The sequence below is a fragment of the Chrysemys picta genome, chromosome 3, assembly GCF_011386835.1.
Source record: "Chrysemys picta bellii isolate R12L10 chromosome 3, ASM1138683v2, whole genome shotgun sequence".
NCBI lineage: Eukaryota > Metazoa > Chordata > Testudines > Emydidae > Chrysemys > Chrysemys picta.
The window spans coordinates 32,432,605-32,576,783 of record NC_088793.1 but is presented as its reverse complement, the minus strand read 5'-3'; the positions used below and the strand labels follow the sequence as shown (position 1 = coordinate 32,576,783).

General features: G+C 41.5%; 2 protein-coding genes across 5 annotated transcripts in view; one reads left to right on the top strand and one right to left on the bottom strand.

Moving 5' to 3' along the window:
- Positions 1–57,812: 57,812 nt before the first annotated feature.
- NOL10 (nucleolar protein 10) lies at positions 57,813–131,641 on the bottom strand. Of its 2 annotated transcripts, XM_065587708.1 has the most exons (21): positions 131,470–131,641; positions 129,313–129,358; positions 126,305–126,403; positions 125,126–125,203; positions 123,657–123,694; positions 119,520–119,656; positions 118,598–118,663; positions 118,048–118,108; positions 117,379–117,464; positions 116,930–117,008; positions 114,424–114,573; positions 110,680–110,746; positions 105,775–105,827; positions 81,811–81,937; positions 77,063–77,142; positions 76,826–76,924; positions 75,674–75,760; positions 73,097–73,270; positions 72,457–72,704; positions 65,517–65,619; positions 57,813–59,151 (listed from the first exon to the last, which is right to left on the bottom strand). In XM_065587708.1, the coding sequence occupies exons 1-21, from the start codon at positions 131,533–131,535 to the stop codon at positions 59,035–59,037; spliced, it is 2,061 nt and encodes a 686-aa protein (XP_065443780.1). In that variant the 5' UTR covers positions 131,536–131,641; the 3' UTR covers positions 57,813–59,034. The 2 variants fall into 2 exon arrangements, with proteins under 2 accessions (XP_065443780.1, XP_065443781.1); XM_065587709.1 differs by lacking the exons at positions 126,305–126,403; positions 129,313–129,358; positions 131,470–131,641 and adding an exon at positions 122,508–122,632.
- A 5,577-nt stretch (positions 131,642–137,218) lies between these two features.
- The window catches only part of ATP6V1C2 (ATPase H+ transporting V1 subunit C2), a 28,919-nt gene continuing 21,958 nt past the window's right edge, over positions 137,219–144,179 (top strand). For all 3 annotated transcript variants that reach the window (XM_005293120.4, XM_065587707.1, XM_008179880.4), the window contains exons 1-3: positions 137,219–137,557; positions 139,203–139,361; positions 141,022–141,089. In XM_005293120.4, coding sequence (XP_005293177.1) covers positions 139,233–139,361; positions 141,022–141,089 — 197 coding nt within the window. In that variant the 5' untranslated portion in view covers positions 137,219–137,557; positions 139,203–139,232. The remainder of the gene's footprint in view (positions 137,558–139,202; positions 139,362–141,021; positions 141,090–144,179) is intronic.

Genomic DNA, 144,179 nt, shown 5'->3' with positions numbered 1-144,179 from the left:
GAGGGACCACTGGACCCAGTACCAAATGATTACTTGGGACAACTAATAAAAAAAACAGGGAGCGAGGTGACGGTCAAAGGTTCAAAATCAGGGAACCGGATGGGGACACCGAGCAGCGCCCACTGCTCCTCAAAGGTGGCAAGGGAGCCAGCGGACGCCCTGTAGGGGGCCAGGGTGGCTGCCTTCCGAACTTGAGGGTAAAGTGCCTTTCTCTCAGCCTGAGTGGGCGGGGCCAGCCCAAGCTCGCTCCACCCCCCGGAAGGGGAGGGGTGGAACAGGAAGTATAAAGGGCGGGGCCCTTAGCTCAGTTAGGGCAGCACCAGGGAGGGAGGCAGATGCAGACCGTGGGCTGCTCCCTCCAGAGCCTGCTGCCACACCAGGGGAGGCCCTGGACCCGTGGAAACCTCACCTGGAGGACGGACTGGGGCTGCCAGGACTGCCTGCTGCCGAGTACCCAGAGGAACTGGAGGAGCCGGAGGGGGAGCGGGAGCTGCCAGCAGCCGAGTACCCAGAGGAGCTGGAGGAGCCTGAGCCTGAGGGGGAGCTGCAGCTGCCAACAGCGGACTACCCCGACGCACTCACGGGACCAGAGGGATTCGGGCGAACAATCGGGTAGGAAGTAGCCCAGGGACAGAGCTGCACAGTGGTGAGTCTATGTAGCGGGACGACCCCGCTGACCCAGTGGTGGGACCCTCGTTCTGCCACTGTCAGGGCCCTGGGCTGGAACGCAGTGGTGTAGGGTGGGCCTGCGTTCCCCTACCCGGCCAAGCCACGCCGGGACCTTTGCCGGCGCTCCCCCTGCCTGAGGGGCGCGCTACTGACCTTTGCCGGCGCTCCCCCTGCCTGAGGGGCGCGCTACTGACCTTTGCCGGCGCTCCCCCTGCCTGAGGGGCGCGCCACTGACCTTTGCCGGCACTCCCCCTGCCTGAGGGGCGCGCCACTGACCTTTGCCGGCACTCCCCCTGCCTGAGGGGCGCGCTACTGACCTTTGCCGGCGCTCCCCTGCCTGAGGGGCGCGCTACTGACCTTTGCCGGCACTCCCCTGCCTGAGGGGCGCGCTACTGACTCTGGCTGGCGGCCGCCCCGCCGCTAATTCCCCGCTGACGGAGGCGTGACCCAGGCCAGCCAGTGACCTCGTGGCTCCCCACCACCCCCTAGCGGGTAGGTGGGCCGACGCCGATCACAGGCCCTGATTGCTGTATTATCTGTATTATCAGAAGAACTTCAGCAAAATGATGATCTTTAATGATCTTCAGCACCTCATGATCTTTAATGTATTTATCCTCACAACCTCTGTGAGGCAGGGAAGTGCTGTTATCTCCATTTTATAGATGGGGAACAGAGGTACAGAGAGACCAAGGGCTACATTTTCAAAGCTACTTAGGTGTCTAAAGATGCAGATAGGCACTTCTGAAAAATTCACTAGGTTCCTAAGGGTATGTCCACACTGCTGCTGGGAAGTGTGATCCCCAACACGGGTAGACGGACTTGTGCTAGCTTCACTCAAGCTAGCTTGCTAAAAATAGCAGTGTGGATGTTGCAGCACAAGTGACAGCTTGGACTAGCCACCTGAGCTCAGACCCAGGGGATCAGGTGGCCATGGATAGCTAGCCAGAACCACCACCAGTGTCATAATGTCCACACTGCTATTTTTAGCATGCTAGCTTGAGCTAAACTAGTGCAAGTCTGTCTCCCTATGCTGGGAATCACACCTCCCAGCTGCAGTGTAAACATAACCTAAGGGCTTGGCTGGTAAGTACCCACTGGAAGTCTATATTCATATTTGGGTGCCTAAATACCTTTGGCTCAAAGTCATACAGGAAACCTGTGCAGGGGCTTGAATCCAGGTTTCCTAAGGCCTACCCTAGTGCCTTAATCACTGAACCATCCTTCCTCTCTCAGACTGCCTTCTAAGACCCTGTCTATAAGAGAAAAGTTTCACCAGTTTAACTAAATGGATTTGTAAAATTGGTAAATTACCTACTCACGTTACACTGGTATATGCCTCCATATTGGGTGCGTGCACTGCTTCAGCTAGATCAGTTTAAAATCCATGTAAATGATATTTCCCCCTGGTAGACAAGACCTTAATCGTAACATTCACGTGCCTCCTGATGTTGTTATTCCAGGCCTATGCCTTTTAGCAACCAAGAATCCAAATCATGGCAGGTTCTGAAGGTATGTTTTGATACAGATAGACTTCCTAAGGGCTAAGAGGAGAACAATCAATGAAATAATTTTCACTTGTGGCTCAAAACAGGACTTGAACTCAAATACCATGAGATGATGAAAGTTTCTACCTTCTAGGGCCAGGATTCATCCAAATTAGAGACTGGCATTTGACATACAAAGTATAGTAGTTAACTTATCTCCTTCTCCAATTCTATGACTGGTTTTCCCCTTTGCCAATTTCTTTGTCATTGCAGCACTGCTCAGCATAGTGGCCAGCCCCATGGAGACCCTCCTTTCCTCATGCAGTCGGATGCAACCTAGGTTTGCCATCGTGGATCAGACCAATGATCCATCAACTTCAGTATCTTGTCTGTGACAGTATCCAATACCCGATGCTTCAGGGAAAGATGAAAACTCTCGTTCCAAGTGAAAGAACTAGATGCTGAAGCAATACCTGCTCCTTATTCCCTTCTTCTTACAGAGGAAATTTTAGGAGCTTCTGTCATGCTGAGTAGACCCCTTATTACGTAAATAGTCCCACTGGAACTCATGGACTAAGGTACTACTCAACACGAATAAGGGAGGCAGAATCAGGCCCATTATGAGTAGACTTTCCCCTCTCTTTTTAACTGGCTCATTCTAACCTGCTCCCCTTTGCTCTCTCACCACCCTCATCTTTTCACACTGCCCCCCCTCCTCTTCACAGTACCATGTTCTCTCTCACTAAAACAAAGGCACATTTTTAGAGAATGTGAGAAAAGAACAGAAGAATTTAAAAGAAAAGGGGGGATGTGGCAACATTTTAAGACCATTCTTTTTCTGGCTCTCTCAGGACTGGCTCAAAATATGTTGGTGCTTCGGGTGAAGACAGGATTTGGTGCCACTGACTGTGCTCCACAGCTGGGCTGGCTGGAAAACAAGAATTCCATTTCATGAAAAATGTCAAGGTTTCAATAGTTGCTTTTGTTCCATTGGAATGAAAACTAGGCCTTTTGAATGTTTTGGTGAGAAACAGAGAGCGTTGTCCCAGAATAGCCAATACTTTAGTGGTCAGGGAATTCACCTGGATGTCGGAGATCTGCAAATAAGGCAGAGCAAGGACTTGAACCAGGGTCTCCACAGTCCTGGGGAGTGCTATGACTACTGACTGGGCTATTGGCTATTCTGGGGTGAAACACTGACTGTCTCTCCCTTCTCCTTAAATCCTGGGCCCAAGAAACCTCATCAGACATTTTTTTTTATCAAAACTGCACATTTCTGCAAAAACATTCAGTTTCAATGAAAAAAGATTTTATCAAAAAAGCCGTGACCAGCTCCACTCCAGAATCCTTTGTACAGCTCTAGCAGAGTTCTCCCAGGGAGGCGCAAACCCTCTTGTGGTCCCTCTTGCCTGAAGATGAATGACCTCAATGGTGCCATGACCCTGCTAATTATGGCATCGTAAGCAACCACCCTTGGCAACATCACAATCTGATCTCACGTGGGTGAGAATCTGGAGTCATTCCAAACCAAAGTCAATGAAGTTACACGCGTGTACATCATATCTAAGTATGGCCCCATGGGAGTTGGGGCATTGTGTATGTACAACACGTAGGACAACATGGTCCCAGTCCATGACTAAGGCCCCTGGGCTCTATGGTAATACAAATAAATAAATCAAAACAAACAAACAAACAAACCTAAAACTAGCCTCAATCTTTCCCAGGCTGTCTCCGTTCCCTTGCAAGGTCTCCTTATTGAGAGTGCCACTAATGGTGTGGTTTAGTTTCTTATTGAGATACAACAAAGCATAATGTTACCTCTGATTCCCCACCTACATAGGATTTCACATTCTACTTACAAAGAGACCCAATACTGCAAGGTACTGAATGCCTCCGCCTCATTGGACCAGATTCTGATCTGATGTACACATATGTAACTTCACTGACTTCAGTTTGGAATTACCGTACTTCTGATTGACACCAGTGTGGGATTAGAATTGGGTTCACTGATTTTAATGGAAGTTGAAGGCAGTTGGCACCAACCAGAATGCATTTAATACCATGCAGGATTTGTTCACTTGCAACAAAACCCCTGAAATTGTCCTGTCAAAAAGTGAATTGTTTGCATTTGGTTGGAACGCAATGTATACTTTGCCAGTGGGTTGTTTTGCTCTCTCTCTCTCTCTGTATTAACTTCCTCCTACTGCTCCTCTGACAGCCAATTATTTCAGCTATCCTTTAAGAAAACAGGACTTGCGCTATACTCAGGTAAATTTACTTGTAGTATGCTTAACAAACCATGTAACAGGAAAGCACCAGAAGGGATATTCAAGTAAAGCACATCTGCAGGATGTGCAAATCAGGGTCAAACCAAGGAATTTGGCAACTCTGTACGGAAATGATGATAGCAATTTTTTTTTAATCTCATGCAATTTACCCATTCAGCAGGGACACTGTTTCCTATTTCAAGACATTTCCAACCTGCATATCTCCAGGGAATGTAAACACATTTCAGGATTTGGTTACAGCTCATTAAAGCGAAAAACCATAAACAAGGGCTTTCTAACACACCACTGCTAGTTCCCGCTAACTAGGACCTGGATTAATCATCCCGGCACGTGATATGGTGTATATGCTAGAAACAGCCACTAAAGGTAAACTGTAGGATTCCAGTGATCTCAGCCACGTACTAAATTTGATCTATATCAAAAGAACCGAGAGCAATAAAGATTTCTGTATCTAGTTGCTAATTGTCTAACTTATCACGTTACATAGGTGTAGAGTAAGGCTTGAAAAACAATCTTGGAATTTTTGGAAGGGTGAGTGGGAGGCCCAGGTGCTGCCTTCCTGTTACTAACACTATCCAAATATGTTTGCCTTGATGGTTTAAGGAACACTTCTGATGCAGTTCCTGCATGCAGTGCCAAATGTGCTCCTCCGGCCTGATGCATTCCTTCTCCCCTGCCAAGCATATTACTGTTTCTGTCAGTGACAATCTGTAGAGTAGAGTGGTATCATGGAGGAGCGTGGGAGATGAAGGCACAGATCTTGGTACGGTAGTGAGATGGAGGAGCAGTTGAGACTTCAGAGACACAGTACTATGTCAATGGGCACTAGGGAACTTTTATAGCACACCACCAGGGTCCTCACAGAGAGTTAGTGCACGACACACACTGGGGGGCACTAGGATTTACACACCAGCTGGTGTGCACTAATTCACCACATAGACAAGCCTTCAGATTTCCTCAAAATTTGGCAGGGCTATTAATTAGATTTTGTGTAGAGAAGAAATGAGGTAATTCCATATAAGACAGATCTGAAATCTCTTATTTGCCCTCATCTTAACTTCAGCGAATGCTAATGATGGTTTGTTGGATTCTGCTTTTGTGTTTGATAAAAACCTAGGGAATAAATGAAAGAGCAAGATACCGACAAAGTAGCTCTGTTTTGGCCAGTACTACAAGAAGGGTTTTAAATGGTTACACTCTTTTTGGACCTCCGGTTGTAAATAATTGCTGAAGTTAACCATCTGAGGAGACAGGCTTCAAATACAAAACCTTGCTGGCTTCCATTAATTACAAACCCAAGAATAAAACATGGTGAACAGTGATAAATAAAAGCAGCAGATAGTGGCTTCTAGGAAACAACAGCCTTTGCTGACCCGCAACTGGTTTGTTGGGATAGGCACTATCTGTGCAGCAGCGATGGAATGTCAGATTGGTTGAGTAACAGTAATGAAAATGGATGTTAAATGCCTTATTAATGTGCACTTTGTGATTCATAATCTCAACCTGTCCTTAAGAAGCACTCAATTTTTAAGTGAAATTGACAAATTTCCTCAACGTTTTTCAGATTTTATCACTATTTGGACAGCTAGGGAAATGGGAGGAAGTCTGGCTGATGTGAAATCAAAGTTCAGCTTTTTGCCTCATGTGTGATGGGGAAGTGGATGGAATGGAAGGATTGTGCAGCACTCCTAGACATGATTAAGGCCAAGATTTTCAAGAGCAACTAGTCATTTTATGAGCCGCAACTTTTAGGTCTCCAACTTGAGGAGCCTTAAAGGAGCCTGCTTTTCAGAAAGGGCTGAAAACCCACCTGCTGAAAGTCAGGCCCCTTTAAAAGAGTCAAAGTTGGGCACCCAATGAGCCACTTTTGAAAATCTTGGCCAAATCCACTACAGGCAAAGGCGATGAAAGTATCTTCCTGCAGGAAAATGAAGGACTTTGGGTTTCTGGTAACTTCCTTCTCCATGCATGCAAGGTTTTTAAGCAATTAACAAGTTATTTCAGAGGCACAATCTACTTTGTCAGGTTCAAATACTGTACAAGTGAATAAGTATGGCCCACATCTCTTAAAGGAAGCTGCAGGGACAACTGAAGACAAGCACAAAGCCAGAGTAAGATACTAAGCAGAAGTCACAACTATCTCCCAAACATGTGAGCAAACCAGTGGACTGCAATACAGTCCTTCCACAGCAACTGCTGCTGCCATCTATAGACTAGAATACCAGCAGCTGCTGATCTGTAACAGGTTTTTATTGCTGAAAGGTGATGTCCCAAATGTTTGCTCTGTTCTGGATATACTTTCATGGCCAACTGGCAAAGCATTAGAATTACGTAGGGACCAAGAAATTCAGTTATTAGGATCCCACTTCTCTGCCCTGTGATTCTGATGATGACATGGCCAGTACTTAATTAATGAGTGATGCATATTTAAAGTTGGAAGCCAACACTTCAGGGTGGGTGACCTTTTGGAAAGGGCATTTTTTAACTCAAAATTTCAAGTGCTCAGCAGACTGCTATCCAGAATAGCTATTTTGCTGGCATCCACTGCTTTGTGTGAGAAGGGGCTTACTCAAAAACAAGCTTTGGGCATCATTAGAAACAGTAGCATAAATGAATTGATAATGATATCAATTAATGGGTCATCTCTCAAGGACTGTGATACAGACGGGACACTGACTGATGGAATTTTGACAGCAAAGTCACTCATCATATTGAAAGCTTGTCAACTTGAATGTCACGTTTCTGTCTGAAAATGTAATTATTATTATAAGCAACCTCTAAATTTACTATCGCCCCAGTGTGCTTGCTTTGTGTATTTGACAGCACTTTGTGTATAGTTATTTTCATTGATTTGGTTGATGGTGCATGCTCTTCCCAGGTGCTTACCCAATACAACAGCAGCAGAATACAAACTGAAAGTGAACTGGCAATAAGCAGGAGACAGGAAAAGACAGGAAAAGATGGGCATGAGCATGGTTGGTAGCATGGCCCTTGGGCTCGTTCTAACAGAAACAGGGCAACAGAAGAGCACAAGAATGGCCATACTGGTCAGACCAGTAGTCCATCTAGCCCAGTATTCTGTCTTCTGGCAGTGGCCAATGCCAGGTGCTTCAGAGGGAATGAACAGAACAGGTAATCAAGTGTTCCATCCCCTGTCTCCCATTCCCAGCTTCTGGCAAACAAAGGCTAGGGACACTTCAGAGCACGGTTTTGCATCCCTGACCATCCTGGCTAATAGCCATTGATGGACCTATCCTCCATGAACTAATCTAGTTCTTTTTTTAACCCTGTTTTAGTTTTGGCCTTCACAACATCCTCTGACAACGAGTTCCACAGGTTGACTGTGCATTGTATGAAGAGGTACTTCCTTTTGTTTTAAACCTGCTGCCTATTAATTTCATTGGGTGACCTCTAGTTCTTGTGTTATGTGAAGGAGGAAATAACAACACTTCCTTATTCACTATCTCAAGACCAGTCAAGATATAATAGACCTCTATCATATCCCCTCTTAGTCGTCACTTTTCTAAGATGAATAGTCCCTGCTTTTTAATCTCTCTTCATACGGAAGCTATTCCATACCCTTAATCATTTTTTGTTGCCCTTCTCTGTACCTTTTCACATTCTAATGTATCTTTTTTGAGATGGAGCAACCAAAACTGCATGCACCATTCAAGGTGTGGGTGTACCATAGATTTATAAAGAGGCATTATGATATTTTCTGTCTTATTATCTCTTTCTTTCCTAATGGTTCCGAATATTCTGTTAGCGTTTTTTTCTGCCCTTAATTTCTTTAAGGGGACCTGTTATTTAAAGAGTGCACTATCAGAAAATGGAATTTTTAAAGATTAGTGAGTTAAAATCAGCTTAGTGTCCCTTTCAAAGTTTTTCTTCTTTTTGCACTTTTTTGTTTGCATCAGAATTCTTGTCCACACTGTAGTTTATTCCACACTTAATCTAAGCCACTCGTCATAAGGGCCAGATTTTCAAAAGTACCTAAGTGAGTTAAGTGCCTAACCTGGGACTTTTGTAAATCCTCTATGGGATTTTGCATTTTAGGTGCCTAAATACTTTTGAAAAGCTGGTCCTATGTAAATAAATAAATAAATAAATAAATAAAATAATAATAATAATAATAAAAAATTGAAATATGGGATTATATGAAATTCTGTGGCCTGTATAACAGGTCAGACTAACTCTTAATGATCTCTTCTGGTCCTAAAATCTATAAAAAAATAAAGTCTAACTGTCAAATAAATGTTTCGGTCCTTTAAACTGCAGCAGCGATGGCTTTGGGGCCACATGGCTTTGGGATGGGGTGATGTCAAAGGTATTTTGCATTCTCATTAGGGGGATTTAGTCCTCAGGGTAGTAAGCAATGGGAAAATGTTTCAAGCCTGAAATACACCAAAAGAGTATCAATAAATACACCCCATTGACTGCAGCAGGAGAGAGAGAAAATTATTATTTAAGCCCCAGAAATCATGAGACTGGCTTAAAAATCATGATTTATTTTTTTTAAAGGGGAGGTTATTCTTTTTATTTGCCTCCTGGCTTTTCAGCCCTTAGGGTTCACATTTACAAGTTCTTCCCTGCAACCGTGAAGGGCAAACGCTCACTTTTAAAAAATGAGAGCTGAGATGGTCATGCAATCATATGAATCCAGGAGCTGGGGCTTTTGGAAAAACACCAAATATCATGAGCTGTCAACACTGCAAAGAGGGAGTGCACAGAGTAGAAGGGATAAGCACCAGGGGATCAAAAACTGAATTCAAGTGATCCAGTCCTATATACCATCACTTGCTGGGCTTAACAAGTCCAACTTTATAGTTAGCTACTGTTTGAGGTACTTACATGGCCCCATAATGGTAGTATCTGAGCACTTCACAATCTTTTCATTAACTTATCCTCTCTCACAATACCCTGTGAGATAGAGCAGTATCTTCCCCATTTTACAGATGTGGGACTGAGGCATAGAGATTGCCTGGCCCAAGGACATACAGGAAGGCTGTAGTACAGCAGGGACTTAACTCAGGTTTCTCAAGTGCTAAGCTAGGGGCCTAACTCAACCCTCCTTCCTATCTTGCTGGCCAGCTCTTTCCCACTTCTGATCATGGGAAGAATCAACCCAACCCAAACTACTCAAGTAGCTAGACCAGTGCCTATTATACTAATATATGAGTTACTGGGAAGAACAGATCAAAACTGACAACAAGCTAGACTGCTACAGAATCCTGCATAGACCTGTCCCACTTACAAAGTGGTTCACAACCTTTTTTAACCCAGGGACTCCTAAACTAGAATAGACAAACCTGCAGACCCCTAGCTCCCCCCTCATTATTTTGTTGCTCATAATTTGTTTCTTTCACAATCACACATGTTACTGTAGAGACATTTTTATTATTTGAACAGATGAACAAAAACACAGCAAGTTAAAATATTGACAGCTTACCTGATACTAATGTGATCCTGGGGTTTGTTTGGCAGCACACAGCAATTACCAGTTGAAGAGTAATTTCACTTAGGCAAGTGCAAAGGTCATCTTCAACATTCATTCTTAAAAGGTGTTTGTTTTTAATGCAGCTGAGGGCTGAGAATTCATTTTCACAAAGGTAAGTGGTAGCAAATGGAAAGAGGCCTCACAGAGTTCACCAGACATGTGCAACCAGAATTCAGCAAACAGGCACGGTTTCGTGGCACATTTCATATCAGTGATGTTTCTCAGCTCAATAAAATCCTCCTCCTCTTTAGGAATCATTTCAAGGATCAGTAGATAAAAAGGGATTTGTGAGCCACATCATTTCAGTATTGCTTACCTTGTCACTGAAGTAGGTTCTGAACTGGTAAAGAAGGGAATCCACGTGTTTTGTCATAATAGCACAAAGTCAGGTGGTCAGCCTTGACTTCGTCAAAGTTCAAAAATTCCTGAAGGAGAGTAAATATGCTCACAGTCCCTTTGTGCACTCGTTTCTGCTGTAGATCCAGTTTCTCAATGAACGCAGTCACTTTGTTTGACAGTGTGACAAGAGTTGACTGGCGTCCTTGCATGCTAATATTAGGTTGATTCAGGTGATCAAAGATCTCAGCAAAATAAGCAAGCCAGTTCTCCTCTGAGAATCTACCTGCTGATTTGTGCATTTTCTCCTCCAAAAATACCTTCAGAGACTCACAAAGCTCAAAAAACGTGATTCAAAACCTTTCCCTTGAAAGCTATCTGAACTCAGTGTGCAGGAGAAGATGTGGTGCAATTCGCCCATTTCTGCACACATTGTCAAAAAAAATTACATGTATTTAATGGGTGGGCTTTGCTGTAGTTAACAACTTTTATTGTCTTGTCAAGTACATCTTTCAGGTCATCTGGTATCTTTCTCATGACTAGGTTCTCCCTGTGAAGCATTACAGTGCATTACACTTTTGTGAGTGGTGCAACATGTGTCTTTTTTTTTTTTACACTCCCATTATGCCTCCCTGTCACGCAGCAGCACTGTCTGTGGACACACCACACCATTGCCCCTAGTCTAGGTTGTTGCACATCATGAAATTATCCAGACATTTAAAAATCTCATCACTTGTCATTTTTGTCAGTAGGGATCTGCAAAACAGCAGTTCTTCTATTTTCCCATCACAGATGTATCACAAATAAACCAACAGCTGAACCTCACCTGGCACATCCAAAGATTCGTCCAGTTGTAAGCTGTATTTCCCACTTGCTTGAATCCCGTGTAACAACTGGTCTTCCATGTCAGCTGCAACATCTGTAATTCGCCTTTTCATGGCATCGTTTGCTACTGGCACATTTTTCAATTTATTAGCAGCTTCGTTCCCTAACATTTCATGGCACACATCAATTGCAGCTGGCATCAGTAAAGTTTCAGCAAATGTATGTGGCTTTCTGTTTTTACCAATTCTAATTGCAACCCTGTAGGATGCTCTGAGAGCCTTTTCTTGTACAGTTGACACAGTTTGTATTGTCTTTTTTTGTTTTAGTAAGCAATCCCTCTTCATTTCAAAATACTCCACTGCCTTGTCAATGGTTTCCGCATGCGAAGATCTCAGATGTCTTGTAAGTTTTGCTGTCTTAAGTACTTCATTAGAAAGGACGACTCCACAAATTACACACTGGGTCTTGATTCTCCACCGACACTTACACACATAAAACCAAGTTGAATGTAGTTGTCATCATATTTCCTCAGGTTTTGTTTTTTTGAAAGGGGTTCAATTTAGCTTTTTTTCTCTCCTGTTTTATTTGAGACATTTTCTGCTTCATGAACTGCCAAAGTAGATGGAGTTGTTTTATGAACAACAAATTTATCCATTATAAAAATTAAACAAATTAATTATATTTCGCAGTTGCAGCTGTGAAAAATATAGCATTTTTATAGCATGAAATAGCATTTTTCTTCCCGTGCTGAATTACAAGCTCCACGTTAAACCAATGTCTAACACAACTGGCGTAAACCAGATGTGTGATTGGCACATGATAAATAAAAAAAATGCAGAACCTCAGCTTTTACTTCAGTAATTTAAACACATCAGACTTGTATTCCTGTGCATTGTTCTCAAACAATCCGGGCACTGGTGGTCCCCCCACTTCTAGGGAGCTTCCAGCCAGGGCTGCCCAGAGGATTCAGGGGGCCTGGGGCAAAGCGGGGGAGCTGCGGCGCTTGTACTCATCCGGCGGCGGTCTGGGTCTTCGGCAGCATTTTGGTGGCGGGGGGCCCTTCAGTCGCTCTGTATCTTCAGCAGCACTGAAGGACCCCCCGCAGCCGAAATGCCGCTGAAGACCCAGACCGCCGCTGGGTCAGAGCTCACGGGGCCCTTGCAGGCCCTGGGGCAAATTGCCCCACTTGCCACCCCCTCCCCCCCCCCGGGCGGCCCTGCTTCCAGCGCTTACACCCAGCCTCCCCAAATGCAGGAGTCACGCACTGCCCATGGTTGCTGGCATTTTCATGTAGCCCCTTGGTGAACCACCGATTGAGAACCACTGCACTAGCAGACTCCCTTACCCCAGTTAATGTGCCAAACCACGGCACCAAATACCTTAAACTAGAGGTGGAAATTGGGAGTCAGAAAGCCCAGCCCAAACCCTGAGGGGGTGTGATTTTGTAACCAAAGTCACACCTGAGAAGAGATGTAGACAGAGAGGTACTTTCTAATCCAGGGTCTGAAATATGAGGAAATGTCAGAAAAGATATTTCCTCAAAGTATCAGGAATCACAATAAAATAAAATAAAATAAAATAAAATAAAGGGTTGTTTTCATAAAAAAATAAACGAGGAAAATCTGCGCCTAGAGAAAGAAGGGAGACAGCAGAGACTCCATCATAGTATGGGTCACTGGATGGTTCGAGAATGGACAGCAATGACAAAATGGACACAGGTACAGAGTAAGCTGGTGGGTGCTTTCACCATCCCGGAAAGAGAGTCAGCACCACACCCGAGTCCATTTCACGCCCTTGCTTCAGGCCTCTTTTCATTACTCAAAACCACAAATAATGAATAACACAAAACCAAAGCCTTTCCCCTGACCAATGCAGGATGCAGCCCCCAGGTTTCCTCTTGCCCCTCTCAGCCCCCTCTACTGGGACACCTCTTCCCTTAAATCCCCTGTTGAGTCATGTGACAGGCAAGTAGCCCTTAACCCTTTCCTTACTGTTTTATCTGGACACAAGAAGCTGCATTGTTTCTAGTAGAAATGTGATTTTCAGGTCAGTGGTGTCCTTTGAATGAGAGATTTGTTCTGGTGGTTCCCAAAATGTCATCAGAACACAGAGAGAACTAGCCTCATTCCCAATTTTCTCGCATTGTATTTGACAACTCTAAAGTACAGCACACAGGCAAAGCATTTTTCTCAACACTGTACCCAAACTTCCCTTTGCTCCTGCATTTTGGTTTCACAGAGAAAATTCTGGAGGTTACTTTTTAAAAAAATTTCAATTGCTTTTGGCCAACAATGAACATTGCTAACATCAGAGGCTGTGTGGATCACCACATTACCATGCGAACTGGCAGAGAGACACAAAGCAATAAAAAGCTTAGCAGCAAAAAAAGTGCGAAACAGTGGAAGGGAAATTGACTGATTTAAAGGCCTTTAAACAATCCTGTCATGGTGGTTTTATTTGAAAGCCATTTACCGAAAAGGAGCATTTTCCGCTCTAATTTGCACTCCCTTGCGGAAGGATTATCATCTCCTTGCTGCAATTTGCTCTGTTTGCCTGAGTGATGTGGCCTGGTTACATCATTCGCAATATTGAGGTCAGTTGCCAGCCATAATGGAGATGGAAATTAGAAGCCACAAGCCTGCTGATGAAATGCAAGCTCCATGCTGTCTGGAGCCAGAAATGCCATGGATTTCCTTCCACAGCCCCTGCAAGCTATCTCCACAGCTCTAAAGGCACTCAGCAGAAGATAAACTGGCTGCCGTGGGAAAAAGCCTTCCACGGGACTTAAAAAATCATGTGACATTGTCATTGCATATAATCAGAAAGTGCTGGTTCTAGACAGCATGGAAGTCAATGGAAAGATTCCCCCTGTCTTCAGTGGGTTTTGGATCAGACTGTTTGCTAGAATATTAAACAAACAGTAAAAGTTACTGATACCTCTGTCTAGAATGAACAATACTCCTTTTTTTTTTATTAACACTAAAATTATATCACACTTGCATCTTTTGATCTAACCTATCTTACCCCTAATGTACCTTTTACAGGAAGGTTTGTTATATTAAAGTTCAGCTTTATCCAGATAGTGACAATGGAGAAAACCAACATTTGTGTTGATTCTGATTCAGTAGCACTTAGAGACCAGTTGTACCAAGAATTGCACAAATACATCACTAGTTATGCAGGAATCAGAATTGCTGTCATTTGGAAAAATTCACATTTTCACAAGTAATTGTGTTCTGAATTGGAATAAAAATTGGAAATGCAGAATTTTCCATGGGATGGAAATTTTTGAAAAATTGAATTATTTAAAATTTCAGGCAGCTGGCAAACTGCCTCCCCAAACTACCTCACCAGCTTGCTGGGGAAACCAAGGAGTAGGGCACCCCACCTGCCGGTCAGCCAGTCCAGGAAGCTGGGGAGCCCACCAATCAGGCTGCCAAGGAATTGGGGAGGCAGGCAGCCTGCTGCTTGGTTTCCATTGAAAGTTTTGATAGAATCAACATGTTCTCAACAGAATGTTTCAATTCCATAAAATTAGCATTTTCTGATGTAAAAGTGTTCAGTTGGAAAATATTTGATCAACTTTACAGATAAAACAGACAGTCCCTGCCCCAGAAAGTTTACAGTCTAGGCCATGCCTTTACTAACTCTAGTATTCTGGGGTTATATAACATTCCCGAAGACCATGCACCATGTTTGCACAATGAGAAAGGGAGACCCTAAAAGCGTAACATTCTTCACAGCCACAGTGTTGATTGAGTTTGATCTATAACCAAGATAAAACAAAAAGTCTCTATTCTAGGTTGTACATGCCCTGGACAAAAATACTTAGAAAAATAACTAATCGAGTTTACATTGATTTCATCTAAATGCCAAACCAACCACAGCCAGGCAAGCAAAAACAAACAATGGGAAATCCACTCCTCCTAGCACTCAGCACCTCGGAGTTCTCCCTCCTCCCCAAAAGCCAGGGAGAATAATATATGGACTTTGCAGTATCCCCTAAAGGTGAAGAGAGTCTGGCTCTTTCGGGCCAATAGGGAGAAAGTTCCAATTCTCGGGAGAATACCCTGCCACCAACCTCCACTCTCATACCTGGAGGGGCCCCCGGTACCTCTGACAATTGTACATGTAACAATTTAGCATGGAGAACGAGACTGTCTTGCAGGCAGACATATCCCAGGGCATTCAGGGCTTTATAGGTTAAACTCCACCCAGCAACTAATAGGCAGAAGTAATGGTATGTGTCTGTGTTAAGCATGTTTAAAGGAGAGATCTATCTACCACAACTGAGGCCCCATTGGGCTAGGCACCATTCAAACAAACAGTAAGATGATCCCTGCCCCAAAGAGTTCATAATCTGAAAAGAATCGGCAGAGGAAACCGAGAAGGGATGTGACTTGCCTGAGGTCACCACAGGTGGAAATGAGAATAGAACCCTGGTGTTGAGAGGCCCAGTGCCCTATCTATTAGTCAGTGCACTAGCCACTCAACCACACTGCCTTGCTAAGCCACAAACACTAACTGAAGAGTAAAATGGGGGAGAGAAGGGTCATTTTTTATCCAATCCTTGGAAGCGGATGTGCATTTGTTTTTTTACTAGATGCCTTCCTCCTTCCCCCCTGACCCCCCAAAATAAAATAATTTTCCACCAAGCATGCCCTAGTTGGACCATGCTGTTCATCTTTATTCTGCAGGCCACTTTCTAACTCAGACACTAGATCTTGCACATGTAAGCAGAGTCTGAATGAGCTCTCCACTGACATCTGGTGATGAGCTGTGGAAGAGGACTTCAAGAGCTGACCTCGTTTGCATGGGCACACCCACCCTGCCTAGGTGCTCAGCATGATGGGACTGCTTGCCCAAATGATCACTTTTGGCTGGTGTTATATCCCCAGTTCCCTTGTTATGGGGGCCGGAGTAATAAAGCGTTGTTATCCATGTTGTGTGAATCAAGGGCAGCAGAACTATGCTTGGCATGCCCTGATTGAGGGACTCACCCTCAACTAAATGGCACTCGCTAGGCAGGGGACATGAGTTCCAAAGCAGCAGCCCAGTGAGTTGAGAGAGGGTGGAGGATAGGCACTTGTACTAGATACCACTGTGTAATAAAATTGTTAATTTAGATTCAGTTGAGAGGCTTTTACCCACTATAGAGCTGAAATCATTGATATCTAGGTTTTAAGTGTTAGACCTGCTCTGGGACAGTGCCTCTGATGCAAAAGATTGCCCAGTGTGCACCAGCAGTGAGGCTCCCCCCTAAAAGCTGAAATCATGGAAAGCTGTGTTAAGTGGGGGGACCTGAAGACCTCCCAGTGAATCAGTGATCAGCTGGCAGGATGGCCAACAAAGAGGCATGGCAATCAACTGGCAAGGCAGCCACCAGCGTGGAGCCCCACAGAGAGGCACGGTGATCAGCCAGCAGGGTGGCTGGTGAAGAGGAGCAGCAAGTGAGTGCCTGGGCAGCAGAGCAAGTAAGGTGCCTTTTTACACACACACACACCCTCCACCCAGGGTGGGAGGTGAACTCTGCTGATGCACCTCTGAACTCCGGGTCTGCACTGACCAATGACAGCAACTGAGTGGGGTGTAGAGAAGGGACGGGCACGTTAAAGGGACTTTTGGTTGTTGGACTTAAGAACCTGAGGGAAAAGGACACTGCCCAACTTACTTGGGGGTGGGTCTTTTGCGCATGGTTTATGTTTATGAACCCTGTTTGCGGTGTTTTCCCAATTTGATGCCAGGTTACTTCCCCCCTTTTTATTAAAAGTTTCTTTGCTGCACTCAGACTCTGTACTTGCAAGATGGGAAGTATTGCCTCTTAGAAGCACCCAGGAGGGGTGTGTAATTGTCCCAGGTCACTGGGTGGGGGCTTGAGCCTGTTTTGTGTTGTACTGTTGAACAGGAACCCCTACTGCTGAACACGGCCCTTATTGCTGCCAATGCTGACTGGCCGAAGGGCTACACACGGTGGCTGGAAGTGCTTGGCGTACACATAGTACATGCCCAGAGTTGTCTGAGTTCTGATTGCTAACTCTAGTCATAGACAGCACAGGCTAGAAAGTGGACCAGAACATTCCCTTGATAAACAGAATGGCCTTCTACATTCTGGAGTCATTGCAGCTCACTTGTCTTGAAACAACACATTTTTATAATTGTTCACTGGAGTCCTTTAAAAATGTGAGGACTTGAGAGCCCATAGTTATGGTGTGATGCTCCAGCATTATACCAGGCATGCTGCCAAGGCATCAACAAAGGATTAGTTGTTAAGTATAATTGAAAATTACTGGCCCAGCTGTCTGTAGATTTGTGCAGCTTAGGAACGGCCTGTGGACAGACAGAATCATCCTTTAGCATGCAGGACAAAGATGACCTATTGGAACATGAAGGTATATTACTGCTCATCCAAACTTCATTCCCAACCATATAAAATACTTCTTGGTTTGCCTCTGGCCAAGAATAATACGGTGTTATACAACATTTGGGGTTAATTATTAATTTCAGTAGCATAACACTTGCTTTTCTGTGCATGTCTTAGATAAAAAGGTGCTGTTCATTGATTGTTTCAGTCAATGTATCCTTTGAAATTTAAATTTCACTATTTTGGGCTTTGAGGCCTCTGTTTGTTCAGTTCAAATATTGTTTTAACTGAAGAAATTTGGCCACTAAAGAATCTGGTGTATGAAACAATTTATTAGGATATCAAAAAAAAAAAATACATTGAGTGCTATAGCAAAATTGCATTCTGCTGGCAAAGACCTCACAAAAGATAGACATGGGACTGCACATATCAGGAGGCATGCATATGCCAGTACAGTTCTAGTCAACAACTCTCCACCTTAAATAGCCTAAGATCCTCACGGTATCAGGGAGATTTGTTCTGGTGACAAAGTGGCTTGTAAGTGGGGCATGCTAATATGGGGCACTACACTGGAGAACCGCCTCACGTGGAGCCTGTCACAACACCTAGTAAGGCAGGGCTCTGTTTTTCTGGGTTACAAAATGTCTGTGACCATCAAATGGTGACCTGAGTTAAAGGAGGACAGCAAGGGATCAGTACACACCAAGGAAACAATCTGAGAGGCTACCAAAGTGTTAAAAAAAAAAAAAAGGTAGCAAGTGACATACCTATAGAAATTCTCAAATCCTAACTGTGACCCTCCCCCCCACCCTTGAAAGGAAATTTGCTGAACATGACTCAGATCAAGTAATGAATGAAAAATCTTTAGTGTGTTGATTTAAATCCACATCATCAGCACCAAGAACCACAGAAATCAACACCAATGGCTGAGAGCAAATGTAATTGCTAGAGAAAGCGAGGAATTGAAGTTTGTGCATGGTCTGAATATTGCAAAATTGTGACATGAGTTTATTCATTTTTATATTTACTCTCTGTGATGGGTTCGGTCACAGAGACCCCCTTGGGATGGTCACCTGATGTGCTGAAACTACCTCCGAGCCCATTTTCCGTGCCAGCTTGGGACTTCAGAACCCTGTCTTGTTGAGCCAGACATGCTACTGCGGTGCAACACAGACTCAGGGTCTGAACCACGCCCCCAAAGCTGCAACCTTTAACCAAAACTGCTCAGCGGGTTTCCTATCTCCAGCACCCAGATACCCAGCTCCCAATGGGATCCAAACCCCAAATAAATCCATTTAACTCTGTATAAAGCTTATACAGGGTAAACTCATAAATTGTCCACCTTCTATAACACTGATAGAGAGATATGCACAGCTGTTTGCTTCCCCAGGTATTAATCACTTACTCTGGGTTAATTAATAAACAAAAGTGATTTTGTTAAGTATAAAAAGTAGGATTTAAGTGGTTTCAAGTAATAACAGACAGAACAAAATAAGTTACCAAGCAAAATAAAACAAAACACGCAAGTCTAAGCCTAATACATTTAAGAAACTGATTACAGGTAAAATCTCACCCTCAGAAATGTTCCAATAAACTTCTTTCACAGACTAGACTCCTTCTTAGTCTGGGCCCAATCCGTTCGCCTGGTACAGTTCTTGTTAGTTCCAGCTCAGATGATAACTAGAGGATTTCTCATGACTGTAGTCCCTTTTGTTCTGTTCCATCCCCTTTTATGGCTTTGGTACAAGGTGGGAATCTTTTGTCTCTCTGGGTCCCCACCCCTCCTTCTAAATGGAAAAGCACCAGGTTTAAGATGGATTCCAGTACCAGGTGACATGGTCACATGTCCCGTGAGACCCCAAGCTCCCATTCTTTCCGGCCTGACTCACATGAACTCAGGAAGGCTTACAAGTAAACAGAGCCATTTACAACCAATTGTCCTGGTTAATGGGAGCCATCAAGATTCTAAACCACCATTAATGGCCCACACTTTGCATAGTTACAATAAGACTTCAGAGTACTACTTCATATTACTAGCTTCAGATACAAGAATGATACATTCATACAAATAGGATGAACACACTCAATAGATTATAAGATTTGTAATGCTACCTTACAAGAGACCTTTTGCATAAAGCATATTCCAGTTACATTATATTCACACTCATAAGCATATTTCCATAAACATATGGAGTGCAATGTCACACTCTCCATCAAGCACCATTTTATAGCTGAAGCCAGTGACTATCCACATTACCCTTGGGACAGTGATCCCAAACCTTTTACCTCGCACCCCCCTCACCCCTGTCTGTGCCCCCCACACTCACCAGACCCAGGAGTGGGGCTGCGGCTCCAGGAAGGGGGGCATGCAGAAGGTGTAAGGGGGCCAAGGCTGGGGGTGGGAGCGGAGCCTTGGCTGGGGCCAAGGCCAGCGGCCGGGGCCCCAGGCGCGGGGCTGGCAACCAGGGCCAGGAGCGGATCTGGATGGCACTTCCGCTCCACTCCCCATGGGACTGGCCCAGGCCCCAGACGTGCCTCACCAAACATTCCTCTGCACCCCCCTAGTGCCTTACCCACTCCTGTGCCTTAGGAGACAGTAGTCAGCCAGCCAATCACACATGTGCTTGGTCGTAATATCTGAGGCGAAGCTTGCAATGGACTTTTAAACCCGAAGATGAAGCACCACTATGTGAATGGCAAAGCATCATTAGCCACACATTCCAGATCGGTTAGATAAAGTAGAGAGACCTTTTAATGAACTGAGAGGAGCCTTATAAAGAAATAATGCGAAGAAATACTACTACTTTGTGGCACCTTCCATCCAAGAGTTTAAAAACGGTCTGCAACTAGCAATGAACTGAGTCTCTCAACAGCCATGTTTGTGAAGTATTTCACCTATTTTAAAGATGGGGAAACTGACATGGCGTGACTTGGCCAAGGTCACACTCAACAAGTTTGTGACAGCAAGTAAACAACTCAAACCTTCCAGCTCTCAGTCATATGCTTTAACCACAAGATCAAAGGCATAGCGAATACAGTGAAAATAAATAAAATAAAATTACTAGTGACTATGACCAGGAAAAGGAAAGAATTGATTATAAGAGCAGAGTACCTCATGATCAGGCCCTGTCAGAGTTCCAGAGAGGTCCGGGCCACTTCACTTCCAGCTTTTGAAGGTGCGTTCACCTGAAGCCACTGATGCAGGCAAACTGACAAAAATACACAATATTGATGAACATTTTTAACTCTTTAATATGACAAAATCTATATCGGTTAACAAAAAAATTATGTCTTTTACCAAATCACATCTCTTATTTGCTTAAATTTGCAGTTCTAAGCTGAGGGAGTGTGTGACATTTTGGTCCAATAGGGATGCACATAAAAACAAGTTGCAAAACTTATCAAATACCAAAAAATTATCAAGTATCAGAGGGGTAGCCGTGTTAGTCTGAATCTGTAAAAAGCAAGACAATACTTGCATCTGAAGAAGTGAGGTTCTTACCCACGAAAGCCTATGCTCCCAATACTTCTGTTAGTCTTAAAGGTGCCACAGGACCCTCTGTTGCTTTTTTCAAAAAATAAACAGGTGTCTAAATTTGAGGCCCACCCCTAAAACTTAACAAGCTAGACTTGGTTCAGGGTAAAATCCTTACCACATGTTCCCAGAATCGTGGTTGGCCAAATTCTCATGTCAGGATTTCCCACAAAATCAAAGGCCTGGTTCCTTTGTCGTCTTAGGAGAAAGTGAAAGAGATAGCTTGGGGTCTTCTACCCCTGTCTTTTATAGTCTAGTTAACCTTTGAAGTGAAGTCTTCTAAGGGTTCCCCCTCAAAGCAAAGTTTATTCAAACAGTAAAAAAGGTGACATGGAGTCTGGTGGTGAAGGAGGCTACATGTTCTTTTTTTCTCACTTGGGTTTGCTGAAATGCAAATTTGATTTATGTCCTGCCATCTCTTTTCCCTGATGGCCTGAGGACCTTGTTTACTACTTATATGTAAACTGAGGTAAACACAAATTTCTCTATTCAGGAGTCTTCTGTCTAGGCAGAGGTATGTGGTTTTGAACATGTGCTAAGAACATTATACAGGGGAGTTTCATAACTTGATATATGATGTTGATACATAGATTTCATCATGATATTATTGACCAGCAAGTTATTAGTTTTCAAATGAGACCTCACAAGGCATATTACAAGATTATTACAATAGTACAGAGAGTGTGAATACAGGGGTGCTTTCAGTCCTAGATACATCTACACTTTGAGCTGGAAAGACATCCCCATGCAAGCACTGACTGAGGTAGCATGGTAAAACTAGAGTGTACCATGGTGATGCAAGCAAGAGGAGGGGCTAGCTGCCTGAGTACAATCCCATGCAAGATACTAGGCATGCACTCGTGGCAGCTGGCCCATCCCATTGCTCATGCTGCTGCGGCTGCAGTCGATTTTTAGTGCCCTACCTCGATGAAAGCTAGGTTGGGTATGTCTCCTTGAGCTGGAAATCACATCCCCAGCTCGAAGTGTAGCCATACGCTAAGTTTGTAGAATGCACTAGACCCAGCCCTAGAGCCAACACTAGCAGCAGGTACACAGCTTTGTGTTTTGATACAGCGAATTTCGTGCTGATGAAAGGTTCTAGATTGACTCCCCGGGAATATGAAGTGCTGTGTCCAGGGAACAGGCAGTAGGAGCACCAGCTTCCTCACACTGCCCCACCAATGTGCCTCAGATTTGAACTCATCTAGGGATGAGAAAGTAGCTCAGTTGACACAAGCCCATGCCATTCATGGCCTCTTCCCTGAGCTCTTTAGGATGCGTACCAAGAGTCCTAGCTGTGGTAGTGGTTCCACAAATGGAATTGGATTAAGATTAATTAAAGTCATATCAAATAGATTACTAAAAAGCCACCAATGGGCAATATTGATCTCTACTGACCTGATTCAGAGTCTAATCAGCAACCTAGAGGGTGGAGGGATCCATTATCCATCCCCTGGTTCATCCAATCCCATGGAAACTAACTTCAGTCACCCTTCCTGAAAACAGCATATAACCACAGTCATCATAGCTGCAGTTCCATTCTGTCTACAAACTACACAATCACTCTGAGTGAGTACGTGTCAACAGGAGCAGGAAGGGTGGAAATGAACCATGAGAAAATCACAGCCCATTTAGTCTTGGTGTGGGATAAGGGAGGGAGATCATTAAGGAGCAGAACCAAAATACATTTCAAAAGAGACAAAAAAAGGAAGATGAGAGAGCGGAAACACCCATGCAAAGATAAACAGCTTTAATGTTGACTTGCAAAGGATTTTTAAAAATTGTGTTTGAGCTCTTTTTGCTGACTTAGGGTATATAAAAAGGGTTGAAATATTTTTTTAAAAGTTTTATTTCCTGCTTTTTTTTTTTTACCTTGGTAATACCAAGAATGTCAAGTTTGGTATTCCTAGTTTTGCTAGAGGATTTCTTGGATATCTCAGATACACAGTATGGTCTCTTACACCTTAGGTAAAGGGGTGGGATATTTAATTTTTTAACAAAGATTCCAAAATATACATTAGACATTGGAATTAAATAGCTAAAAAACAAGGGTACATCTACACTGTGATAAAAGACCCATGGCACGGCTCTGGCTGGCCCAGGTCAGCTGACTCAGGCTTGCAGGGCTCAGGCGGCACAGCTATAAAATTGCAGTGTAGACAGCTGGGCTTGGGCTGGAGCCTGGGCTCTGAGACCCAGCAAGGGGAGGAAGAGTCTCAGAGACTGAGTTTCAGCCCTCTCACAAATGTCTACACTGCAATTTTATAGCCCCACAGCCCAAGGTCGGCAAGCCCGAGTCAGCTGACCCAGGCTTTACAGGTTTTTAATTGCAGTGACAAGACACCTGAACACTCCTTTGTCCTCTTATTTGCTTAGCTTAGGGCTATCTACATGCAAAGTTGCACCAGTTGAATTAGAGGTGCAATTTCAAATCAATTTGGTGCAAAAGGCTATGCGGACTCTCTTAAAACAATATCAACCTGGTTTCTAATGAGCTAGATTAAGCCAAATTAGGCCTGATCTGCACACACAGTTGTAATGGCAATGCTGTCAACTCTTGCAATTTGATCACAAGTGTTGCAATATTTGGTGCATTTCTTAAATCACCAATCCCTGCAGCCATGTGATTAGGTGAGAATCTTGATTTACACTTTAAAAGGAGGTTTTTAGGCCTTGTGCTTGCAGAGGAAAAACTTGGAAACTTGACCTGAGGGTGCTCTCAAGGCTCATAAACCAGAAAGAACTGAAATAAAAGAACTGAAAATTTATTAAATCTCATGATTTTTTGGCACCTAACTCTTGATTTTCACATGCTTGCCAGCCAGTGCAAGCCAGCTCTAAAACCGATACAAGATCTCTACCCACAGTTTTTGAACTGATCTATGGGTTTAAAAACTGACATAGAAACTGATTTAAGACAAACTGGTTTAAGAATGTCCACACTAAAGGGCTGTAACTATATGGGTTAGAAGTTCTTAAATCAAACATAAGTTACAATTCAAGCTGGGGGTGTGATTCCCAGCTCAACAACTTATACTCTCACTCGCTCTGATTTGCTAATATGCTAAAAATAGAATGTAGCCACGGCAGTACGAGTGGCTGAAAGGTAGACAAGACCTAAGTTTTAATATAAAAACCAGCAGAATTCTTATTTTTTTAAAACCCCTACCTCAGAGACCTTCTTTCTACATCACAGTGAAGCAAACCTAATGCACAAGCCCAAGTTTCTTTTTCCTTTGCAGGTCATCTTTAGAGAACCCCAGGGGTGCTGGAACAATATGTACAGTGGGGATGCTGAGACACATTGAACCAAACTGTAAATCCTGTATATGATGGAAACCAATTCAAGCCAGGGGGTGTGGCAGCAGCCCCAGCACCTATGGAGAATCCCACCTAAACCACTGAAAAACAAACAAACAACAATAAATGTTATATTATTTAACTAGGGACCAACAGCCAGCCCTCTGAAACATCACCAACAACTCTGTAAGGTTACCTGTCTTCAGCAACTACCAGATCCACATTTACTCATCTACAAGACAGACTTCAAGGGAACTGCACCGATTAAAACCATCTGGAAATCTGACCTTGCAACAATAAAATACTCTTCCGGAAGGTCTTGTGATCCTTTGCTTGTTAATTCAGCAAACATACATATCTCCGAGGCATCCCCTGCCCACTCTGTTCTGGGCTGGGTGTCATTGTTTTATCTATAAATTGCTCCCTTCCCTGATTCAAGGAGCACTGCTATAGTCAATGGTACAAAGATGCTCCCTTTAAAGTGCCTCCTGCTGACTGAGGAACATGCATGGTAAAGGCAACCAATCCAGATCAATCAAAACTACTAATCCTGGTGAAATTCAACTCAGAAAGAAGGTGGAAAATAATTAATACTGGGAGATGATATAACAGAAATGTGTTGTAAATGCTGCCTTGCTTACCCAAATCAGACTTTCTGAAGTGGTTTCCTACACATGCCCATATGCAGAAACTTGAAGATTCTTATATAAAAAGAGCTACTACAACCATCTTTCCTGGGTGTGTGTGCTCATTAGATCTCACAACTAAGAAGAGTTGGACCTGTTCAGTGTTTGGATGGGAGATCTCCAAGAAAAAAAAAAAAGAAACTCAAGGATTTTTTTATGGTGCCAGTGACCATAATTAAAAATTATTAACACAATTTGAAAAATAATTAAAAATTATTAACACAATTAGAAACTATTAATAGTAGCCACTGGAGTCAGTGAATATTTGACACCTGCCATCAGACAGAGACTGAAAACCTTTTGTGATCCTAACCCATCCCACATCTCTCTAGATGCTCATTGGGCTTCCATCACCATATTATCTGATCAACCCTCAAGCATTAATTATTTTTCCTCTTTTATAAGGCAGGAAAGTATTATTGTCCCCATTTTGAAAAATAGGAAAACTGATGAAGAGAAAGATTAAGTGACTTTCCCACGGTCACACAGGAAGTCTCAGAGTTAGGAACAGAACTAGATCTACCGAGTCCTACTCTAGTGTTTTAGCCATCAGACTATCATTCCTTCTGAGAATTTACCATAGGATGGGATCCACTAAATAAGGTGCAATCTTTTACCAAACCTGCTATGTATCACACCATTATTACAGTATCTAAGTACTGTGATGCAGGAAACACTATTTAGCAGTGGCTGTTCTATACGCAACACTCTTCTGAGTAAAAACAGAACCAACCTTGGTAGCCTATTTCTAGGGACAATGTGCTGGTGAAGGTGCCATGTTAAAATGGAAATCCTGGACATTTATGGATATTAATATCCTGTGACACTATACATCTGGCCCATTCTCAGAGAATTTTATAGCCCTCAATTGCCTGGCTAAGATATTTAGTCACTTCCTGGCTCTAACCTGTTGTGTAGCATAGCTATCACCGTTATAACGCTGGCCACATTCCACTCCAGAGGTGGCTATATTTTAGTAGCATGTAACATGAAGAGATCCCCCATTTGAATTAAGGGTCTTTTTGCCAGTAAAACACTCACATGAGCAGTCTCGCTCACTTTGATGGGATCGCTTTGGTGAGTGACAGCTTGTCTCACGAGTATGGGTTGCAGGATTGGGCACAGTTTGTAATTCGGTTAGGTGCTTTAAGGTTTGTGAAGGGTGAACTATGAATCAAGGAATAATAAACCAAATAAATAAAAATCATCATATTCTCTTTTGTCTCCTATTATCAAATCTAGACAAACCCCATAAAGCCTGGGGCTCTCAGCCTTCAACTCCAGATTACAAGCACCTTAATATTAACCTGTCTGGATGAGACAGTGAGCAGGTAGTGTCACAGGTAATACAGGAGGATGCTAGAAACTTGTGAACATTTGTATATAGCAGCAGCTGCTGTCATGTTTCCATCCCTTCAGTGGCCTCTGTGGGGACATCATGACCTCAGACTTGCCACAAATCTATAGAAACACAGTTATACCAACTCTGTCATATAGGAGTGACACATGGGTGCTGAGGAAGGCTGAAGAACTCTGGATTAAAAAAAATTATTCTCCTTATTTCTGTCAGCTGATCCATATCCAGTGGCAGGATCAGGTCAGAAATGAGGCTATTCTACGGTAAATTCAGCAAATTCAGCATCCTTCAGCACTGATTCAGTTTTGGCAGCTTTCTTGGTGTGGATTTATTATTAGAATGCCAGACCAATGAATCCCAAAGTGTGCATACCAAGGAATGCTGCTACATGATTGGTGATCACTTGGGCGACAAAAGCTTCAGTGGCATAACAAGATTGCCAGTGATGGACATAAACTGAATATACAATCAAACCACCTTAAGCACCTTACCAGAGATCAATCTGCATGGCACTTGATTTCCAAGGAGGCCATGTCACTTTGAGATTTGCCATGGTGGTGATGATCTTTTCTTTTTAATTACACCTTCCTAGTCTCATCAGCTTGCCCAAATTCTGATTTACTAAAGCTTTATATACAACCCAAGTATCTTTTGCCAGTTTATTCCCAGCCTCCATAACTCCCAAGACCTTGTTTGATTTCCTTACTTCTGCCATAGTGTTGATGATTTTAATGTATCAGACATAATAGCTGAGATACTAGAACCATTGGCAAAATAATTAGAAACAATTGCTTTACATAACCTATGCCAAGTTTCAATAGTATTAACAACAAGTTTAAAAAAATGAAACAGGTTTTCAGTGGGATAACAACACTGTCAGTTTTTCTGGTCATAAATTCTGACCCCTCATCTTCACTTCCTTCCATTTTGGGCTTGAAATGAGCTGACTGCTCACCACTCCCACGGGAGTTCATGGAGCTCATCACATCTCAGAATCAATCCATTTATGGGAGTTTTGTACAAGCCATAGAAGTGACCAAAAAGTCAGATAAAGACGACTTGTTGCAAGCACGGTGTGTGATTCACAGCACCTATAAGTTAAATAGGTTCTTATTAATATGGGTAAATGTACAAGGACAATGAGACATTTGTACCATCTATGACAGGAGAAATGAATGATACATGTAGGTGGATCATCTAATAACATCTATGAAATTAAAAGCAAAGCCAATTAATATCAGATGTACACATTGTGCATGTTATTTAAGCAGAGAGGTTGCTGTACTGCCATTTAATGGAGTTTCAAAGGTACTAAGTCATGATTAAGGCATGCTGGCAATCTGTTAGTCATCTTTACAAGTTATTCTTAGGTTTTTGTCTACAACAAATAGTATATGTATCTTGCAGCATTTTATCAGCTCTGGTTCACACAGTTAAGCACATAAAGCCATTTACCTAATAGCCCACTGTAGCACCAGCCACAACACAGGTGAAATCAACAATTGCAAATAATAGAACAAGCTGATGTTAAAGAGCATTAAATGATTCTGAAATTAGAGATAATGGCCTTGACATGCAAACGCTAGTAAGAAGAATGTTGGCAGCTAGGCTGACCTGTTAAAGTTTCCTGTAGTTAGATTATCCAAGGTCGACAGATTAAACTGATGATGATTATCTCTTTATAGGAGATTTATCTGAGATCGGCTGTGTGTACACAAATACGTCTTCACAGCAACTGGCTAAAGTGAAAAACTATGTTCAGATAATACAAAACTACATTTATTAAACAAGAGTAAAACATTTCAGATGAAGTGGTAACAAATCTCTTACAAATCAGAGAATACTTAAAACAAGATGCTACTAAATCTAGGCTGGACAAGATTTCATACCACAAGACAGAGTCAGATCTTTAACTGGTATAAATCAGCCAAATTCTAATGACTTCAGTGGAGTTAGGTCAATTTACACCAGTTGATAACCTGGCCCCCTAGAGTCAACCTCTTCTTACAAAAATATATTATTTTCCTTTGCTCTTGAAAGAAATCAGGTAGAAAGTTAGCAAACTGAGCAAAGTGACAGAGATGAGCTAATGACTGTATCATGAATGGGTAAATGCCACTTTTGTCTCTGACAAATTAGCACATGTTACATTTCACATTAGCATCTCTGAGCCTATGGACATTAGGAAAATCAGCTAATCACTATAATGACATATTTATGATATATGCAAATATTATATTAATGTATCAAATTGAATATTGAATATATGGTGTAACCATGATGATGCAGAGGGAAGAATCTGGTCCTATATTTTTACAGTAATGTTAATCCATTTTACAATATATTTCAGCTATTAAAACTCCAACTCAGAAGGTGAAAGGGGTGTTTGAAGCCTAAAGGCTCAAACATGGCTCCCAAAAGTTTGAGTCACACTAGGGTCCTGAGAATCTTCTCCTTCAATAAAAGCCAAACTAGCGGGCGCTGGAAGAGGTTTGCCCCTTCCCTCCCACTCCTACCAGAAAATGCTTCAAGGACCACCCCAAATCTGGCTGGTCCCAGGGATCCCTGGGAAGCCAGAGCAAAGATTCACCTTAGACTCAGACTTTAAGGCCAGAAGGGACCATCATGATCTAGTATGACCTCCTGCACACTGCAGGCCATAGAACCTAACCCACCCACTCCTGTAATAGACACCTAAGCTCTGGCTGAGTTACTGAAGTCCTCAAATCATGATTTAAAGACATCAAGTTACAGAGAATCCATCATTTACACTAGTTTAAACATGCAAATGATCCATGGCCCATGCTGCAGAGGAAGGCGAAAACCCCCTAGGGTCTCTGTCAATCTGACCTGGGGGAAAATTCCTTCCCAACCCCAAATACGGCAATCACCTCACCTGATACATCCTAAGATTACATTAGCTTTTTTCACGGTCCCATGACATTGGTGACTCATAGTCATCCTGTGATCAACCAATACACCCAGATCTTTCTCTTCCTCTGTCTCTTCTAACTGATACATTCTCAGCTTATAGCAAAAATTCTTGTTGTTGTTGTTGTTAGTCCCTAAGTGCATGACCTTGCACTTTGCACTGTTAAATTTCAGCCCATTTCTATTACTCCAGTTTTCAAGGTCATTCAGATCTTCTTGTATGATATTCCAGTCCTCCTCTGTATTGGCAATACCTCCCAATTTTGCAAATTTTATTAGCACACTCCCACTTTTTGTGATAAGGTCATTGATAAAAATGTTAAATAAGATTGGTCCCAAGACTGAGCCCTGAGGAACTCCACTAGTAACTTCCCTCCAGCCTGACAGTTCATTGTAGTCTTCCTTTTAACCAAGTCCTTATCCATCTTCAAGTCTCATATTAATCCCCATCTTCTCCAATTTAACTAATGATTTCCCATATGGAACTGTATCATATGCCTTGCTGAAATCTAATACTGCATTTCTTTTGTCTAAAAAATCAGTTAACTTCTCAAAGAAAGATATTGGGTTGGTCTGGCACAATCTACCTTTTGTAAAACCATGTTGTATTTTATCCCAATTAGTGTTTACTGCTCTGTCTTTAACTACTTTCTCTTTCAAAATTTGTTCTGAGACCTTACATACAATTGAGGTTAAACTAACAGACCTGAGTTTCATGGATCATTTCCCACCCCCTTCTTAAAAATAGGTACTATATTAGCAATCCACCAGTCATAGGGTCTGATCCCCAAGTTTACAGACTAAGTAAAAATCCTTGCTATTGGGCTCGCAATTTCATGTGTTGGTTCCTTTAATATTCTTGGATGGTGATTGTGACGGGTTGGATCACAGAAACCCCCTTGGGAGCTGCCACCCGATGTGCAAAGACTACCCCTGCTTCTGTTTTCCCTGCCAGCTCAAGACTCCAGCACCCTGTCTTGCTGAGCCAGACACTCCTGTCTGGCTCCAGACACAGATCCAGGGTCTGAATCACCTGTCCCAAAGCTGCAAGTTTACCTGAAAACAGCTCACAGTAGTGTGCTTGTCTTTAGCACTCAGATGCCCAACTCCCAATGGGGTCTCAACCCAGATAAATCCGTTTTACCCTGCATAAAGCTTATGCAGGGCAAACTCATACATTGTTCGCCCTCTAGAACACTGATAGAGAGATATGCACAGCTGTTTGCTCCCCCAGGTATTAATACATACTCTGAGTGAATTACTAAATAGAAAGTGATTTTATTAAATACAGACAGTAGGATTTAAGTGGTTCAAAGTAGTAACAGACAGAACAAAGTCACCAAGCAAAATAAAATAAAATGCGCAAATCTATGCCTAATCAAACTGAATACAGATAATTTCCTCACCAGTTCCAGAGTGCTCCCTTTTACAGGCTAATCTCCTTTTAGCCTGGGTCCAGCAATCACTCATGCCCCCTGTAGTTACTGTCCTTTGTTTCAGTCTCCTTCAAGTATCCTGGGGGGGGTGGAGAGGCTCCCTCTTTAGCCAGCTGAAGACCAAATGGAGGGGTCTCTCCTGGGTTTAAATAGACTCTCTCTTGTGGGTGGAGACTCCCCTCCTCCCTCCTATGCAAAGTCCAGCTCCAAGATGGAGTTTTGGAATCACCTGGGCAAGTCACATGCCCCTGCATGACTCAGTCTTTGCAGGCCGACCCCATTGTCCACATGGCATCTTGCATGTCTCCAGGAAGACGTCTCATGTGGATTGGAGCATTCCAAGATGCATTGTTCCCCAAGTGTCTCCTGATCAGGTACTTAACCTGGCGAATTCCTTCCTAAAGAAGCTGACCAAATGCCTCACAAAGCTTACTTAGAAATCAAGCAAGCATACAGCCCATATTCTTAACCTCGAGTAGAAAATGATATATATGTACAAATAGGATGAATAGATATAGTAGACCATAACCTTTACGGAGATATGTTACATGGCACAGGCAGCACAAAACATATTCCAGTTATGTCATACATACATTTATAAGCACCCCCTCCCCATAAAGCCTTATGGGGTACACTGTCACAGTGATTATCCAGGCCATCTGATTTAGTCCCATTAAGCAGTTTGAGTTTGACTTGCACCTCAGATGTGGTCATTTCAACCTCCATATCCTCATTCCTATTAGCCACCCTGCTAATACCCCTAAGATCCTCATTACCCTTATTAAAACCTGAGGAAGTATTGGTGTTGGGCCATGCCTAGCTTATCTTTCATCTCTACCCCATCCTTGATGTTTTGCAGTCCCACTTCTTCTTTCCTTGTTTTCTTTTTATTTGTATGGCTATAGAACCTCTTACTATTAATTTTAATTTCCCTTGCAAGGTCCATCTCTGCTTGTCTTTTGGCACTTCTCACTTTTCCCCTACACTTTCTGATCTCCAAGAGGCAGTTTTCCTTGCTGATCTATCCATCTTCCATTCATTGTAGGCTTTCTACTTTATCTTAATCACCTGTTTGAGATGCTTGCTCATCTAGCTTGGTCTGCAACCCTTACCTATGAATTTGCTTGGGATGTAGGCTTCAGAAAGTGTCTTCAACTTTGACTTAAAGTAATTTCAAGTCTCCTCCACATTCAGATCCTTGATTTCTTCAGTCCAATCCCCTAATTTCCTTAAATTTTTAAAATTTGCCCTTTTGAAATCAAGGACCCCAGTTGCAGATCTATTTTCGTTTATCTTTCCATTTAGTTTAGACTGAACGAGTTCATGATCACTCCAACCAAAGTTGTCCCCTACAACCAGTACTTCTATGAGATTCTCGCTACTTACCAATAGCAAATCTAAAATGGCATCACCTCTTATAGATTTGGCGACTATTTGGTCAAGAAATCTGTCAACTATCACATCCGGGAAAATCTGGGCCCTTCAATTATTAGTAGCATTTGTCTTCCAATCTATATTTGGGAAGTTAACATGTCCCATAATCACACAATTCCCAGTAGTGTTTATTTCATTAAAATCATTAAAGAAGTCTTTAATGCTTCGGGGGTTGCTGTTCTGATCTGTGAACCCATGAGCAGCTAAGCAGGGTTTTCTCTAGTGCCGGACATGGGATTATTTTGTAGCTCAGTAGAACAAATATGGAGCCATTTTACTGGAGAACTCTCCTGGAAATCAGTGCTCTCCTGTCCATTAGTCCACTCCCTTGCAAGCAATGGGGGCTGGAAGCAATACTTAAATCAGACTATCACAAAAGTTTGGAATTCAGAAATGATAAACTATGGCCAGGTGTTTTGTGACTATTTCTTTTGGCACGCCAACGTGAGAAAAGGTATCTTTCAGCTTTTTGACAATCTTGCTAGATTATGAGTCTAGTAAAGAGAAAAATGTCTACAAAGCTAGGGGAAAAAAATGGCTACCAGATAGATGCATCCATTTTCTCCTTGCTGGGTGACTTGTATTTTCACTAGCTCAGACTGCTTTACCATTGCACTGCCTGTTCCAGAGTTAGCTCACATATAAACTGTTTTTTTCCTTATTTAAAATCCCAACCACTAAACAATTTTTATGTGGTCTTCATTACCAATACCACAATGCTTCTAATGATGGCCAGGATTTGCCAAGGCCTCCATATCCTTCAGTTAAAGGACACCCATTGGCTTATTATGTTTGGACATTGAACGTATAGCACTCTTTTAAAGAATATACCTACTCTTATTTCCTCACTCAGTGAAGGCAAATTATTTCATCTTCAGTCCTCATTGTAAGTGTGTGACGGGGCGTATTCAGGCTTTGCAGCTGGGGACTCTGTGGTCCTATTACAGTCCCCTTGCAAGAAGCAGCAGAGAGGGAAAGAGCAGCAAAGGTAGGTCTTCCAAGCTTGTGTAAAGAGCACTCTCCAGAGCAGCCATTTTGGTGACTAAAGAGGCCTGATCCTCCAAGGGCTAGAGTGGCTAGCAACAGCCAATCAGGCCCCTGCTGGCCCAGATAAAAAGAGATGTCCTGGCTGGACTCAGAGGGGTGCTGCTCTCTGGCTAATGGGGCCTGGCAAGCAGACAGAAGTACGGCAGGCTGACATTACATAGCAGGAAATGTTGAGATCAGAATCTGAGTATGTGGTCCCTGAGGCAGGGCTGGAGATACAAGGGCCCAATTGGAAGAGGCCCAGGGAAATAGCAATGATGGATTGAGGTGAATGGTATGTGGCTGCTGGGCAGAGGGTCCCTGAGTTGGAACCTGAAGTAGTTGGTGGGCCTGGGTTCCCCTACTGGGCAAGGTAAAGTGGCATAAACCCCAGGAAGAGGGTAAGGGCTCATTTGGGAGCCTGAACAAAGGGGCTGAATTTAAAGGGTTCAGAGACAGGGCTAAAGACCCTAGTGAGGAAAAATAGACTGTTTATTGGATTTTCTTAGTACCTCAGAAGGGATTCATTTGGACTTTGTGACTTGGCGGAAGGCCCAAGCCACTGAAGACCACCAAGGTCAGATGGCAGCCAGCAGGGGGCATTGAGGTAAGAAGAAGACTGTGGGACCATATCCTGCAAGAGTGGCCTGTGGAATCAGATGGTGTAAAGGAACAGGAAACAGTCACAGAGACCGTAGCTAAGGAGAGTGAGTAGAGCAGCAGGGAGGGGGATGAGCTGTGGGAGCCCTGTAACTCTCCCTCTGCCTCCCATATTGCCCTGAAACCAGCCACACAGGGAGCTGTTACTAGCACTGGCCCTGGGGGCATTTCTGACAACCCCTGAGTTCAGGGAAAAGGTAGTGAGTCCTGTGGGGTAACCTCAGCTGGTTCTGTGGAGGATTTTCTAGTCCAGTCCTGAGGCAAAGACCCGAGTGAGCTGTGAACCGCCCTGGACAAAGGCGGCCCCACCTCACAGCAGGCAGGGGAGTCTGGAGATCAGACGAGGACAAGTTCTTTTTTCTTTTCTCTTTCTCTCTTTTTTCAGTTCACCTTGACCGTGGGGGTGTGTGAGCCGAACACTCCTCCCCCGCCCCGCCCTCATAACTACTTATCTGGTACATTCATCTTCTTGAGAAATGGTTTTCATTCCCTCAGGCCTACTGGGGAACAACATCTTGTGACCTTTCAAACCAGGGTCACTATTGTAGGGGAAGATTTGGGGCTTGCACAAAAAGAGGGGGAAAATGGGGTCTGGACACTGCTGTGATTTGTGTGGAACTCCAAGTGACACCATCACCTGGTGAGTCAGGCATTATCCTCACCACTTGCCCCGTCCAGAACAAGCAATGTCTGAAGAGCCACATTTCACCACCCCTCAGAAGAAACTGTTACTGTTTAAAGTGGAGTTTTTTGTATGTACACATATAGAGTAAATAGCTTAGTATATTTTGAAACCTGCTAATACGTGTGTGTGCCCTTTTTAACAATCTAGATCAAGATAAAGTGACTACCCCAAGTAGGAGTATGCTAATTATGGGGAATCTCTCTAGTAAGTGGGTGGGAGCACTCACCCACATCAGATCAGTCTGTGAGGTGAATAGAAGCAACAGGGGAAGAGATACCGTGATAAGATGGCAAGGTGATTTGGAAGCTCCTTTTCCAGAGTCTCCAGTGTTCAGGCTCAGGTCCAATCCCAGGATCTTATGAGCAGCTGTGATGTCCCTCAAGAAGGAGGGTAATTGGGTTACAGCCTTAAACTCAATCTCAGAGTGTTTTGAGGACCCCATTGGCAAGGCCCTGCTGGGGTATCCTCACTACTTGGAAGGAAGTCCCTTTGAGTTATTAATGTCCCACCCCTTCCCGTCGCCAGGGAACCATGCCCAGCCTGTTCCTTAGGGTAACACTGGGGCAGTTAGCAAGGTGTTGCTTCTTGTTCCACTGAGAACTTAAAGTGGGGTAGGGTCCCATTTTACAATACCCCTGCCCCTAAACCCATTGCACTCTCATTTATAGTGATTCAAAATGAATCAACAGATGACCCCATGTCATGTCTTCGGTGAGCTTCAAACAAAAAGGAAGCTTACAAGAAGTGGAAACTTGGACAGATGACTAGGGAGGAGCATAAAAATATTGCTCAAGAATGCTGGGGTATAATCAGGAAGGCCAAAGCACAATTGGAGTTGCAGCTAGCAAGGGATGTGAAGGGTAACAAGAAGGGTTTCTACAGGTATGTTCGCAACAAGAAGAAGGTCAAGGAAAGTGTGGGACCCTTACTGAATGGGGGAGGCAACCTAGTGACAGATGATGTGGAAAAAGCTGAAATACTCAATGCTTTTTTTGCCTCAGTTTTCACAGACAAGGTCAAATCCTAAACTGCTGCATTGGGCAGCACAGTATGGGGAAGAGATGAGCAGCCCTCAGTGGTGACTATAAGAAAAGGACTATTTAGAAAAGCTAGACATGCACAAGTCCATGGGGCTAAATGCAATGCAGCCAAGGATGCTGAAGGAGTTGGCTGATGTGATTGCAGGGCTATTGGCCATTATCTTTGAAAACTCGTGGTGATTGGAGAGGTCCCAGATGATTGGAAAAAGGCAAATATAGTGCACCTCTTTAAAAAAGGGAAGAAGGAGAATCCAGGGAACTACAGACCAGTCAGCCTCACCTCAGTTCCTGGAAAAATCATGGAGCAGATCCTTAAGGAATCCATTTCGAAGCATTTGGAGGAGAGGAAGGTCATCAGGAACAGTCAACATGGATTTATGCCTGACCAACCTGATTGCCTTCTATGATGAGATAACTGGCTCTGTGGATATGGGGAAAGTGGTGGACATGATATACCTTGACTCTAGCAAAACTTTTGATATGGTCTCCCACAGATTCTTGCCAGCAAATTAAAGAAGTATGGATTGGAAGCATGGACTATAATGTGAATAGAAAGCTGGCTAGATCATCGGGCTCAATGGGTAGCGATCAACGGCTCGATGTCTAGTTGGCAGGCAGTATCAAGTGGAGTGCCCCAGGGGTCAGTCCTGGGGCCGGTTTTGTTCAACATCTTTCTTAATGATCTGGATGTTGGAATGGATTGCACCCTCAGCAAGTTCGTGGATGACATTAAGCTGGGGGGAAAGGTAGATATGCTGGAGGGTAGGGATTGAGTCCAGAGTGACCTAGACAAATTAGAGGATTGGGCCAAAAGAAATCAGATGAGGTTCAACCAGGACAAGTGCAGAGACCTGCACTTAGGACGGAAGAATCCCATGCACTGCTACAGGCTGGGGACCGACTGGCTAAGCAGCAGTTCTGCAGAAAAGGACCTGAGGATTACAGTGGACGAGAAGCTGGATATGAGTCAACAGTGTGCCCTTGTTGCCAAGGAGGCTAATGGCATATTGGGCAGCATTAGTAGGAGCATTGCCAGCAGATTGAGGGAAGTGATTATTTCCCTCTATTTGGCACTGATTAGGCCACATCTGAAGTACTGCATCCAGTTTTGGGCCACCCACTACAGAAAGGATGTGGACAAATTGGAAGGAGTCCAGCAGAGGGCAATGAAAATGATTAGGAGGCTGGGGTACATGACTTATGAGGAGAGGCTGAAGGAACTGGTCTTATTTAGTCTGCAGAAAAGAATAGTGAGTGGGGATTTGATAGCAGCCTTCAACTACGTGAAGGGGGGTTCCAAAGAGGATGGATCTAGACTGTTCTCAGTGGTGGCAGATGACAGAATAAGGAGCAATGGTCTCAAATTGCATTGAGGGAGGTCTAGGTTGAATATTAGGAAACACTATTTCACCAGGAGGGTGGTGAAGCACTGGAATGGGTTACCTACGGAGGTGGTGGAATCTCCATCCTTAGAGATTTTTAAGGCCAGGCTTGACAAAGCCTTGGCTGGGATGATGTAATTGGGGTTGATCCTGCTTTGAGCAAGGGGTTGGATAAGATTACCTACTGAGGTCACTTCCAACCCTAATCTTCTATAATTCTATGTGATAACAGTAAAGACTCAGGGAAGAATCTTTCTTCTACCATTCACCAAAGAACTTTATTACAATAAAGAAAGCAGAATTATCCAGGGGTGCAGGAACAATTTGTATAGGGCGGGTGCTGAGAGCCATTGAACCAAACTTTAAACCCTGTATATGATGAAAACCACTTCAAGCCAGGGGGTGCCACAGCACCTTTAGTTCCAGCACTTATGGAATTATCCCTAAGAATATTATTCTGTCTCTCTGTGCTTCATTGTAGAACTTCTTCCTAGAAACATGCCCATACTCCTCATTCTATAAATTTAAAGAAACAATACACATTCTTCCATCTATGATGAAATCTAAATGGAAGGGGAAAAACTTTAGCATCAAATGAAAAAGTTGAAGTTTACACTAAAAAAAATAAAAACATGATCTGGTGATACAATTTTTATACTTTATAAAATTGCATGTTAGTTAATCTTTTGAGATCTGCTTTTTCATTCCAAGAATGTGTGTGAGAAGTATTAGACAACTTAATAATAATCTCACAATCCAGGTGCAACAAAAGCCGTTTCAAGAATCTTAAGTAGTCCTTTAAGCAAACCCCAGCAGGTTGAAATCTAATCTTCTGCCTTCGCTAGTTCTGTGAGCTGCAACAGAAATAAGCTGATAGTACTTCACTGCCATGTTGCAACCACGATGCAATGGCCCAGATCCCAAACCAAACATTTAGATACAATTCCTCTCCAAGAGAACAAGATAGGGATTTATGATTAGGCTGGCTTATTTATAGAGCTAGGCAGGAAACAATTGTCCTATTCAGCAAAAATTTTCACGATTTCAAAAATTTGCAAAATTCTCTGAATCACAAAGACCTGGGACTTGAACCCAGGTCTGTTATATCCCAACAGAGAACCTTACCACTGGATTATAGAGTTGCACTCTTTCTGCATACACATGCACCATGAGTATTTCATTCTTATATGAAGGTGAACAAGTTGAACAGCAGAGCTTGACAGAGCTACATTCTAAGCACCTAGTGGCTAAGGCACTCACTTGCAATACAGAAGACCCAGATTCAAGTCCTTTCTTTCTCCCTCTCCTGGACATGAGAAACCTTTGCCAACAAAAGTTTTGGTACTTTCCCCAGGAGAAGTTTTGGTTTTGACAAATCAACTTTTTCAGCCAAAAAAATTTCAGCAAAAAACTCTCACCCAGCTCTATTTGAACATGTTATGCCAATATTCTGCTCGATTTTCCAGTAGTTGCAGGAACACTGTCATCAAGGGCAGTACAAGGAGGATTAGCTTTATTCCAGCTAGGTTTTGTTTCATAAGCACAACCTTTCACCTCCCAATGTTCCTCTGCTAGGCCTACTCCATAGGTGCAATATTAAAATCTCTTTGCTGCTTGTTTCAGAGGCTGTGATCAGTGGAGAAGCATTTGGGGATATTTTCACATGAAGGGTGCTGTGAATGAGTTCCATTGTACTCCACTGTATTGCCACCTATAGGGAAAGGCCTTGTCCAATAGGGAAAGATAAATCAAGATTTTGCAGGGCATGGGCAGCATGAATAGCCTCGGAGTAGCTGCTGGCAATCACTATAGGAACAGGATTATATCTGTGGAATTGCACTGAAGTGGTTTATTTGTAGTTCAAAGTCGGGATGTTATTAATATTTTATATGTGGTGAACACTGTGGTAGACTTGGCACACTGCGTAGTTGGCTCGTAACATGCAATGAAGCAGGCATACAGTGCATCTTCTGGTTTCTGAACTTGTATTGTCAGTCTGGGTCTGGAGTTTTACTGTGCCTGGAGGTAGGTTGTCCAGGCTTGGGAGTTTGTGGTCAAACAGTCTCCAGAGGAAGTGGATATTCATGCTTGTAGGGCTGATTAGCTGGATTTGGGTGTTAAAGCTGCAGTTATGTTAGCTTGGCAAGATAAGAGACAAGCACTGCGTGACTGGTAAAATACAGGCTAGCGGAAACCACAGCCCCTTTCTGCAGGAGCTTGTCAAGACTCTTTTTGGATAGGACTTTAATTAGGGGAATATGTGCACATTCACAGATGTTGTCTACTCTTCCTATATTTTGTCATTGTTAATGTTTCTTGTTATGTTTATGCCAATTACTTTAGCACTTGATTCATCTTTGATGGTAAATAACAAAATTGAGAACTATGTAATCTTTTTTCCCCTTTAGGTTGTACATTGTTCAGGGCAGGGCCTTTCCCTGTGGAAAGTGTCTGCTGGTTATACATTTTGGATGCTACTGCAGTCTAAATAATAAATCCAAGACAAAAAACAGCACTGAAAGAACATTATTAAAGGTGCAAAGTGAAGACCTACTAGAAATAAGGTTGCCTACGTGTCACTTAACAACACTCAGTCAATGGACTGCTTCAATCTCAACCGCGGAAAGTTTGAGTGTCAGACGTTATGAAACTGCTTAATCTGTGACTCTATCTATCCCATTAGGAATTTGCAACATCACCACATATCCATGGGACCAGCAGTCTTGATTATTGTATTGTAATTCCTTTCTCACAGGGCTTTGAGCAAGCCAGTTCCATTTCTTGCATATTTCAGACAGGCTGCCACAGTTTCTTTCCTAGCCCCAGCTATCCTATTTTTAACCCTGTAACATCCAGAGGTTCTTCTCTCATAGAATCACAGGGTTAGGAGGGACCGCCAGGGTCTAGTCTAACCCCCTCCCAAGACGCAAGATTTGTTGTCTCAAAGCCATCCAAGACAGATGGCTATCAAGCCTCCTTTTGAAAATCTCCAGTGAAGGAGCTTCCACAACCTCTCGAGGCATCTGTTCCATTGTCTTATTATCTTACAGTTAGGAAGTTTTTCCTGAGATTTAATCCAAGTCTGCTGTGTTGTAGTTTGAACCCATTGCCTCTCGTCTGGCCCTCTGTGGCAAAAGAGAACAACTTTTCTTCATCTTTTTTATGGCAGCCTTTCAAGTATTTGAAGACTGCTATCATATACCCCCTTAATCTCCTCTTTTCTGAACTACACATACCCAGTTCCTTCAGCCTTAGCTCAGATGGCTTGTGTTCCATCCCTCTGATCATCTTTGTCACTTGCCTCTGGATTCTTTCCAGTTTCTCTACATCCTTTCTATACATTGGTGACCAAAATAGGACACAGTACTCCAGTGAGGCCTAACCAGTGCCGAATAGAGCAGTACTATCACCTCCCATGACTTGTATACTATGCTCTATTAATGCAACCTACGCTTGCATTTGCATTTTTTTTTTTTTTTTTTTTTTTTTGGCAACAGCATTGCATGGTTGACTCATGTTGAGGTTGTGATCCACCACAACTCCCAGATCCCTCTTAGCAGCACTGCTCCTGTTTACTGACTACAGAATAGGGGTGTGGAATGTGAGAAAAGCAGACATCTTCAGTCTTGGGTGTTTCTTTTCCCTTCCCAATGCTGGAGGCCATAGGAGGGGGAGCTCTAGTTCTTGGAAAGTGGTTCTTCTCCCTCTCATCTGTGGCCGGAGGGCAAAGACAATGAGAGAGTTTCTGCCAACAGTGACTGAATCACATCTAGCACTGTAGGCCTGATCTTCTCGCTTCCTCTGCCTGCTCTGAGCCTAGATTGGGCAGATCAAAGCTCCCGCTATATACAGGTCCTAAAGCCCATCACTGGAAGGGCTCTTCTAAATGACTGAACAAAAGGTGCTGGCCTCTTTTGAGCTGCCCTGGCACACTGCTGCTTTGTCCATGAAACAGACTGAAGCATCTCTTCAAAATATGGTACAGTCCCAAAGGAACAGCCCTCTGGGCAACAGCACTTCTCCCGCAGGCCACACAGGCTATCACACATCCATCCAAAATAAGTGTTCCTAGAGCACTTTAAAGGGTCACCATAAACTCAACATTTAGTGAATTTCCAAGAGGGAACTGAAAATCATTACAGGGCTAATCCTGCCATGGAGCCCTCTGCTATTTTTCCGTATTGCAAGCCCACTAGCCTTTTTAAAAACAAACCAAAGCAAAAAAAACAACAACCCAGCCTACTTTTCTCTCTTCTGTTGCTGTATGAAAGACCCCCACAACCAACCAGGGAAATGGAACCTACTCTCCAAGGGAAACAGTGATACTGACTATACACAGTGCTGTTAAGTGCACAGAGCAAACCAGCAGAAAAATACAGACATCTCCCATCTATCTCAGCTCTAACCATCTCTAATGTTGCAAATAACACTAGTTGGTAACTTAATCGCCCCTTGCTGGTTTACAGTTTTGTTTTTTTTTCTTTTATGAAAAAAGCAAGCTGCTCCAAACAGCTGCACTTCTCCAACGAGGAAGGTGTACACGGTATAAATACTTAGAAACAGTCACGGAGGCACCCACATGTTTTGGGAAGTACTGGCTCTATTTGGATTGTTGACTCCTGGGGGGAGGGACTGTCTTTTTTCTATGTTCTGTACAAGGGACACCACATTGGCATTAAAGGTCTAATAAATAATTCTCAAAGATGTCAGCTAAGCAGTGTGAGCAACAGAATGGGAAAAAACCTGCCCTGCTTCATCAGCAATAACCCACATCTGCGTAACATGCTTAGAAGGCTATCCTGGAGATCATTGCAGAGATGACAGAGCACGTTTATAATCCTTTGCACTCTGATACAGAAGCACTTTTCTGCTAAAGATCTAAAAGTGCGGTTCAGTTTGTGTTTGGAAAGCTCATCAACATCCTGAAGTAGGGAAGGGTTTTATCCTAGGGGAAACAGAGGTACCAACAAGGCAAATCAGCTAGGATTAACAACCAGGACTCTTAACTCCCAGTCCTCGCCTCCAGCCAATAGGCGCAATGCCTCAATGGAACAATATCTCCTACTTCCATCTCCACCCTGCAAGAAAGAAAGGCAATAGGAAAACCGGAGAGTGTGATTTGCCTCACAACATACCTATATGCTGGGCCCAATCCTGACACAGGCAAACCACCCTTTGACATCAGTGGGAGTTTTGCCTGCGTCAGGACTGCAGGATCGAGCCCGTTTTTGGAGAAAATGCAGGTGGAATGGAAAAGATCTGCGGGGGGTGGGAGGGAGGAAAAGTGGGAATGAAAGCCGGAAAAAAATTGAAAAATTATTCAGTAACAGTTCAAAGCCCTGCGCACGTAGGATGAAAGCCTTCTTGTGTGCAATAAATCTGAGAAGTGATTCAGTAATAGTTCATACTTTGCAGGGAGGAACCCTGTAATTAATGCAACCAACGTCCGTAAGAACCAATATAATTTAAAGTATTGGTCGCTCAAATTACTTCTCTGCCTTTGGGCAGGCTTTCTTATGCACCCAACAAATGTGTATTTTTAATTTAAAGAAAAGCATGTCTAAGTAGCACAGCTATAACAAGCTAGTCAATCCATGATTCATAGACTCATAGACTCTAAGGTCAGAAGGGACCATTATGATCATCTAGTCTGTCCTCCCGCATGATGCAGGCCACAAAAGCTGACCCACCCACTCCTGGAATAATTCTCTCCCTTGACTCAGCTGTTGAAGTCCCCAAATCATGATTTAAAGACTTCAAATCACTGAGAATCCTCCAGCAAGCGACCCCTGCCCCATGCTGCGGAGGAAGGTGAAAAACCTCCAGGGCCTCTGCCAATCTACCCTGGAGGAAAATTCCTTCCCGACCCCAAATATGGCCATCAGCTGAACCCCGAGCATGCGGGCAAGATTCTCTAGCCAGACCCTCTGGAAAAAGTTCTCTGTAGTAACTTTTAATATCCCATCATTGACCATTGTTACTAATTCCCAGCGATGGCACGTTATTGACCTATTGACTAAAATCACTTTATCCCATCAAACCATCCCCTCCATAAACTTATCAAGCTTAATCTTAAAGCCAGAGAGGTCTTTCGCCCCCGCTGTTTCCCTCGGAAGGCTGTTCCAAAACTTCACCCCTCTGATGGTTAGAAACCTTCGTCTAATTTCAAGCCTAAACTTCCCGACGGCCAGTTTATATCCATTTGTTCTCGTGTCCACATTAGTACTGAGCTGAAATAATTCCTCTCCCTCCCTGGTATTTATCCCTCTGATATATTTAAAGAGAGCAATCATATCCCTCCTCAGCCTTCTTTTGCTTAAGGTAAAGAAACCGAGCTCCTCGAGTCTCCTTTCATACAACAGATTTTCCATTCCTCGGATCATCCTAGTGGCCCTTCTTTGTACCCGTTCCAGTTTGATTTCATCCTTTTTAAACATGGGAGACCAGAACTGCACACAGTACTCCAAATGAGGTCTCACCAGTGCCTTGTATAACGGAACCAGCACCTCCTTATCCCTACTAGAAATACCTCGCCTAATGCATCCCAAGACCACATTAGCTTTTTTCACGGTCACGTCACATTGCCGACTCACAGTCATCCTGCGATCGACCAGGATTCCGAGGTCCTTCTCCTCTTCTGTTATTTCCAACTGATGCATCCCCAGCTTATAACTAAAATTCTTGTTAGTCATCCCTAAATGCATAACCTTACACTTCTCACTATTAAATTTCATCCTATTACTATTACTCCAGTTTACAAGGTCATCCAAATCTCCCTGCAGGATATCCCGATCCTTCTCCGAATTGGCAATACCTCCCAACTTTGTGTCATCCGCAAACTTTATCAGCCCACTCCTACATTTGGTTCCGAGGTCAGTAATGAATAGATTAAATAAAATCAGACCCAAAACCGAACCTTGAGGAACTCCACTGGTAACCTTCCTCCAACCTGACAGTTCACCTTTCAGTACGACCTGCTGCAGTCTCCCCTTTAACCAGTTCTCTATCCACCTCTGGATTTTCATATCGATCCCCATCTTTTCCAATTTAACCAATAATTCCTCATGCAGTACCGTATCAAATGCTTTACTGAAATCGAGGTATATTAGATCCACCGCATTTCCTTTATCTAAAAAATCTGTTACTTTCTCAAAGAAGGAGATCAGGTTGGTTTGGCATGATCTACCTTTCATAAAACCGTGTTGTAATTTGTCCCAATTGGCATTGACCTCAAAGTCCTTAACTACTTTCTCCTTCAACATTTTTTCCAAGACCTTGCATACTACAGATGTCAAACTAACAAGCCTGTAGTTACCCAGGTCACTTTTTTCCCCCTTCTTGAAAATAGGAACCACATTAGCTATTCTCCAGTCAAACGGTACCACCCCCGAGTTTACAGATTCATTAAAAATTATCGCTAACGGGTTTGCAATTTCTCGCGCCAGTTCCTTTAATATTCTTGGATGAAGATCATCCGGTCCGCCCGATTTAGTCCCGTTTAGCTGTTCGAGTTTGGCTTCTACCTTGGATACAATAATGTCAACCCCCACTCCTTTATTCCCATCCGTCTTGCTTCCACTATTCCTCAGCCCTTCATTAGCCTCATTAAATACCGATGCAAAATACAGGTCAGCCAGTGAGGTAACCTTATTGCATGGATTTGTAACATGGTTATAATAATTCTCACAATAGCTTTCTTCTGTTAGAAAGTTATGGAAGATGTAGCCAATTCTTCTCTTTGGAGTGATAAAATCATCCTGGTTTGAATATAGGCTCAAGTCCTACCGGTACCACCTCTTGACTGGAGACAGTTATACCCCTTCCTGTATCAGACTAGCCACACTAGTCTAGTACATTTAGACTACTATAATTGCATCCACACTGGGCTGGGTGAGGGGTTGTAGCACTTTAACGATACCACTATAGTTAAAGTGGTACAACATGTGTCTGTAGACAAGGCCTAAAAAGAGAGATTAGAACAGACAAAGGAATTTTTTTGGAGCGGTCTGAGAAGGTACAACATAATATTGGCTTCTGATCCATTCAGAAATGATGACTGGTCAAATGGAACAGGATAAAGCAAATGGATAAATGTTATTTTCAAGCTTTTAGGAAGGTGTTACACTAAAGATTTGTAAGAGTACTGGACAGTGTCCTTTTATTTGTCAATGTCACAGGGGGGATGGACCTTGGATAATGCTTAGCAAGCTGGAGGTAAAAATACTGCCACAAGCAGTTGTCAGAGGGGCCTCAACTTCCTGTGATTAAAAATGAAATCATCCCCTCTTCTAGCTTATCAGGGCTAGTTGTCACCAATTCCTAGCAAAAAACTTCAGTGCTGATAGTGATGGTCACCAACTCATCCCCTCTACATCTCACTCAGTTGCTAGGACAAAACAGGTACAGACAGCATGAAATACAGAAGAGAAGAGGTTTCCTATCAAACTTCCTGTAACTGCTTTGGACTACTGTGCTATTAACACAAACTGTTTTCAACCAGCTGAGGGCAGACTGGGGGACCTGTTGATAACAACCACTAACAACAACGGGTCATTTTTCTACTGCAGACAGTACAAGAAGGTGGATACATAAACCCAGCAGGAAGTGCATGTGAAGACAGTTCTGGGAGCTTAAGGAAGCTTAGTGGCCAACTGGAATATATGAACCCTGACTGACAAATCTTGTGATTCCATAGAGCTGGATGGAAAATTCCTAATGAGTCCAAATTTCAATGAAAATTGAAACAAAAAGTTTGAGCGTGTTTGTGTGATTATTTCTGGGTTTTCTTATCTAATTACATTGCATGCTGGGTGGAAAAATCCAATATTCTATCTTGGAGACTGAGAACAGTTTGTACAATGACCAGATCAAGTCAGAAAATTATTTTCTCTGAATGGGGAAAAAATTGTTTCAGTTTGATTAAACTTGAATTTTTTGCAAAGATTTCCGTTTCCTCAAAAAGCCATTTTCCAACTAAAAAAAGTTTTGATGGAAACATTTTGACCAGCTCTACAAATGACTTTTTCCCCCCTTCAGCTGTTTCACCATCATAGCTGAAAGTGACTCACAGCATCAAACTAGTTCCCTCTACTTGGAGTCCCACAAAGGAGTGAGCAAGATGGACAATCTCTGCAGAGCAGTGAGAGTTCTGTTTTCCCGGAGTTAGGGTAACGTATTGATCCTCTCCCTCCCCTTCACACATCTAGAGGACAATACAGTTTAATCACTTTACCAAGATAGAAAGGGAACTTGCAGGACCCACGAGTGACAGGATACCCACAATTGTGTATCATCAGTGTGTTGATTATACTGTATTCATAATGTTTAGAAATGATTTCAAGAGGCCTCACACACACGTTGTTTAAACATGGGAGACAAGATAGATTGTTAAGGAAGATTGCACCTTCAATCACTCAGAGTTGCATGTCTAGCCTCTCGTGAAGTCTGACTCCTTCCTCTTTAGCATCACCAAAATCTGACCTCTTCTCATTGTTCCCACTGGTGAACTAGTTCCCACTTTTCCCTGCAGTGCTCATTCCTTTGTCTTGATTAATCTCAATTTCCAGTGTAGTCATCCTGACTCTTTTCCCCTCATGTCTATCCAAAATATTACTGCTGAAGTCAGCTTTCATTCCCACCAATCTTGCCAGGTCAACTGCTCCTTCGGTCTCTGAATTAACTTTCTGTCTCCTACTGCATCACATTTGAGCTTGTCTTCCCCATCTACAAAGTCCTGGATAATCTTGCCACCTCCTTCTTCCTCCATCTGAGCTCTCATTTCCCCCTGCCCTTGGTGTTTCCTCACAATTTTGATTTGAACCTTTTAGCACATTATACCTGGTCCTTCTCTGTCTACTTATCCAATCAAGCAATTTCTATCTCCTTACAACCCACTCTCCCAGAAATCAGTTCTAGCTTATTAATAATTTTCATTTCCTCCCTTAAATTCAAAGTAGTTTAGTGGATTAGTTTCTCTCTCACACTCACTCACACACACACAGAAAACGGGGGCATTCTGGGATGAATACCCTTGTGATATCTCCTTTTCTCCTCCTTTGCTTGTACACTATTTTAGACTGCAAACTATTTAAATGTGTGTAAAGCACACATTCTAGTGTACACTTTGCAGGGCAGAGATTGTGCCCTCCTCTGTTTGGCAGATTATTGCAATATAACAACAACCACCACCAAATACGGGGTTCTAGAAAGAAAACGCTGTTCTGTTTCAAATTGGAGGCTCTTTTGGACAGAAAACTTACATCTTTACTCTTTAAAGTATTAAAAATGTGTTAATCTCAAGTTTATGCCACTCATCTGTACATAGGTAAGTACTATAGCCTCCATATAACAGCTGGGAAAATTAAACTGTTATACACATTCCCACTGACCCAGCTAAACCTGTGGGAGCATTAGCGTGAGCCCTCTACTAGAGAAGGTTTAAACGAGACTAGTGTAAATTAATAATCTTTTATTAATAAATAATTATGATAATAAATGCTTATTTAACACTACAGTCTCATCCAAACCTTCTATAGCGGTAGGCACTGGTCCAGGCATGGGAGCTTTGTGTACAGAAGGCTCATGCTCGATTTCACTAGGTTTTTCTTGCTAGGAGTCTCTCCTTCATTTGCAATAATCTGCTGCACGTGCTCACCTGATTGTCACTGAATGTTAATTTAGCAATTAGATAAATATTTCTCCTTCTTGGATGTTGAAGGAGAGAAACAAAAATATGCAGGCGTTTACATTAAAATATGGGTATTCTCAACCAATGTAGTTTTCACTCTGGTGTATACAATTCAGCTATTTCCCCCAATCAGGGCTGTATTAATAAACTAGCTCGAGGTACCTGAGGTTGTGCACAAGTATTCCATAAGCGTCGGCTATATGTCACAAACAAAGAGCACTATATAAGCAGAGAAGAAATAACACACAAAATGAAAAAAGAATGAACAGGAGAGGAAAGTGAAAATAAAAGGATTCCAAGCCTGCACATACACATACGAGACCAAACCCTGTCCTACTAAGGTCCATGGGAATTTTGCCACTGGGACGGAATTGGAACCAGGATATGTCTCAAACAAAAATTTAAAAAGAGGGCAGAGGGGAAGCTATACCTAAACTTAGATGAAACGTTATTAAAAGGGAGACAGAAGAAGGAAGTAAACATTAAAAGAAAACAATAAGAACAAGTGTCAGACGTGGATTTAGGGAGGTTGGGGGAGAAATATCTGGTAAACCAGAGATTCTGCTTTGCAGTTTCAGAGCCAAAATAACTAAAGAAGCACTTTGTATTAAGAGCTTTATGTTTATCCAACCAATTGCATTAATACTTAGACAACTGGGCTTCTGTTGGCTCCTGTAAATGGTCTTTAAATATGTATTTACTGCAAAAGCCTTAGTATACTAATATACTGGTATATATTTTGGAGACTGTAATGCACATTGTCTCCTCTGTTGATACAACAGGATTGCTTAAGGTTCATCGCAGAATCAGTTATTTAACACAAATGCTTTAGAGGGAAAACAATATGATCAAGGACTACAAGCTAATAATAGAAGTTTGCAGTGCTTCCATTCAGCATATAAAAGCTAGGCTTACTGAGATCAGACACAAAGCACATTGTCTATGTAACAAAGCTAAGAGAAGTGCTATTACATCTTTATGAAAAAAAGGAGGGAGGCAAAAGTAGCAAGTGGTTTGCTTTGCAATTCAGAGGGACTGTTTGTGGGTGAGGTGGGGGAGGAAGAATATATCATGGAGACCCATATTTCAATTAATATAGCTCCCTTACGTTCTATAACCAATGCATTAAAGAACTGTATGCTGATGGATTACTCATTTGTAAAATCTTATTATAAAATACATCTACAAATAAACATATATACAGAGTGAAATATTTTGGATCTCATTTCACTAAGATTATTCAAGCAAGGGGGTATATTGGCAAAGGACATTGTCTTCATGGAGGGCAATGTTATTGCGTTATTTAGGGGAAGTCCATGGGTGTTTTTAGACTTCAGAGTGAATTTTGCGTCATAGGAGCTCAACACATTTCTTGATTTATTAAAATATCTTCATAATTATTTTGGGAAGGGTATTAAATTTTAATCATTAAAAGTCAGATTCTGATCTTTACCCAAGTGGGATAGTAATTTAATGCCACAAATAGCCCCCTTGAAGTCAGTGGAACAAGGTGCTATTAAGTATGAATAAAGGTATCAGTATCTGATCCTAGGCTTTTTCTTTGTCTAGCTAGTATTTCATTCATGCATCTCTCTGATTCTTAAACAGCAATTTTAAACTTTTTCCCTACAGTCAGTTTTGAAACTTGAGCAGTATTTCTAACTCCAAGTACATACTGAGCAGTGGGTTTCTAAAAGGCCATACTATCTAGTCACTCCTCACAGATCTTTTAGAGTCATTAATTTCTCTAAGATGCCCAAAGCAATTTCAATAAATGTCAAAAACTCTTAGGAATTTCCATACTGGGTCAGAGCAGAGGTCCATTTGGACAGTATCCTGTTACAACAGTTGCAAGCATCAATGCGGCAGAGGCAGGTGTAAGAAACCCACAGTCGGACGATGTGGGATAATCTGCCCACACAGAGGTCTCAGCCTAATCAGAGACTGGTTTAAATCCTAAAGCATGAGGTTTAATATCCCTTCCAAAATTTGTTATTATGACAACTCTGCATATTCTTGATATCTGTATCCATATCCAGTCTAACTCTTGTTAAAGTCTTGGCCTCAATGACTTCCTGTGGCAATGAGTTCTACCTCTTAAATTGAGGTTACTTACCTTTAATTGGAGGTTCTTTGAGATGTGTGGTCCTTATCTGAATTCCAGACCTGGGTACATATGTGCAGCATGTGCTTGAGATCAGAGATTTCTAGCAAGTAGTGTCCATTGGTCCGCATCTGCACGGTTGCTCTCCTCATGCTCCGAACTGAGGGTATAAGAGGCAATGCAGACTGAGGTCTTTCCAGTTCTACTCTTACCACAAATCATAATGAAATGATCTGAAGCAGAGGGGAAGGAGGGTGGGTAGTAGAATGCAGATAGGGACCAAACATCTCAAGGACTCTCCAGGTACGGGTAAGTAATCTCTCCATTTCTTTTTCGAGTGCTGACCCCCATGGGTATGTCCACACTGCAATATAATCCCAGAGTTAGTGGGACTCGAGTCAGCGGACCCACATTTGAGAAGCCAGAGCTTGAGCACACTGATTGCCAACCCTACCTTAAGAATATTTTAACCCAGGCCTGAACTGAGGGCTCTGGCATCCACACCGTCAAGTCCAACCAAGTGTATCCCAAACTCCCAAAACGTGGCTGTTCTAGCCCTTAGTTTGTGGTGCAGTGTTGGAAAATTAGACTGTCCACCCTGCATGTTACAGGAAGTTTGAACGGGCCGTCAACACATCCTGCCGAGTCACCATTTTGGTCTAAGTGCTCCCAGCAACCGGAATCAGCAACATGGAGAACTTGCCATTTCAAGAACTTTTCTAACTTGGGCTTTTGCTCCTGTTTCAGTAAGGAAGTAAACAGAGCTTCCATGAGACACTGGTGGGAAGCTTAGTGGTGTTTCCTGACCCACCAAAGGCACTTGACAGATTTAATGATGGAGAAGGAAGGTGACAGTCATGGAAAACTCAAACTGGCTGATGCTGCTCATGACACTCAGTATAGCCACTGCCCCATATGCAGATCAGTACTTCTGGGGCAAGGGCCACGAGCGCAGACGGGGTGGGACCACATAGTCATGCAGACCTGGGATGACGAGAACGTTTGCATGAAGAAAACTTCTGGAGCACCGTCAACAGCTTGCCCAGCATAAAGATGCGCATGAGGGCAGCCATGCTGGTCCACAAGTAGGTTGCTATAACCACCTAGAATCTGGCTACCCCAGACTGCTACAGGTCCATTACTAACAAGTTTGGTGTTGGAAAGTTGACTGTAGGAAAATGGTGGCAGAGGTTTTCTGAGGTAACCAGTCATGTAGCTTACCCCAAAGTGGTGGGCATAAAAGACATGCCTGAAGTAATTGCTGGCTTTGCTGCGCCAGGGCCATTGATGGGACTCCTGTGCCCATAGTTTGTCCTCTGCTTGGTGGGCTAGAGAGGCTGATTTATGAATGTCAGTGTTGGTTGCTGTGGAAAGTTCACGATGCCAAGGTTTGCTGACATTTGGGCGCCTACCTTCATGGACAAGCTCGGACAGTATTCCAGCCACATGACATTGTCATAAACAAAGTTACTATTCCTGGCGCTATTCTGGGGGACCCCCTCCCTAGACCTCCTTCTGCCTGAGCTTATGAAATGTACTCTGATCTCAGAGGCCCTGATAAAAGATTTAATTACACTCTCAGCAGGTGTAGAATGTGCGTTTGGCAGATTGGAATCCAAACAGGTCTGTAGAAATTGCCAGTGGGATTTCAGTGTCATCAATGCTGTCTGCATTACTGTAACTTGCTGTGCTCTGCACACTCTTTGTGAAGCTGAATGGACCTATGACAGTGAGGGGCAGCTGAATCAGTACTCAGCCAGAAAGTGCACCTACCACAGCTGGGACTGGATGCAGCCCAGCAACAGAAATCAGGGATGCTTGTATGAGCCAATGGAAGAGGGAGGCATTGATTGCTTGTCTGGGAGGGGGGGTTGATTGCCATGTACTGTATTTCTGAATGACATGACTGCTTATGAAATGAGGGGCAGTGGGGAAACCGTATCTGGATTTATGTATATAACTGTATTGAGACATGGATTTTGCATACAGCCCCTCCAATTGTCTCTGATCATGTGTTGACCTTTATCACTTGAAAAACACATTAGCTGATGTGTTGCAATGAGGGCAATAAAATTTCTTTATAATTTTTCCCACATGTATTGGAAAAGTAAACTATTAAACCATTGCCTGGCAGGCCAGCTACCATTACACCAAAACACCAGCAACACAAAAAGCTTTCAAGTAACCAAGCACAAAGTGCATAAACAAGTACAAACAGTGGAACTATGTACAAGACATTGCCCCTCATTACTACTGAATGTCCCCTGGCCCCCCATTCTCCTTTCCATTCCTTCCACTTTTGCCACACACTTGGGGCTGGGTCAAGGGGGGAGGCATCCACAAGGGAGAGGTTCAGCACTGAGGACTGCATGAGATTCATTTGCCCTGTCCCACTGCTCGTAGGGCCTGATTGCATGGCCCACCCAGCCATGCAATTGTCCAAGCTGTTCTTGGAATGCAGGCCAGGTTACCTCAGAGGGGTATATGGCCATTAGAGACAGCAGTTGCTCACACACTTCTCTCTGTTACACTCTATCTTTCTCCCTTCACTGCCATTCCTGTTCCTGGAACTGCAAACAAATGCCTGCTCCTGTTTTGCTACCCTGTGCTCAAGCTGCCAAGACAGCCTCTGAGTCTTTTCACCTGCTGAAGTCCCTTTGCCTTTGGTACTCAAACTTCCTGTTGGCTTGGGCCTGAATGTCAACGTAAGTACACAGAAATGCTTCCTCTTGTAATGGTGCAAGAAGCTATGATGAGCCAGGCTTCTGCAGTGTGGGGGAGTGTTGGCGGTATTATAGCTTGTAGAGGGCGAGACATGGAGGGTTATTGTCTCGAAGAGTCCAGTGTCGGAGCACAGAAAAAAAACATTTTGGAATTTCAAGGGCAGAAAATGTTACTTTTTGAAAACTGAACTTCAGTATATTGGCAGAGAGCTGCTTCAGACCACAAACTCCTTAGGCACAGCTGGTTTAATCACAGTGAAAGAAGTGCTGAGAGAATGGTAAGTTACAAATCACAACTCTCCCTCCAGCCCCCAGGCCCTGCAACTGGAATTGTCGGGTGGTTGGTAGCCTCACCAGACTACATACGTTTTCTCTGTCATTTCAGGAATTACACATTTTGGAGGACATGACAGTCCTTGTGATGCCAGACTGGCAAAGAGGAGTGATATTATTCCAAGCTGCCAGTGGGAAACCAGGTGTCTATGCCACTAAAGTGACTGAACAGCACATCTCTGAGTGGAGTAGGCTGGTAAACTACTAAGGAGGCCCTGAAAAATACACCCTTTCCTGGAGTTTCTGCTACAGGAAAAGTTTGCAGCAATCAGCACCCAGGATTGGGTCAGAATTCATGAAGGAATCAACAGGATGCTATGATAGTGTGTGTGTGGCTCAGTGCCTATCCATAGCTTCCAATACAGCCTGTTAGGATTGCATGAAACTCCCCTGCTATCCCCCTTCACTCCTGGCAAATTTCTGGATTGAATTCAACCCCCCAGTCCTATTTGGGACCAATGATTTCATCAGCCCTGGAATGCATGGACATCATCTTACAGATATGGACATTTGAACCCCTTCCCCCCTCTCTCCAGCACAGTTCAGTCTTTTCAGGCAGCTCATTACATCACTGGGTTCGCAGTGAGCGGCATAAGTACAGGGAAGATAATAAGGTTCTTATTTTAAAAAAACAGACTGTACTAGCAAAAATGTGCACCATCCCAAGGCAGTAAAAACAATGCTAGAGCTCATCACTCACAAAGGAGAAGGAGATGCAGGTCCTAAACTGCCAGCAGTCCTGGGACTCAGGGCATAGTCTTTGTCCATGGGGAAAGGCTCCCTGAGGAGAGGAGAACCAAGCTACACTAACTAGACTAAAACAGTAACACTACAAAGAAGAATAAACTATTTACAACGTATTTACAGGTTCTGATGCAGAATAAACAGAGGTAGCTTTGAACACAGAGGATTCTGATTCAGGCCATGCAGTGGTAAGAAGGAACTGAAGAGACGTTGGTCTGCACTGCCCCTTATACTCTCGGTTGGGAACACAAGCAAATATGCAGGTATGAATCAACAGACACTAACCTACTAGAACTATCTGATCTCAGGAGCATGCTGCACAGGTGTATCCATGTGTGGAATACACGTAGGGAGCAGCACTTAAAAAAATACACATTTTGTGAAACAGTATTTTCTCTTACTGGTTTTGAATTTCTCACTTATTAATTTAATAGAATTTTCCTTTGTTCTTGCACTATGAAACAAGAACAATTTCCTGATCTACTTTCTCTCCACCATTCATTATTTTATAAGCCTTTATCAGGTTGCTGCATATTTGTCTCCTTTCTAAGGTAAACAATCCCGTATTTTATCACTCTTTCTATGCCCTTGATAGTTCTTGTTACTCTTCTCTGAACCTCCTCTAGTTCTGCAATATACTGTTTGAGATGGGGTGACCAGTACTGTGGACAGGATTACAAACGAGGCTGTATGATTGATTTATATAAAGGCATTATAATATTCTCTGTATTATTCACATCCCATTCCTTATGTATTCTAGCAACTTGTTAGCTTTTTGGCTGCAGCTGTATATGAAGGTTTTCATTGAACTAACTATATTGACACCCAGGTCCCTTTCTAGGGTTGATAGTTAATTTAGAATCCCACCAACTACTTGTACACCTTACATTTTCCCTACTATGTGCATTACTTTGCATTTGCTGACAGTGAATTTCAAGTTGCCAGTATGCTGCCCATTCGCCTGGCTTGTTTAGGTCTCTGCTGTTCCTTACAGTTCTCTCTCATCCTGACTAATGTAAATAATTTTATGGCATCTGAAAATTTTGCTACCTCACTAGTTATCCCTCTTTCGAGATCATTAATACATTAAACATGGGGACCTAGTTGGGAACCTTGAGGTGGCTGCCAGTAACTTTTGCAATGAAAAAAATTCATCATTTAATCTCATTTTTGCTTTCTGTCTCTTAGACAGGTTTTGATATATGACAATACTTTGCCTCTCACCTAATGACTACTTAGCTTCATTATTAGCCTCTTGTCCAGGACTTTGTGTAAGACCCTGTGGAAAGTCTATATCATGGCTATTGGTTCTACTTTATTGACACATTCCAAGAATTCTAAGAAATTAGTGAGATTTCTCTTGGCAGCAATCATGCTGGTTAGACCCTATTATATCATGATTACCAGATTTTTTTAATTATTTCATCCAATTTTCCAGATACAGATATAAGGCCTCCTGGTCTAGTTATCTGAATCACCCTTGGAGCCTTTTTTATAAGTAAAACATTTGCTAATCTACAATCCTCTGGAACAGTGGCAGTTTTTCTGAGAGATTGAGTGGAATAATACAGTATTTTCCCACAGACTCCAGTCTATAAAACAATCTGGTGAAAAAGCCTTTTACCCTGGCTAGATTGGGGGTTTTAAAAAGGATGAATGGATCAGTATTTAAACACTTTTAAAAGTTTCCAATAACTGATTTAAACACAATTTCCCCAAATCTGCAAAAACAAGTCTAGGCAAAGCATTGAGGTAGGGGGGTTAGACTACAGATAAAAGAATATTTCTTGTGTGTTTTGTTTTGGTAATCTTGTGTTTGTTTTTATTTTTTAAATGTACACATTGCTATGTGTTTGTTAGCAAAAGTAAGATTGAAGGAATGTGCCTTGCACCCGGAGCAGGAGGTGGTGAGGTTTGTGGCATCTGAAAATTGTGGCAACTGGGTCTCAGTTTCTGTGGAAACAGTTAGTTCCAGTCTTGGATTGACTCCCAAGAAAGGTGTTATTTCCCATACAGATGCATTTTACCCATATGACAAAGAGTTCCATTGTACCAAAAGAGCTTAATTGTAAGCCACAGTCTCCCTCCCAAAGCATTATTATTATTATTATTATTTTTCTGAGGGTATGTCTTCACTAGCTGCCGGGTAGCGATTGATCCAGCAGGGATTGATTTATCACGACTAGTCTAGTAGAAAAAGAGCTCTAGCTGTACAATACTCAGAGCTTGTAGAAAAGGGCTGCTACTAACATCTGATGTTTATACGCTGAGCTCTGGAATCAGATCAAAAGGCTTAAATGAGATTGGTGTTACAATGGGCACTAAAGTTTATACATTTATATTAATATGCCGACAAAAAAATGGGCTCAACGAGTTCTGGAGTCCCATCATGTTTCAAAATCAGTCTTGCAGCAGTTCTCAAACTGTGCCACCACAGGAGAGCTCCACAGAGCTGCTTCTATCACAACTGCAACATGCCCATTATGTTCAAGCAGATAAGACTTTAAAATACACTGCTCTCATCATGCATTTTCAAAAACATTTACATGACCAACTTCATATAAATAAATCAAATACTTCTATCTCCTATATGTCCTTGCGGCACAAATTTACCTATGATCATATTTCTGCCAATACTAAAATCAGAGAAAGCAAACGCACACAAAGACAGAATCCACTTGCAAAGTGACCTGGAGACAATAGAGTACAGGGGGCTGTAGGCAGTAAAGGGAGATTTGGTATTAGTATGCGTAGAGTCCCTTTGCCAAAGGAAAGCAAGCACAAGCCAGAGTGAAAAATAGGAAGATGTAACCAAGTAGCTGCAGCCATTACACTGAGGAGAGTTTATTTTCATTTTGTTTTCATACTATATTCTCCTAATGTTACTTTTCATGGAACACCACTGTTGCTTTATGGAAGGAGCAAGATCAAGACTGGGAGGAGAGATGGTCCACAAGAGCAACTAAGATTGGTGGAGTGGTAAATAATGAGGACAGGGCAGCCATACAGAGTGATCTGGATTGCTTGGTTAGCTGAGCCCATTCAAACAAAACATGTTTTAATAAGCCAAATGCAACGTCTAGGAACAAAGAATGCTGGCTATAGCTACAGAATGGGGGGACTGTGTCCTGAAAAGCAGTGACTGAGAAGGATTTAGAAGGTCATAGTGGACAAAACTCAACATGAGCTCCCACTACGAGGGTCTGGCAAGAAGAGCTTGCAAGATCCTTGGGTATAAGAACGAGAGATGATTTTACCTCTCTCTAGACAGCCTTAGTAAGATCCAATACTAGATTACTGTGAACAGTTCTGGTGTCCACATTTTAAAAAAGGATGTTGAAAATTCGGAGAGGATGCAAATGGGAGTAACAAAAATGATTTGAGAGCTAGAGACAATGTCCTGCAGGGAGAGTGTAATGGGTGGCACCCACCTCTCACGAGCGCCCCCTGGCCGAGTGCATGTGCCTGCACACTCTTAGTCTGCGGTGACCTGTGTTGGTGGTTTCTCAGGCGGGTTTTCAACCACTCAGCCCTCCAGCCAAGTCTCTCACACAGTGTGCATGTGAAACAAACCAGACCCCTTCCAGGGCATACAGTCCAACAGCGGCCTATCTCAGTACCCCTCTGTTGATATCTCTAGTCTTTAAATAGTCCTGGCCTTGGTAGGGGGCTATACCCCCAGAGCTTCCTCCTTGGAGTCACGGTCTTCGCCTATTCTAGGCCATTTTGGTCCCACCTCTCCAGCTGGGCCACTAGACCATCCAATCCCCTTCTGGGGGTGTTTCACAGTTCAATATTCAGCCCCTTCTCAATTCCCTTCCTCACTCCTATAGTGGCTGGCTCCAGCTCCTTTTAGATATGCCCTTGGTGGGCCCTGATTGGCTGCTTGCCTGCAGTCTCTCTCCAATTGGCTGCGACCCCCAAAGCCTCTCTAGGCAGGCTAGAAGACATCTCTACAGTTTCTTTCTGGGACAGGGTGTGGTAAGACCCTGAGACCTCCAGCCGAGGGCCTCTGGGCCTAATACACCCTGTCACAGAGACACTGAAGGAGCTCAATCAAAAAGTAGACAAAAGTGACTTGACATAAAATACCTGGTACCAGAGGGCTCTTTAATCTTGTTCCCCCTCCCCCCAAGGCATATAAAGAACCAAGTGTTGGAAGTTAAAGATAAAATTAAATTAGAAACAAAGCATAAAGTTTTAATGGAGGGTGATTAACCATTGGAAAAAACTATCACAGGAAATAGTGGTTTCTCCATCTCTTGATGTCTTCAAATCAAGACTGGATGTTTTTCTTGATTATATGCTTTATTCATACACACATTACTGGGATCAATACAGGGGTCACTGGGTGAAGTTATATTGTCTGTTATATAGAAATCAGGCTAGATGATCTCATTGTCCCAAATTTGAAGATCATTGCTCAGTGCTTTGAATTAAGGAGATTCTGAAAACTGGCTCTATCCAGACAGTTCACAATTTATTAGGACTATCCAAACAGTAAGCAGATTTTTTTTTTTAAAAAACAATGAATACATTCTTTTAAGATCCAAAACATTTAAGGCAGAATTCATACCATTGCCTAGGGCCTTGCATTTGCCCTCTCTACACTGGATTTAATTTCACGCCAGTTGAAAAGTGTAGAATTTAAAGTTACAACTAAGTTATCTTTAAAGCATTTGATAGACATCCAATTTACAGTATGTTCCTGGACATGATTCCAATCCTGCAATATTTGAAGTTAATAGTACTAACTCATGTGGATAAAGACTGCTTGCATAAATGAAGGGTTTACATGATCAGGCCCCATGTTCGTACACTGAACATACTGGTCGCTTCCTAATTTAAGCCTCGATTCATCAAGGTACTAATCACGTGGCTAACTTTACACATGCAACTAGTCTCACTGACTTCAACTTGCAGATATTTAGGCACTTAACTACTTTGCTTAATCATGGCCTTACTTACCAGTACATACCAAAGCCAATGCTCAGGGTTGTGTGTGATTTCATCTGCTATCAGGACAACAGCAATACCCAAAGCTATGGTGATTCCTATTTTGTGTGTTTATGATGTCAGCTATTATAGGGAAAAATGACTTAACCCTTGATCTCAGGTCTTAGCAGTCTAAAACTTTTCAATCCACATTTAAACAGTGAACATTTCATGATGCTAAAAAAATAAACCACTGTTTCTCAAATTAAATAGACAGATAAGGTCCTGTTTTCACAGACAGGACTTTCATATAAATCACATCCAGGGTTACACAATAACCAATCACTGCTGCTTCGTTCACAAGTCAAAACCAAGACTGAGTTTGTAACACTGTCCTCATGGTGTCTTCTCCAAATACTCCAAGCATTTTGTGACCTTCTCATTAGCTCACATACAGTTTAATAGGTTCTAGTTTTCTTATGTCCACCTTTTAGATACAAAAAGGAGTACGCCTGTGCTGTAAAGTCCCACTTTCCAGGTGACAAGTGAAAGGAAAGCAGCTTCTTTAAGAAGTAATTAAAATGGTCCTCTTCTACCACGTTTACTCTTGAGGTGGCTAGCTGAACGCCTGAGATTTTTCCTCTCCTGATGATGTTGCTTCTCAGCTTCCTGCTGTTTCTTCTGCTGCCCTGACTGGAATATTTACAAAACAGACTTGAGTTAGAATTCCAACTGGCCCGCAAAAATGGTTCAACATTAACAAAGTCAGGACAGTTCCTGAGCTACATGTAGTAAAAACTGTACAGTTCTAGACATAAACACGAAAAGGAACAAGATAACTTACATGCAGTATTTACAGTTTACAAAAATCTTCCCTGTTAAACTGTCAAGCACTCAGGTACCACAGAAATTAAGTTTTTTATTTTATCTACATTGCATGAATTTGTATAAAACTAAGGTTCTTATACATGCATCCATCATGTTATTTGAGCATAAAAAGCTATGTTTTCAGCAGAGAATTCTAATGTAAAAATCGACAAACAGTCCTGTGGCACCTTATAGAGTAACAGACGTATTGGAGCACAAGCTTTCGTGGGTGAATACCCACTTCGTCAGACGCATGTGAAACATAATGTAAAAATGTTACCATTAAGGTTTTGTTATAGCAGTTCGATCAGCATATCTTTAGGTTCTAGCATTGCAGCTTTAAAATGTGGTGTATTTTAGTGGCACACTGTTTAATGTAATGGTTAAAAAAAACTTCAATCTTTTTGTTGTCGAAGTCTTCTGCCTCTCTAGTTGGAACTCAAAATTATTTACATTCCAAACATACATAAGATTTTTACTTTGTGCTTTCTTGATGTCACCGCTACTCCAGAATGGAGACACACAGTTTACAGTTCATTGCAGGCTTCCATGTGTTCTATTCCACCTACTCATGTTCAAGCCAGAAGAGTTAGTTCCTATGTTGGCTAAAGATGGCTATCACATTTAGGCTTTACACAAAAGTATTTTAAAAGACAAATGAGAGAAACTCCAGGACACTAAGGGTTTTGTTTTGTTTTGTATTTTTAAACTTGTATCATTACACAATAGCTCTGCTACTGATTACATTACTAGGTATGTTTTCTACATAAAAACTGATTAAATTTCTGTACCAACATAGCATGTTTTTGTGCTTTGTTGATGATGTTATTCCTCCTTCTCAACTGCCACTGACTACAAAATACTAACTCAACAAAACCTTAAAAGCACACTGTACGTTTCAGGACAAACGGGAACAAGGCAGGTACGTAGTTACCCAGTGCAAATTAAACTGCCTCTCTACAAATCATATCTGTAACTTCAGGAAAAGCAAAATACTTATTACTTTAGAAGACAAGAAACTACAGTAGAGCTTCATTAGTCAGCACTTTTGTGGAGCCAGCCCAAGAACTGACTGGCAAAATGTGGCCTAGGGAGTAATGGGCAGAGAAGCCAGCATGCACATTCTCCATGAGCCATTGGGGGAGAACTGCATAACCCCATGCCCCAAAGACTCACTCAAGCCAGAACAGGGATGGGTTATACGGTGGTGACAATTTCTCTTCCACCCACATTGGAAGGAGGCAGAGGCACCAGCACAACTTCACCTGTTTTGATTTTAGCAATAAACCGTAATCCTGGAAATTCACTGCAGTGTGAATTCACAGTGTTAAATCAAATGTTTTCCCTTTAGAGCACAAAATATATATCACCACCAATAAGTCATGGAAATACACAAAAGAAGAGGCAGGGGAAAAAAATTACATTAATAGGGAAATAAAACCAAAGCAAACCTAATATTTATGCATACAGAATATTTATGCCCTGCTTCTGCAATCTGATTAATATGAGTGGACCCTTATGATCCACCTGAGAGCAGGAATTTGCCCATTGGACTCAGACTGCAAAATCAGGGCCTTTGACTTGAAGCTGTTCAAGGCACGGAAGTATCTTTTCTGTGTGCTGTAAAGTGACTAATTACTTTAGATGCTATAAGCTAATTTATATCTGTCAAACAAACAAAATGGAAAATAAATCAAGAAGCTTGAATTACTTTTATTCAGATCCTGTCAGGAATGCAATGCAATACAGGAGGGACACTATACTAACCATTGTATTAATATTATTGTATTAATCATCAAAACCTGTGTCATGCTCAGATTCATAGATGATAATGTCAGCAGGGACCACCCTGTGATCATTTAGTCTGACCTCCTGTATAAACAGGCCAGAGTATTTACCTGAAATAATTCCTGTTTTGAACTGGGTCATACGTTTTAGAAAAAGATCTAATCTTGATTTTAAAATTACCAGTGACGGAGAATCCACCACGACCCTTGGTAAGTGGCTCCAGTAGTTAATGACCATTACTGTTAAAAATGTGCGGCCTATTTCTAGGCTGAATTTGTCTAGATTTAGCTTCTAGTCAGTAGACCTTTGTCTGCTACAGCGAAGAGCCAATTACTGAATATGCAGAAAGAACTAGTTTCTATATTCATTAAATCAATACATACCATTTTGCTTTTTAGCAAATGTATATGAATCTGTTAATTCAGAAGTTTATTCCTTCCAGTTCTGTATCTTTAGTTTCATACATATTTTTAATAGTGTATCAAATTACTTACTACACCACTCAGCATTTTGGTACATTAGCAACATTTTACAGTATTATGCAAAAAAAATTATACAATTTGACTGTGGAAAGGCACACAGAGCATAGGATGAATATTATTAACTGATCAATTTAATCCAAAATTTTGGATTTTTAAAGATTTTCCTTTAAAAAAAAGTTACTAAGGGTATGTCTACACTGCAATTAAAAACCTATGGCTGGCCGTGGCAGCTGATTCGGGCTACGGGGCTCAGGCTAAGGGGGTGTTTAATTGCGTATAGACATTCGGGCTGGGGCTGGGGCCGGGCTCTAGGACCCTGCGAGGTGGGAGAATCCCAGAGCTTGGGCTACACTCTGAGCCCGAACATCTACACTGCAATTTAACAACCCCTTAAGTCTGAGCCCCATGAACCCGAGTCAACTGGTATGGGCCAGCTGCAGGTTTTTAACTGCAGTGTAGACATACCCTAAAAGATTCCCCTTGCTTTGACTGTTCAGCAGTCTTCTATTAAAATAGTCAAAATGGAAAGTCTTTATAACATGTAGCTAGCTCTCCTAAAACAAATTGTAATTGTTTTTAAATAACTTGCAGCTACTGTTCTTGAATTTTAAATATTCTTTCCTTGAGAGCATCTCAACAAAACCCTTGTTAATCCATTTCTTGGTTCAAGACCTCTTTTAAATATCTTAAATCTCCCCACAGTATTTCTTAGTAACACTTACTATACTGCCAAAAGTTATTGCTTTTTAGACGTTTAAATTTATCAGCTGTTCTTACCCTATAAGCGGATGTCAACTAACCTGTTATGTGATAGCATAAAAAGGGGTTTCCTACCACTGTCCAGAATGCATTCTAAAGTACTCTTTAGAAAATAAAGGTGCATTGATTTAAGCATTAGCTTGTTAATCTGGAACTGACTTGAATCGTGTTTTTCTCTTTTGATGACCAAAGACTTTCCTTCCACACAGTCCCTTTTACATCTTTATCCAGCATATTGGAATTGTTACTTTACTGATTAAATCAAATGTCACTTGTTATGAAGGACATTGGAAGGCCAGCCCTGAAGAAAACCCTGTGTAAGTCGATTCGGTAAAAGATATTATCTCAACTACTTTGTGTCTCCCCTCTCTCTGGGGCAACACAGCTACAACAGCACTGCAAACAATTGGAACCGAAAGGCACCGGAGAATATTGTGGACCCCACAGTGAAAACCATGGAAAAAGACAGATCATCTAGGAAATGCCAGGAGATAAACTTTGCAATGTTAACAATGATCAATTCCTGTGGGGGGAAGTTGGGATTTGGAGGGAAGCAGACACCACAGAGCCACTCAGGTACCAAAACCTGTTCAGCCTCCAACTACATTGATCCACAAGAACTAAAAATACTAAACCCTTGGAGGACAGATAAGAAGATAGAAAATATCATAATGACACTCAATAAATCCAGGGTACACCCAGACCTTGAATACTGCATGCAGTTCTGGTTGCCACATCTCAAAAACTATATATTAGAATCGGAAAAGGTACAGAGAAGGGCAACAAAAATTATTAGAGGGTCAGAACAACTTCCATATGAGGAGAGATTAAAAGGATTGGGAGTATTCAGCTTGGAAAAGAGACGACTAAGTGGGGATATGATAGAGATTATAAAATCATGACTGGTGTGGAGAAAGTGAATAAGGAAATGTTATTTACCCCTTCACATAACACAAGAACCAAGGGTCAACCAATAAAATTAACTGGCAGCAGATTGAAAACAAAACACAACAGAAAACAAAAGGAAGTACTACTTCACACAATGCACAGTCAACCTATAGAACTCATTGCCAGTGGGTGTTGTGCAGGCTAAAAGTACAAAAAACTGGGTTCAAAAAAGAATTAGCTAAGTTCATGGAGGATAGGTCCTTCAATGGCTATTAGTCAAGATAGTCAGGGATGTAACCCCATGCTCTGGGTGTCCTAAGCCTTTAATTGCCAGAACCTGAAAGTGGACAACAGGGGATGATCATTCAATAGTTCCCTGTTCTCTTCATTCTCTCTGAAGCATGTGGCATTGGCCACTGTTGGAAGACAGGCTACTGGGCCAGATGGACCATTGGTCTGACCCAGTATAATCGTTCTTATGAAGGCTATGCATTACTTTTCTGCCCTCTTCCAAAAAGACGACATATCTGCACCTAAACCTTGGAGATGGGGCAATGAAAGGCAGGAGTTAATGATAGTCCTAGCAGCGTTAAACTCCCTCTAGGCTTGCCAACTGCATTCTCTTCATCTTTTGAAAAGATCATATCATATGACATGGCTCCTTTCCAGGCCTACTTTTTTTCTGCTCCCATGGACTATAGTGGGATTGGCTCAGGGAAGGAGAGGGGGATTTTCCATCCCATTTTACTTTTCTTCATCTCTCTTCTTCCCACTTCACAGAGAGGAGACTGGGGGCCCACATAAAAGTAAATATGACAAATAGTTCAGTTAAACTATAAATTTTGTACATTTGTATATTCAATAAGGCAACCACACTGAGATGAACTCTTAAATGAGTCACTTACAACAGAAGTGTAACAAAGTAATATATTGATTCTGCTGGGATCAAATCCAGAATGGTATTTCAAACTATTCTCAAATCTTGCCCTCCCCCAAAAATCTTTATGGAAGCGGATCATCAATTGTAGGATGCATTCTGTTTCAGCATTTTCTAATTTAAAGCTCCTATAAAAAGAGTATGCATGGGAAGCCCTGCAAAGCTCATTTAATTAGCTATAAGGAGCTACTGTATCAGTTACACCTGCTGGTACGACTCCTGAAATGGTGATCCTTCGCAGAGCTTCACTGGAATCTGTGACTTATTCCAAAGTCCACACATTTTAAATTCCAAAGTGGATACAGAGATCAAACCACAACGTAGATGAGAAAGGCTTATGTAAAATTGGTGATAGGAAGTACAATAAGAAATTCCAGTGACTTTGCTTTACTTAGCCTTTTGTGACCCAATTATCCAAAGTGGCACATTCTAATAACTACTTCAGACATTCTGACAACACTATTGTAGTTTTACTTCCATGATGAGAGTTAATTGACAGGTGTTAAACAGAAATGGATTATGATGAACAACGTGCCTAGAGGAAGACCAGTTTTAACTGAAACAGATTTCACCAGCTGAAGAATCAACTAATATGGAGCTTTATCTTTCACCATCTCCAACCATGTTTTAGTGTGTATCACTTTTCCACCCAGAGATCCCAAAGTGGTTTACAAAATATGTAAACACATACACAAAATCCATTTCCTTCCTCCTTTCCTCCTTCCCATTCCCCAAAATGCAATCACCTGAGGGTGAAACAGTTTAGACACTACACAACTATTTCCAGAAAGGAATTACGAAAACACCATCTAGTTGAAATTGCTTGGGAAAGTTAGGTGGGCAGAATGCAGTTACTCACTCAAATTGTAATTTGGCAAGTACATTGGACTACATTAGTGCCATGGAACTTCAGTGACCAAAGTGGTCGGGAGTTGTTTTTATCAATATCCCATCACTAATGACTCAGAGGGAAGACTCTCACCTACAGGACATCATCATCACTTGTTTCAGCATCCTGGGTATTTTTTGCCTATGAATCAACTACTGATCAAACCCAAGACTGTGAGAACTGACAAGGTGCTAGCATTAGATGATATAGCTACAGATGATCTACTAAGAGAGGGAAGTAGGATTTCCCACCGGGATACGAGTCTGGTGGGGCTTCCCACACACACAAGGGTGTGCAAAAAAGTAAAGGTGCAGTCAATATATGAAGAAATCAAAAGGGACATCCGTTTCAGATGGCTTTAGGGCTCCCTGTTTTTTCAGATGACAAATAAATGTATCAGCCTGTGCATTATCTTATTTACAGAAGATTTTTTTTTTTTTAAACTCACCTTTTTTAATTTGAATGTCATCTGTTTGCTGCCTACTGTGGTATCAGATACACTGAGTGTGCCAAGCTTTTCTTCAAGCTTCAAGCGATCTCCAAGAGTTTTTCTGCAGAGAACAATTAAAGAAAAGCCTGTTTCTGTTCTTGTCACCATCACATTGTATTATCAGTTTTTACAATAGCAAACAGAAGAAATCACACACTCTACAAAACAGTCAAATCCTATAACTTGCAAAAAAAATTGCAATTGGGTTGCACTTCTGTCATTCTGCACTCAATTACTGAGCAACATATATGCAGTCAACACAAATGGAAAGCAAGTTTCAGTTATTCCCTTCACGTATTGCTCACTGTACAGCCATTTTTCAACTTCTGACAGTTTTTTTTAATTTTTAAATTCAGGCCCTAGTTAAGACATAAACCAGATCCAATTAGTCCATGCCATTCCCACCAAACCAACATGTGCTATGACAGCAGTTTTCTATGGAATATCTGGAGGTGCCAGATAATTCAGTTGCAGTAGATATTCTAGTGTACTGATCTTAAATAAAATTTAAAACAGGCATTTAAAGCTAAATTTACCCATTTTGCTTAGCACCCTGTTTCTAAAGCCAAAAATACTTTCTACCATAAAGACTAACATTTATTTTGATTCCTCTCCCCCCCCCATTATAATTGGCATTTCTGACTCCCCTATTTGTAGCAGCTACCTGAGCTGATTAAAACAACACTGGCAGTATGGCAGTGATTCTAAAAATTTCATCCTACTTCAATATCAGGAGAAAATATTCTATACCTATCATAGGTTTAAAATTTAAAAATAGAGTCAAATCTCATGATTCTGCACTAATGAATGGAAGACCTTTGTGAATTTTCCTGAATTAGCAAGACAGACCCTGATTCCATAAGGAGCTCTATGTGGACAGACCCCTTCTCCCATTGACACAGAGTCTAAGCTCTTTGGAGCAGGGACTGTCTGTTATGTGTTTGCACAGTCCCTAGCACAATGCAGCCTTGATCCATGATTGGGGCCCTATGTAGTACAGTACTGTAATACTAACTGCAAATAGGACAGGGCCTAAATGACCAATCAGTAAAGAAGATTGAATTTTATTATGTAATATGCTTCATTTGACAATTTTAGTTTGCTTTTAAATAGCATTAGTTATAAATGCTCTAACATAACTGTAATGAAGTCTTAGCAATCCAAGATCTCACTATTAGATATTTGTTGAGATGGGGAGAGAGACTACCTTTTCTGTGCAAATGATCAGCAAGGTACTGATGTATATATTTTACAGATTACTTTTATGAAGGGAAAAAACAGACAATCATAAACATACATGTGAAAGGCAGTCACAGAAGTCCATAGAAGTTCTGTGGATGAAGTGGCTGAAAGACTGGGCCCTCGGTATGGAGCCAGCGGAGTTTGCAGGATCTTAGTTAAAAAGTAATTTATGTATATGAAAGGCTTTTTCATAAGAACTATACAAAATTACTGTCAATAATTGCTTTTCCCCCCATGACTAGGTATTTTGACTCTGGTTTTCCTCCAATATATTTTTCAGTGAGAACTTGTAAAAACTTGTTCCATCTGTGCTATTTGAGAAGACAAGCTAAGCCTCAGAGCTAACTATGGCAGGAGATCAGTCACTGACAGTGTAGCGGGATTTCTACTTTAAACTGAAGTTCACTTTTCTCCCCTTTGAAAGTGAATGAGAGAAATGTGGCTACTACCCAGCAATTCTTTAGCATGACTGCTTGGATGGTGCTTCAGTCAGAGGAAAATTAATGTGGGGAGATAGTAGGAAAAGGCTATGGGATAATAGCTTTAATCTATAAATGGGGGGAGGGAGGGGGGCAATATATATATCTGTAAAATACAAAAATATTGCTTAAACATCTATGTTGTGACATACAACTATTCCAGCCACAGCAAAGGGGAAGGAAACATACTTTTTATCTCCGCCAAAAAGATGGCCCAACGGGTACATTAAGAGTGCTGTTCAATTATTATTTATTATTTGTATTACCATAGCACGTAGGAGTCCCAGCCAAAGACCAGGATCCCATCATGCTAGGCTTTGTACAAAGACAGAAAAAGATGACAGATCGTAAGCTCTTTGGGGCAGAAACAAAGGGTAAGACAGGAGTCAACAGATGGATACAGACAGACCGGGGGAGCACAAGGAAACAATGAGACAATGGTCAGCATAATAGGCTGATCTCAGCACACCAGCGGCTTAACTGTTGTCGAGTTTTTGCAGGCATCAGAACAGAGGAGTTTTAAGGAGGTGCAGCATGTGAGAAAACACAAAAGTGTTTATCTGAAACTTTAATAAGTGGATGATGGAGGCTGTCACTGACGTTGACATCTTGACAGCGAATGAAAGCTAGGGTGGGGATAGATTGGGAAGGGCTTGACAGTGAAGACAAGCAGCTTATATTTGATGCAAAGAGATGGGAAAACATGGTCAAAGCACTGTGGTAGGAAAATGATCTTTGCAGCAGCATTTTCAATGGATATGAGCAGGGTAAGACTGCATTTGTCAAGCCCAGAGAAAAGGATGTTGCAGTAATCAAGACATTATATGATGATAGCCTGGACGAGAGTTTTAGCTATAGGAGATGGATATGAAAGGTTGTAATCTCTCTTAAGATACACAGAAAGTGTCTGCAAGATTTGGATATAGAGAGAGGTCTATGTCCTCACGTACAGGCTGAGTGAAAGATGACACCCACATTGTGGGCCTGAGCAATAGGCAGGATGTTGGTGTTGTCCAGCGTGACCAATAAAGGCAGTAGCAGGGTGGGTTTTGGTTGTTTTGTTTTGACTGGTTTTGGAGGGAAAGGAAAGAGGGAAATGAAGAGCTGTTTTAGCCATGCTGAAATTGAGCTGATGGCTGGACACCTATGAGGAGATGTCAGAAAGACTGGCCAAGATTTTAATTTGGACAGGTGACATGCCTGGAGTAGACAGGTAGATCTGTGAAGTTGTCAGCACAGAAATGGTATTTGAATTTGTGAATAAAGTATCCAGAGATAAGGTGTAGAGGGAGAAGAGAAGGGGACCACAGACAGAGTCCTGTGAAATCCCCACAAAAAGTTAGAGTGGGAATGAGGAGAATCCTCTGAAGAAGCGATGAGCAGTAGGATGCGAACCAGGAGTGTGTGTCATGGAACCAAGGAAGAATTTCAAGAAGAACATGGTCAACAGTGTCAAATATGGCTGACAAGTCAAAGTAGAATGAGGATGGAGTACTGGTTCTGAGCTCAGTCTGCTCATTACATAAATGTCATTAGAGACTACTTTTAAGGACTTTGCTGCATTTAAGCATATGTTTCAGAATGTTCCTGTCCTGAGAATCCTTGAATTTATGAAGAAATTTAAGTATATACCAATTCTTCAGAAGTTGGGCTTGGAGCAGCGCTGAGTCAGGAACTTGACAAAGAAACACCCAGTTTTATATAAGTCATAAACTATTTCCCCAGGAACATTATACAACTATAGAAAAAAGAACGCTTTGCCATTAAGTGGGTAGTGGAGGCATTAAAGTACTTAATTATGTTGGTCACAGACCATCATTCTTTAAATTGGCTAAATCAAATCAAAGACAAACATGCCAGAATCACCAGATGGTACATGCCACTACAATCTTTCCAATTTTCAGTACATTGCTCAAGGAGTCAGCATAAAAATGCTGAGCATTTATCATGGTATAGGGCCAGTAGACTTCTCTTTAGGGCTAGTCTTCTTTACAAAATTCTACCATGTTCAAACATGGTTCTAAATAATAAAGCTAGCTGACACTATGATGACTGTGCCTTTATGATAAGCACAGATCAGGGCAAATCATGCTTTGCATCAGATCAGCTACATGGGATTATTAACTGACAGCAGCTGATAATTAAAGGTTTTGGAAGAGTTTGGGGAGTACCCCATGCGCAGTCTGAATGCTTCTTGGCTGAGTGTAAATGGCATCATTCTTCACAGAACTTGTAATTTAAACATTTTTTTCCCCATGGAGAAAAGATTTCACATGGCACGACAACAGCAGCTCACTGAAAAAGGAAAAGGATGTGATGCGCACTCTAGTCCACTTCACTTGTTTACTTATCCTATTTCTTCTTAATTTCATCTGCTATCATGTCACTATGTTTTGCCTAAGCCCCTCATGGTAGGATCATGTCTTGTTTTAAGTTTGTAAAACATCATGCCCACTGGTAGTACAATAGGCACTTTTTCCATACGGCAGTCTATTCAGTTTGTCATCACTGGTTCTCTTTTATCCCATGAAGAGATCTACAGTATTTGCCTTCAATTTTCTCCTCTACAACAGAAACAGTGATTACACCCACACGCGCGCGCACTCAGACACACACCCAACCAGCCTTCCACACAGAAGATTCTTTACACTACGTAATTTCCACAGCGTGGGGGCTTCTTTCCTGCTGTGTTGTGCTGTGCTTATTTCTTCTGAACTTTTCAGTCTTATCTAGAGCTGACTTTGGCTTGTTAACTGAATCTTTCAATCTGCTTGCTTACAGTTAAGGTTCCCATCTGTTTGTGATTACTCCTCAGTCATTTCATTTAAGATCAAGGAAGCATTTGAGAGTTTCCTTCAGTGGGATAGAGCACCTTAATCAGACGTCATCGCGTGAACTTACAAAAACAGTAGGTTGGCAATAATGAAACGTGCTTCCATTTCGGCCCCTGTTGCAATGGAAATCAGAGCACGTGCCACCTGTTCACAATTTGTTCTCCTTTTCAGATCATTGGCTGAAGTGGCAAAACGAAGACGCACACGATCCTCTCCCCTCTGACAGAGCACCCAGTGACTTTACACTACAATCTGTATGCCTCTGAAAAACTCAAAAGGGCACAAAAGCAGCCCCATCCCCTGGAATGAAAAGAAGGAAACAGCCAGGAGCAAGTAAACTGAAAACTTCATATGTAAGCTGAAGAAGATTCTAGATAAGGAGTTGAAGCATCCAGAACGCGTACGCTGAATAAAGGTATGAACACAAACCTGCTAGGTGTAAAATTTGCTAACAAAAGTGAGCAGGGAAAATGCAAGCAACACCTGCAGAACAGACAAAGGTTGAAGCACTAATCTCAATTAGGATTTATAATATGGTGCCCAAGATGTGTATGTCACTTTACAGACAGAACATGTAGATTGTTGGTCTCTTCCCAAGGTTCTTTAACCTGGCCTCCAAATGCAGAGATTTTTGAGCACTAGCCTCTTCACACGTGTTGATGATAACATTTACGAGCAAAGAACCCCCCATATGCATATGAACCGCAGAGTTTTTATGACGCTGTGTGTTTGTTTTAGATAGCACTCCATAAGAAAATTGTTTCTTGTATCGTTTTCTATCTTGGGGATTTCTATAGTGCTTATAGTAGAACCCAAAGGCTGATATTACAGAACCAATTTTATATTTTAAAAAAGAAAAACTGGTCCTAAACGTATTGGGTTCAATGTTTCCTTTCAATACACATCACTGTGTTACCTAACCATTTCTAAAATGCCCATCACCATGCAGCTGAGTGACAAAATGGTACCTTGACAAATCTGCCATATCTGAACAGCAGCAAAACAATCATCAGACATTAGGATGGATACATTTGTTCACTATTTGTGTGGGAAACGTTTTGGCATGTATAATCTCCCTCTTGTTATATCATTCATTCTAGTCAGAGCTATGTTGAGCACTTGGCATGCTATGACATATCTCAGCAGCTGCTGTCTTTCAAGGCTTATTAGTTTCAGCACAGATCTCCAATTAATAAAACTGTAAGAAAAGTCTGATTTTTTAAAATGCTGCAGATATGTAAGTGAGGTCAATGAGAATGTCTGGCACTAAACACCTGGAAAGACAGGACACTTTCTGGCATCTCTAAAAGGCAGAAATGCTCTAGATACAGAACCCTACTGCTTTAGGTAACAGCTGAGTTAAAAGATACAAACAAAATTGTATTTAACACCTCTCCTGTCATGGGGCAAGGAAGGAGGGGGGGGGAAACGAGGGGGCAGCTTAGTGGGCTACAGATTGCTGGCCTGGGCCCCGCCCCACCCCAAATGTTCCTCCACGTCCCCTAGGGGAGTGCAACCCACAATTTCGGGACTGTTGGGCTAAACAGCCTGTTCCGACTTGTATTTAGCTGTGTCACTCAGTACTTTTCCCAGACCTGAAGAAGAGTTCTGTGTAAGCTCAAAAACTTGTCTCACCAACAGAGATTGTTCCAATAAAAGATACTGCCTCTCCCACCTGGTCTGTCTAATATCCTGGAACCAACAAGGCTACACTGTATACAAACAAAATATGAAACTCAGACAAAATATTTAACTCTGGCTTTTAGCACTGCAAGGAGAAAGCCTGGAGACTAGAACTCTGACAACTAAGATAGATTAGTTTTTATAGAATCCAGACATTTTGGGCCTATCTAGGTCAAAAGATACTTTTACTGTCCACTCCCAGCAAAGAGAGGTTTACTTTGTAAGCACGGAGAAATCATGGGGTATTCTATGTTTTCTAATGGGGAGAGATCACACAAGGTGAAATTGTAAGACCCTTTATTCACACTGGTGAACTGATACTCACATGGAGTAGTCCCACTAACATCAATGGGACTATCTATATGAGAAACTTCTCACCAGTGTGAGGTAAGGGCCCCCCAATCTAGTTCAAAGTATCAAACCCTTACTCTTTTCCTTTAAAGTAAGGCACAGGGACTACACATACCACATTCACATAACAAGGGAATAAGAGTTTAAATGAGTGTCACTTAAAATTATGCCCCCAATTACCATGTCTGGTTGTAGAAACTGCTTCCAGGATCATTGTGCTTACTAAATAAAATAACCTGGGCCCGCATAACAAGAAGACAGTTGCAAACAACCCAACCAAACTTCATTAAACTGAAGTGTTAGTCTTACTTCATTAATTTTTGCTTTTTGACAGAGTCCTTGAAGCTTCTGAATTCCTCCCCTGTTTTAATCTCAAAGAATTGAGGTTTCAGTGTTGTTTGCTGATCCTCCTTGAACCTTTCCTGCCGTTTTACTTTTTCCTCTTGGCGTAGAAGTTTGCGCTGTTTCCTGACCTCTTCAACCCAGCCTTTTTCATCATCTGAAGTCTCAGAACTTTCTGCATCACTTGGTTTTCCTTCTGGTTCTTCCTCCTCTTCCTGCAGACAAAAATAGTTACTCTAAGGAACCATTAACTGATTTTTTTAAAAAACTCTTTGCCCAATTAGAGTACGTGACAATCTCTACATATGTCCAATTTGAAGAGAACTAGAATTCTAACATATTAACCAAATACAGCATGCAGAATAGACTCTAATTACATCCACAGACACACTATGTGATAGATACAACAATAAAGGAGTATATTTAGATATTGATATTAATAACAACTTATTTATATAAATCTTAGTCACACTCATTTGTAGACAGATTGATAATTTTCCATTGTTTTCTTTTCCTTTCTAAGGGCATATAAAAGAAAAGCCTGAATGCTTGTAATTAAAAAACAAAGAACGATAGGTAATCCTAACCTAGAAGGAAAAGGTTGTACCTGCTCTTGTGCTTCTTGCTGTTCTAAAATCTTTAGTTTCTTTTTTCTTTTCTCACTTATTTTAGAAACAAGTGGATTAAGCAGCCTAAATTCTTCACTCTTCTCGTCCACCTGGAAATCTGGGTTCTCAAACATGACTTTGAATCGGTCATCAGTGAGAATGTTAGGCAGATTCTACAAAAGAAGAAAAACCAAGAGTTAGTTACAAAATTTGGAAACAAATGCTGGTACAATGATTTAAAATGTAAAGCTCATTCAATGACTATTCAGGTTTAATTAAGCAAGAAAGGACAACTGGATATAAAATATTGATTGCTTGGTTCTCCCTGACCATTTACATCAAGATCTATTCAATTTATCTATAGTATGGTTTTACTATTTTCATATAAATCACATAAAATCTATTCGGACACAACCGTTAACAAAATATATTCTGCTACTCAAACTATAGGAACCTCAGGTCCAATGTTTTATATTTTAAGGTAAGTGTCTATTAGAGCTGGTAAAAACTCCAAATTTCCAGTTCGTGGAAAATTCTGACTTCTAAATTTTGAAATTTCTTTTTGCTCCGATAATTTCATTTGGGAATTTCAAATATTTATTTTAGAATTTATTTTATGTTTTTTCTTCATTTTTATTATTTTTACATTATGTTATGACAGGTCATTATGCATTACTACTGCTGAGATTACAAAATAGTTGAAATAGTCCATTTTTATTTTTGAAATCATTAACGACAGGTGCTTAGTATTGAAACAGGCTATCCTCTTTTCTAGATCTAAGAGTCCTCTGTTTGTGTCCTAATGAAACAGTTTGACACAAAAAATGTTTCGATGAAACCAATTCTAGTATCAATAATGTGTTGAATATGTGTTGACTTGGACACTCCTCAGCATCTCTTAGCTAGTCAGCCATGTTTACAGGTGGAGAAAACTGCTTGACCAGGATGGTTCCATCACATATGAAACAATATTCCACAGACATGCATTTCCATTCATATTTTATAAAACTGCTTTAGTATCAAATATACTTACGACTTTCCCCTCCCCCAAGAGTTCTATGCATCCTGCATACTTTTTTTTACCCCCCTTCCCCCACCAATCCCAAATATAGCAAGGAAAGAGGCAATTTTATCGGTCTCATTAAAGAGCCTAATCCTGCAACACTGGAGCCAATGGTAGTTTTGCCACTGACTTTACTGGACACAGGATCAGGCATAAGGAATTTATAATTTCAACTAGTATTAATATGCTTCATATTAAAGATTTCCTTAAGAGGTTTCTCTTTTAATTAAAAAAAAAATCCCTTTTGTCTGATGCAGCTGCAAAATTACTACCAGGAGGGCTCTCTCTGGTCCAACAATTTGTTTTCACAGCTGCTTAGAAAGGAAAAAACATGAAAGGGGATAGGTTTAAGTTAGAGTAGCTTAGTATCTACAAATGTCTGGCTAATGGTCTAATCTAAAAATAAACGGCAGAACAAACAAAAAATAAATCACCTGTCCTTGGTAAAATCCTTAATACTGTTTCAGGGAAATATTCAGAACCTATATTTTTATATGGTATTTTATTTTTACTTTAATGCACAGTGTATAATATATATCTCCAAAGAAATATACTAAGAAATTGAAAGCTGAGACTTTTTGATAGAGGCTCAGAAAGTTTGCAGTGAAGACTCCACCACCATCACCTACCTCTTCACCCCTTTATCTCTTCCTACCATCCCACTTGTGAGCCGGAAACTCTCACCAGACCAGACACCATATGAACCTTATGTCTGCTCTGCTATCTATACAAATTCCAATGCTCTTCTGCTGTAGGATGGTATAGCTCAGTCACCCTTCTCATCTATATAAAATAAAGGGAGTCTCTACGGCATACCAGGAGGGCGTCAGGGCAGATATTATATGGCCCATGTTGGAAAGAGCCTTCAAAAGGTGTTACTCAGCTCCGCCATTGATTTGCAATATGCTATTTTTCTCTCCTGCCAGATACTAAACATTTGTTTAGACATGCCTGTATCTAAAACAGATAGGGCACTTGGTTTTCAGTATCAATTGTACAAGAGTTACTGTTGCATCAGAGTGAACTGTTTTGACTACTTTATGAAGTGGAATTAAGAGCAAAGTAAAAAATTTACACTGTTGGCTCTTTGGGGCAAGAACTGTCACTTCCTACAATATGGACAATGTCTAGCACATTGTAGGCACTACCATGATATAAATAAATAAATGGGAAGGTTTAGTTTTTGGATACTCTACTGATCAAACAGAGAGTTTTTGGACTCTCCCTCCTACCTCATTTCCACAGCAAGTGCTTTGCCAGTACAAGTTTGTTATACAGTTGGCCAGATGTTATTGCACTGTATTCCTGATTCCCTACCACTGATGAATTCCACTGCAAACCCACCTAATTAGAAGATGCAGTGTATGATCACATGCAAAAGCCTCATCATCCAAAAAGCAAAGGAACACTCACCTTCGAATCTGCCTAACCATTTATAGTAATGTACACACAGAACAATTTATTATCCTGGTGCTTCTGTAGAGTTTTGGACACCTCCTAAATAAAGTCTTACCTTTTGTTTCTTTTTTCTAGTAGGCTGCTGTTCCTCTTCCTCTTCAATCAGCTTGAGTGCCAACTCTTTATTAACCTTTGGAAGTTTCTAATGAAGAAAAGGAAATGTAGAACTCATCAGTATATTCTTTCATGCCCAAGAAATTTTGGCTACGCTACACATTTTACAGTCATGAATTTAGTTCCAAGGACAAAAATAATCTCTACTTTTTTCCTCATTGTGATCACAAAGTTCAACCCAAATTAATGAAAAACTGGGTTTACCCATCCAATACAGTTAAAGGCATTATTATAAAAAATGTTTCACCTAACTAATAGCTTCCGAAGACCTACGCATAGAAACAATCATGGGACTATTCCCTGTCAAGTTAATAAGGAAAGTCAGGGTCCCCAAAGCAGTACCGAGTCTTCTGGCAAATGGCATACCATGCTTTCACATTCTAGTTGACTGCGAAGCCATATCATGGTTTCAGAAGAGGTCATTCATCTGCCATAACCACAAGGCAAAAGCAGTGTTAACACAGCACCTAGAATATACAGCTTCTGCATCTTTGTTTCTGATCACTGGTCCAAAGGAATTGGTAGGGTTGTACTGAGATGCTGAAGCATCTTTGGCCTTGGCAGGGATAAGATATCAGGACAGATAGATAAAAAAAAAAATTTTTTTTCTAATTGTATGCTGAGCAGATTTGATCAGGAAAGCCTTGATAAACAAACACGGAAGTCCATGATACCATTTTCAACAGTCACTTTTCAGAGCATTACTGCATTTTAAGGATCCGAGTCATTTGGTAAACCTCCAGTTTTACATGTAGAAGTAGAAAAAAAGTGCAAGCTTTATGCCTGGAGTAGTCTGTGGAAGTTTTGAAGCATAACAAGACTAAAGTGTCCTTTTTCTTCTACTGCTTCATCTCAGTTTCTTTTCATCAAATTGGGTTCCATATACATGTGAATGCCACAGTTCCATATAAAAGAGAGATATAGGTTGAGGCTGCAATTTGATTTCAGGGCTCTGGCAACATCAACAAACTCATGTATGAGGTGAAACACCATAAACTCCCAATTCAATTACAGATCTGTGGTGTAGTTATTTTACATTATTCCATAAGAACAATTTTCTCTAAAAGTTTAATCATCATAAATAGAATTCTACCTTTAGTTGAACTCTTTGTGCACGTGTTTCTTCTATCTTCTGTCTAATTTTCTCTTTTCTATATTCCTCATAGGCAAATGGATTGACCATCATTTTCACCTTTTAAACAAAATAGAAGGCATTAAAGAAAGGAAACAAAATGCAGGAGTAAATATATAAATTAGTAAATATATAGTATACATAATGGCAAAAATGTACCAAAATAAGGATCAGCCTTAATGAATTAACCTTATTTACCTTATGATACAGTCGTATGTCCATGAAAAAGCCATGCATATATGCTCTGAGCAGTGGTGATCCAATGAGATGGGCAAGGCCTGGGGGGAGAGGGAGATGGGGTGGAATAAAAAAACCCAGCATAATGTTATCAGAGGACTTCAAAGGAGAGTAAGATATAGGAAATTATCCCAATTAAGCTGACTGAATACTTGACTAAAGGAAAACAATGGTACTGATTTGAAAGTATTAAACTCACCCATATTTATGTCCATTCTATCGAGACTGTAGCACCACAAACTATTATGTTAAGCTAGCAAAGAATTTGAGCAGCCCCACAACAAAAACAGTCTTTTCTTTTTGCTGTAGTAAATGTTTACTGCGCACTTTTTAAAGATGCCCACTAGCCCACAATCTATGGATAGTTTACCAAGAAGCATTATTTGTGAGGAGAGCGCTTTCTGAAGGTATGTACGCGTTTGATATACACATTTGAATTACAGGTTTTGGTGCGGCATACTGATGTTTTAATTAAGAGTTTTTGCCTTGGGTCACTACCTTTGAAGAATAGGTATGTTGAAAGATATAAATACAGCACCACAGCAGTTCATAAAACTGTCACCCTAGGCCCTAACCTAAATAAAGAATGAAAATCTCCAAATGGGAGAAGATTGTGTATATCTTCAGGCAACTCTGTATAGCTGAGAAAAAGGAGAACTTTTCTTTAAACCAAACATTTCTCGAACTATTGGATCTGTAAGTAATTAATAAATCTTGGCTAAAAGACAATTCCAGAAATAAGAGATTTACACTGAGTTTCTCTCTTATCTCCCAAACTAATTTAATGTTTTTAAAAACAAGACACGAGCATCACCTTCGGGAGAAAAAGTGACTGAGTTAAAAAAACAATGCTATCATTGTAAAACATGGGACTAAATTTTATAAACTTGATTGATACTAGTAGACAACCTTTCATAGAAAAGACTTGAGCTTATATAGATTTATAGCCCCAAAAGACGCTACATCAATTGACATCTAATAATACAAAACAGTAATACCTGTAAGTTTTAGGTGTAAGATGCCACAATAAACCTAGTTTGTCAATCCTAGGTTAATCTGATTTAGCTTTTGCAGGTTAATAAAAATCCAAAACTGCAGTTTAGTTGCTCAAAAGGGACATTCTGAACCCTCTCCAAGTTCACAGGAGAATGGTCTTTTGGTTAAGACGCCGGACTAGGTCTTAGGCCATGTCTACACTACCACTTATGTTGGCAAAACTTATGTTGCTCAGAGGAGTGAAAAAAAACCCAACAACCCTCAGTGACATACATTTTGCCGGCGTAAGTGGAAGCGTGCACAGTGCACTCTCCCACCGACATAGCTTCTCATTGGGGGTGGTTTAATGATGTCGACAGGAGAGCTCTCTCCCATTGGCATAAAGTGGCTTCGTGGGAGATCTGATAGTGGCGCAGCTGCATGGGTACAGCTGTGCCACTGTAAGCTCTCTAGTGTAGACACAGCCTTAGAGATCGGATTCTATTTCTGGGCCTGTAGCGGGGTGGTTACCCGGCTCCTGCCCTGAAGGGCTTAAATCAGCCTGGGGGAAGGTTGTGGCTGGGAGCTGCTAAGCTGGGCTGATTGGGTAGCAGCTGCAACTGGGCCCTATATAAAAAAGCTGTGAGCCAGAGGCCAAGCAGTCTCTCTCTGCCTTCAGAGGGAGAAGGGCCTGGCTGCAGTGAGCTAGAGACAGAGTACCTGAGTGGAGCAGGGCTGGGGACAGGCTGAGAAGCTGGGGAGCTCCAGCCTGGAAAGCCCCAGGCTGCGGCCTAGGAGGAGGCCAAGGGGTACTGGGGGTTGCAGAGGGCAGCCCAGGGGTAGGCCAAGGCAGCAGGTCCAAACCCAACCTTGCCTGTGATGAGTGGCCTATACTGCAGTCTGCCCCAGGGAGCAGGGGCTAGTTGGTGACTGGTAGTGCCCTTATTCTGAGGCGAGGTAGGGATAGTGGGTGGGGGTTCCCCAGGTAGGGGAGACCCTAGTACTGAGGGGTGTACTGCCAGGGGGCAGCACCCCAGATAAAAGGGCACGAGGTCCGGGAGGGACACGGGGGCCGGAGGACAGGCGGACCACCGGCCTGCAGAGGGTGCTTCAGCGCTGAAATGAGCTAATTCCCGGAGAAAACCAGCAGGAGGCACCGCAGGGGTGAGTCCGCTCCTCTACTGGGCCTATCACAAACTTCTTGTATTATGCTGGTCAAGTTGCTAAGACATGTCTATACTACAAGCGCTATAGCAGCATAGCTATGGCACCGTGGCTATGAGACCGTAACTATGTAGTGTAGACAGAGACTACAGCGATGGAAGGGCTCCCCTAGCAATAGCAGGTATGACAATGGAAGCATTCTTTTGTCACCCTAGCTGTGTGTACTCCAGGGATTAGGTTGGCATAGCTACAGGACTCAGGCCTGGCGATTTTTTACAACCCTGAGCGTTGTAGCTATGTCGACCTAAGTTTCAAGTGTAGACTAGACCTTAGTTTGTGCCTCAGTTCCCCATCTGTTTTTTAAAAAGTGGGGATACCACCTCCTATGTTATGAAGATAAAGCGATATGGGTCGTGTATACCATAAAAAAGCCCATAAAAATAAGTTTCCATTGACATCTGTATGAATTTCATTGTATAAACGTCCTAAATATTCTCAGGTTTCAGAGTAGCAGCCGTGTTCGTGAAGTGGGCAGTAGCTCACGAAAGCTTATGCTCTAATAAATTTGTGTGTCTCTAAGGTGCCACAAGTACTCTGTTCTAAATATTCTCCTTACTGAGGATACCATTTGCAAGTGGATTCCTTTATTAAGGTACTTACTATGGCATCAGCACCACAGTATCTGAGCATCTCATCAATATTTAAAAGTAGAAACAACTTCTCTTCCTTTCCTCTGTTTCTCATTGTGTGGCTAAGGGGTTCTCACAACAAAATTTTTGGTGGCCTCAAAGTGCGGCCACCAACTCTTGCTGGTGGCCGCACTGACACTTTCCCCGAAAATACCTGATTAACTTTAGGAAAAACAAATAAATAGCACATACACATCATTGTAATTTATTTATGTAGGGTTTTTTTTTTTGCACACTCAATAAAAATATTACAGTGAAAAGTGATATTTGTATGTTTTTTAATATCAATCACTTTTCACAGGACACTTAGTAGCTATCTGGAAGGCTGTGAAAAGTGATACTTGCATGTTTGTTAATATCACTTTTCTCAGCAAGTCCCAGGACAAATTAAGCCCTGGACTGGGGGGCTGGGGTGGGAGACGGAGGCAGTGGGGGACATGGTGGGATGGATGTGAGCCAGGGAAGGCAGCGGGGGCCTGGGGTGACGGAGGGGTGGATGCAGGGCCAGGAAGTCAGTGGAGTCCAGGGGCAATGGGGAGGGGGCATGGATGAGAGAGGAGGGTGAGTGGTGAGCCCCGCAGCTGCGCGGCTGGAGCTGGAGATTGGCACCTGCTGCTGTGCAGCTGGAGGTCAATGACCGAGGCCAGAGCAGGAGTTGCATGGCAGAGGCAGGGGATTGGAGCCCAGTGCAAGTGTCTGCCACCATGTGGCCAGAGCCCCAGGCCGCGTGGTCAGATCTGGGGGTCAGTGCCCGCCACCACAAGGTGAAAGCCAGCACCCACTGCCACGCACCTGGGACGGGGACCGTCGCACACCCAGGGCTGGAGATTGGTGCCCAGAGCCGGTGCCCTCTGCCACGCAGCTGGTGCTACACGTCAGCACCCAGGGTCAGCGTCCAGGACTGGGGGTTGGAGCACGCAGCCGGGGATTGGTGCCCAGGGCCAGCAGCTGCTGCTGGGATTGGGGCTTTGGGCTGGTGCCGCATGGCTGGAGATGGGGATTGGAGCCTGCTGTTGCATGGACAGGGATTGGAGCCTAAACTGAAGCCCCATGGCCGAAGGCTGGTGCTGTGTGGCCAGAGCTGGGGATCAGCGCCTGAAACTCTGCAGCTGGAGACGGGTATTGGCACCTGATGCCTCACGGCTGGAGCCCTAGTCTGCGCAGCCAGGATCCCTAAGTCCCACCTCTGGAACCTGCCTCCCAACCACCCCAGGGCTGAAGCCTGAGTCTCACTGCCTCCCCCCACATCCAGTAGAGAGCTCACCGTGCTCCTGCAGCATTGTGCCCCACCTGTCTCCAGGAGGAACAGGGAAGGAGGGGGGAAGGGCCGATGCTTTGCCTCTCTCCCCCCCCCATCACCACTCTTCCTGGCTGCAAAGAAACTCCCTGGTGGCTGCATGCAGCCATTTGAGAAACGCTGGGCTAAAAGAACCTCAAAGCACTTCCTCAGACACACTAAATCACTGTATATCGACCTTCTCCTCAGGTAGGGTGACCGGAGAGCAAATGTGAAAAATCAGGAGGGGGCAGGGGGTGCCTATATAAGAAAAAGCCCTGAATATCGGGACTGTCCCTATAAAATCGGGACATCTGGTCACCCGATCCTCCAGAAACAAGTTGTGAGCAAAGGTTCTCATTGAATTGACAAAGATTACCACCAAGTAGGGCAATCGGGATTGGCATGTTAGAAACAGTGGCAAAAGTTGGGAAGAACTACTTTGAGTAACTTTCTAACAGCCCTTTTATTACTATGCAGCACACCCAAACTGCAGACGGGCAACATGCAGCAATGTGAGTGCTTTAAAACTGAACAAGGAAAAGAGGACAAGAAACAGAAAAAATAAATAAATAAATAAAAATAAAAGGTCTCTTAAATTTTACCTAAATTTTCAAGGTCTTTTCTGGTAACAAATTTGTAATCATCATAAACTGTGCTCTCTGGATTCTCCTCCAGTTCTTCTGTCAAGTTGTCCAAGAATGAGCACCATCTTGGGGCAGGACCTAAAACCTGTGGGCATGGTAAGAAGAGTTCTGAATTTATACATACACTCAAAAATAAAAGCACACCCAGCTCCTCACACCTGCTGCTCTACTGCACTGTGAAAGTAAATACACAACACTGAAGCCAAATATGCTTAAACAACACCTTGAGAGCACAGTCAAACCTACTGCTTGCAGTAGGAACAGAAATAACCCTGTATAGTCTGACAGCACTATTGTTACAATCTAGGTAATTGAATCTAGGTCAACAAGTTAGAGGCTTCTAGTTTAACCGCTTCAAAATGTGACAAATTGGGCTGATTATATATTAAAAGCCAAACATGATGGATACAGTTTTGAACTTACCTAATAATGCTAGAAAACAAACAAATCTTTCTCACACAGCTGGATCTTGACTTTATTAGCTTACTGGGCAATTATGTTAAATCCCATTTTGGCCTGTTCATTTAATTAAGATGCCTGTGTGCATTTCAAACATACTTTCATTCAAGGAAAAACACACTGTTGTGAGCTGATAACTGGAAATATTTAAAAAATTTAAATACTAAATGTGAGAGATTTGAACTCAGTTTTGCTAGACTATCAAAGTACTTTCAATTCATGCTTCCTCATCCCAAAATGTAATTATCATTATTATTTTTTTAAACACCCCTAACTTTTTCCACTGCTGATACGAATCCCTCTCAATCTTAATGCATACCATCACACCCACTGTGCTGAGCCTATTATTTTAGTAGGTGTGCTAGCTCTGTGGAAAAAAAGGCCAACATGAAGGTCCTCTCTCCAGGGGGAAAAGTGGAGAATCAATGGGAAGCTTGGGATGTAAGGAAGGTCACTAACTCCAGCAGAGTGGAACTTTTAATAATCCATTTTCTTTTTTGTTCCATCATTACTAATACGTGAAATGGAAAAAAAAAGTCACAATAGATACGGCAATGGAGGCTGTTCAAAATAATTTTTTTAGGCAACTTTGATAATGAAATACATATAATTTGTTCTTAATGTGAAGACTGTGTTACACCAATAAGGATCTCTCAAAGTCTATGGTGACAAATCATTTTGCTCCAATTAGAAAAGTGTCATTCCCCTTTTTAAAAATGCATTTTCTTCAAATAACTATAGTTGTCTTAAAATAGCAGCAGTATATTCCAGACCATAACATTCAAATTTATTCAATAAAATTTAAAAGCCCCTGATGCAATATTTCCTACATCAAGAAAAATGTCTGGCAGATTTAGCAGGGTTCCTCATTTTGTTTAATCTGCTTTATTATCTGGCTTTATAAATATCCTTTGCTGTTTAGAAATTTGCAGCACTATCTTTTAAAGTCACGAGAAATAAGAATAAGGTCAGACTGTGATCAAAGTTGGCAACCACAACAAACATGGCAACTGGAGAGGTACACTGGCATCGTTAACCATACCATTCATTTTACCCAGATTAGATCTTTCCTCAGAAGATCACAATTAACTTGTCTCTGACAACAGAAACTGCTGCCTTAATCAATAAGGTCGGATTAACCAAATCTCCATGGCTGTCTGAGCAGCAGTAACCACTTGACTAACATGGGTAACATTCAGAATCTTCCAGTCAGATATTTTTTCCTCCTTTTAGATCTTAATCGTCTCCAATTATATTTCCTGTTTTTCCCTGCTTCAAAGGTAAATGAAAAGCTTTTAATAAAACTAGATGTCAGTCAACTGAGTACAAGTGTTCCAGCCTTTCATGCTAATTCAAACGGTTACTGCTAAATGTTGCTTCATTACCATAGCTAAAAGAAAGGACTTTCCCTAGTCATGTGTTTTGTGGTTACCTATATTCTAGTTTTGGACACAATTATATTCACTTTTTTTTTCTTCTATGTTACTGCTGAGAAATATTTTCTGTCATCGTGATCTTAGCATAATAAAGTCTGTCTCTTGAAGAGTCTTTGAATAAGTGAAGTTCTTAACTCATGTATATTTTAATCCCACAAAAAACTAGTCCTTCATAACATCTTGCTGTCACATTGCTTTAACAAATGCAAGGTTCCTGCTTGTTACTTGGACAACTTTTCAAAAAAATAGATATCATCCATTGCTACTACACCACATCCTCAGGTTGTGTCCAACAAGATTTAAAGGTTTATCCATTAAAGCACAGGTTATTTCAGACGTACAATGAGCTCCAAAGGGCATCTTGAATACAGTAGAATCTCTGAGTTACAAACACCTCAGGAATAGAGGTTGTTGATAACTCTGAAATGTTGGTAACTGAACAAAACATTATGGTTGTTCTTTCAAAAGTTTACAACTGAACATTGACTTAATACAGCTTTGAAACTTTATGCAGAAGAAAAATGCTGCTTTTAACCATATTAAATTTAAATGAAACAAGCACAGAAACAGTTTCTTTACCGTGTCAAATCTTTTTTTAAAACTATTTTTTTAGTAGTTTACATTTAACACAGTACTGTATCTCTAAATACAGATATTCTTTTTTTTAGTTTTACCACTTTTGTTTCTCCCCTCAAGCTCTCTGAAACTGAATTCCTGTAAAACCTTTTGTTTTACAGCATATGTTCCATTTTAATAAATTTACAGGAGTTTTCATCTTTAACATTAATCCTTTCCTCCTTTTACTTCCTCCCTTAGTTAAAATACATTCCATTCCCTTCCCCTCTCTTCCAGCAACCACTCAAACAGCCTTGGCCTTTCCATATCCACAGGGCCCTAGGCACCATCAGAAAGTTTCTAAGCTTCTCCCTACTCAGAGACAAATCCTCTTCTGGCACAAACACACACTCTGTTGATGGGTCAGCAAGTGTTCTGGGAGCTGAGAGGGTCTGACTGTCCAGTTCCCTATTACCAATGCCCCAGCCAGGGGAACAGAGACTCCTTCCCCACCTGGGGATCAGGCTCTGCTCTGTGAGAGGTGCTAGTTAAGTGGGAGAACTGCCTAGACTAAGTGGTTAATATGCCTGTAAACCAACATTGAGGTACATAATTCTACTAAATCCAAATGGAGAAAAATGCAATGAAATTTGCAATAAGGTGAAGAATAGGATAGCTGATGCAACTGCAGATACACAAGGAAATGAAAACAATGTGATGAAACTAGACTCAAAGTAGAAAGTTCCCAGTTGTACAATGACATTTCTAATCAGTTTAGATGCCAATTTTAATAAAGTTAGCAAATTGTAAATTATAAGCCAGTACACATTTAAATTCATTTTTTATTCATGTTCTATATTTCTATAAACATAGAAATTTCGAAATAACTAGCAATATTCATCAAGAAGTGGAAGATTTTCAAAGGCGCACAGGGAAGTTAGGCACCAAAATACCAGTGAAAAATCAATGAGAGCTGGACACCTAAGTCTCCCCGCTACAGTCTAATATGGACAAAAATATCTAGCCCTTACATCTCCGATTCACCAGGCAAAGATGCAAAAGTCAACAGACACAGTGCCTAGTTTTCCTAGTTCACATTATAGTGTTTGGGCAAAGAATTATCAGTTTTATCACTGTTAACACAAGACAAAATGTAATGGGTCCTCTAGTATTGAAATATTCTGAGATGTTCAACTGAGTTTTGAATATGCCTAAAACTTGTTCAAACATTAATTATAAAAGGGAGAAAATTTCTGATGGGATTAACCTCCCCAAAAAGATGATGTTACTGTAAAATAGATTTTTTTTTTTTAAGATTTAATATTCTTTGTATTTTAAAGGGCAATTAAACTAACATTAAGAGGATGATATTGTAATACAAGAGCCTCATTGTGGTACAGCTCTGATACAATGCAACTGTTAATCTATGTTGTTGCAGATGAATTTAATGAAAATAATTGAAAGAAAATGTATGAAATCCCGCCGGACCTCTCCTGATAATACCACACTGTTAACATTTCATTAACTTCAGTGGAATGTTAATGGGATGACAAGATATACCAGATATTATTTCAAAAGCACAGCACGCGCTTGCTAACCTGTATTTGGTACATTTGATAGCAATTGAGATGTTAAATGTTGTTTAACTAGTCAGTTTCATAGTTAGCGCCACAGCTTCATTTGAGCCATAGAAACAACAGACCCAATCCCAAAAGGGGCTGAACACTCTAAACTCCTACTGATTGCACAAGGAAGTTGAGGGTGCGCAGCACCGCAATGATCAAGCCCTATGAGATAGACAGAACGAAGTTGACTTTAAGGAGGGGAGAATACTATGTTAAGCATCAGTTGGATGCAGTTGATGAGCCCAAGCCCATACAACTGAAATTAACAGGAGTTTTGCTATTGACTTCAAAGGAAGCAGAAGCGAGTCCCAAGTTCTAGTTCATAAAACGCCCCATTATAGGACCCTAAAAAAGAGTTTATAGTAGAATTACCAAATTGTAAATGGGATGCTAGAAATTGCAGTAAGTCTTTCTACTGCACAAAAAAATAGTTTGTACTATTTATCTACTGCAATAAAAATATTAAAATATATATTTGCAAGCAGCAGAAATCAGATTTCCAAATGCGGTTATATAGTTTAAACTGCACTAAATTGCCCTGAAGGCAGAACACAAAACTAATTTGTAATGCTTCAAATTAACACTTCACATTTTACAAAACACACAAGGATATATGGATTATCAAGTTATCAGTCAGTCAATCTTAGGATTCTTATTTTAGGTCAGTATTGATTAATGTGTAATCTTGTAAAACATCCATTTACTTCTTTGTTATGGGTTCCACAGCATATATAATGGCGGCTTTACGTGTGGGATTCAAAAGGGGAACTTCAGTTCCTAACTGCCACTATAGGCACCTAACTAACTCCCCCTGCATCGCATAGGGAGCCTGCGTGCCTAACACAGAGCTGTGAATTCCACTTGGCAGCAGGACACCTAGACGGCAGGTGCTGCAATGCTCAGCACATCCCCCCTGTAATTCCCACCTCCGCTGCCTACTTAACACCATATAACTTGTATCTCTGTTCTTCATATTAAATAAGCCTCTCTTCTAGGGGTTTCCAAATTGGTTATTTACCTTTGAATGCAAGATCTTAGCCACGTGGCAAAACTATTTTTTAAATACATTAATACAAACAAAAACAAAAAAAAAGGTGCATCATGTTTGAATAACTAGTTCAAACAACAAAGAGAGCCTTTTACTACAGCTTGACTATGCAGTCAGATTTGTCTTCAACAGGCAGCACACAAAATTATCTAATGGTGGTCTTCAAATTAAGGTGGAACAGAATTGTTCTTGGTTGGTCAGATTCTCATTTACAATAAGGTTATGTCTACACTGCAATGTAAGTCCAGGGTTCGAACTCAGGCTCATGCCTAATTCCCCTTCATCATAAATTGTGCTAACCCAGGGATCGGACCCAGGCTCCCAGTGCCCCTGGAGGTGGAGGGTCCAAGCCTGAGTCAAGCTGGGACCCAGCGTTCAATCCCTATTGTTTTGCAGTGTAGGCACAGCCCCACTTGTCTCATGCTCTGGGAGTCTACCAAAAGTATTCCACAAGTCCACAGGCTCACTTTCTTTATCCTCTGTACAGTCAAGTTTGGTGGACTATCAAGTTTTCCCACACCGTCCCATGAACAAATGGCTATAGCAGCCACACTTTGGGAGGGCACTAGGAAGTCTGGGATATATTGGTGGTGGTGGTGGTGGTGGGCGGGCGGGGGATGCGGTGGGGTGGGAACGACTCAGGCCCACGTAATGCAGCATAGATGCTGGAGCACAAGGTTTCAACAATTCCTAATCTGAGGTTACAAGTGAGCATAGACAGACACTCTAGGCCTAAATTAGACCCAGGGTCTGCTAACTCAAATTCTACTAACCCTGGACTTACACTGCAGTACAGACATACCCTAAGGCCACTTTACATTGCTCTGGTAATGCACAGGGGTCTTAAAATGGATGCAAAATGTAAGCTATTCTCATGGCAAGGCTCCTTTACGCTGCGAGAAAGTGGTTAAAAGGAGCATTAGTGTAAATGAAAACCTTTATGTTTGGGGAACGCATTGAGGAAAACTTTTTAAAAGAGAAGGTTCTCTAATAAAGGTGGATTCTTGTACAGTTTTTACTGTGTATTTAGCCTGACAGACTAGAATAGATATGAAAGGTATATATTCTTTAGACTCTGATGGTGCAAGTTCATATGCCCATGCAGAGCCCCAGTGACTTCAACAGAGTCCATCCATGTATATGAGCTTACTGGATTAGGACTTTCATGCAAAACTTGTCTTAATGTATCTATATTTTTAATTAACATTAAAAAATTACTTGTTAAATTTTCAATAGAATGCACTTGTTAAAATGTTAAGTATGTCTAAATGGGCACATAATTACACTTGCACATGCTTTCAGGTTTCAATAGTGCTCCTTAATTGCAGAGAGACTATAGCAAGCCTAAATGAGGGAGGAGAAACAAATGGGTGACCCTCAGGGTATGGGTGGTGATTTAAATGTGCAATTGCATTTTCATCATAATTAGTTCTCTAATTGCACAACCAAGTTTAGTCAATGCACTTGCATGAGTAACTAATTATGACTCACATAAAGAGTACTATTTTTAATGCTTTCTTCTCTATTTCCTAAAATTAGAGGTATCGATCTGAATGTGCAACAATTTTCCATCATCTGTATTGAAAAGGCAAGAGAAGGAAGAAGGCATTTTTACTTGAACACAGTTACTAGCCAAGAACAGAATGTTGTGCACCAGCATTTAAACAGGAAGGTAACATCACGCTATCATGACCCTAGGGCAGTAGAGGGCACAGGTAAAAAGACAGACTGATCTTGGTGTGAAACAATGCACTGTGGAATATCAGAGGGAGGACTGAAATGTTAACCCAAAATACAGACTGCACAAAAGTTTTCCCACATTAATTTAATTTTGAAATGAATTTAACCAACTTTCAATGTGAATTATCCAATTTGCATTAACTAGCCAATTAATTCAGAAGAAGAATTGCATTGTGGACACAGTCCACTTTAATTTATAAAACGGAGTCCACACTAAGCCCCCAGTTCGAACTTGAATAACGTAGCTGAAGTCAAAGTATCTTAGTTCGAACTTAAAGGTACTTACCGCGGGTCCACACGCGGCAGGCAGGCTCCCCCGTCGACTCCACCTACTCCTCTCGCGGAGCAGGATTACCGGCATCGACGGCGAGCACTTCCGGGATCGATTTATCACATCTAGACAAGACGCGATAAATCGATCCCAGATCGATTGCTTGCCACCGAACCAGTGGGTAAGTATAGACGTACCCTTAATGAAGGACAAAACAATCTTCTACTCATTTAGTGCAATAAGCCCAAACTGTTGGTCAAGGCATTCCTGTTTTCAGATACAGTCAATGATCAGAAGGACTAGTCTTTTATCCATTTTCCATCAAATATTATTTTTCAACCATCTCATAATAATCTGTATAAACCCATCTCTCCTTATCTATGGTATAAATGATCAAAATCAGCCTTTCCAGTCAAGACTACCTCTGCAATCATATCATGATTGACATCAAGACTCTGATACATCTGTGGTTCTAAATTCTCTGTTCTGCTACCTTATCTTTTTGGCATTGCTGAGTCAGGCTGCTCAGTAATTTTTACAAAAATCCAATAAAGTGTGAAATGTATGTTTCCATTCTTCATTTATATTTACAATGTAGAAGGAACCAGAGGCCCCAAAGGGTCCCAGTAGGAGATATCTCCAACATAGACACATAAGAAACAGTCCCTGTCCAAAAAAGCCTACCATCTAAGAATCTTGTGCCTTTGTTAGCATATATCTGACTGCATCTCATATATAGCCCAGATCCAACACTTGTTACATCCATGCTCAGAATTTTGTAAAATCACATGGAGAAATAAAAATCAGATATCAACTGTAATTTGCTACCTTTGATTTCCACAGGCTCGTCTCTGATTTCTATCAAATCTGCTCTTTCCAACTTAATCTCTAAAACCAGCTCAAACTCTGCAAACTGTTACTTTGGCAAGTACTCCCAGTTAGTTTAATGCAGTAACCTGCCTGAATAAGGGTTTGTGGGATTGGCCCCACGTCTCTCTCCCATAAATTTCTATTTTTTAACATCTCACATTCTCATTAGACTCAATATGTGGGAGATTTAACACCATAACCATAATCACATCTTCTCTTTAGTAAGCCAGGAGCATATTGGAATGCAGTTTTAAACAAGAAATCAGATGAGAATCCCACATTTCACTTTTTGCAGCATACAACTGGCAGCAATATCACATCTGGTTTTCAGCCCATGTGAGCTTAGGTCTGATGGTCCCATAACTTTCCTGCTATTACAAACGAGGGGACAATTCCAAATTGGATCAATTTGGATCTGACCCAAGTATGTCCAGTGTGTCTTAGCAGCCCTTTTTGGTAGAATATTTGTAAATCATATCGAGGAAAGGGAACCAAACTTACTCTTCAAGGAAATGGACCTGCTGTGCCTGCATACTCTATTTTCTTAGAATAGGTGGCACAGATCAGACATTAGCACCCAATTACAATTTTTCTACATTTGGGAAAATCAGACTTCACCTTCCCCCAGAAAACCACAATTTTCTTTGGATCCATATCCTTTGCTCCCCTCCCTCACCCAGTCAAATGAGAAATTTAAAATTGGCTACAAGCACATAGCAGCATTTTTGTTGGGCCTTTCATACCCCATCTCTCCAATTATCTCTCTATCCTTTCCATCTTCTGGTTTAGACACCATTCAGCCCATTTAAGTTTTCTATCTCAGGATGGAATTGCATTAGAAGACTATTTTTTCCCCAAGTGATTCTTAAGCCTTCTACCTCTTAATTAGTTTACAAGGTATTCTCAAAGACATTGCTGCAGATATTCTGACATTAAACAGTAAAACCTGACTTCCATAATTCTTTGATATGCCCTGTCCAGCATATGAGACAGACTTCTGAGGATTTACAAGAGAGTAACAGGTCACTTGTATATAAAGTAGGTCCAGTTTAATTTTCTCCCCTACCAAAAGGTTCATTCCCTGTAGTTTAAGTTAGCGTGTCATTAGCTCAAAAGTCATAACAAATAAGACGGGACAGTGGGCATTGCTATGTTCTCCCTAACCCCACGGCAAATCTCCCCCAGGCAAAAACATTCTTACACTGAAAACCTGGACAATGTGTTACAAGAGTTGTGCCAAAACACCACTTTTTGTTTTTGCTTATTCAGCATGTCAAAGAACACCACATTCTTATTAAAAAGTTTTTCTACGTTGATACACAGACTGCTGCAAGAACTTGTACAGATTTAGTGTAGTGTGTAATATTTAATATCTTCCCATTCTGGTATTATCTGATAATAACCATTACTTTTGTTAATCCTGGCCAGTTTGACTTTACAGTTTTATGCATCATATCCTGTGCTCTGCCAGGGTTTTGCAGTCAGTTATTCATTGACAGGACCAACTTCACATACTGTGGGTGACTTCTGGGATTCTGATTAAAATAATAGATGTGTTGCTCATCGTCTGTGGGAGCAGCCCTGAGGAACAGGAATCACTAAGAGTTTAAGTAATAGTTTTTCAGAGTAGACAGGATAGTCACTCCTTAAAAAAGGTAAATAAAATTAATAGAAGCCTCTTTTCGAGGCAATTTCCCTTTGTTTCTTCCTTTTAATGCATCATTTATTCTGCTCTTATTAGTTGTTCTAACAGCTGTCTTCAAGTGTCCCCATAGTAACAAAGTCATTAATTAAAAAAAAAAGAAGTCTTCTTGTTCCTCTGTCACCGGCATAGGCAAACCTTTTGGCCCGAGGGCCACCTCGGCGTTGCAAAACTGTATGGAGGGCCAGGTAGGGAAGGCTGTGCCTCCCCAAACAGCGTGGCCCCCGCCCCCTATCCGCCCCCTCCCACCCTCTGATTGCCCCCTTCAGAACCCCCAATCCATCCACTCCTTGTCCCTTGACCAACCCCTCCTGGGATCCCCCTCCCCTAACTGCCCCCTGGGACCCCGCCCCCTATCCAACCACCCCCTGCTCCCTGTCCCCTGACTGTCCCCCGGGACTCTCCCCCCCCATACCATGCTGCTCAGAGCAGCAGGAGCTCGCAGCCCCGCCTCCTGGAGCCAGCCACACTGCCCGCACTGCCCAGCAGGAGCGGCGGGCCAGAGCACTGGCAGTGCCGCGTGCTGCAGGAGGACAGCGAGGGAGGGGCTGGGGGCTAGCCTCCCTGGCCGGGAGCTCAGGGGTTGGGCAGGACGCTCCCGTGGGCCGGATGTGGCCCGCGGGCCGTAGTTTGCCCATCTCTGCTCTATCGTCTCCAACTCTGCTCTCTCCTTTTTGTGGTCACCCCGTTTGCCCTGGTTGGTGACATTTTTTGTTTATAGTTTTACCTTTTTAGTTTTAGGTTCTGGTTCCAGGTCTCTAGTATTTTATCATCCAACATCTTGCTACCACTTTCATTGTTTCCTACATTATGTTTGGATTTGCAGATCTTTCTTTTCCCTAAAGAAGTTTTTAAAAGTTCCTCTATTTGTGAGGAACATATTGGGGCCAAATTCACCATTGCTGTCAGAAGCTGCAAGTTCATTGAAAACTCTTTTGTCCTTCTATAGTATCAGATTCAGTTTTCATCTTTTATGTCTTGCTTTTCAGTATAACCAGCAGTGGCTTTAAGGGACCATCAACAGGATTTTAAGTTTTCACCATAATCCCTTTCAGATTTTGATATGAAGACGGGAAAAGGGAAAATCTATGTAGATATATACCTGACATACCTGAGGGGGGGGGGAACTAAAATCCCAGTGGCTCTACATTAGATCAACTGATCAGTTGAAGCTAAGAAGGGCTGTGAGAGCAGACAGGGCTAGTGACACTCAACACTCCTTTTACCGCATGCCAGACTATTACTTCTGCACAATCCCCAGCTTGCTTAGGTGCAGCATCTGAGCTGGGCCTAATGAAGATCCTCCTACTAGACCACTATGTCCTGCAGCCACACCTATGACTGTGTGTGCTTTCACACACTTGCGGTGCAGCAGATGCAGCTACACGAACAGGTATGCGAGAGTACCCAAGCAAGCTGACTGGAGTATAGGCTGTCAGTGGACTTAAAACAAAAACAAACCCTGAGCACAAGCTTCAAGCAGAGTCTCACAAACAGAAGTGGAAGGAGAGTCAAAGGCTCACTAAAGCCTTAATTAATCCAGCCTAATGAACTTGGGAAGCACTAAAATTATGATAATGGATTCCAATATAAAACCTTATGATAAATAAGTTGCCCTAAGTGAGCTTTTTTTGTTACCACATTTGAAATTTGCAGAAATTCCATTTCCAATTGGATTTGGCACCTACAAAACTATTTATATTTACTTACTTCTGAATTTCTTCTTGCTGACAGCCATTTATCTAATTGATAGTGACACACCAACAGCAGGAAAGCCTAGCAGATGAAATTGCTAAACTTAAGTAGGAGACACACTGGCTTTGCATCAATAGAAGCACTTTAGTCTAAAAAAAGCACACAAGTTTCATAAGTGTCATTTTGAAGCACAAGATTAGTATGTTTTAAAAAGGATGATTTTACAATTTGTAGAGACCACGCATGGGGCCCATCATGCTGCTCAATACTGTCTCATTGTTTCCTTGTATTCTCTTTTCTGGGTCCATATGGTCTTAGATTGTACAGTATGTAACACAATGGGGTCCTGGTCCCAGACTAGAGCTCCTAGGCACTACAGTCATAAAAATAAATAATACTTTTCATAAGCTTTACAACCTCTAGGGTATTTGTATCCTGTGTATTTTCTGATTGCTGTGCTGAACAGAATTTTCATGTTAAGGACTAATAATTGGTGTTAGTTAACCAAATTGCCCATGAAAAGAGGAAAACTAAGAAAATTATTTCCTTCTGTTTGATATTATTTAGACACAAATATACTATAATATTCTGTGGGAACACAAATCCCACAATACCCTCTCCTTCTTACGCTAGGGGCTATTGTTGGTGCAGGACACAGTGGAGCTTTATACTTGCAGAGGATTCCCCTACAGTGGGAAGTTTCCAGTGGCTACCTTCAGCTGAATTAACGCAAAGAAGCCTTTGCAGACTGGAGAATCTGACCCAGTAACTTTGAACATTGGCAGAGCACTTTTACCTTGTTTTCCAAATGTACTGAAGAAAACCTTGGGTTCTATGCTCATACAGTATGTTAGAAGCACAGGGATAGCACCTCCCGGCCCAAATGTGTGTCTCATTTATCTTGACCACCAGCTGCATGGCAATGTCTATACCAAGACACAGTTTGCATTTTTAATGCTGGCAAATACACAGATGGCTTTAGAATATTATCCATGAAACTTGTGTGTTATTGTTTCCTGGTCAGCATTGCGCTTCCATAGCCTCTGTGACTATTTCATCCCATTGTTCTTCATAATGAAGTGCAGCAACCCAGCTGATACGTAATTTTCTGAAAGATCTTTCTCCACTAACAGTATTTTAAAATTCCAGGGGATAGAACATGGCACGGATTGCGGCAAAACACATTTAATGAAGACCCTCCACTATTTATTTTAAAAAAAGCTTCTTTCAACATTCCACTCTTTAAAGCTGTTCTAAATTTTAGACTGTCATCTCAAAATACAAAAGAATTCCATGACAAGAGTATTTTTAGAGCAACATTAAGGCTAAGGGTAGCTCAGAACCCAACTCGAAGCAGTAAAAATCTAAACAATACAGGAGAGGAACACAAGAGACTGATTTCAATCAGCTTGTATTAGTTTATATTGTATTATAGAGGCCAACTGATAAAAGTTGCTAATTAGAATTATTTCTAGAAGCCAGAAACGGAAAGCTCCATCAGGTCATCTTGTCCTTAGCCCTGACAATACAGAATTTTTTTCATGTGCTGCATCGTCCACTGACTTGTCTAGCTCAGTTTTAAGTCATTTAGAGCAATAGGGGTTTTGACACTTTCCTTCGGAGACTACTCTAAAGTATATTAGACTTTCCACTGGAATTAAATTTATCAAAAAAGTTTAGTCTATGTATTGTTGTGGAGTCTGAAGTGTTGGCTGTGTTCAAGGGAATCCTGTGGGGAGGGGGGAGGAGTAATGGGAGGTGTGTGTGAGAAAGCTGACAAAGGATCAGGAATACCAGGTCTAGCGGTATGTTTTCTAGCTTGTGTAACTGAAAAGTTAGTTGGGAATCTGGTGATGAGCAAGTGTGTGCTAAGTCATTGGCATGGCAATCGAATTTCTTCCCTCACAATGTCCTATCTTATAAGCTTCGAAGGAAGGAAGACTGGCATATCAGTTCTCAACTCCTGCCTGATAATACACAGGGAAGGAAGGGTAACTGTCGGGGTCTCCAATTCATCTGTTCAGATAATGTAGAGATGTCCAGCATAAACTGATAAAATGTAAAAGTCTATTCCTGCAACTGTACATAGCTGAGTTTCAGTTAGGGACCAGTTAATGATTTGCAATAAGTTCTTTTAATAGCTTTTCTGAATATAAAAGCAGTTTTCAATATGAAAATAAAATATTAATTCCTAATGTTGGCTTTCATCCATCTGCTGATTGTATTTAGCGCACAGCTTTAAGCGTTAGAAACGGAAACACATCTTTACATCCCCATAACCCTGTGACTGTTGGTTTATAAGTATGAGGAGTCATAACCGAGGAAGGATTTAGTTTAACAGTAAGACACACTATAAAATAGTATAATCTGTATAAATTACTCACAGGAAAGAGTAATCTACCCGATACCTATATGAGTTGAAACAACGTAGAGGGTGGGTAGCAGCACAAACATTTAAAGTTACCCTCCAGAGAAAAATCACAAATGCTTGTTTTATTAGAAGGAGTCTACCATGACAAATATCCAGTTACTCTTTTTTATGTACTGCTAGACAATACCAGTTCCTAAACTCTCCCTCCATCATTATTACATCCTTCAAATACTTGCAGATGGTTTCCTTCACCCTTTCATTGGCCAGGGCTAAGTAAATTACTGCACTGTCTCTATATTTGCATAAACATGACAAAGAAAAACACACATCGAGTACAAGGTCAGATACATTGAACTACCAAGTGCAACTTTTAAAGAGATGCTTGAGGTTCAAATCTTCTGCCTCCTTAGAGAAGGAAAAGGAAAAAAACCCAAGAACCATTTTTTTATTTTTAAAATGAGAACCCAAGAATAGAGGTCCCTATACTTCTGATTCCTTTGCAAACAAAAAGTCCTGTGGCACCTTATAGACTAACAGAAGTATTGGAGCATAAGCTTTACTGGGTGAAGCTTATGCTCCAATACTTCTGTTAGTCTATAAGGTGCCACAGGACTCTTTGTCGCTTTTTACAGATCCATACTAACACAGCTACCCCTCTGATACTTTGCAAACAAACTCTCTGCACATTTATGTAAAAGATATTCAACTAAGTCAGACCCATAGAATCAATTGGCAGGGTACAGGCACTATCTGTAGGTCAACGACTGCCCATCTACCCAAACTTTACAACAAAGACTGTCCAAAGAATTCTCTTCTCTGCAATAGCTCAGTAACAGTGCTCCACAACACAAGCTGTAGTGCATTGGGGGTGAAGTGGGGTGGGTGTCTGAGACAAGCCTGGGAGTGGGGCCACAGCATGTAGCACTGCCAGAATACTGGGCAGTATTGCTGCTTCTAGGCAGTCAGGGACAGGCTGCCTTCCTGGACTACTGAAGTTATTCCGGGGGCCATACCCCTCTCAGTTTTATGCTTCACCCCTCTAGAAGCACACCACAAAATCTCTCAGAAAATCAGCATCTGCATGTATGGTGGTGAAGGAAACATACCATGTAAGTGGCAGAGAATTTACTTCTGTCTCAAGCCCAATCCCAGCTACCAAGCAAAAGGTGGAGTCTGCAGTTCAATTCAAAAATTCTCATGCACATTATTTAACCTTCAAAAAGCAGGAGTGCTCTGCAATGAAAATTTGTGCACAACTTGGAATATCAAATCTGCTGGAGAAATGATAGAGAACACTGCAATTAAGGACTCAAATAGAGCTCAGAAGAAAATGGGAGCTACACAGCAGAGGATTAATGAACAAAAAGGGCAGTATCTTGTTGGCTTCTTTAACCTCTATTATTATTAGAGCTAGGAATGTATGGATATACGATCTAACTCATAAAGGGAGGTCTTACCTGGACTATTTAGCCTACCAGGAAACAAGAGGGCAAGTAGATAACCACATTACTGGTCCCTTCTAACTCACAGGATGACTGAAGACACTTGCTTTTTCCTTACCAGTTACAGTAAAATTTGCTAATTGTCTAGAATTCAGTCTGAAGGACTTTTGATATAATAATATTCAATAATTGTTATGAATGTAGAAACTGGAGCACAAAAAATAGTGGCCATAGTGTAATGTATTTTGTAAGGAGTGTTGTCCCGCTTAACTAAGCTACCTGAGCTGTTTGGTGTAGTCTGCATTTAGACTGGCTACTTATGGTCATGAGTCAGTGTAGTAGTGTCAATTTAACATGGACAATTAATTATTGGATTATCATGTATTAGATATATGAAGCTTTCATATTCCTATTATACTTTCATAATGCATTCACATGATTTTAGCTGAACACCACCAAAAAGATTCCACAGGATGACCAGGAAATTGCTTTCTGAATCTCACACATTGATGCTTTTGGTATTTATGCTTACAAGGGTGTGATTCTTCTGAACCAATTAATGCTGACGGAAAATAGAGGATTTCCTTTGTTGGGAATGTGCTACTTTTCAGCCTGAAAACCTTCAGGTTAAAGATAGGAAGCTCACACTTCCGTCTGCATAGACAAACAATTTTTGTGTGTGTGTTAAACCTGTTAACATACTGTAAGACAGGCCACATATTGTTCACCTAAAACTCATTTCATAGTGTATTTGCTCAAACTCATGTTTAAGATATCAGGATGATATGGATAGAACTTATTTTCAAGTTTACACAACAATCAAATACTTTAAAGAGGATGATATACCAAGTCTTAAAACAAGTTACTCTTTAGTTTTTAATAAGAAGTGATTTTCTTAATACTAAAAAAATTTGTGCTTCTAATGCCACCACCCTTTAGCCCGAGGCTCCCAAAACATCTTTGTCAGCACTAAACGGTGATGAGGCAGGAATTTTCCATAACATTTTTATGAATGGTATGCACCACAGTGATTTACGTGACTATCCAGTGGGTGCACAACAGTACTTAGAATGCACCTGGACCACAGTGGGAGACATGAGGTGTTTAGGTCATTCAACTGCCTAGGGTGATATGAATGGGTCCTTAAGGACTGGCTGAAACCAACCCATATCAACAGAGGATCCTGAAAGACAATGGTAACCTCAATCGCCAGGAGACTCGCACCTAGCAACCAACAGCCAAGAGGCAGGAGATTGCCACCATGGCCACCCCGCCTGTAGGGAAGCAGAGAAAGGCCTTGAGTCAGAGAACAAAATGGAAAGGCATCAGGCGGCTGTGGTAAGAGCTGGCCCTTTGGAGAGACAGCAGCTCTGATCAAGACTGACAAAGGGACAGAGAGAAAGCGAACCAAGATGGTTCCTAGCACAGCTCAAGGCCAAAGCTTTCAACCAGAACCTTTTAAAGATACTGCTTGGAAGAAATGAATCATCAAGGGGCAAAATCCCCACAAGCTGATCTTGAAGCATTTTCAAGTTTCACGTAGGACAACAGCCCTGAACAAGGAAAGGGCTAAGGAAGCAAGTTATTTTCCAAAGCCACCTGAAAGTCAAAGATGTTCTAGGAAGTTTTAGAGACTAAACTGCTTCCAGTCAGAGAAGCCAGTCTATGTGGCAGTATGCCAAGACTTTAAGAAAGTCAACAACTTCTAAAGCAGACACTTTTAATTTAGAAAAATTCCACCCTCCTCTTTTAACAACCAAATCAATACACTAGAGTTTCCAGATTTGGTATAAGTATGTAACCCCACATCAGTTGTCTTTGAGTCTGGGACATGAGAGTCAGTCTGCCTCGAGATACTTAAGCAAGGATTGTGTTCGTCAGTGTATCCAGTTTCGAGGCATCAGTATTAAACAGCTTCAGCCCCTTGCCTTCCTTAGCACTTTGTTCAGCAGAGATAGCTTGCAGGAACCTGTTCCATAGCATCAAAGAGGCACAATACTTTGCACCTGCACAGACTACTTCAGCCTTGACCTCAACACATAAATGAACTTGGTTCATAGATCAGACCACCAGGAGCAATATAATTGCTAGAGCCCTACCAAATTCAGGGCTGTGAAAAACGTGTCACGGACCATGAAATCAGATCTCCGCCGTGAAATCTAGCTATTGGAGGGGAGTGGAAGGGAGGGGAAGCAAAGGGCAGAGCTGGAATGCATAAACAGGAGTAGGGGTAGAGAGGTTATTTTACCTCTGCATTTGGCACTGGTGCAACCACTGCTGGAATACGGTGTCCAGTTCCAATGCCCACAATTCAAGAAGGATGTTGAAAAATTGGCGAGGATTCAGAGGAGAGCCAGGAGAATGATTAAACAATTAGAAAACATGCCTTATACTGATTGAGCTCCTTGAGTCTATCTATTTATCTTAACAAAGAGAAGATTAAGGAGTGACATGATTATAGTCTGTAAGTACCTACATGGGGAACAAATATTTAGTATTGGACTCTTCAATCTAGCAGAGAATGGTACAACACAACCCAATGGCCAGAAGTTGAAAACTTCAGACTGGAAATAAGGCAAATTTTTTAAAGGTGACAGTAATTAACTGTAATTAATTGGAACAGTTTACTAAGGGTTGTGGAGGAGTGTCTATCCCTGACAATTTTTAAATCAAGACTAGATGTTTTTCTAAAAGATCTGCTCTAGGAATTATTTTGGGGAAGTTCTATGGCCTGTATTATACAGAAGTCAGACTAGATTATCACAATGGTCCCTTCTGGCCTTAGAATTTATGAATGAACTGTTCCTCCTTACAGGGACTCCAGGATATTTGTAACTGGATTTCTGATCTCAATTAACCATTCAGCACTAACTTATGATGTAGGCAGGCATCTGTCAGATTAGCATCTGCACAGCTGCTTCAGTTTCAAGGTACGAAAACATTAAGACCTTTTTTTAAATGTACAACACACTGATTTTTTCAAATTGTCAGCTAAGACAAGCCTTATACAATTGCTCCAAAACCTTACAAAACAAAACTTATGAAATGGAAGAATACTGAGAACATCCCACATATTTCACCCGTATAACACAGTCACCAGCCGGGATGGGAATCCAGGACCTTTGGCTCCAGAACTGAAATGACAATCTCCAGGAGCTGTAGCAGTATTATGACTGCTCTGAGCTAGCAGCTGGAGAATGATATAGTCACACAGTCATTTTATTACACCACACAAGAAGCTGCAGGTGGATTAATGTAATTTTAGCAACATCAAGGAGTAAAGACTGTGTTAAACAGAAAACTGGTCAAAACCTCAAATGTGGTGCGATTGTTATCCCTCCATAATACAGAGCAGGGATCGGCAACCTTTCAGAAGTGGTGTGCCAAGTCTTCATTTATTCACTCTAATTTAAGGTTTCACGTGCCAGTAATACATTTTAACGTTTTTAGAAGGTCTCTTTCTATAAGTCTATAATATATAATTAAACTATTGTTGTATGTAAAGTAAATAGGGTTTTTAAAATGTTTAAGAAGCTTCATTTAACTTTAAATTCAAATGCAGAGCTCCCTGGACCGGTGGCCAGGACCCTGAGCAGTGTGAGTACCACTGAAAATCAGCTCGCTTGCCGCCTTTGGCACGCATGTCATAGGTTGCCTACCCCTGATATAGAGCTTCCCATTTTCAATGGTAAAACATCTGCCTCACAGAGCTGCCCTGAGGATTTACATGTCAGCAATCTTATATCCATAATTTGTAGGTGGAAACACACACAGACCTGGATTCCAACCCTGGTTGTCCCTATGTACTCATCATATGACCTTTCAGAGACTCAATTTCAACATCTCATTTTTAAATGTCGATACGAAAGCTTTTCTACCTCATAATGATAATTTAAGACTCTCAAACCCTTATATCAGGGGTTCTGAAATCCTTGAACAGATGGCATTACATAAGTGGAGGACAGACTAGACTAGAGGATCACAGTGGTCCTTTCGGGCCTTAAAACCTATGAATCAATTTATCTGACAGCTGCAATTAGAGCGAAAGAGTTCCTGTTTCCGATTTCAGATCTCAGTCCATTGGACCTCCCTGCCCCGATGGAGTTTTTCCTCCTCATTTCCCTGGCAGCAGTCTCTGGGTACACTACTGGCTCAGTGCACACTTTTAACATCAATAGCCTTCAGATATCCCAAAGCCCACATACCTTTGATTTCCAGCTTCCTGAGGCACACATCCTGGCTGATGGGATGCAGATTCTGAATGTTTGCATAAGCTGTAGGTAACTATTAAGCTGCTGCCAAACTGCCCAATACACTTCAGAGGCACTTGCCCTCATTAAGGCCAACAGAATAAACCAAGAATGGAATTTCTAGGCCAGGCCCTTTGACATATAAGCCAAATAAAACTAAAACATCTCATCAAGGGCCAAATTCCACTTGGCCTTTATGCAGTGCAGGGAGGGAGTAAGGAACCATTAAAAGGTCTGCACAAGGGCTTGACAGAACTGCAGTCTCTGGGCCCAGGCACTGCTCCCTTACAACTATTCTGGGGGTAGATGCTGCACCCCAAAAGGGGTGGCGATGGGGTATATCCATGACTATCCCCGCTACATATATGAGTGTAGCAGCATCTATGCTCTCGTGTACCAGGGAGCTCCTGAAGGCATCCTGCCTCTGTGCTCCCTTTGGGACATGACTAAATGTTATCTAGGGTTGCCGGCTCTGCAGCTCCCATTGGCCAGGAACCATGACCAATGAGAGCTGCAACGGTGGCGCCTGCAGGCGCAGGCAGCATGCAGATCCCTCTGATGACTCCGCCTAGCAGCCGGACATGCCGGCCACTTCTGAGAGCCGCCTAAGTTAAGTGCCTCCCGAAGCCCGCACCCTCTCCTGCACCCCAAGCTCCTGCCCCAGCCCTGAGCCCCCTCCTGCACTCCAAACCCCTCATCCCTTGCCTCACCCCAGAGCCCACACCCCAAGTTGGAACCTTCACTCCCTCCCACATCCCAACCCCCTGCCCAGCCCAGTGAAAGTGAATGAGGGTGGGGAAGAGCAAGCGACAGAGGGAGAGGGGATGGAGTGAGCAGGGGCGGGGCCTCAGGGCGTGGCGAGGTGTGGGCAAGGGTGTTCGGCTTCGTATGTTTAGAAAGTTGGCCCTAATGTTATCCCCTTTCCCCACAAAACAGGTATGTGCCTATATGGCACAAGTGAGCCCTAATTTTCATTGTTAAGTAGTGCAGTGCAACAAACTCTTCTATCTCAGATACCTTGCCCAATTAGTAATGAACTTTGCGCTAAAGGTTGAGGCATACTGGGTTATTTATAGGTATTTCCATAACTATCTCTGCAACTCCTAAATCTTAAAATTAGCAGTACAGTCAAAAATCTAGTTTTAGCCTTCAGAATGGAGATGCCAGAATCTCTCCATAACATTGTTTGTCTATTCTGTCTGTTCCCTGAACATTAAATTTGCTTTAACAGTTGCAGGCATAGCACCAAAGCATTACACAGATGAATCTCTCAGACAGAGTCCCTTCAAATGCTCCCTGACCATCACCAAAACAGCTGCCTGTAGATGTTCCACTATGCAGGTTTCAAAAAGCTTAAATTGTTACTAGTACAATAGGGCATTAAGAGACACCTGAAGACAACAGCAGCTAAAGTTAAGACATGAAACAACCATCTGAGCAAACTGATAGGTTAGTCATGGGGTGCTCATGCTCCAACTTTGTGGATGTCAGCTCTTGCCACCTCTTATTTGGTGGTGGAGTACTGCACACCAGTTTGGAGTCGAGCATCACACATCAAACTCGTGGATACATGCCACCATGCACATCATCTCCGGCACCTTGCGTCCAACTCCACTTCTATGGCTTCCAGTTCCGAGCAATATTGCTCCTCCTCATATCAGACGAGAGGTTGCCACTGGCAAGTTACTGGAGAAAGCACATGCCAAACCAAACCTCCCACTGCACAATGACCTTTTAAAATCACCAGCTGCATGTTTGCTGTCACGTTGCCCATTATGGTCTCATCCGCCAAGCCAGGATGTTCGGGTGGAAACACTCTGGCGATAGGAATGGATATCTGTTATAATCCCCAACCAGTCTCTCATCGCCGACCCCACAATCTGCCTGCCTGGTTCTGACCTGCCCTGTCGCCAATGGTCCCTGTTGAACAGGTTCCGGACCGGGCAAGGTCTCTGTGCAACCAACCAGTATCGCTGGGGCCTTCGTGACAGCCCTTTGTGCAGCTGCGGCGCAAAACAGACTATGACGCACATTGTCGATGAATGCCTGCTGCCAAGGTTCAGTACTGCCCTAGAAGGACTGCATCACGCAACTGAAGATGCCATCACTTGGCTAGACGACTATGCACACGCTAAATAATTAAGAGACAGGATCAGTTGAACAGAGTCTATTTGAGTGTGGCACATTAAACTATCCCCAAAGGTTCTGAAGGAACATTGCCTTGTACATTAGTAAGCCCTTTCCGCTGGCATTTATTTGGTTGTGAAACTAAAGGATAATAAATCAGCTCTTGTTTGCATCTCAAAAAGACAGGACATCTGAAGCAGTATTCATGCCTAACTTGCAGCAAATAAATAAATTAAGCCCTTCTTTGTTGGTAAAATTGAATCCTGGCTCAAACCAATCCCAGAATAGTCAGAAAACTTGCCTGTGGAAAATTGGACTAGTTAGAACAGCAAGTTGCTGGGTCTTGGAGGTTAAGATCTGCTCAGAGTAGCCACAGGGTAAAGCAATTTTTGTCTCTCTGCAAGGGAACCATCACATCACTCAGGATGCCAGAAAGTATGAAGAAAAATGAAGAAAATGGGGGAAAAGGAGAAAATTTTGAACCTAGGCAAATGCTGACTGTAACTGGAATAATATGTGCTCTACACAAGTACATATGCTACGACACTAGGGAACATCTGGCTATGCATGATTTACATTTCTCAGATAAAAAGAACAGGAGTACTTGTGGCATCTTAGAGATTAACAAATTTATTAGCGCATAAGCTTTCGTGGGCTACAGCCCACTTCTTCGGATGCCCCACAAAAGCTTATGCTCTAATAAATTTGTTAGTCTCTAAGGTGCCACAAGTACTCCTGTTCGTTTTGCGGATACAGACTAACATGGCTGCTACTCTGAAATTTCTCAGATATATCTAAAATATAATGCAAAATGTTGCATTCAGAAACACTGTAAATTCAACAGCCCTAGAAGGATTTTAAAAACGTCAGACTTTTGAGATGGACAAAATGGATTCTCTTTTTAGTTGTTTTACAATTTATACAAGTATATTCTTTGGAAAGGAAATTAGCCAAAATAAGTCTTAATATAGCATTTTGTAACACAGCATGCCTGTCCGTGAAAAAGGCGGCATACATGCAATGTTTTCATTATGAAACAACATTGGATTTGTCACTGCAAAACCCAGCACCATCAAAACAGAACATAGGTAAGTTACTACATCTGTAAAGCACATGTGACATTCATAACATGCACAAAAAAGATTCTGCAACATATTCAGGATTTTTCAAGCTGTTTTAGAGACAAGCAGTACAGTCACTAAATTGTTCAATTGAACTGAAAACACCGACAGGACACTAGATTGAAACATTTTTAACATAACTTCAATCTTCCTAAAGATAGAACTTTGCAATAACTCATAAGCTACCAGAGAAAACTTTCACACTACATGCTGGACTCAGAAGGAACAAATTATGAAATGAACAATGATAATTAAGGAGCCAATCTGTAGAGCAAGTCAGATTTGTGAAAGGGCAGCATTGCCAGATTGTTGAAAAGGCTTTGTGGCCCTATCTGTGCTCAGCTATCCCAACATTTTTGGTTTAAATGCATGATCTAGAGCCAACATGAATATAATGATTGGTGAAAGGCCTATCTATTTTCAGAGGTGGAGTCCCTTTGTGTGTGTAAAATTGCTCACATGTATATTTGCACCTGAACCCTGCAGAGATAAAGACATGTGCACACACTTTAAAAAGTCCAAACATGCATCTGTTAGACTAAAATGCAGGTGTAGCTGTATGTGAGCAACTGGAGATTGGGTAGAAGCCTGGCTAAAATATACCTCAAGATTGATGATGTATATTTAAATTTCTGAAATCAAAAGCTCCAATTCAAATAGGACATTGGGTAACCAGGTGCTAAGAACTGCCATCAACATTAAAATGGCTGAGAAAGCAGCGGCCAGGGCTATAGTGCCTATAGCAGTACTATGATGCTAGGGTAATTATTTCAGAAGACAGTTTATACCTTGATGGTAAGCTCCACATTTTATATTTAATAATCTATTTTAACAAGTTGATAGACAATATGCAGATTTTCTCTCTCGGGCTCTGACTGGATTTCCCACTGCCACTAGTCAATTTAGGAATTGTTAAGAGTGTGGCAAGCTTCAGTGCTGATTTTCAATAAAATAATGATGTAATATAAATACACCACATTTTGTTTCCAATACCTAGTTTAGCAGGAGATGAAGCAATAGATTTTAGTTACAAATTATTACACATGCCTAGAAGCCTTATTTATAGATTTCCAGAATGAATTCAGTGTGCATGCAAAATTTACTACAGAACAATTTGACAAGATAATGTGCTACATTAAAGTGCTGACAGTTTTAAAAACAATATTTCATAAATATTTCTAGCAGGGCCAAACTTATTTGCATTACTTACTGGAATGTAGTAGATGTTCATTTTAGGGTCTTCATTGGCCGTCAGCAGCATTCCTAAAGAGCGACACAATTACATGGTGTAAACAATGGCCAGAAGAGACTAGCTTATCTACTTTATTATTTTATTTAGAAGTGTTTGAAGAAAATAGGTCTTATTCAGTACAAAGCAGATTTGTACATCAAGTCCATTGTCTTTACAGGACTTTAGGAAAAAAGAATTTAACTGCAAATTTTATTAAAATAAGACTAAAAAAGAACAGTTATTAGAATAGCAATCTGAGTAAACATGAAAGATTTTTGAGAAAAAAATAGTGCTAACTACAGCATATCTAAACAGAACTGATTAGGACTTAAATAAAGCCTGTCAAGTACTTACTGCGCCCCAAGTAAGTTGCTTGTCCCTGCCTCATTGTCCTATTTAAAAAAATCCCACTATTGCTAATACTGGTTCATCTCCACCGATGTGAGCACTGTTATGAACCCTATTGTATGTGGGCTGCCAGGTGCTGCTACTGTCCTCTCACTCTGCTCAGAGGGCGTCTAATTAATACTGTGCTTAACATGGTGGCCAACACAAGTGGAGATGAAACAATGTTAATTCTGGAGTGAAATTTTTGAAAAAATTTCCCTCACGTTGATAGGGTCCTCATCTATAGCAATTTTTAGCTTCCTGTTACTTGGGGATCGATAGACCGTCTCAGTGAAGCAACTGCCATTTACAGTATTGGTGATGATCCAGAATACATCATTCTGGAAATCAGAGGTATGGTCTAAGTACAGAAGTGGGAGCCAGGATCTCGTGACTCAGATGGCAATTGCATTTATGTTGTTGTTGAACAAGCCAGTTTACTGCTGTACATCAATTTGTGCTACTTTAAAATGGAAAATACCTACCCATACAGAGGTATTGTGCAGACTGAAATGCTTTGAAGACGAGAAGTGAGGTACACCTGGCAAGTATTATTAAATCTAAGCAAACCCAGAACTGGCAACAGGCTTTGTGCAAGTTTGATGTGACAAATGATATGCAATACTTCCCCCCACAAAACAGGTCAGTAAGGACATTCAGAATATATTTCTGCATTTATGTCACTTGACTTTCCTAAGTAAATGACCTTTAAATAATACAAATAAGCAAAAGCATGAAGGGGGGAGTGTGGAAAATCAATCAATTTAGATAACTTTCTGACCTAAAAATGTTCTAAAAGATTCCACTGAGACTATGAATAATGGGGTCAATCATCATGTAGCCAGAGGGGAGAATGTATACCCAAATAGAGGCACACAATTAATATGGGTTGGATAATCCCTTCCAGCCAATCCCTTTATTAAAAATACACAATACAGTTAGACTCTAGAAGATGGAAAAAGGGCTGAATATTTCTGGCACACCAAGAGAGTCACAGTAGCAAGGTTAAAAACCAAGCCCAGAAAAGTTTACGGGCAACCTAAACAAAATCAGAAAGATTTATGGTAGATTTCATGGATTAACAGTGCCTTGGAGCATTAGCATTTCACTGCCACTAGAAAAGGAAAAACAGTTCATTCAGTGAACAGGGAAAATCCCAAAGACAGAACGGTAGAAGCAGTTTACCAATTATGCCTAATGCTTCAAAGAAGACAGTAAAGGTAAGCATCTTTGGGAAGCTTCCACCAACAATTAGAGGAGGAAACAGTCTCAGGGACAGTACCTGGGTGTGTGCTACAGGGGAAATTTGAGAAATAGAAAAGGAGAGTCTTGATCAAAGAAGTCTTCTATTCATGTTTCTGCTGTCTCAGCTTGTTAGCCTTGACCATCCTTCATGAGAACAGAGACACACCTATCAAACCACAGACCAGACTAATCTTCTTATATGCAAGAAATTTCACAGACTGGAATAAGAAAGAACTCTCTTTTCAATGGGAAGTATTAATATGGAGCCTGTTTGAAAAAAACAAGTTCTTTAGAAACTTACAATGAACAGAAGCAGATGGGGCAGAGAGACTTCTACTCAATGGAAATATGATTATGACTCAATCAATATTATACACCCAAAAACTTAGTTAACACAACTTAGATAATGCAGAGTTAAGGGTGGCCAGTGGTGCCTCATGCCCTCCAAATATGTGGCAAATGGCTGAATTTAAACCTCTGAAAACCAGGAAGTACAGATAAGGTACATGCCAACACAACCTTAACTCTGCACCCCCACCCCCGAGATGACTGGGAATTATCTGCATGCATTCCAGCTGCCTTCACTGTGTTATGTGTAGTTGTATCGAGTGGTGGAGGGATTAGCTGAGCAGCTTGGCAAAACTGTGGTTGTGATATAAGGAGATATACAGAAGACGTGATCTGAGCCTCTCTCCAAGGCACCCCGGGAACGTAAATGAAAGTACAGTGTTTGATGGACTCCTGTGCATAAGGGCGAAGGGGTTGTACAATTTAGCAAGTTTCTTCTTGTGTCTGTGGAGGAGGCTGTGTTTGAGTGCAGGGCAGGTATAGGTAGCTCCTGGCTAGTACCCCTCACCTGAATACAAGTTTTGCCTTAGCAAACATAAGGTATTAAACTCTGTGCTACAGTAATCATGTGCCCTGTTCCCTGAGTGTTCTGCACTAACTGCAAAGGCAGATTGCTAGTGGGCATGTTATGGGCACGCTGGAGCATCACTCCAAGATCAGAGTTAAGATGGTAATAGACTGCACCTTAATTCTGCTTCCTAGTTTTCAGAAGTTCGCATTACTGTAACTCTATTTCTTGGTTTTCAGAAGTTTAGCCACTCTCCACGTTCCAGAAAGGTAAAAGGCACCACTAGGCAATCTTAATTCTGAGATGATGGATGTTGGGGACATTTAATTTCCTTGTTTTTATAGAAAAAAATAATTTCTTAGCATCCCCATGTACCACAGTTCAGCTCTCCCTTTCCACTGCCTCTGGCTCCCTAGCAACAATTACCCTGGCCACAGAATGCACTTGTCGCATGTTAATCCCTTCTCTCCCTGCTATCTTCTCATTGTCTGTCTCTGCTGTCCAAAACAACCTGGTTCTCCCGCCACAAGAGTCCTCCCCATGGAGAGGCAGGTGTCAGTTTTGGAGGTGCAGACTGAGGAACTGGGGAGAGGCTGCAGGACCAGTATAGGTATTGGCATGGAGTCAGTGGGGACATTTTCTGAGGGGATGGACAGACACTCCTTGCCGCTCCCCATCCTGGACTCAGCACTGTATTCTTGGTAAAAAGAACAGGAGTACTTGTGGCACCTTCGAGACTAACAAATTTATTAGAGCATAAGCTTTCGTGGACTACAGCCCACTTCTTCGGATGCATACAGAGTGGAATAAATATTGAGGAGATTTATTCCACTCTGTATGCATCCGAAGAAGTGGGCTGTAGTCCACAAAAGCTTATGCTCTAATAAATTTGTTAGTCTCTAAGGTGCCACAAGTACTCCTGTTCTTTTTGCGGATACAGACTAACACGGCTGCTACTCTGAAACCTGTATACTTGGTGCATTTTCCATGCACGCTTGTTCTCAGCTCACCATGCAGAGGAGCAGGGTCCTCCCACCCCCCGCATCCTGGCACACACATGGGGGCAGAGAGAGGAATTCAGATCCTCCAGGGGAACCAGATACCAGGTCACATGGGGCGATATGGAGAGGGTCAGACCACCCACCCCCGACCCCAGATTCCAGCACACACATTTGAGGGGGAGGGGGGACACAGCCGCAGATTTCCCCAGATCCTGGCACACAAAGGGGAACAAGGAGAGGGACTCAGAACACAGAAGGGGAGAATGAAGCTGACAAGCCACCAACCTCTAATCCCCCCCCCCCCACTTCCTGCCACCCATCCCTCCTACCATCCCTAATCCCCACTCCCTCCTCTTGCCCTGACACCCACAATCTCTTGTCCCTACCGCCCTTCCATTTACCCCTCTCATCACAGCCACAGACCCCTCTCCTCCTATTCCCCCCACTCCTTTGCTCCCTCTCATCCCCCACACCTCCAGCAATACTCCAACACCCTCCTACATTCCTCCTCACTGCTCTGACCCCTTGTATTCCCTAGCTCTGTACCAACAAAGTTATAAGAATCTAACAATGATATGAGCACCTTGTATGAGAGGACTGTGTATGAGGAACCCCTTGACCAAATGATTCTGTGACCTGGTTTCCTTTAACGACACACAGTTTCATTGTTCAGGAAACATGATTACATTATCCTTTCATCTTCCTTCCAATTAATCAATGCTGACACTCTGCTATAATAATCCGCAGGTGGAAAAGTAGCAAGTACCCAGCAATCACTCTCACATATTTACGCAGAGCACATGTAATTGATTATCATTAAGAAAACAGAGCTCCTTCTAAATTAACGGGGCACATTTCCCAAAAGTCAAAAACCCCTTAATAGAGACAGACAGTAGCAGTATACCTCCAGATCATTCTCAGATTCCTGATAAGGCTAGGGTTTGAACTCTCAGTGCATGGGTGTAGCTCTGTTCAAATTATGAAATTATGACAAAAAACAAACATTTTAAATGTTGTTGACAAGTCATTTTTTGTCAAAATACTGATGAAAAAACTTTGTCCAGTTTTAGAAAGAAAAAAACTTTCCTTACTCAAATTAGGTTCTGGTCTGGACACAGAACTAAAACCGCTACTCTTATGAAAAATTGCATTGGATTTTCAATGGCCAAAAGCAGCTCCGATCCTCCGAATGACAGTATAGTGTCACACTGATTCATTACTGACTCAGAGGAAAGAAGGATACAAATATGACCACATGAAGCTCCATAAAAAGTCTACCAACCAAGGTCAGCCAAGCCTGACTCTCCTTCACTATGACAGCTAAGGAGATCACAGCCTGAGGCAGTAGGTGCTTTACCTGTTGAATGTAATAGGTATTTAGGGTATTTTACATACCTGAATTAGGATAAAGGCAGATATCATTGATATCATGTTCTGGCTCCATGGAAGTAAATATTTTCCCCTGAAATAGTAGGAAGAAAACATTAAGAGATTTTTAAATGATACAATTACGAAGTTCAATAAAACAAACTGATTAAAAAGTAGCCCTTATGGAAATTAAAAATATAGTGGAAGAGTACAGCAAGCAAGGCATGATACAAACAAGGCTTTGCACTATGATGGCAAAGGCAACTCAAGGAATTCTACATTGTAGCCACTGGCTGACCAGATGTTCAATAAGAATATGTGGCCTATCAGTTGCTCAACTCAAAATACAACATTGCATGCTGGGACTTGTAATTTCCCCTTTGGAATTGCTGCATTGAAGATGGGGATGTCAGCAATCTACTCCATTTTATGTAAGTGGGATGTAGCCCTCATTTCGGCATAGTCTGAATGTGCCAGTTCTATGTAGTCTCATTTTAATAAGTAACCCATCTATACTAGAGAGCTGAAATGACAGGTAGGTGTGGGCTTTGGTTCCCCCACCCCACTCTTGTGTGTAACACAAGGCATGGCATAGCACTTTACACTACCTGTAATTTATTAACGTCATATTAAAGAGGTCTGAATAAAAGGATCCAGTTGTAACTTAGAAAGACCAGAATAGAGGTTGATAAGCGATTTAATAATGATATTAAAAGTACGCAGTTTAAGGATTTCGTGTCACTTCAGGAATTTGACTCTATAGTAGATCAAGGGGGAAAAAAACAAACAAAAAAAAAGACAGCTCTCAGTTTACATCCAAACCACTACAGTGAAGTAAGACAAGAGGAAACTATTTAAAAAAATATCCAAAGGAACAGAACAGGAGAAACAAAGATAAACAGGAATCAATGCTGCACAACATTAAGAAAAGGGGAAGATCTGTTGTTCAACAACCTTGTCATTTTCAGTTCATGTTGCTACACATAATGCCACTGATGGGCAAGATAGGCACTAAAAGAAGTTTGTGACCCAAGTTTTTTTTTTTTTTTTAAATTAAAAAAAATATTTGCCTTTAAATATTTTTAAATGGATCCTTTTACTGACAGCATATGAGGAATGGGAGTCTGCTTGTTCTAACAAATTGACTGAGAAGGGTGCCAAACCGGCTTCTTAATTATTTACACTGAGGTGAAAACTGGGTATATAGTATATTCTGTGTATAATCCTATATCATAAATAGCCATTTAATACCACTTCGCATTTATACAATGCCGTTCAACTGAAGATCTCAAATCCTCAACCACGAAGTGCGATACATGATATATGCCGATCACTTCATCCATAACTGAAAGACAGCCTGTTCTTGAGTGGAATGTGACTTGTTTAACAATGCACAGCAACGCTACACATCAATTTAGACAAAGTGAAGAAAACCATATGTAGAATCTACAGGGGGAATTTAGCTAGGAAGAATGTGATTACCAACTAGAACGGCGCCTGGACAATGAAATTACCGTGTGTAGCAGGGCACTGAATGAGGGAAGCAGTGGATGTCTGCGTTTTCATTATAGAAACATCAGCAAAAAAATACATTGAAACATAGCCCTTGAAATTCTAATATATAAAAATATTTCAAGCATTAGGTTACCACCAAAGATGCGGATGTCTAAAGGTAAAGGATTTGCTTGAAAATGTAGGAATTCGGTCCCTTCTCTGCAAGCACCTCTCTCCGAATGCACAGAGTGCAGGGTCACTTGTTCATTGAAAACTTTCCCAGCATAATTTTCTGATAACTGGTCCTTTGAGTTGGACAGAGAAAAGCAGCTGCAGCCCTGAAGTAGCCATCTGGCAACCACTTGGTTCATACCCTTCCTTGCCAACTGGTAATTATTCCTATTATTCTTTCCCTTTCTGTTATCATTGAAGAAATGGCACATCTACTCTTACTCATCTGTAACGTGCCAAGTGAGCTTTAATGATCACGATGGTCAGAACCTGTTTTGCACTGTATCCAGAATTATTGTGCAAATTTAGAGGGATTCAGAAGCAAGACTATTTTAAGAGGGGGAAAACCCAGACAGCACAGTTAGGTACTTTTATAAGCAAACATGTAAAACAGCCATTAAGAAAGAAGCCTCTAAGAATTGGGCCATAGCACTAAAAGCATGAGCATACATGTCCTCAGTGTTCTAAAATGAGGGACAAAAGCAGAGCAAACTTGGATCCCATTTCTCGTCTCTTCTGCCTTCCCTGCAGCAGTCGCACCTACCTTCCAGGCGCTTCCTCTACCTCCCAGGCGAATGCTGTTACCCCACCCACCTCTGGTCTCTTCCCTGATGACTAATAGAAGAGCATTCTCCCACCCCCATCTCAGCAGATAAAAGCCTCACACTCCCCACCCGAAGGCACGTCTCAGCATGGGGCTACTCTGGTATCAAAGCCAGAGACTCTCCACCCCAATCTGCCTCTGCGCGGTTGGCACTCAACCAGAGATATTCAGGAACCAACAGCTGGTGGAGGTGGGGCCAGTTGGCACACACTCTAGGAAAGAGTCCAAACCCAGCACTGCCTCCTGCGGTAAGAAACTCTCCCTCTTCCCACCTCAGGAGCCACCTACTAACCTTTATGGTGCTTAACTGTCGTTGAGAGAAATGTATGCAATTAAAAAAATGGGGAGAGGCTAGCGCTGGTGTTTAAACACTAGTCAAGGATTTATCAAATCTTGTAACTAACTATACAGTTACTGAAAAGAGGCTTGTTACCAACCAACCCATGTGTGATCAGAGAAAATTGTAAGAAAGCTGGTGAACCTAAAAGGTCTCTGGGTGTTTGTAAAGGCAAGTAGATTTCCTATGGTGGAGAAATAATAGTACAACCCTAGATGACTGACTGAAATAGGCTATAAAGCATTTGGAAGCTACGGAACGGGCCGTGACTTCTCTTGTTAAGGTCCATCATCAAGTCAGAAGAGAAGAGTGCAGGAGCAGAACAGCTAGTGAGTCTTTGAGGAGTGTAATACAAGCACTGGTAAGAGAAAAACAGCAAATAATGAAAGACCCTGAAATGAAACTAAGTTACAATAGCGCTATTATGGATCTGCCAATTCGCGCATAGTAAATTCCACACAAAACATTAGCATTAATGCACAGATTAAGACAAAGAGATTGTCAGACACCCAACAAACATGACATCTCCTGTATCATATGGATATTCAGGCTGAAAGCTCAACTTTCTCTCTGCCTTTTAAGCTTTTAAGGTTAAAAATATCTACTGTAAATTAGTCAGTTAATGCAATATACAACATATTGCAAATTGCAATTTGAGAGTAGGCTTAATTTCTGCTTCTTCGTACTGGCAGAGTTATGTAAATATAAGCATCGGACTCCTTGAACTACAGAATGTTGATCACGGGGGTTAGAAATGAATTAAGTGCATTTTGGGAAAAATAGACTTTGTGCTAAAGGGACAGAGGAAGGAAAACATTTTGTATTTTTTGTTTTTTTACATCTCACCAATTTTACAAATGTTTTAGACCTTTATTTTTTTAAAAGGCTTATAAGCAGCTATATATCTGTTGAAAACAGTCTGTGCATCTGTATACTCAACAGTTTACTGAAGATTTTCCCAATCTATTTGTAAAGTCAAACAGAATATAACAATACTAAGCAAATTAGGATACACAAAATATCTCACTATATTGAAATGCAGACATAAGACATAAGTTCAAATCACATACAAACAAAATTATGAAAAATAATTTAATAGACTTACCGTGTCCTTGTTCCACATTTTTATGATTCGTGAATCTGCAGATATTATTAAATCTAATGGATCCTGGAACTGGATTGATTTAATAGGCAGGCCATACTGGTGATCTTTGACTATTAATGGATTACTGGATCTGAGATCATACAACAAAACCTGGAAAAATAAAGACAACAGAAATTCCCTGTACTATCTAATCAAGAGGGTTCAACCTAGACTTGGCTTAGACTCAATGTTGTACCGGTTAAACTACATTTGTGCAACATCACCTTTAGGTTAAACTGGTAGAACTTTTGTGTTTAGACAAGTCTGTAAAAATATAACTAAGAAGCAGCTGAAATTCTGAACGGGTTATTGTTTATGAAACAAGCCCGGTTTACTCTGAATTAATCTCTTATACCAATACCACACAGATGCTTCAGTATTATGATTATATATGAATGTAAGCATTTACCATACTTCCTAGTAAATACCGAAAATCAAGTGTTATATGTGCTGTCATCTGTCTAGTGTATTCTAGTGCTATTTTTCCTTTATGGCACAAGATGGTGATAAGGCAAGGTAACTTCAAGTGAGATATGTAACTCATATTCTTAGAAACCCCTTGGGATTTAGCAGTTTTTAAATCAACTTACTACCTGGGAACGTCATTTTCACGCTTTCCATTGAAAACATTAGCGTTCACATTCCCTTTATGGGAAGTAACGTGGTCCAGTAGGTAAGAGCCCTGGCCTGGGATTCAGGAGACTTTAACTCTAGTCCTGGCTCTCCCACGGATCGGTCACTGGGCCTTGGGCAGTGCTCAATTTCCTAAATGTAAAGTGGGGATACTAATGCTAACTTACCTTTGTAAAGCATCCAGTTCTACACATGAGCAGAGCTTTATTAATGATCTGGAGGATGGTGTGGACTGCACTCTCAGCAAGTTTGCAGATGACACTAAACTAGGAGGCGTGGTAGATACACTAGAGGGTAGGGATCGAATACAGAGGGACCTAGACAAATTAGAGGATTGGGCAGAAAAAAACCTGATGAGGTTCAACAAGGACAAGTGCAGAGTCCTGCACTTAGGACGGAAGAATCCCATGCACTGCTACAGACTAGGGACCGAATGGCTAGGTAGCAGTTCTGCTGAAAAGGACCTAGGGGTCACAGTGGACGAGAAGCTGGATATGAGTCAACAGTGTGCTCTTGTTGCCAAGAAGGCTAACGGCATTTTGGGCTGTATAAGTAGGGGCATTGCCAGCAGATCGAGGAACGTGATCGTTCCCCTTTATTCGACATTGGTGAGGCCTCATCTGGAATACTGTGTCCAGTTTTGGGCCCCACACTACAAGAAGGATGTGGAAAAATTGGAAAGAGTCCAGCGGAGGGCAACAAAAATGATTAGGGGTCTGGAGCACATGACTTATGAGGAGAGGCTGAGAGAACTGGGATTGTTTAGTCTCCAGAAGAGAAGAATGAGGGGGGATTTGATAGCAGCCTTCAACTACCTGAAGGGGAGTTCCAAAGAGGATGGAGCTCGGCTGTTCTCAGTGGTGGCAGAGGACAGAACAAGGAGCAATGGTCTCAAGTTGCGGTGGGGGAGGTCCAGGTTGGATATCAGGAAAAACTATTTCACTAGGAGGGTGGTGAAACACTGGAATGCGTTACCTAGGGAGGTGGTGGAGTCTCCTTCCTTGGAGGTTTTTAAGGCCCGGCTTGACAAAGCCCTGGCTGGGATGATTTAGCTGGGAATTGGTCCTGCTTTGAGCAGGGGGTTGGACTAGATGACCTCTTGAGGTCCCTTCCAACTCTGATATTCTATGATTCTATGATTCTATGATTCTACACTAGTACTAAATATTCTTCTGATTCACCAACATTAGACTCTGAACCCCAAGTATTGAGGTGAATGGCTCTCTCAAAACATCCGGAACAGGTACTCAGAAAGCAGACGTACAAAAACAATACTCAACCTGGGGCTCTACAATCAAATAGAGTACTGAAGACAGAAAAAATCCTAACACTGCACTACACATGGACAGCCCAAGTAATAATCAATTAACTGGAGTTGGGCAATCCCTAACTTCACCCAGGAGCAGTTGCAAGAAAGATGAAAAACAACCCCTTTCACGAGAATAGCCAGGAGGTGGGGTAGGAGGAGAGTGGATATGATAAATTGAATTGAAAAGCAGAAGAACCACAAAAAACAGTAACTTCCTCACACTACTGAGTCAACAGAAAGTTACATTGAGATGTTGTGCGCGCGGGGGAGTTTGTAGCATTACATCAGGACATCACTACATTGTAATTCCTCTTGATGAAGTTACTCTGCACCTTAAGGTTGAGTATTATTACCTTGGATACAAACACAAATGCCAAGTTTGTGTATGTATATTTTACTCCTCTGCTAGCACAAAGTGGCTTCAAAACAACTATACTGAATGTCTGAAAAGATCCAGGTCTTTGGTACACGAACTGTATCTCTCAAGATCTATGGCAAACAAAGTTAATTCAACAGCATGCTTACCTGTCCAGTGGATGTACCTACAGCCAAATTCAAAGCTCCATTAAACTTCAGTGCTGAAATAGATGGCAAGCCATCTATCCTGAAAAGAACAATGTTCATAATTATATTTTCCTTTTACTAAGACTGTGAATATTTGCTAAAATGCCTATAGTTAATGGCTAAAAATACTGAATGTTTGTCTATATATTCAGAAATTAGATACAAAAACTAATGGGGACATCAATAACATGCATTTTTCAGAAATACTATTGTTCATCTTCACAAGCTCTGGGTTGATGTGCATTTAGCCTTTGCCTGCCAGACCAATGAAATAAGAGACCTAACTTTCTAGATAAAGGAGAATTCTACAGTATTTACACTCTAGCGTTGATGGGATTACTGATGTGTAGTAGGACTGGAGAGCAGGATCAGGACCTAACATTATGCACTAACAGCCAATCATTACTTACTCTGTATCTGCTGTCACACTGCTTAAAGCGCAGTCCAACACACCAACTCGATTTCTAGTTCTAGGGTCCCAGCATTCCACTTTCCCCTAAACACAGAATAAACAATTAATGAAAAAAAATATATAATTCAAGATTAAACAGTGCAATTATTTAGTCCTGTCAGAAGCCAGAAATCAAACTATAGAGGATGCTGGATCTATTGACAATCCACTTTAATTGCAAAGGTAAACAGCTCATGGAAGGATTGGATTTAAGTGATGACATGATAATTGCCACATTTTAGTTTTCTTCTATTTTTAAAAAATACGATCAGATCTGAATGTCTTTAAAATGTTAAATCCTAAAATAGTTACAGGATGTGTGTAGGCTAGGTAAGTTATACATATGTCTATATTTTAAAGTTAAATGTGATGATTGTTTTCTTTGTTTACTTGTGGAATCATAAGTGTCTCCACATCCAATATAGTGCAAGAAATTCTGTTTGCATTGTGCTCTGAAAACAGCCATGCTGTCCAACATCTTAATCAATTCACATTTAATCTAATAAATTAGATCAAATTATTTCTTCAGCTATATATTATGATTTACTTCTATGATCTGCATACAATCACCAAGAAATGAGAAAGAAATACTGCCACAGTTCTTAGAAAGGTTAATTTAAACATTTACCTCAGCTGTACCAGTAGCAAATAAGCAGTGTATGGGATTTATGTCACAGACATTATTCTCCCTAGAACAGAAAGGGGCAAAGTTTAATGTCCCACAAAATGACTTAGAAGAACTAAAATAATTGTAATTATCATGCTTGTTCCAACACCACTATCCTACCAACAATCCCACCCTCAACTGCCTGTTTATCCTTCCATAAATATCTTATTGTTTCCTTCCTCATCCCCTCTTGCACTTGGAATCTTCCCTGAAATGATTTACAAGTCTATCACCTCCTCCAAGTACCTTCTCAAGACCCATTTATGCCATGAAGACTGCAAGAAATCAGCCAACATATGATGGCTAGACTGAAGAGCACTGGGGATGGTTAAATGAAGGCACATTGTATGAAGCTCAGAATTGACCATGCTTCTTTCAAACTATACCTTAATTTACATTACAGTGCATTTGGATTGCGCATAGAATGTGCTATTGATAATGAGCAAGCTAAATATTTGGCTCCTCCTGCTGGAAAAAATTGTAATCAACATGATAAACTGTAGGTACTTACGAAGCATCTGTTTGTAGAGAATTCAGGTACCTTCCTTGTTCCAGATTTAATCTGTATACTTCAGAACTACAAAGAAGCTAAAGTTAATTATTTTCTCTCTAAATGCTAAATATTTTAAATGAGTGAAACCATAAAATAATTCTTGTTTAGATCTCATTTTTATAGCAAGTATAAATGTTCAGAACTTAATTTGAATAGAGCAGGAAAACTCCTATCCCCTGACTAATCTTCCTTCCTATCTCTAAATGTTCACCAACAAAGTGTTGGTACTATACCAAAAACTACACCTTCCCAGGTAAGGAACGTGTTAATTTTCTAACATGTTATCTTAACAACTCTCAGCATGTTCAGTTGTTTGTTATTTATTTATTTTAGGTTTTTCTAAACCTTTTATTGTTTTTGTTGCTCTCTTCTGGACTCTCTCCAATTTGTCCACATCTTTTTAAAGTATGGTGCCCGGAACTGGACACAGTACTCCAGCTGAGTTCTCACCAGTGCTAAGGAGAGCCAATTACCTCCCATATATTACATATGATAATCCTGTTAATACACTCCAGAATTATACCAGCCATTTTTGCAACTGCATTACATTGCAGGCCCGTATTCAATTTGTGATCCAATATACCCCCCCGATCTTTTTCTGCAGTACTATTGCCTAAAGAGTTATTCCCAAATTAGTATTTGGGAATGATTTTTCCTTCCTGAGAGTTATTGAATTTAATTTTGTAAAGTCTTCTGTTTAATGAATCAACTTATTTTTTCTATCACCAACATTTTCTGTCTTCACTAGAGAATAGCATTTTCCACTATGCATGCAGATGGATTTGTCAATTTGTACAGTATATTTTTAGCTTCATTTTATACTTGGAAAAACCAGTCCTAAGAAAAATGAAAACAGAGACCAGCCCATCCGGATCAATACCTTGCTCCTACAAAATACAGGTCACACGATGGGTAGTGATAGGAGAAATCTCTACCAAACTTTGGTATTCTTGTCCTGTAATAACGGCCATGTTGTGAATGAAACTCAACGTATCTGTCACACTGCAAGAAGACAATCTGAAAACACAAAGCAGAAAGGATTTGGGGGTTGGTTAGTTTTTTTCTGATAGTTTCCTCCCCACTTCCCCACCCTCGTCACTCTTTTCTTTAAAGAAAACTCCAGTGATTTTTCAAATTCACAGGTTTTTATCAAAACCAACTGATTTGGATATTATTTTTAATTAACATTGTATTTAAATAACAATGGTAACATTTACTAAAATGGATCCTGCCTCACTATTTTCATTGGGTATGGGGAGTCTGATAAATTAATTTGAAGAGAATCTTTCTAAATGATTTCTGTAGCCTTTGGATCAATGTTTTTAGTGAAATTTCAACATGCGTTTAAAAAGTTGCATAATGATGGTGGCGTTTTCTGTTCATTTGTCTGAAATTTGTATGCCCATATGAACAGTTCCCCTACCATCACCACTCCCTGAAGGGAAGGACAGATGTCTAACAGATGAGCACCTTTGATAATCTTGAGGACTTGGTCTAGCAGCACTGCTAGCAATGATGGAAGTCCTGACACACGACAGAGATAAAAGTACCTGTACCCAGTCTGTGCTAGTATTTCCACCATTCTATCCCACAAGGAGCTGCACCAGTGCTAAACTAATCCAGAGTGCAGACAAGACTTACAGTATAAGCCTTTTAACTTCTTTTAAACTTCTGGCAAAGGGAGATGTTTTCAAGTGAAGACTGAGACACTAAATAGAATAAATTATGGTATTCTGGAGAGTAAGGGTTCCCTGCCAGCTAACAGGAATACAGGCATTACCAAATTGAAATCACACTTGTGGTCTATCTAGTCCAGTATTATGTCTCAGAGAGTGGCCAGTACTAGATGCTTAAGAGGAAGGTGTAAGAACGCTGAGGCAGGCAGATGCAAGATAATCTACCCCATACATTATGTCTCGTGATCCAAGAACTAGAGACTGACTTAAACCCTGAAGCTAGAGGTTAAATATCCATTCCACACAATTTGTTACCATTAATTATAGCAACTCTGGATATTCATGTTATCTGCATAGAAGTCCAAACCTATTTTGAATTTTGCTAAATTCCTGGCCTCAACAACTTCCTGTGGCAATGTGTTCCAGAATTCAATTACAGGTTGTGCGAAAAATTATTTGAATTTGCCACCTTTTAATTTCATTGAATATCTGTTGTTCTCGAGTTATGAGACAGGGAGAACAGAAATTCCTGAGCTACATCCTCAAGACCATTAATTATTTTATATACTTTCATCATGTCCCCTCTTATTTATCTCCTTTCTAACATAAACAATCTAGATCTTTTCAATCTCTCTTCAACAGTTTTCCCACATCCTTGACCATTCTGCAATTTATCTATTTTGTTACAATATGGGTGATTAATATTGCAAATGAGGCCACCTCACTGATTTATATAATGGCATAACAACATTTTCCAAATTATTCTCCATCCAATCCCTCATGCAGCCTAACACCTTGCTTGGCTTTTGACCACAGCTGCACATTAAGAAGAGCTCTTCATTAAGCTTTTTACAATGATGCCTAGTACAGTTCTCTTCTCTAGTCTAACTAGAATCTCTTCTGTTCTAACTTGATAGTCTAATAAAACTAAAGGAAATTTCTGAAGCATGGAGCAATACAGAAAGTAAGTTAAAGAGATTAACGCAAAATGAGATCCTATTCAATTTAAGCTTCAATAGCATGTTCTAAGTCCACGGACAGAAGGAAAGGGGGAAAGACATCAAAGGATCACTCTCAGGGGGAGCAGAGATGCAGTTTATTTTCAAGAACAAATCTGAATAGTCATCCTCTTTCACTTCTCCCACAAAAAGAATTTTTAAAGACTTTTCAAAATGTACCTAAAAAACCCACAATCAAATGTCATGCCTCCATAAAGTAAGCTCAGAGTAACTGAAGGACATACAAATGTTGAAGTTTCCCTCAATCTCTAATAATTGTTGTTTTAGATATTTTTGGAAAGTCTCTACAATACAGGAACAAAAAACACTCAGGTTTTCCTTTATTAATAAATAGATCCAACTCAGTGGAACTTTTTTATATTCGTTTTCCCTTAGCATCATGTCAGTTTCTGCCTCCACTGAGTTATTCCTAGAAAATAAAAACTCTGGATGACAAGACCAGCTTCCCTATCTGGCTACTGGTATGGGTAAGAGGCAAATGGAAAGACAACCTTCTTTGAAAAGACAAAAACACCATTCCTTTCTAAACCTACACAATGAGTCATATAATCATCAATTAGTAAATACTTCCAGAGTAATGCCTCTTTGATTAAAAATATCTTGAATGCACTGCAAATTTAAAGTAGGTAGGATTATTTGGACTGGTTTTCAGTTTTTCTCCTTATTGATTATATAGTAAGTTTTTTTTTTAAATGTTATTATCCAAAAAGACATACCAAAAAGGAAAATACGGAGCTAGACAAGTTCTCTAGACAGTTTTTCTGCATCTGAATATATTGCCAATTTCAGCTAAACACAAAAAAGCAACACTTTTTTTTTTGTAACCAGACAGGAAACTAATTTGTAAACAAAAATGTCTTCTGATAACCTCACAAATTCTTTTTTCAGTCCTTAAGATGGCCAGCATTTTCTCTTAGGCTTTGTCTAGAAAGCTACATTGGTCACAGGTATGGGGGAAAAAAAAAAAAAACCCACACCTCTGACCAACATAGTTATGCCAACATAAACCCCAATGTAGACGTAGCCATGTCAATAGAAGAGTGCTTCCATCAATGTAGCTAACATCGCTCGGGAGGCGGCGTTCCTACACCAACAGAAAACCGCTTTCTGTCAACGTATGCTGTGTCTACACTACTGAGCTATGCCAGTATAGTCTCCATAGTGTAGACGTACCTTTAGAGAGAAAGCAGGTGGAAGGCTGCTGTAACTCATAGAATCAGTTCCCTCCTTTCCCCTTCAATGCAGACACAGTTATTCTTAGTTTTCTAGCAGATGGCAGAATTTTAGACATTCTGTATCTAGAAAAGCAACAAGATTAAGTATCCAATAAAATGGCAATGTCTGTCCAGGGAAACTGAGGTCCTGATTCAGCAAGGTACTTAAGCATATGTCTAAATTTAAACACCATGAGTAGTCATACTGACGTCAACGAAATTACTCATGTGCTTAATATTAGGCACATGTTAATAACCTGATCAATCAGCACCTTAAATACATTAACATTTAAAGGAACAATCAATTTGAAAAATCACATTTCTGTCTGAAAAATGTTTACCTACCTTGTAGTTTTGAATGATTGTGACTAAGGCTATGTCTATACTTACAGTGGCGTGTAGAGAACAACCCCCTAGCCTGGGTATAAACACTACTGTAGATGGCGAGGAACTGCTTAGGCGAGTAAAAACACACCAGAACCTTGGGAGTACATATCCTACATAGCTCTTGACACACCTGAGAAATGCCTCCCACATCTACCCTGCTATTTTTAGCAGTGTACTGCCTTGCCCCTTTCCTGCTGCCGGAGCCTTTCCCTACCAAAGTTGAAGGCTCCGGCAGCAGGGAAAGGGGAGAAGCAGCGGGGAGAGGACCTTCCACTGCTATGTGTAGCTGTACACTGCAGTGTGGACTCAGCCTGCTTGTCACTGAGGCATAGAGATACACGTAACTTGTACACTGCTGCAAATATAGACGAGGCCTAAAATGTCTATAACTGAAAGAAATTAGTAAAGACATTTCCTTCTTTTTCACATTTCATTTTCTTTGTATTTTAGACGAAAGTTTGCATTAACTGCCAGTTTTGTTGTTTGTCCTGTATCCTGACTATTCAGGAGAAGACATTCAAACAACAGAGGCAGAGAAAAATAAAACATTTTGAAGATCATTTTAAAAAGTCAGGACATGCTATTTAAAGAAACTGGACTTTAATTTTTTTTTAAACTCATCAACTTCAAAAGTTTGTATTGGCAGTATCCCTTTAATACACAGAAGTCTAAAATAATTCAGTTTTCTCAATAGACATTAAAAATAAAGTATTAAACATACCTTTGAGTAATCATCTGATAAAATATCAAATGTAACCACTGGGGAGGAGGAAGAATAAAGAAAGTTTAAGAATCAATTATGTAAACATGATTTACAAACACTGACCTAGATCTTTAATGCTTAACTTTCATCATGTAAGTAGTTCACATTGACGTCAATGCATTATGTATGCAATCTTTAATTACATGATCAAATACAATCTTCATATACTTTTCTAAAGCCTTAGAGATACACATGTAGCACCTCGTCATGTTTTATCATTCTTGTAAACAATGTATTTTCCTTAAAATAATACTCAAGTATATCTTTTTTTTGTCTCAGTCTAGTTAGAAGCTAGTTAAGTCAGAGAAAGGCAATTTTTGTGGTGAATTTAGGCAACTTTTATATGCCAGCAGGAGTCCACTATTAAACTGTTGTACTTAATCTGAAGGAAGTTGTGAAGAATGTTTACTGTGTTCTTTATAAATTAATGATTTTCACAGATTGTTGTTTTTCTGGCATACTAGACTATACACATGTGTTTAAAGTTTAAAACAAATGGAGATGTAATCATGAAATTAAATAACAAATATGCACAAAGTTGCAAGTACAACATTGCCTTTGCCATATCTTGAGCACTTAACCACACAACTTTAATACCACCTTAATTTCTTTTTTAGATGAAATTATTTATTCATTTCTAGTAGCACTCACAACATGTAAAGTGCTTTTCAGATAGGAAAGAGGGCAAATAAGCTCAAATTCCATTAAGAATGTAAGCAATTAACGTACAATTAATAACCTTAACTAGCTTACAGATTTAAATTTGTTACCGAATGAAAAAAATTAAAGCTTTTTAGAGTTTTCTAGAACACTAACTAGAGACTGATTCACTCGGAAAGAAGAAAATGCAATAGTGATACGACATTATCTAATACTCAAGTCAGGAGTATGCAAATTAGTAATTTTTACTCTGTACTTATTGCTTTTCTTGACAGCTGATTAGATAGAGGTTATTTCGACTTTTTTTGTAATTTTTTTAAAAATAAATTTGTAAAAGGCCAGCCAGCCATAAAAGCATGTTTATCTAGGATTGATGGCTCACTTTCTAGCAATCTTATTAATTTACAGAAATCCCATTTGCGTTGACCAAAGATACAAATGAACATTTGGATCTAACAATTACCAAGAAAAGTGCAATGTAAAACCTTATGATCTTGCAAACTTAAGTTACAGGGTAAATCAGATAGCCTGTGCTTTGCTTTAGACACGTTATTTAAGTTCCCACAGATTTCAAAATGCTTTACAAAATACGTTAAGTAACATTATCCCCCTTTTATAGATGGGAAAATGGAGGTAAAAAAAAGTGACTTGCATAAAATCACAGCAAGTTAATGACTGAACACAGGTCTCTCTACTCCACTTCAGTGCCCTACTTACAGGTCCACACTGCCTCCCATATACAGTTTAAAGCCATATAATTTACTGACCTTCAGAATCTAAGCATCTTTCAAATTTCAGGGATAATTGATAGGTATCAAAACACCGGATCCTTGGCTTATATGTTCCTGCAAAACAGTTTTATCCCTGACATAAGCAAACCAGAGAATATGTTTTCAAAACAATCAGTTAAACACAGTCAGGTCTTAAGTACGCACTGTTTACTTTTGCTGTTATTTCAACCGCTGGAACCTTCAGCCCTAGAAATCAATGGTAGCTGCTGAGTGCTTGCAACTTTTAAAACTCAAGCCACGTAGGGACATAACTTTAGGGACCCGTTTTTGAAAACCTTGACCTTGGTGCTGGAGATTTATTGTGAAAACCACACACAAACTGAAGATAACGGTCTCTGTGACTGGATATAACAATAGTACCTTCTAATCGGTCTGAAAGGCTAAGCCTGTGCACTGTATTAGATTGCCCAGACCTACTTAAATCACTAATTTTCAGTTATATCTGTGAAGTTTAGTTGTAGTACTATGCCTCCATCCTTTTAAAGAATACCAGATTAATTTAAAATAAGATGATTATTGAACAACAACAACAGGAGCATTTTAACCGAAATGGCTGAAGTACCCATAGAAAGAAATAGGAAGATAACATTTTCTTTACACTTTACCATTAAAGTGATATTCATAACTAAAGACAACATTTACTGTTCATTCACCAAGTGAGTCATGCAGCTATCAGGTCTTAAAATAGTACATTTCATCTTAAATAATACATGGTTACAGCAACCTGGGCCAATCCATGAAATGTTTACAGAGTTTCACTGATTTTTACTTTTGAAAAAACAATCAAAACCAGGTTTCATTATTTATGCAAATAGTTTGGCGGCCACTGGGATTTTCAATCAATTAAACTTTAAAAACTTATTTTGAAAGCCAGATTCATATACACAGCATAGAAGTGTCAAGGGTAGCCTCCATCTGCAAAAAAATAACAATTAAATTCTACAAATACCCATGAGCTACAAAGAACTGCTTCACGGAGTATCATGACATGTGAGCTACCAGGTTCACCACATGGTAACACTAAGCTGAAAAAGCACCTAAACATTGACACTTAAAAATTATCTACAAAGTCTTCTCTCCTTCAGTAAGGTACATCCAGGTAAAGGTTTTCTAATATTTTAGCCTTTGGCATACATAAACATTTAGTTAGCTCACCAGCTGCCATAATATACTGTCCATCTCTTGATACCTTAATCTTTGTGCTAACTGTGGGCATGTCAAAGTCTTGAATAAGTTCGATTCTTCTGCGAACATCTGAAGAGAAAACATTCCTATTAAAGAAAACTGGTAACATCTTTTGTTTGACAGGCAAAGTTTTTTAAGGCAGTATCATTAGTAACTAAACAATGGACAAAAATCCTCATTTTAAGCATGATTAATATTTAATATAAATACTCCTGGGGGAATTCTGTGCCAAAAAATAAAAAAATTCTGCACAGAATCTTTGAAAATTATGCAAAATCCTGCATAGTTTGTCAAAATAACACAATACAATTAAGCCAGCTACAATTATTTTGGTAATTTGTTTCAAAATATCTGTCAAAGTATGTCTGTAACAATACAGAGCAAAATAAAAAAAGATTCTGGTAAAAAAATTTTGACGAATAGATTCCTTATGAGACATATTAATACAGAACTTCGTATAATTCATTTAAATTACAATACAGAACTGTATTTCCTGCACCTGTCAGAAGCAGCACAAAGGCTTGGGAGAGTCAGGGGTAAGGGAGGAGCTGATGGAGCCTAGGAAGGAGCCTAGGAGTGAACCTGGAGGGCGTTGGGTATGGCTGAGAAGTTTTTCTTTGTGCGGAGGGTGAGGGAGGAGATTGTTAGGGTGTTGGGAAGCCTCTCCCATGCAGACCCTGGCTGACCCCAAGCCTCTTTCATTGTCAGGCACGTCTGCTCCTGACCCCACACCCCTCATCCCCATGGGTCTCTAAAGCCCTCCACCCCCAGGCTCAACGCTGTCACCCCACTAGCTCCTGAGCCCATGCTCCAGTCTGTCCCTCCCCAGCAACCCTGTATGCCCCACTCTGTCCTAACCTGGCTCCGCGGGCAGGGTGCTGTGATGAACTCTACTCCTGGGGGAATTCTGCAGTACTGGGCATAGAATTTTGTATTTTCCCAGATAAAAAACATTTTGCATAAGACGTGCTGTAGTTCCAACTTTTGCCCAGAGGAGGCCGCTGTGGCGCTAGAACAGCCAGCATGAAGGCAGCTGGCTGTTCCGGCACCACAGTGGCCTCTGGTGGGCAAAAGGCAGAACTGCAGCACTTATTAGGCAAAGTGCTTTTTATGTGGGATAATACAAAATTATGCGAGACAAATGAATTCTGTTAGTCCACAGATGCGCAGAATTCCCCCAGGAGTAATTAATACTGCTTCCAAAAATATGCCGAGTGATAAATTTACAGATCAGTAAATTATGTGAATTTTCAGAAGTAGACTATATCAATGTAGAACAAATCAAACCACTTCAGTTATAGTACATTAGTACAATTATAGTACAGAGAGTGTGTTAAATAGCATTTTACCTTACATAGCTGAGACAATGTATAGTGCAGTGGTTCCCAAGCTTTTTGGGCTCAGGACCCATTTGTAAATGTTTATAGCCTGTCACGACCCAGTAAATAATCTGGGGTTGGAGGCCCTAGGTGGTTTCAATTGGATCCTGCCCAGCACTTACTCCACAGTGGCGGCTCCTGCAGCTCCTGTGCTGTAGGGCTGGCTGAGCATGGCTCTCCACTCCGGGGTTGCAGTGCCACTCAGGTTTGGCCTTGCCTCCCTGACTAGAGCAAATTTGTGTGAATGGAGTTTTGACCTGGCTCGTGGGGTTGTTGTACCACTCACTCAAATATGGCCTACCTAGACTCCCGTCATCAGGACAGCTGGGCTTAACCTGAGTTGCATTGGGACCCCAGAGGTTTCCTGGAGCAGTGAGGCAGACCAACCAGCCCCACAGGACTGTAGCTACAGGAGTTTTCACACAACCCTCTGAAATATTCTGGCGATCCAATTTTGGGTCCCAACCCATGGCTGAGAAACCCTGGTACAGTGTATCACATCGCCCTTTGTTATGGAGTCATGCAATAAAACCCAATATACTGTACATCTATTTTAGCTTTCCATATGGCAGTTATCACTATGGTATTTATACCAAAACAAAAAGGGCATAAAAATCCAGAGTAAAAAGGTGTTTTGTTTCTCTCCTGATCTCTAGGCAGAAAAGCATGACTATACATGGGTAGGAATTTTTGTCTGCAGGTTTTTTTTGTTTGCTGGGGATTTTTTAACAGCATAGAGTCTGGGAAAAGAAGAGGAGGCTTTAATTAAAATGCAGATTTTACATTTTGAGTTGAACAACAGATCTTGGTGACAGGACTTCTTGCCAGAAAAGAATGCTCTGATATCAGTACTTGGTGCTGAGAAATGTGAGTATAAGCAGCTGCATTGTCCCTGAGGATCATAATTGTCACATTTCTGATGTAAATACAATCTTGTCATAATGTATATGTAAAAGGGGACCAGCATATATTCTGTCCCACTTCCTACAGTGGCCAACACCTGATGCTTTATAGGAATTCAAAAACAACCCATAATTCATACAGTCAACTGTACAATACTGCACATGAGAAAATTTAGTTCTTGACCCCATAATCTAGATCAGGGATCGGCAACCTTTCAGAAGTGATGTGCCGAGTCTTCATTTATTCACTCTAATTTAAGGTTTCGCGTGCTGGTAATACATTTTAACATTTTTAGAAGGTCTCTTTCTCTAAGTCTATAATATATAACTAAACTATTGTTGTATGTAAAATAAATAAGGTTTTTAAAATGTTTAAGAAACTTAATTTCAGATTAAATTAAAATGCACAGCCCCCCAGACCAGTGGCCAGGACCCGGGCAGTGTGAGTGCCACTGGAAATCAGCACGCGTGCCGCCTTCGGCACGCATGCCATAGGTTGCCTACCCCTGATCTAGATCAATTTACAGCTGTGCCTCTTCAATCCAGAGGTGGCTGCCAACCATCTACTACGTACATAAGCAAAATATAATTATAGCTCTTAAATCAGTTTGTAAAGTTTTTTGATCTACCTCTGGACGAGGATGCTATATAAAAGCAACCCATTTTTACTGAACAGCATGTGTTAAGGACAACTTACCCACATTTTTCTTTTGTAGTGCTCTCTTCTTCCTATCGGAAAGCCACTGTAAGAAAAGGAAAATAATTGGTGTCAGTATTAATTTCAAGTGCTAGGAAAAGCCTGTGCGAGTTAGGCTTATCAAATTTATCAGTGAAACAAAGCTAGGCTCTAACAGTCAAATTAATTCTTGTTCTGTTTATTGTGCTATGTATAGCAAAGCAAGCATTTCCATGAAGCTATTTAATAATTTCACACTTAAGAAAATAAGTAATTGAAAACTTCTGTGTTAGTGAGTCTCTCAACACTCACCTGATTATTACAGCTATTTACATTCAGAAGATTTATCTTTGCAATCAGAGCAGTTATACGTTTTTACCAAATAAAATCTTAAGATTCTCAGCCTCCCAAAAACAGCTTTGTCATCCTAGATGAGGCTTAAAGGTGTGCTGTTAGCACATGTTAATTAATTAACACATTTTAACAGCCTAGTGCAGGCAAGGCTCCCACCTAGCTGTAACTCTAACAGTTTAGCATGCATTAAAGTATATAAACTTCATAGTCTTCACTAAACTTTTCAAATGTATTAGTTAGCATGTGCTAGCTAATGTACTGGCAACAACTTTTATCAAAGTCTAAAAGTCCTACAGGTTACAATTCCAAGGTTTAGGACAGCAGTCTAGAAAGAGACTAGGAACGGGGTGGGGGATAACGATATAAGCCACAAATATGTAAAAGGTCATTATTGGGGCAGTGAATTTAGGTGAAACAAGCACAGACTTCACTCAAAATTATTGGAATTTTGTGAGGAGACAAAATATTTTTTCTTCAGTTTTTTTCACTTTGTCCTATTCCTATGTTTCTCAGATATCAGTGTGAGACATGGACAAAAATATTAAGGGGACGCCATCAACTTAAAACCCAATTTTTAAGACATTACCACTATTTATAACATCTGTATAAACAGAGGTATTGCAGAGGTGGATCAGACCACAAACCTAGTATCCTATCACCAACAGCAGTCAATACCAGAAGCTTTAGAAGAGGTGCAAAATAGCCACCCCGTAGGAAGGCATAGAAAAGGGGATAATCTACCCCAGGTCACATTTCCCCAACATCTAATAGTTGGAGGTTGTCTTAATCTCTGAAGCCTGAGGTATTATATCCCTCCATAAACATTTACTTTTTAGAGTTTTTACTAATATAACTCTGGATATTACTATTATCTGTACACAGGTGTCATCTCTTTCTGAATGCTGCTGAAACCTTGACCCCAGATCCCTAAGAGAGACTAGACAAGAAAGCACTAGGACATTGGCTTTCAACCTCTGGTCCACACACCCCTTTGGGTCCACAGACTATGGCTACACTACAGAGCTTGCAGCTGCCGGTAGCACTGCTAGTGCAGACGCTCTAAACCGATTGGAGAGAGCTCTCCCATCAACTCAATTACTCCAGCCCCTGTGAGCGGTAGCAGCTATGTTGTCGGGACATAGTGCTGTCCACACCAGTACTTAGGTTTGTGTAATGTACTTCGCTCAGGGGGGTGGGCTTATTCACACCAGAGCAACATAACTTATACGGGCTTAAACTGTAGTAGGTACATAGCCCCAATCCCCACCTCCACTGGAAATTTCTTAGGGGGTCCACTAATGAAAAAAGGTTGAAAACCACTGATCTAGGGAGTTTTTTCCCCCAGTTTGTGCATTTGGCAGCAGTTTTTGTCTAGAAACGTTCACCGTTTCGCCTTTTATTCAAGCGGATCTTCAACCGGACAGGCACAGACTTGACAGAGACAGAGAAATACGCCTAAACACACATCCCCAAATTGGCAGCTGCAGCAGTTTTAGAAGAAACACCGTCGCTGTGTCAGTTTCACGCACAGTCTGAAGCGGTGTCAGCAACCGTCTTCCCAACCAGAGCGCCCCCTCCCCAGCAGACGTGCGCCTGGCCAGGAGGGGAGCGCCCAGGCGGCTGGGCGGGGAAATGAAAGGGAGCAGAGGCAGCGGTTTGCCTGGAGCAGACACCGCTTTCCAGGCCCTGGATGGGGAGCACGGGGGTGCTCCGTGCAGCTCCCGCCCCCAAAGCGGGAACAGCGACTGCGCCCCACCCCCTAGCCGCGGAGGAAGGGGTTGGGGGCGGGGCCCGTTGCGGGCAGCGGGGGCCGCCCTCTCTCACCTCGGGGAGGCTCCGGCCCGCGCTCAGGCTGTAGATCTTCACCTCGTTGAGGCTGGAGACCTGCATGGCTGCGGCCTTCTCTGACTCCCGGCTCGCGACTCTCGCTTCGCTGCCGGGCGGCCGGCCAAGCGGAAGTCAGTGCACGCGATGGAATCCCCGACCCGGAACGAATCCCACGCGCCGTGACTTCCGGCTGCCCTTTGACCCGGTAGTGACGAGTGACCCCCTCAGGGGCCGGAAAGTAGCCGTTAGGTCGTGGTGCTCCAAATTCCTCATTCTACCCCTGTTCTCACGGGAGGCCTAGTGGCGGCTTGTGCCGCAGAGCGCGGGGCAGGACCCTCCCCGCTAGCGGCCGTCTGGTGCCTGCAGCGCGGGCCGGGGCCTCGTTGGCGTGGCCGGAGGAGTGGGGAGGGGCCAGTCCCGCGCGGGCCCGAGCCCTGAGCCGCTAGCAGTGGCTAGAGCCGCTCCGCCGAGCTGGGGCTGGCTGGGCCCGCAGGGGAGACCAGAGGGCGGGGAGGGCGCTATGAGTCAGAGCCAGGCCGGGGTAGGAGCGGTGGAAGCCCGCTAATGCGGGATCGGAGGGTGATAACTGAGAGCGCGAAGCTGGAGCGAAGCAGGGGATAAGTCACTGGGATCAGAGTGGTGGCGCCTGCAGCCCAGAGGGGCGAGTCAGGAAACGGCAGCTCGTCTGTCTCGTTGTTTGTATTGCTGCAGGGCCAAGGAGCCCCTGGTGCAAGGGGCTGTACAAATGCACACAGACCAAGGGCATGGTCCCTGCCATACAGAGTTTACAGTCTAAGAGGAAATGACAGATGGGAGGCCAGGAGATAGCGTGGCTCAGCGGCCTCGGGCCACTAATAGTTTTACTGTTGTCAGGGTTTTTTTTTTTAGGTATCACAGAACAGGAAAGTTTTAAGGGGGATAATGAATTAGCCTTGTGGATATTTACAGGCAGCTCCTCCCAAGTGTGAGGGGCAGGGTGGACTAAAGCACACAGTAACGTTTTTGAAAAACTTAAGAAATGGGCTATGGAGCCTGACATCATGAGCTGAAAGTACCCACTGAAGGAACAGTTAGATAAGAGGAGAAAATAGTAATGGAAATTTTTGACACCTGAACAAAGTGTCTGCAAGAGTTTAAACAACAAGCCAAGTACAGGGAGGAAAGAGATCAGCATACCTGACATGCAAATTGCTAGAAACCAGAGGTCAAATCGGGTGTGGGTGATATTACTTTCCCAATAATCAGTTTCTACAATTCCAGCACTATCCACTCCTGATACTACAACAAAATACTGCAGAACTTCACAGTGCAACTTCTGTTTCTTTCTTGTGTGCTTTGCTCACTGGTGAACTTGTAAATGCCATAATTATGCTTCAGAGTTAACACCTAGTGAGATAAATAGAGCAGTCCACACTTTAGTGTGAGCTATTTTTCAGGTTGTCTGTTAACCTTCAAAAATGTAACCAGATGTAATCTTGCAACCATAAGGTTTAATTTTTAAAAAAAAGTTAGATCAAGGAGCCCAGGTTGGAAACCAGTGGTTGTTGATCCGGCTTCAGTTCACTCCAGCAGGAAATAGAGTGACACAGTATTGTAAAGATGTAAGACTTAAGCTATGTCTACACTACAAAATTAAATTGACCTAATTTATATCAGCATACAGGTACCACAGTAATTACACTGCTTGGGCATGTCTACACTTTGCTTCTTGTGTTGGCGAGTGTGCGTCCTCACCAGGAGCACTTGTATCAATTGTACTGTGAATGTAGGGCATTATGGGATGACTCCTGAAGGCCAGTAACAGTCGATCTAATCAATGCAGTGTCTACACTGACTTTGCATCAACATAACCACATCAACCTTGACTCTGTGCTGCTCGTGGAGGTCGATTCTTAAGTTGGTATAGCAGGGCAATTATATCAGCAGGAGTGAAATTTAAATGTTGACACTTACATAGGTCAATGTAAGCTGCCTTGTGTTGATCTAACTCTAGTGTAGACCAGACCTTAGGGCTTGTCCATAAGGGGTATAAGTATATTGGTATAACTCTCCATGTGAACACTCTTATTCCAAAATAAGTATGCATTTGGGGAGTTACACCAGTATAATTATGCTGGTAAAATTCCCCATGTAGACAATCCCTTCCATATTCATCTCAATAGTGATAAAGTCTCCTAATGAGTCTAATCTTCAGGGTATTTCTCTTTCAATAAATAGCTTACCATGACTGCATGTAATTAGGATATCTGAATGTACAAGTGAACCATTGTCATGTGAAAGATCTGTTTTATATTATTAAGGTTAGTATATGCCCCTGCACATAGATCATATTTAAAAATGCAGTTCAGTCCTCTCCACAGAAAGCGTTTGATACCCAGAATGTCCAATCACTGTTAACATTCAGGTGCATGAATTCAAGTTTGCAATCATGTTTAATAGCACTGGAAAAATGGCTGCTGCTGGTACTAAAATGTGCTGTTATATTTCAGTCTTTCAAAGCTCCTATACTAGGCTGATCTTGAAAACAGAGGTCTCTATGATCTACTTGAGTGCAGACACATCCAAGTAGAAATATATAAAAAATAAAATGTGTTCTTGCTAAATTCCTGACTGAAAAGAAGCTCTTCAAAGTGTTCAGGAGTTGATGTGAAGATTAGTCTTCTCTGGGGTTATTTGCCATTTAGGGCCTGATCATTCCCATATTTGTGTCATTCAGTAGAACAAAAGTGTGTACACTATGCCACCTTTAAAAGAGGCTTAAATATGCCAAAATAGGACAGCTATCATGATGCCTCCAGGCAAAGCAGTGTACCCAGTGTGGCTATCAAATAGTTTGTCAAGACTGTAACATAATTATAACGTAGGTTTTCTCCCATCTACACAGACAAGTCCAAAATGTAACAACATAAGCCACTTTAAATTGATGCTGTACCACATATTAATGTCCAAGTTCTGACCTAATAAGAGTGGTTGGTCCCTTTTCAAGTCTTTTATTCCAACATTTCTGCCTGAGGGAAATGATCCTAAAAAAGATGAGGAAGGAAACATAGTTTTATTAACAGTGTTTGAGTAAGAGTAGGGAAACCTCTCCTCCTATTTCTGCAATAGAAAGGACTGAGCTTGGTCAAGTTTACTAGTCTCTCTGTGCCTCAGTTGCTCTTCTGCAAAGTGGAGATAATTCCTTCTTCCCACTCTTTGTCATGTCTATTTAGACTGTGAGTTCTCTGGGACAGGAATTGTCTCTAATGTATATGAAGCACCTAACATATTTTGGTCTCAATCACAGTTAGGGTCTTAAATGCTATTGTAATGCTATCACTAAGGGCTATCAACACACAAAAGTTGTACTGATTTAATTATGCTGGATAGTTAAAGCAGTACACCACACTTTGCTATGTCTACACTTAGAAGGCTACAGCAGCACAGCTGAAGCTGCGCCGCTTTAGTGTTTCAGTGTAGACACTAAAGTGATGGGAGGGGTATTCCTGTCATAGGTAACCCATCTCCGTGAGAGGCAGTAGCTTGGTCGATGGAAGAATTCTTCCCTTGACCTAGCACTGTCTACACTGAGGATTAGGTCAATTTAATTACATTTCAGGAGGGTTGATTTTTCTACATCCTGAGAGACAGTTCTCCCAATATAAATCCATTGTACGCCCATATCTTGAATACTGTGTGTCGCCCCATCTCAAAAAAGCTATATTGGAATTGGAAAAGGTTCAGAAAAGGGCAACAAAAATTATTAGGGGTATGGAATGGCTGCCATATGAGGAGAGATTAATAAGACTGGGACTTTTCAGCTTGGAAAAGAGACGGCTAAGGAGATATGATTGAGGTCTATAAAATCATGATTGGTGTGGAGAAAGTAAATAAGGATGTGTTATTTGCTCCTCATACCACAAGAACTAAGGGTCACCAAATGAAATTAATAGGCAGCAGATTTAAAACAAACAAAAGGAAGTATTTCTTCACACAATGCACAGTCAACTTGTGGAACTCCTTGTCAGAGGATGTTGTGAAGGCCAAGACTATAACAGAGTTCAAAAAAGAACTAGATAAGTTCATGGAGGATAGGTCCATCAATGGCTATTAGCTAGGATGGGTAGGGATGGTGTCCCTAGCCTCTGTTTGCCAGAAGGTGGGACTGGGCGACAAGGGATGGACTTTGCCACCTCACAGTTTAGCCCTTTTCCCAGATCATTTATGAATATGTTGAACAGCACTGGTCCCAGTACAGATCCTTGGGGGAACGCCGCTATTTACCTCTCTCCATTGTGAAAACTGATAATTTATTCTTATCATTTGTTTCTTATCTTTTAACCAGTTACTGGTCCATGGGAGGACTTTCCCTCTTATCCATGAGTGCTTACTTTGCTTAAAGCCCTTGGTGGAAGGACTTTGTCAAAGGCTTTCTGAAAGTCCAAGTACACCATATCCATTGGATCACCCTTGTCCATGTTTGTTAAGCCCCTCAAAGACTTCTAACAGACTGGTGGGGCATGATTTCCCTTTTCAAAAGCCACAGTGACTCTTCCCCAGCATATTGTGTTCATCTATGTGTCTGATAATTCTGTTCTTTACTATAGTTTCAACCAATTTGCCTGATATTGAAATTAGGTTTACTGGCCTGTAATTGTCACGATCACCTCTGGAGCATTTTTAAAAAATTGACATTACATTAGCTATCCACAAGTCATTTGGTATGTAGAGACTGATTTAAGCAACAGGTTAGATATCACAGTTAGTAGTGCTGCGATTTCAAATTTGAGTTCCTTCAGAACTTGGGTGAATACCATCTGGTCCCGGTGACTTTTATTACTGTTTAATTTATCAATTTGTTCCGGAACTTCCTCTATTGACACCTCAGCCTGGGACAGTTCCTCAGATATGATAGTGTAGTGCTCTTACTGAATATTTGAAGAATAAATTCTACACACAAGTGCTGATGTGAAAAAACAAGTAAGAGAAAGGCAAAATAACAGTTAAGAAAGGCAATCTTCATGAGTGGACCAAAGGGAATGAAAAAAAAAATCATGACAGCAATGCAGGAAACCCAGAACCAGAAATAAATGTAGAAAAAAGTTATAAAATTACAAAGTCAGAACATCGGAAGTATTAAAATAAAAAAAACACAAAGATGCAAGTGCTTAGCTACTAGCATGTTATTAATATCTGTGGTTATTTGCTATTTGAACAATAAGTAGCACAATGTTAGCACATCATTTACCTTAGTTCAGGACAGTAAGTCATAAAAATACCATTTAGGTGTGAAACTATATTAAGAGTGGAGAGAGACCAAGGAATGGAGTAGTATGCGGGCAATCAGAACAGCAGATAAGGAATTTGTGATTTGCCATGAGGTTATATGTAGACATGTTGCAGCTACAGAAGCTGACAAGGAATTCTTTTAAACACCAAAAACATATGAGAATTATAAAAGATTCTGGGATTTTGTATGTGTAAAATATTTCCCTGAATCAAGTCTCCTTTCGTGTGGTTTTCCCTTCTGCTACTTTTCCAGGGACTCAGCTCTTTCATCAGGTCCCCAGTTCTGCCTGTCTGTCCCTCTCCATCCCCTCCTTGCACCTGTTTATCCTCCCTGCCAGGGCCAGCTCCAGGCACCAGCCTGGCAAGCAGGTGCTTGGGGCGGCTGCTCCAGAGAGGGGCGGCACGTCCAGGTATTCGGCAGCAATTCGGCGGGCAAAGGACCTCCTGCCGAATTGCCGCCACAGATCGCGATCGCGGCTTTTTTTTTTTTTTTTTTTTTTTGGCTGCTTGGGGCGGCCAAAACCCTGGAGCCGGCCCTGCTCCCTGCACAAGTTCTGCCCATCCTTCCCCTCCCATTCTGATAGCAAAGAAAGGTACAGTTAGGGCAGTGCCTTCAGAAGATGTTATTGAGCATGCTCAGATCGCTGGAGCATACTCAGTTGCAGGAAGCTGTGTCTGACACTACGCCTGAAACTCTTCACTCCCTTGCAAACTGCCCAGAGTAGCTAGTCCAGAACAAGCCATCATTCTGACCAGCAGGGGCTCAGAGCATCAGAGCCTATTCTCTCATGGAATGAAAACTTCCATCCAGCACAAGGTAAGAGAAACAAAGCAACTGAACTATAGTGTCTGTCTGTGAGCTGGGGAAATGATTTATGCCCTGGGTCTTTTATATCATTTTTAAGTGATTTAGTGTGTTGTGTAACCGAGTCTCTCTAGTGCCTCGTCTCAGAATCTTAAATGTGAGGCAAATTACAACAGTTATATTTTATTAGTAATTACCACAACGTTCTAGGCTCTGTACAGAACATATAAGTAAATGTTGGCTGTGCCTCAAGGAGTTTATACTCTAACGGCTGATCGTTATTGTGCTCCCCAAATTCCCAAGGAGCTCTGTGTGTGTGTGTGTGCACAAATAATTAATGATTAAGCCCTAAATGATCAAACTAGTTATGTCCCTCCTAGGACAACCTGTGAAGATGGGCAAAGAAACCTAAATCAGGAAATGTTATTTGAAGGTTCTTTTAAGGTATTTTTATGAAGAAGAAGAAAAAAATCAGCAATCTCTGTGTGACAGAGAGGGAAATTCTCTTCCCATCCACCCCAGCTGTTCCTTTACTCTGAACTGTTTAATAATGTACTTTCTCCTTCTCCTCTCTATTTTTTCTGCAGTTTGCCTTATTAGTTGCTAAATATATTGTATTTACTGACGTGTTCTTTACGCTGTGGATTTGAGACCATTTAGGGTGGTTTCCCCCATCTCCCTTCTCTGTACATAAGTAATGTAATTGTGGAAATTGATCACCATGGCAGTAGCATTTTCTGACTGCCTGAAAGCACACAAAGCTCATTTTACAGTCTACTTTTCCTTTTCTACACAACCACCATGGTATTAAAGTTTTTTAAGAGACTGTGTTTAACAAACAGAAACACATATTACATTTGGATTTTTGCAACCTACAAAAGGCTCACTCTTCCTTCCCTGCCCCATAGATGCTGAAGCCAGTGGGAGTTTTCCATTGACTGCAGCGGGAGCAGGATCAGAGTCTTAAATCTGATAAAAAGCAACAGAGGGTCCTGTGGCACCTTTGAGACTAACAGAAGTACTGGGAGCATAAGCTTTCGTGGGTAAGAACCTCACTTCTTCTTGCATCTGAAGAAGTGAGGTTCTTACCCACGAAAGCTTATGCTCCCAGTACTTCTGTTAGTCTCAAAGGTGCCACAGGACCCTCTGTTGCTTTTTACAGATTCAGACTAACACGGCTACCCCTCTGATACTTAAATCTGATAGAGGAGGGTGCACTATCATGGAGATTTATTTTAACGAAAACCTCCTCTCCAGAAACCAGATGAAACAACTCTGGGAGAGGAGGAACTTCTGCTGCCTTTTCATAACATTCAGGGAAGGTCACATTCAATTTAGGTTTCAAACTGAGGGAGCTACAATGTTCTTTAAGTATCAAAGGGGTAGCCTTACTCACTCTTGCTTGCATATTTATACCTACCCCTGGAAATTTCCACTACATGCATCTGAAGAAGTGGGTATTCACCCACGAAAGCTCATGATCCTATACGTCTGTTAGTCTATAAGGTGCCAAGGACTCTTTAATCTTCTTTGACTTATTTATAAAGTTAGTTTGGATAACCTATCTATATAGTGCTTCATTCTACCTGGATTCAGTTCACAGGGGAAATACATTTAAAACAGTGACCTTTGCTTGTCTTGTTATTTGTGGCAATAGTGATCAGGAGTGAAGAGAAAGATAAAAAGCATGTCGGAGTTCTGGTTAATTTCTGCACCGGGGGATAAAGTAAATCTGCAAGCCCTGGAGAGGATGAACACAGTGACATCCAAAGCCAACCTGTCCAGCAACAATAAATTCCTCATCCCAGACCTCAAGGTAAAAGCAGAAAGAGAGGACAGGGTTTGGGTGGCATAACGAACACAGAGAACCATTTCTTTTTCTTTATGGGGGTACCTATGTTGGGAAATGGAAGAGAATTAGGCAGGGAGTCCAATGAAAATGGATTTCAGACAGAGACAGTCAGGAGAGAAAAAAGAATGGGTCTTCTGAGGTTGCCTGCACACATTTTACTTTACTGAGAGGATGTCTGCAAGGAGTGATGCATGCCGGGGTGGCTAGCCAGTTAAAACTCTACAAACGCTGGTTGATCTCTGTTGCACTCTGCTCACCATTTACCCATGCTCTTCAAGGTAGTATACCATTACACACAATAGGCTCACTAACGCAATGGGAGTAGTTAGCTATATGGATACCCAGGAGTGTGCTAATGAGAAACTTGACAAAGAAGAAAATAGACAGTCTGTATGATAAATGTTGCTCTGAGGAAACTAAGAGTTGTACAGCAAGGTGTGCGCATTCAGATATGATAATGGGCTGAATCTCTCATAGAGAGATAGATAGATAGATAGATAGATACACTTCACATTTCAGCCCATTATTAATCCTTATTTTTAAAGCTCTGAGTCTTATTTTGATCTCAATTACAGCAGTTCCATCAAAGTCAATGGAGTTACACTAGATTTAGGAACAGCTTTTTTGAGGGAGCAATCCAAGTTGACCATGTGCAACATTTTGAAGGAGAATCTCAGAACATCTGGGAATCCGGCCCTAAATCCAGAGGAACCACTAACCATCTACAAATTGAGTCAGAGTCTGACCTTCTGGCTGTTAAAACACCAGAATGAAAAATAGTTTATGCAACGCATGACTTTCAGACTGGGGCCAGCTTTCCAAATACATAGTTACCTACTCTGAGCCACATCTTCAGATGGCGTAATTTAGCATAGCTCCCTTGGCTTCAAAGGAGATTAGTTGGTGTAAGTTAATAGATCTCCTTTGAAGCCAGGGGAGCTATGCTGATTTACATCAACTGAAGATGTAGCCCTATTACTTTTATTACCATATTTTTGCTAATTACGCTGTGTAGAATTTGCTTCCACTCAACCCTTCTTCTCTCTTGGTATGACCCTGCAGTAAAGTCCATTATGATGAATTGGCAACATTACAATAATAGATTCAGCAACAGGGTGTGATGTCATAAACATAAGATTATGACTGTCGTGCAGAATCATACAAAAAGGAGAAGCTGGACTTGGAGAAAGATACGATCTTCGGTAATAGCAAAGAAAACAGACAAACATTGCTCAAAAGCATTTCTTTAATATAAATAGTGTTCCTCCTCCCACACCAAGTTTGTTCCTGTGTGTATGTGTTAGTCTCTTAAATGCTTATGAAAATACAGTATTTTATTAGTGAAATATCCAGTCTATTCTATGTGATGATTCAGGAATCAAAAATAGGAAGGAGGACATCAGTGCATGATCATGAGACTAATGTGTGCATTTTTTCCATTTATCTAAATGGGCTTTTTAATTCCAAAATCTAAAAAGAGCCCCTGCTGCCATTTTCCATTAAGCGAACAAAGTTCTACCAAGTTTTATAATTGCTAAAGAGAAGTCAGTGCTGATAAAGCTTTGAAAGCATATGCCTTGCACAGGCTTGTGTACATTTAACTTATTTATGGTCCTTTGCACAGGTGGGGACATTGGATGCTCTTGTTGGTCTCTCAGATGAGTTGGGAAAACTTGATAGCTTTGCTGAAAGGTAAAATAGATGTTATTTACTGCATACAAATGAGAAACAGACATTGTTTTCACAGGACACAGTGTCCTTGTGTTCATCTACCCCTGACTTGTCTAAACCTGGATCTAGAACTCAACTAAAGTTGATAGGTTTGGCTTAACCCTTGGCTAGCCTATAGCGGGTCACCACAAATAAGGGGCCAGATTCTACATTCCTTAACCAACCGGCCCCCTGAAGTCAGTGGCAGTTTTGTCCAAGTAAGAGCTGCAGGATTGGGGTCCTTGTGCAGAGTTTGTTTGAAAGGTAATCTTGATTAAGGCGATAGTACTAGGAAGGAAGCTCCAATGAGAAATGTAGAAGATTTTTAAAAGCAGGAACTCCAATGAATACAGCAGGATTTTCAGAGCGAAAAGCCCCCACTGTCCCATAGAGGATTTCTCAAAAGACTCCATTCCCTCCCCAATAAGAGGCAGGATTTTTCAGGGGAAGGTTTGTCTAAACAAGAAGTTTGAGTTCTCCAGGAGCCCAATTCACATTCCTTAACTCCTGCCATGCCAACACTGGGCCAGATTGTTGAGCCCTTATTCCCACTGAGGATCAACAAGTACACAAGCAACGAGCCACACTGATCTCACTGGGACTCACCTGAGTGAATGAGTGACAGCTCTACGGTCTGACCTTTGGGCCAAATCACACCTGCGCACAGAGGGCTGCATGCACCGTGAAGGGAACAAAGAGGTTGCCTGGTTACTAGGCATTCTGTAGCACAGGGCAAGACTTCACATGCTGAGCCAACACAACCTGCTTTTGGGTGCTCTTTGCTCCTTTTTTTGGCAGCACACATTGCTCATAGTCATGGTTCTGGCGGTGGCAGCGGAATGCGCACATGTTCACTTAAGGGCTAGTCATGCTAATCCTCTTCAGGCTGTTTTCCTAGCCCAGGCACATATTTGCCACCAGAAGGGATTTTGTCCAGCACCTGAAGCTGTATGCTGGGCTAGCTGTGAGGGGGTCTGAGGGCTTCCAACAACTACATCAGATGGCTAAATCAGGATTAAACCCGTTAGAGCAAACTGATTCCTGGTGTAATTCTCGACTTCAGTGGAGTTACAACAGAGCTGAATGTGGACCATTGCTTTTAATCATTATATGGTGCACATGCAATTGCATTTCTTATGGCTGCTTCTCCAGCCTCTTAGCAAAACAGAGCTATTGAATGCTTAGTTCAATGATCAGTCCTCACCTCCCCGTTCCTGTGATGGCAGAGGGAGTCAGATTTTCTTCCCAGAATCTTCGAAAACCTAGTCAAAGCAGTCAGTGTCCACAGTGGTGTGAGGTGAAGAGTGGACAAGAAATGGGGAAGAGGGTTTTCACTTTGTAGTCACCAGCTGTAACAATAGGGTACCACTTACCCAAGTGAGCCAGTGGCCAAGCTACTGCACGGTTTTAGTCTGAATGTTTGTCAAAAGCACTTAGGTCCTGATTTTCAGAGGTGCTGAGTATGCATAGCTCCCATCAGCTACAGTGAGTGCTCAGTCCTTGTTAAAAGTCAGGCCCCTAGAGTTTGGACTATGCACTGAATTATTTCAGTGTGTGTAGAAATACAAGGTGTCTTCATCCCTCCCCCAGACCTTCCCTTTGTTTGTCATCTCCTTGTGTTTTCCTTGTCTTAACTTAGTATCAGATTCTGATCCCTTATCAAGTAGCACCTGACTCCACAAATGGCCCCATTGACTTCAGCAGTCCCATGTGTGAAGTAACATGATATCCATCATCAGCAAAGGGATCAGGATTAGGCCCTTATATTATAAGGCTTTTGGGCAGGGCCTCAGCATATTTGTTTTGTAAAGCTCTGCTTATCAGTGGTGCTAAGTAATACTGAGGAATTAAACTGGTGTAAATATAAGACAGATATGTACAATATCAAAGCAAAGGATGAGCAGAGAAAGATATCAGTCGATACAATTGTGTTAAGGCCTTAGCACAGTGAAATACAAAAAAAAAAAAAAAAAAAGCATATGTTTTATACACTATATAAATAGTCCGGTAGGTTTTTGAGAATAGATTGTGTAATCCAAGGGTTAATGTACCAAGCACACATGCCTCAGTAGAAGTAAACAATGTACAGTTGGTTATTAGTGACAGCTATGCAAATGAACTAGACATTTACATTCCTGCTCATTGAAAGGGGCTCCCTGCTGAACTGTTGTTAGATAAACAAATGCAAGAAATGCTGGTTAAAGCTAGGCAGCACAAACCTGTCAGCACTACTTCTCACTAGGACAGCAGAGAAGGGGCAAGAGTTTTCAGGGTCTCTTGTTTCCACATACTTTTATTATTTATTTACACAGCAATACCGAGTGTTTTTCCAGGTCACTGTAAGGCAGCGTTAGGCTCTGATGCTTTCTGATTGCTCACTCCTCATACGTGCCTTTACTCAGGGATTCACCAGCATTTTTGTTCCATGGACCACTCTGTAAAGGCCTGATCCTACAAGGTGCTGAACACATTCACATCCACTGGTTTCAAAGGCTGTTGAGGGTGTTCAACACCTTTGCAGAATTGGTTCCTGAGAGAGATCCTGACATTGACCCCTGTCCTGTCCCCATCACCTATCTCCCCCGCACCTCTCTGCACTGTTCAGTTCTCAAAATATTTCATCCACATGTCAATTGAAAAGGAGCTGCAGATCACATACCATTACCACTGCTCTAACCTTTCCATTAGTATTGTCTGGGCCTATCTACTAACTGCTGTTTAATGCATTGTTGCCTACACATCCAGTGCTGGGTAGTTTTCTTTAGGTGATGACATTGCAAACTGCTTTCACGTATAATATATTTGATTCTTCTAGACCAGGGGTTCTCAAACTTCATTGCACCGCGACCCCCTTCTGACAACAAAAATTACTACATGACCCCGGGAGGATGAACTGAAGCCTGAGCCCTGCCAACCTGGGGGGTGGGGGTAGGGGGGCAAAGCCAAAGCCCAAGGCCTTCAGCCCCATGCAGGGGGCCTGTAACTTGAGCCCCGCCACCCAGAGCTGAAGCCCTCAGGCTTCAGCTTTGGCCCCGGGCAGCGGGGCTCGAGCTTCGGCTTCAGCCCTGAGCC

Coding starts and splice junctions, on each gene's coding strand:
- NOL10 (XM_065587708.1), bottom strand. CDS start 131,535: ATGCAGGTCTCCAGCCTCAACGAGGTGAAGATCTACAGCCTGAGCGCG. Junction 123,695..125,125: donor AAGATGCTTAGATTCTGAAG/GTCAGTAAATTA, acceptor CCTCCTCCCCAG/TGGTTACATTTGATATTTTA. Junction 73,271..75,673: donor CTAGAAAAAAGAAACAAAAG/GTAAGACTTTAT, acceptor CTTCTTTTGTAG/AATCTGCCTAACATTCTCAC.